The following is a 144,179-nucleotide window of genomic DNA, read 5'->3' on the forward strand; positions in this document are numbered from 1 at the left end:
GACCTTAAATGAAAGACCTTAAATTCACAGCTTTGTGAAATGGCACAGTGTGAGTGAACTTCAGAAAAAGAAATATGCAGAGATAAGCAAGTGAGTAAAGGAGGAGAGCAAAAGGGCAATAGAGAAAAACTGTAACAGAAGAGGATAATTGAAATAGGACCTAATTAGTCTCAGTTTGTCAGTAACTAGCATGGCCTAAAATGTAATGTACATATTGAACATTATCTCTAGGCAAATTTAAAACAAGAAAGAGAAGAGAAAGCCATTTATGTCTGCTAAGCACAAGACAGATGTACAACAGACCTTCAGGACCTCAGTGGTATGTTACAGTTCCAGGGCACACTTGGGAAGTAAACAGAAAAGATAGTTTAACCCAGTATCAGCAATAAGACATTGTGCCTTGCAAGCCAGGATGCTTACAAATGCTGGAGCATAGATTTCTGTACTGGGTCTGGCTGGAATGTTAACTTTCCCAGCAGCAGCCCATACAGTGCCGTACTCTGTACTTGTAGCTGGAACAGCAGTGTTATCACACCAGTGTTGTGTCTACTGCTGAGCAGCAGTGGCACAGCATTGGGCCTTTGTCTAACCCTCCTAGGGGGTGGGCAAAAAGTGAGGAGAGAAACATCACTAGGGCAGCTGACCTAAACCAATCAAAGGGATATTCCATACCATGTGGTGTCACACTCAGCAATAAAAGGTGGAAACAGGAAGAAGAGGGGAGGGGTGGGCTCTCGTTGAGAAGACGTCGGTCCTCCTCTCGAACACCGGCTGCGTGCGTTGAGGCCTTGCTTCAAGGACGTGGTCAATCATCGCTCATTTGTGGGAAGTAGAGAGTAATTTCTTTCCTCTGCACTTCCATATAGCTTTCATTTATTTTGTTTGTTTGTTTTCCTCCCTTTTTCCCCTTTCCCTTTTATTTCCCTTTAGTTAAATTGTTTAGTTCATGGTAGTCTTTATTTAATTATTATAATTATTTCCCTTTAATTAAATTATCCTTATCTCAACCCGTGAGTTGTTCTTTGCTTTACTTCTCCCCCTCCTTATCTAAAGGAGGGGGAGTGAGAGAGCGGTTGTGGGGTTTAGCTGCCCAGCACGGTAAAACCACCACAATTTCTCAGCAGGAGAGAGACAGACTAGTGATAGCACACTCCCAATCCTCATTTCAACCCTCAAATTCCAGACTGTGTTCCCTTGCCATTTGAAACAAACATGAGACTAAAAGTTTTCCCCCAAAAGGGCTACATGTGCTATCTATCAATACCAAAAAAAATTTAGTTTCCTATAGGATCTTCCTGTTCCCACTCTCCTGAAGCTGTACTCTGTGTTTAATCTTTGTCGTAACAATCTCCCCTGAATTTGTCCACTGACAAGAGCAGAGGTTCAAAAATGGTCATTCACTTTTGAAAAGAAAAAGTTCACTTGTTTTGATTTTCTTTGTTGACCATTCCACTGCAATGCTGAATTTCAGGCTACATTTATTATTATTATTATTATTATTATTTAATGAATGAACTAGAAGCAAGGTGTTTTTAGTCAGGTCTGAAATAAAATCAAACCTTTGCATTTATACTTCTGCAGCTTCAAATTAATTTTTTTGTTGTTGTTGTTCTGAAAGTTCTCATTCACATTTCATTTTAGTACTTCCAGGTGGAAAAATTAGACTGTTTCTCCAAGGGAAAAATTCTGCTTTCTGATCAAGTCTACCCCAAATTGTAAAAATCAAATCCGCAGCATGCAGAGAAGTCTGCGTTCCAAATAAACACCTTCCCTAACTCATGTACTTATTCTGACCATTTAGTTCACCTTTGTTCTCTTCCTCTATTTCACAAAGATGACGTGAGTAATGATTATTACATTAGCTCTGGTACCATGAATGCTACAGCAGACTGGCAGCATAATTGTCTTCTTCCTTGGGGAATTGGTATTTTTATTCACAGCACAAGAAAACCAAGTTTGAGAACAGAATATTTTCCCCCCATTTCTGTTTCTTTATTTGGTGTTTTGATGCAATAAATTGATTAGATAGACTAGACATAGTTTCATAATCCTGTTCTGAGTTTACCAGAATTAATTATCATTCACATAATACTATTCAGGAAGTATGTTTAAAAAGCAGAATCCTCATTATGATATAATTTTCAAAGATGCCATCCACATGGTATAATTCTCAGCAGTTATGGGGACTGGTTCTTGCATATTGCAGAAGGGCAAGATAGTTAGCAGGTGGGGAGTTAGCCAGTAATGCCAGTTGGTGCAATGTGTGAGGCTGTCACAGCATAGTTCTTCCTTCTGCCCCATTAGATTAAATTTCACCTGCCCTGGCTACAAGTACCAGTATTACACCAATGAATGTTGATGAGGTTAAATAGCTAAATAACAGCATTTCCACTGTCTTTAAGACATTTGGTGCCTGTACTTCAGCACAGTCCTTTGCACAAGGCTTATGACAGTTTTGATCTAATTCCCTAGACTCAAATAACACAAAGTCAAAATAAAAGGCATATGAAAATGTATTTATCTGGAGACCTCTTTAGTGTTGCTGTTTTGTGAACAATTCTCAGCATCCACAACTGAAGTAAAGTGACAGCTGCACTTACAGACTGTGAAATTGTAGTTTCCAATTCATCTTGTCCAGCTTACTTTTAATACTGCACTTTTATCTGATGTGTCCCTCAACTAATTAAGGGAAAAACCTCTGGTCTTGTTAATATACAAACACAAGCACATTCCATAAAGCACTTAGCACACTCAAATCTTTATGATGGCTAAATTTATTCTCTAGATGAATGCAGAAGGGTTTTCTTTCACTGAACTCTCTTTATGCCCTGAAAGGTAGCCATAGCATCCTTTCTATTACAACATTCTCACTAAACTTATTATGTTTATCAGTGAGTCAAGAGAGTATTTAACGCACCAAAGCAGTACAAAAATTCTGAGGTTAGTACAAAAGGAATGATTCCTCAGGATGATCTTTCTACAACAGATGGATTTAGTGAGTTCAGAGAACCATTTCAGTCCTGCAATTACAGAGATAAACTTATCTAAAGCTTAAGCTTGAAGATTGGAAACCCTTTTCTAGGGTTTCTTCTTCTAACACAATTACATTTGCAGACTTTGCTACTCCTCATACAGAGAAGTGATCATAGTTGTCCCTGTATGGACCCTGCTGTTGTCCTTGCAATGTTTTGGTTTCTGTAGTAATACACCTGGAAACACACCTGTTACACACCTGAAAAACTACACAGCCGTTAAAGATGGAAACACTTTAAAATCATTAGAAGGGATGGGGTATACAGATCACTATTGAAGGTGAAGTCGTTCTCGCAATAGTGGTGCATAGGTAAATGTAAAAAGATTTTCAGAATATAGATGTTGTACCATAGAATCACAGAATCATAGAAACACGAGGTTGGAAAGGACCTACAAGATCACCTACACCAACCATCAACCTATCACCAATACTACCCATTAAGCTATAAAATCGTATCTTGTACGATACTTTTCTAGGTGCTTCTTGAACACCATGAGGGATAGTGACTTCACCACCTCCATAAGCAGGCCATTGCAGTGCCTGACCACTCTTTGAGAGATTTTTTTTTCCTGATCTAAATCTCCTTAGGTGCAATTTGTGGCCATTTACTCGAGGCCTGTCATTAGCTATCTGAGAGAGAGGTTTCATCACAACCTCCCTTCAGGAAGTTATGGAGTGCAATGAGGTCTCCTTTGAGCCCCCTTTTCCCCAGACTAAACAATCTCAGCTCCCTCAGCCACTCCTCGTAAGACTTGTGTTTCAGAGCCCTCACCAGTTCTGTTGCCCTTCTCTAGACATGCACCAGGGCAAGCCATATTGAACAAAAGTAAATATGTGAGTTTATATTTATAAAGGAAATATCACCATATTGAACAAAGTAAAGTTAGACAGTGAAGATTCATGTCCTTTCCATCAAAACTTAAGAAATGGATACAGAAATTATATTGATTTTCATGAATATGCCAGTAGATCTGAAATCTGAAAATTTAATGAAATGCACATGTAAATTATGGAATAGAGAGCATGTGTGATGATCTTATAATAGGAGGAAAAATCCATTATTTAGAGAAAGTATGCTAGACTTTGAAAGTTTATTTTTACACATTATCACAACAGGGTTGCTTTTGTTAAACATATGTTGACAAACTTATTGTGCCATTAGGATTCTCTGAAGTCTTCACTCTAACCATAGAAAGCCCTAATGTGGAATATCTAATTTGTCACAAAGAAAAAATTGTCATTGTGAAAGTAGTAATGTGAGAAAGGTAACTTCAGTCAGTGCAACAGAATGAAGAAATATAAAAGAAAAACTAAGTATCTGCAGTTTTTAAATAAGAACTTGACAATCAGATTCCAGATTCATTGCTTTTAGAATCATTAGATGAAAACAGTTTTACCAAAAGAGACAGAGATTTTCTACATAATAGTTCCCTCTGAATATATATATTTATTTATTTATTTTTAGACAATATGTCTCCGCATATTGCTATTTCTAATAAAGATTAATTCTAACAAAATCATTTTGTTTTGTTATAAAACAAACATGAAACCTTTCAAACTTGTAACTCAAATACTTTCGTTTTGTTTTGATGTTGCTTTATTTTACAAAAAAAAAAAAAAAAAAAAAAAGACAGTATTTTTCCAAAGTTACTTTGGTTAGTTTCTATAACTACTATGATAACCACCACAATATATTATTAATAAAGGTCTGAAGATGCAAGGAGACCATCTTGGTTATTTTTATCTATGTCATAGAGCCAAGTCACAAAGCTTAACTATGGAAAACACTCAAGCATCAGAAATCCAAGTGTTATGTAGAGGTCGAGAAGATGCAAAATGGTGCTTAACAATCTCCTTGTTTCTTGAACTCTGCAAACTGGTTGGAGAGCTCAAGAAGGAGCTTTTCCATCTTTTGACAACAGCTTGTTTTTCTGAAGTTTTTACATTGTTCATTTCTGTTTTATTTCTCTTCCCTTCATGTCCCCAGAAGATGGCAGTATAGGATGCTTAAGGAAGTAGTAGTAGGTCAACGTTTTTGTCCAATTTCCATCAGAAAATGTGTATTTTTTCCATTTTTTTTTCTTTTTTAAATTAGATTTATGTCATGAATAAATTCATATGAATTACAGAGGAATAAATTCATTTTCCAGAAAGCTTTCCTCCATTCTCCAGAACCTTGGAAATTTCATCTACCCATACACACAATGTGTATTCACCTGGGAGCATCAATGAAGATATTTGTGGAATATTACTTCTGGTAGTTCAGCTCTCCTAGACACTCACCCTATATTAATGCAGACCACACAATTAAGACTCAGCTTCCCTCAAGTCGACAGGCAACTCTGGACAGATCATGTGACTCAAGACAATCCTGGTTATGGCTCCATAGGCTCATGGCAATGTGGGACTTATCTGAGATGTCTGGGGATTGTTTGGTTACATCACATCAATCTAGATCAAAAACATATGGAGTCAATGTTATTTGTAGAAAGAAGATTTGCAAGTCTTGCATCATTCAAGTCACCATGGAATCTCGCATTGGCCTCAAGGCAAGTAGGATAAGATTTGCAACACACATGAGATCATAATAGGATACTTTGAGAATTTGCAGTTTTTCTTTAGATCAAAAAGTTATATTTAAACTGTTTGGATGCTCAAAACTTTCTAAATACAGTTTCTCCTATAATAGACAACTGAACAACTCATTTCTAACCTTTTATTTCAAGATGTGGAGTGAATAGACAACTGGGGCAGAACACTTAAGGAAAAACAAGAAAAATAAAATTTTAATTAAAATTCCATTTCCATTCAGGTATTCCTACAGTACTACTTGCAAACATTTGCAAATTCTCAGTGATTATAAAGATGGCTTGTTTTTAATTTATTTTCCTTAATATGCTTGGGAAAATTTTTGAAATACAGTGCCTTATTGTACATGTAATTTAGCTCACAGCTTTACTGATGGCTATTAACAATTAGACCAAACCCAATCCTTTCCTGAGCTAATCCAGCACCATGACATAACTATAGACAATTCTGCAAACTAAGACCACAACTTCTAGGACAGTTGCAGTGCAGACACTTGGCTGCAATCCCTTTGTCCGTTTCACTAAGAAACTCTCTCATGTTTTCTGTATTAGGCAGCTGGAACAGCCACAAACACTAAGATGTTTTGCATTTAATGCTTTCATCAATTTTGTTCCCTTGTCAGAAAACAGAAATATACACCTTGTATATGCTAAATGTTTTTCTTTCGTCTATGGTTAAATAGCCTCATATTTTCAGTGCTGTTATAAAGGAGGATGTTGTTATTAGCATTCCCTTGCTATAAGGAGGAAAGAGGACCAGAAAACTGCATGCAACAAACACTGCTGGAATAGAAGTCATAACAATAGAGGAGGATATTAAAAACAAACAAAAACAACAACAACAACAACAAAACAACAAACAAACAACAACAAAACAACAACAACAAAAAACGGTGTCTGAAGGAAAAGATTCAACAAGTAAGAGATTATGAAGTATTGGAATGGAATCATCTTCTTCTGTGGAAAATTTAATCCTAACGAGAAGAATGGTTAAGCAGGATGTATGCAATAAGGAAAATCAAGAAATCCCTAGATAAAATCGGATGGTTTTGTTGGGAGTAGGATTGGTCAACTTTATTGAATAACAGAAGAAGACTGGTCTCGTGGTAAAATCCATGGAGAATCTACAAAGGAAAAGGAGAATCTACAGAGAAAGAAGAGCAAAATAGTCTGATATTCATATTTTTGGATAAATAGGGATGGGAATATGGTAGCAGTCGTTATGTAGTTAACAATCACAAAGATACGTTCCTGCTCCATAACAGATACATACCCCATACCCTGCCCCAAAACAGACACATTTGTCGTCTTTTAATAAATCGTTTAATTGTATGTTCTCACTTTTCAGCTTTCCTCCCCCCCCCAAAAAAAAAACAACCAACCAACCGAACAAACAAAAACACTTAAAAATTTGGCAACTACTCACAATTAACCTCTTGGCTACAGTTAAGTTAGGCAAGCTGTAGCAGCCTAACATTCCTGATTGTATCAGATATGTCTTTAACTCTCTCTAGATTCCAGCACAAAGACAGATATATGACCTAAATGAAATGATCAAATTTTTCAGTTTTATGACTGTAACAGCTTACATGTATACAGAATATAGGAAATAATAGTTTTTTTTTTGTTTGTTTGTTTTTTGTTTTGTTTTGAGACAGGTAACTGTGTTTACAGCACTTGATTACTTTATAGCTACCATCACTCTACCTGGATAGTAGGGTGTATTATACTCTAATATCTAACATATATATATGCAAGTATATAATTTATAACAAAATATTACTTTATATTAACATATTAGTACAAATATGTGTGTAAGTATATATATGTACATATAATACATATTCTATAACTCTTGTGGCAGCTTAGGTCTCCCTAAAACAAAGTATTAAAAAAACACCACATATTTCCAATCTTTTTCTCCTACTGAAAAAAAAATTAATTAAACAACAACTCTAACAGAACATATAATAATAATGTGATCTTTCAGAGATGAATGTTTTTTTCTTGCTGCTCTTAGGAACAATCCCAATTCATATGAGCAGTCCTTCTGAAATCTGAGGCTTTGCAAAGTGCTAACCTGCATGAAGTTAGTAAACTCCAAATAGACTCACAAGTCTGATTTTATACTCACTTTTAACCATTTTTGTTCTATTTTAATATAATTACTCATTTAATTTTCTTTCACTGAGCTATGAAAAGTAGCTAGCTTTTAGTGTTGGTTAAGTAGTATATTTACTTCACCAATGTGTTTGTTAGCAGGATTTTGAGAAAGAAGAGAATCCAAACACATTCAAGAGATTAAGTGTCCTTTGGGAAGGTGATTGCAAAAGGCTAAGAGTAATCATCAATTATCTTGCCTTGTGGACTAGCGACATGGTGAAAGCTTTGTCAGTGAGACTAACTCTGCAGTTTTGCTATATATATTCCATAATATCTGAGTTGTTCTACAGCTAGTTTAAAAAACTAAAAGTTAAGAGTTTACACCGCATGCAGAAGAATAGCCAGGTGATGTCAGAAGGAACAATAAACACTGAAATAACTTTTTCTGAAGTGAGTTTCCTCCAAGAGGACATGAAGTATTTTCCATCTCATCCACTCATGGATACATCCTGTCATTTGGCATTCAGCCCTGGTTACCTGAAGGCATTCCAAGTTTGGCATGAGTCAAATATATATAAAGCCTATAAAGCCATGGGTCAACTCGTGCAACACAGATTTTGACAAGAATCATTTTAATGATTCCACATATTTAAAGTCAGTGTATGTATCACATAAGCTTATTACATAGAGCTTAAATTGTAGCAAGTGTAACTGGCATTCTTGGCATGCCAGTATTTGTTTTTGCTTACTTTTAGCTAAGACAAAATCCCCAAATATTTGAAGTATTACCCTGGGTGACATACCCTCTTGCAATAAAATAACCTTTACCAAATATTCTCTAGGAACAGAATCCTGTCTTCTTTCTTTCTATAAAGCTATGCAGTTCTTTCCAAGATTTTACCAACCAATTTTCCTAATACAATCGAGGCTTTAATTCAATGACATAGTTTTGTGAGATTATCCATTGTTCTCCTTAAAGATGAAGTAAAATCTACTGATCAGACTTTCTAAAGGATGATTTTGTATTTCATGTTATCTATTAAACTTGTTGTTTCAGGTTTTTTTTTAATTATTTTATTTTATTTTATTTTATTTTATTTTATTTTATTTTATTTTATTTTATATTTATTTTAAAGAGATTCTCAGTAAGAAGTTGCAGGGAAAAGGGGAAGAAAAGAAAGGAAGAAAACAAAACTATTTAGAGGAAGTAACATTATCAGACAGTATTTCTGGCTGAAGCTCAGCTTTGGACAGAAGCACGAGAGCCAAGACTTTAGAGTTCCTGGCATCCCCCGTATTGATTAGGCCTCATTGGGAATGCAAGAACTGTAGTTATATCTGGCATTCCTGCTTCTGCAACGTAGGGAGGATCACAAGATAGCTTAGCTATGTGAAAAAAGATACCAGTATGTCTTGAAGAAAATGAATTCTGCTTCCTGCTGAATCAGCCACCTTACCCCCGCAGAGTCTAATTAGCAAAACATTTGACAACTGCAACTGAATTAATCCCAGCTTTCCAGGAATTAGAGTCATGAAACAGTGAGGAGTCACTGACACCCTATTACCACCATCTGAATTACTGAAAGTTATGAGTCCATGGTAGTTCTCTGAATTGAAAAGAGATCTATGACGAAGCTACCGCTTATTGGAGAAGTAATCTCCCAAGGTATATTGTCCCAAGGTATATATGTCTGGAAAACACCACCACCTCAAGAGAACAAATCCATGGAGATCACTTTTTTTTAGTGTCATATGTTAGGTTACAATACCAATACCATGTTTGGTTCAGCCTCTTCCAGAGCTTTAGCATCACAGTTTCTTTGATTCTGGTAAGAGAACTAGATCATCTTAATGGGCCACAATGTCTCATGTTTCAAATGAAACACTATAAGGCCAGTAAAGGAGGCAGGGAACACCACAAGTATGGAAATGTATGCCAGAAATGGAAGGTGATCATCTTACTGTGGAAATACTGAGCATTTTCCTTAATCAGAGCACAAAAGTTTAAGTGTGTTTGGAATAACAAGTCTATGCTTTTGCCTTATTTGTGGCTAGCTCCCAACCAACTTTTGCAAGACTTCTGGTTAGAACAAAGCCAGAGCAGTGAAGGACAATTTCATGAAGGAAAAGTGGTGGAGAGGAGGGTTGTGTGAATGAAAGGGACGATTGGAAACAAGGGTAGAACCACCTGTTAGTCTTCAGTACTGAAGCCTGAGAAAGAGGATATGGGAAACTTCTCATAGAGAGGAATTAAAGATCTGATGGGAATGAAGTCCCAAATCTTTATCCTTCATTTTCCTGGGGCTCTTGTCTACTGTTTGACTACAGCCTGCAGAGTAGAGATCTTGGCCTCTCTCTCCCCAAGGCTGGCCCAGAGAAGTCATGCTCCAGAGTATCATCCTTCCTCCCAGGAATAAGCAGAGTTCTTTCTTAGTGGAAACTTGGACTCAAGTGACAGAAGATCAAATCAGATGCCTGCAAATGAGGATATCATAAGCTGGGAGGCAATGTAAAATTTCAAGCTACCAGCATTTGAAACACCAATAGGGAATTGCAGGTTAGAGATATGGGGATTTCTGACTTTAGTTTTTATATTAAGGACATAGGCCTTGCCAGCCTGGAACTTCAAGCAAGATTGACAAATACTTACTGCACCACATGATTGTAAGGTGACCTTCTGGTGTTAAGCCTCTTCCTCTAAGGAACTTTGGACTGACCCTTAAAGAAGGAAAACATTATTAACTCAGGAACCAGTTTTTTTTTATTTTTTTTTTATTTTTCCCAAGTAATATTGGTATTGCTGGCGAGAATGTCTGGATCAGAAAGGCAGCAAGAAAAGCTTGAAATATCAGCTGCTGACAACCAAATGCAACAGCATCTGGAGCAACACAAAACAATTTACGCATATGTGTATTTCTGATTTCCCTTTCCCTTTGCTCTTGCATTTCTGCTATATTTGATCATGACACTCCATAAATGTACAGTCTGCACGGTCCAGCCAGCAGAGATGTAAGAAATCATCTCTGCATTCACAGGCATGTCTTGCACAGTGACTGCATCCAGCCTGACTTTAATTACAGTTTTGTATGTTTTGAGACAGTGTGCAAGGTCTCCTCATTCTCCCTCTCTGTGTCATAGGCAAAGACATTGGGTAGGCTGACTAAGAGATGTGAGCTGAACTGTCCAAGCTAGGAGGAACAGACTGAAACTCCTAGATTTGGAATTACAAACTGCCAGCATCATCATTGTCCCCTTCTTCTTCTGCCTCCTGGAAGAGACAAAAACAGGTGCATTACAAGCTTCATAACACAATGCTATAAATTTGGTGAGAGTTCTTCCTAACAAACTGAGTGTTTTGCTCAGAACACATTAAGAAGCAGAATAATGCTGTGAAACAAAGGTAAATCAAAAAAGTGTTTTTTTTTTTTCTTTCTTTCTTTTATTTTTTCCCCCTTCCCTTACTCCAGTGAAGACATGCATTAGAGTTACTTGGGTCATTACAAAGTTGAGACATTGACAAAAGCAGACACTGAGTGACGGGCAGGATTCCTTGTTCTACTTAAGAAACACTAAGTCCCTCCCAGAGAAGGGGAGGGAGAAGACATCCTTACACTCATAGCTGCCTGAGTACTCCCACAGCTTCGGCTGACAAGTCAGGTTCCATGTCTCAGACCTAGGAAGCAACAGATCTAGGAAAGGAAAATAGGTGTATTGGTGGGCTGAGATGAAAAAGAAAGGTGTGGCAGGGAACAAAAAAGGTTCTGCACTTGGCCATGTCATTGCTGCTAAAAGGAGATCGGCCTTAAGGGATACTACGTAATTTATTTCATATCATTAAAGGGCATATGGAGTGCGATTCAGATTTATCAGGCAGAGTATGCGCTGCAGCCTGGGTATCAGTAGAGTTAGTGGACTCTGGCACCGAAAGATACTTGTGTTAATGCTCACAGAGTTATCACATTAGGGTAACAGGATAAGGAGCAGAAGAACAGAATAAGCATTAGTAGACCTGAGAAAAACAGAAGTACACTGCAAGAAGGTGCTTAAAAGGAAACAACTCTGCATGATCAAAACTAATATGTGGTACAAACTTTGCCTCTGAGAGCCCAGAAAAGCCTTTCAGTTGTGAGGTACATATAACTCCATTGGTAAGAAATAACCGTCAAACACAACCCACAGCACAGTTTCTGCAAGTGAAATATGGATCTGGAGGCTGCCAGGCAACCTCTATTGTTGAGCAGGCCTAATAGCACTCAACCTTTAATGATAACCAGATCATCCTTGAGTCGCATTTTCTTTTCAAATGTCTGAAAGCAGCTGAAAAAGGGAGCACGAATGTGTTTGCCTAGCAGTCATGCTTGAAGGAACAGATAAAGGTGTTGGGGAGAAATGAGACTGTGACTAAAAAAGTATAAGATAAAATCTGTCTTCCCTCTTGCATGGTTGCAGATTTACAAAAGCATTTGATGGACACTCCTAACAAATCTGTCCCACTCAATTGTTCTTACAATAGTATTTAAGAGTAAGCAAGAAAAACAAGGCCTGAAAATTTGATGAGTAAATCCTGTGACATTTCTGAACATACTTGCTACCCAGAAAGTCTACAAAACTTCCAAACTACAAAGATTTTGATAAAATACATGAGTGAAAGATGAAATTAGACAGTCAAAAGGGTCATAACAAAACAGAAATGTGTGGTTTGATTCTGGGCATGGCTTATATAAATAGTTCTGGTATCTGTGATATATAGAGACTCTAGCATCCAAATGAGGTCCTATCTTTGTCCCTGATACACAGGGAAAACAGGATAACACAGTGAAAGAACAGTATTAACCTCAGTACATCTATTCTCACAAATTTGCAACACAATAATAATTAGGATTTAAGTTCTCATTCAGACAAATCAAGTCAAGACATATAGAAGCTAGTGTTCACTCAAAGATACATAACAATCTCCTCTAGTCGAGGCCACCAGGTCTTTGAAGCTGGACACTTGCTAGGCACTAGCTGCTTTCTCTGAGAGGACAGAGGAAGAAGTGGCTAGAGATTTGATTTAACTGCAGATTCTGATGAACCATTATTTTTAACCAGAAAGACAAATTTTCTAACAGTTTTTACTTACCTCTTTGCCTTGAACATGTTTTTACAATAAAGCTTTGAAGCTATAAAAATACTCATCTAGGTAGTTTAAAACAGGACTTACTGTCTCAGTCTGGGACAGAAATACTGTTCACTTAGAGTTGATATTTTGCATCTGGTTTGAGAATCAGGCTTAATTAACATGCATAGAATTTCATTCCACTGATTATTCTGATCTAAACCCAAAAAACATTAATAAATTAGGTGTGTAGCCATGAAGAATTTGCTGTAGAAAAGCATATTACTTTTCTAGATACAAGATATAACAATTTAAGAATTTAAAAATTCTGGGAACTCACAATTTTTGTGCTAATATGTAAAAATATTTTGTGGCCTTTAAGAATGTCTGTATATCTAAATGGTTTTGTTCATTTTTTAAAGCTACTTCTGCTATATATTATATCTAAATGGATTATAATTGAAGGAAATTAAATTACTTTGGTCCTCCTTGGCAGGACTTTGTGTAACTGTCAGTCGTACTGCATTGCATGTACAACCACGATGGTATTTTGCACTGTGCTATGCAGAACTATGCAGAAATACTTGAGTTAGCACTGAATTAGCTGGCTTCAGAGCTGGATAGATTAATGGGGGAACTGTGCCATTCTAACTGGGCACTGAGTTATCATAGCACAAGCTAGCGCCTCTCGCTGTCCCCAGCTGTGCAGACTGCTGTCTCTCAGGAAATTCTAAACCACACTGGATTGTGCAGGGCAGAGGTACACTTTTGCGCACTTGAAGAGAAAACAAAGTACATTTTTTTTCTTCTCCCCTTTTCTGCTCCTCTTTTTCTTTTGACTCACATCAGCTTCAAGGGAAAATGGTACACCGCATGATAATGAAGGGGCATAAATGAAGTTTAAGATTTCTCTAATCCTTTCTCCCCTGTAGTACATCTTACATCTTCTCAATCATTTTAAAGTTCTGTACTGAATTATTTTTCCATAACTAAATAATAATAATAATAATAATAACCATTAAAAATATAATGCTATTATACTACCAAGAAAATTGACAGGGGAAGCTAAGTAGCTTAAACTGTTTTTGGAAGCTAATGGAATATCAAATTGATAGAGCTCTAGCAATGTTATTTAATAAATTGTCCACATGCAAGCTATTGCACAGTAAATGTACAAAAAGTTTTTCCTCCTACTTTCACTAGTACACTGGATCTCTATAAAGACTGCGTCATCTGGGATTGTGGACAAATGGTCAGAAGAATTTTAGATATGAGTGGGTAAACTAAAAAGAAAATGAAAATAATTACTGATGAGAAATTAACAGTGTATAAATGTAACTCATAGTTTAAACTGTACTTCAGGAAATTGAAGTATTTCCTTTCACTACCACTTTGATTTTGATGAAAGAAAGGAACTCATAAACCACCTCAAAGTGATACTATTCCAATGTAGCTTCCTTTTTTTTCCCCTTCCAGGCTTGTTTGAAAATTGGTTAGTGATACTAAATAGTACCTTTTTATTTTTATTTATTTATTTATTTATTTATTTTAAGATTGTCCAAATCTGGTCTTTAAAGCGTTTAAAAAGCAATAAGGAGAAACACATCAGCATTTTTAGATCATAACTATTTACAAATTCATATGCTGAATTTATCTCATGATTTGACCACATTATGGAATATAAACACACAAGCGTACCCATTTGCTTCTGTGATAAGGCATTTAATTTGTCTCAGACTAAAATTTTCTTCAGAAAGATGCCTACCTCTGATTTGAATATTTTGAAACCCTTATGTGCAGCTAAACTACTTTCTTTCTTATTTTGTTTTCCTCCGACTAGGAAATAAAACCTTTCAATGCGACTAAATAGTGACACAAGACAAATGAGACTCTACATTTCAAAAAGTTGTTTCAGGTACATATAAGGTATTAGGATTTTACTCTAACTTTTAATTAACTTATTTATTTATTTATTTATTTATTATATTCTGGGTACAAAACCCTTGAAAACTGCATTGTTTGTTGTTGGTGGTGGTGGTGGTGGTTTTTGAGTTGCAATACTTTCATAATTTGTAAAAATTCTAGGCTGCTACTTGACGATGCCACTGTTGTGCACAATTCTGAGATCGGACATATGTTAAGGATGAAACTGGAGTATCAACAGAATGAATGTATTATAAAGACCATACTACTGGTCCCAGCATTGAACAATTAACTGTTCCTCTTTTCATCATTTAGAAAGCCCAGATGAATGATGAAAATTATGGAGTTGCCAGGTCTGGAAAGTAATTTTTTTTTAACTGAAAGTGGAATCACTCTTTCCTGAAAAAAGAAATACACTTCAACTACGAAAGAGATAAGGAGACATAGACAGATCAATGAGTATTTTCATACTGATGTGAATTGGTACTCTTAAAGAAAACTCCTCTATGCAGCAACATAGCACTCCATGCTTTCTTTCTGCAGAAAAGAAAGGAGCAAGTGACTGAAAGAAAGATGAGGAAGAGCCTGGAAAGTTTCTGCAGATAAGAACTATGAAAATGCAATCTCACAGCACAACTGTCTGTATCTTTTTATTTATTTATTGTTAATTTATTTATTTCCTGTGTGATGAGAAATGCAGAAAATATCAGCAGAATGCCAGGAACTGTGACTGCATATAACATTTTGGCTAATAAGCCCACATAAAGCAAGTTAGAAAAAGTGCTGCATAATTCACTAAAGATAGAACTTGTTTTATGCTTCCCTCTGCATGCTCTTAATTCTGCTGGAAAAGAGATGGTGGTGTGTGTGCCCAAAGAGTTTCTTCAGCTGTGCAAATATACTAGCATTCCATTTCAGTGTTGCTTTAGGAACTAATAATTTAAGACATTTTTGAAGAAGGAAGATCATTTTGGTGTCTATGGCAGGCATTCAACATAAGATTCCCACAAGTGTGTGTGTGTGTGTGTGTGTTCATTCCTTACTATATAATAATACATATAATTTCTGAGACAGTCAGAGACTTTGCACTCTGGAAAACCTTTAACTTTTTTTCTCATTTTCCCCACCTCTTTTGGTTGAGCATCACTTGAGAATTGGGGCAATTCAGTGAAACTTGAACTCCCTCATATTTGCAACACTAGTGTAGGTTACAACCATATGGAGCTGAAAGGCTTTCATTACCAAACTATTTTTTTCAAAATTTTCATCACATTTATTATAAGTTTTTGGTTGTGCTCTTCTCTTTCTGCATAACAGCCTTACATAATGAAAAGGCTGAATCTCAGATACCATGGAGATCTCAGGTAACTTCTCCATTCCAGAACATATTTTTCAGTATGACCAGTCTGATGACGTTGCCCAACATACCTATGGATTTAGAATAAATAAATAAATAAATAAATAAAAATAAATAATGGCATTGGATTGGAAGCCTAAAACCCATGTGAAAAAAAAATTTAAAAAATCTCATCAGTCAAACAATAACTTTGTTATTAGGAAATACAAAAAGCTGGTAGCAAAGCATAGAAGAACTGGAAATAATTTTCCATTACTTCTTACAAACATCATGTGGGTTTTGTACTGGGGACCTGATCCCAGGTAGCTTCAAAGCTGCTAGGAAATCCCTCACGTATTTTAAAATCCATAGTAATCTGAGATGTATTGACTTCAAAACCTGGCTATAAACATCTGGAGAGAAAATGACTTACAAATCAGACATACATACATGGTCTCTAGCTGAGTTCTGAGAAAGATGAAGTTGACTGGCAAGCCATCAAATAGTTTGCATACAAGATGTTTAAAACCTGTGGTCTATGATAATCTACCCAAAGTAAAAGCAAGCCATTCACAAGAACCTATGTAACAGACTGATGTGCAGAAAGAGTGTGTGACTTTAGAAATCTAGACTGTAATTAAACAAAACCCCTTTGACAACGGGACTCTGGAGGACAATGACTTCGGAGCGGTCCTTGAAGGGTCCCAAAGAGTTAGCACGGAGTGCCTTAGGCGTGATCGTTGCTGCTGTACCTCCCAGGGCAGGGAGAAAAGGGGACTCTCCAGCTCGTGCACCTGCACGTGGGCACACGTCCGCATGTTTAAGCTGTCAGCAGCGCGTTTCTCCTCGCGTCAGCTATCGGGAACACCTACAGTCTCCAACATCCCCCCAAATCCACGCCGCCCGGACGGCTGCGGGCGGGGCAGCCGCCCCAAAACCCGCCCCTCTCCCCCCGGCGGGAGCAGGGGGAGCCGGGGGGCGGCGGGGGACGGCGGGGGGCGGTGCTGGCCGCCCTCCCGGCCCGGCCCCCCGCAGGGGAAGGGATAAATCGCAGCCGCCCCGTCCCCGCCGTCCGTGTGCGGTGGTGGCGGTGGCGGCGGCGGGGGGGTTTGGGGTCGGGCTGCCTGGAGGGGGGCGGCTCTCGGCGGGCATCGCCGGCATGGGGGCCGGCGGGGGGCTGGGGCTGGGGTTGGGGCATGGTTTGGGGCAGGGGCAGGGGCTGGTGGCCGTGCTGGCGGCCGTGCTGGCGGCCGTCGCGCTGGGAGGCACCGGGGCGCTCGCCGGGCGCGTCCTCAGCGGTGAGTAGCGGGGCCGGGGGTCGGCGTCGAGGGGGTTTCGGCGGCCGGGGCAGTGGTGACAAAGCAGGGGGGGTGCGGGAGCAAGGCAGGAGATACATGAACTTGCAGGCTGGCGGCCGGCTGGTGGGCGTGCTGGTGGGCGAGCGGCTTCGTGCTTGGCCAGCCCGGCTTCCCTGGGGCTCCCGCAGTAGTAGCCCAGCGTTTGGTGGCCCGGTGGTGGACTAGTGGCTGGCCGGCTAAGAGTGACCTCGGCTGGACCAGTGCGCCCAGCAGAGCCTGGACCTGCTGGGATCCCGGCTCGGCAGAGACAGGAGGCTCAGCGGCCAAACTTCTGCATTAGCCTTGAGTTGGCTCCTGGCACCATGGGGTTTTCTTGTACAGTTTTAAGGCTGCCTGCCTGTCTTGAAATGTAGGCACTGCTTAAAACCAGAGTGTGGACTTGCTATGTTGTCGTTTTGAGAAACAGCTATGCAGTGAGATGTGTTTCAAACGACAGGGAATGTTTCTTCTCTTTGTAACATGGGTGGGAGGAGGAAGTAAACTACTAAGGATGTACAGCATATGTAATTTTGTTATGTGTGGGTGTATCTACAGCTCTCTCAAAGTGGAGAAGAAAACAATACTTCAGAAATCTGTGAGGTTAAACTTAGTGTAAAAGCTTTAGGATCCCATCGTATATTTCCAACACAGAGAAGTATATATGCTTGGAAGCTGCTAAAAGTAACAAAAAGGCTGTTCTCAGTTGGGCTTTGGGTCAGATCCTCCAAGCTAAAGCTAATGGGCTCTTGGAGGTGTGTTGGGCACACAAGCAAATCCAAACATTTATCTTGAAACAAAGATTTACACACTTGGCTGCACTTATCATAGAATAATAGAATATCCCAAGTTAGAAGGGACCCGTAAGGATCATCAAGTCCAACTCCTGGCACTGCACAAGTCTACTCAAAATTTTAGACAATGTGACTAAGTGCACAGTTAATAAGTCATGTGTAAATCTCTGTCTATGCAGGTACGAATGTTGTCTCTTCATAAATTGACTGCAGAACAATGCAATTTACTTTTATATGAGCTGTCTCACAGACTGTGATGGTAAAGTGTCAAGGAAAGTTGTAAGGTTTTTGGTAGTAAGCAGTTGGTTGCTGATTGCAGGCAGTTTCCTTCTTAGTTGCTAATGGAGTAGTCACTGCCCACTGCAATGATGTCCTATTTATTGCAAGTTCATGTGCACAGCTGAGGTGTGCTTTTGTGTGTGAGAGAAATTATCTTTCAGGAAAAATAGTTAAGTAGCAATAGTTTAAAACATTTTGAAAAAGCTTGCCTGCCTAGAGTGTACCCAGATGTTTAATCCCTTTCTGTTAACATGTAAACTGTGTAGTCATATACAGTAGAGCAAAACTCTTAGTTTAACAATTTGAATGAATAATGTACTGCACTTCGTTGTTGTAAGTAATAGTGAAGGTGGCTCACCCATGAGATTGCACTTTGCTTTTAGTATTCTTAGTATGTCTGGAGGAAACCTGGACCCTTAATCTTCTACCTGAATCTTGTGCATTTAAGTGACACATACAGCACAATGAACAGAGGTCCAGCTTTTAAAACAGTGTACATAATGTGTACCACATAATCAAACAACTCCTAGGTGCACAAAAGACTTAAGGTTTTAGAGAGAATACAGGCTATACCCTGTATATCAGTGAATTATTTAAAAGCATGTGATGAGTCTCATGTTTCTCTATTATGCTAGCTAATGTTTGGCTGATTTAATACAGGAGATTTGAAGTCACTTACGGAAGAAATCCTTTATGTACTATTAAATATATTGGCTGAAGTTGTATTCAATAGACAAAGGGAATCCATTCTAGGCAGTAACTGTCAAAGATATTTAGCATGCTTATTTCCAGAAATACTGGCAGGAAGGGGGACTGACTGTTTCCCACCTGAACCACACCCCTCTCCTGCCACGTGCACATGGATAGGTCTAGTGCAACTACTAGTCTGCACTCTTTCAAGCAAGAAATAGTACTGTTGAATTATTGGACAGTGTTTGCTGTCCACATCACTTCAGTCTAGCTTATCTGTATACAATAACCAACTGTTTGGACTTAAACAGGCTTCCATTAAATGTAGAAGTCTACATCCTATACAGAGCTGATTCTGAAAAATCAGTAACTTAGCCTTCAATCATCATAATCTACAGTAAATGCAAATCTCTCCACTTTCCTAATATGTTTAAAAATAGAATCCCTATCATTCACATTTAAAAAAAAATTAAACTGACATGAGTACTGGTTGAAATTTGTGGAAAGGCTCCCAGTAACTGCAGTAAGTTTCCAGCAGTCCTAGCAATAATCGCAAAATTGCAACCATTTTGCCCACAGAAGCAAGAGGGCACAGAAGAAAAGGTCTACACTTTCAAAATGCTATTTCCTTAGCTAAAGGTTTCCTGTTTCTTTTTTTCCAAGCATGTTAGTCTTCCTGTGGGTAGATTATTTGCACCAGGCCATTCCTATTTAGGCATTATTTCTGTCATCTTTAATTTGGCAATTGCTAAAGAGAAGTTATGCCAGTGTTTTTGCAATTCTTAATGTCACTAGGCAGATGTATTGAGCAGTGCTCACAGACTCCCTATCAGAGTATCTAGTCTTGCCAGGGAATTGATTTTTAAAGAAAAGGATCAAAGCAGGCTCAGGAGAAACTGCTGAGTCTGCCTTGCTGTCCCATGACATCATGAAGAACATAAAGTGATGATAATGCAGTTTGCAAAGATGCAATTACTTTAAGTATCTATTGGGCAGGAAAGATGCAAGCTAATCTTATTACTAATCATTTAACAGCCTATGTATTAATCATAAAAAATATACTTTAATGACCACCATTTGCTGTCCTTTTATATTTCTAAGGCTTTTAATTTTTTTCTCTTAACTGTGGCAATGTATCAATAACAGGTTAAGTATTAGATACAGTATTTTAGAGCAGTATGTGTCTATTTTGGTGTAAAAGTAATTGGATATATAGAACACTGAATAAAGTTGAATATTTGTCAGGCCATGAAACAACAATTTTTTCTTAAACTATAGGCTCATTTGCTTCAGATACCTTTGAGGATGTAGATGTGTTCATTTGCACAGTTTATTAACTGGATTTGAGATAGCCATAAAATCATTAAAGATATATTTTCATGGGTAATAAATTGGATAGACGTAACAACCCCTTTCTCAAAAGGCAAAATTTAATTTAGTTCAGCTGGCTTGGACCGTTTATGACACATGAGTTTTGTCTGGCTTTAATATCTTTCAGTAGTTTTGGTAGGCAAAACCTGCTGGTTTTAGTAACATGGTCTGTTATTTTTAAGCTACATTGATAGTTCAGAATTTGGAACAGTGTTACTAGAAAAAACACTGCATGTTTCATCTAGAAGAGATATGGTGTTTGTTACACAGCTATCGCATGTGTACTTTGTTGCAAATGTTCAGCATTTGGTTCCATACTGGAAATATATTTTTTTTTTAATGGAAATGCATATACACGTGGTACAAGATATTTTTGTTTGATTGATTTAAACATAGAATCACAGAATTTCTAGGTTGGAAGAGACCTCAAGATCATCTAGTCCAACCTCTGACCTAACACTAACAAGTCCTCCACTAAACCATATCACTAAGCTCTACATCTAAACATCTTTTAAAGACCTCCAGGGATGGTGACTCCACCACTTCCCTGGGCAGCCTGTTCCAATGCCTAACAACCCTTTCGGTAAAGAAGTTCTTCCTAACATCCAACCAAAAACTCCCGTGTTGCAACTTTAGCTCATTCCCCCTCGTCCTGTCACCAGGCACGTGGGAGAACAGACCAACCCCCACCTCACTACAGCCTCCTTTGAGGTACCTGTAGAGAGCGATAAGGTCACCCCTGAGCCTTCTTTTCTCCAGGCTGAACAAGCCCAGCTCCCTCAGACGCTCCTCCTAAGACTTGTTCTCCAGGCCCCTCACCAGCTTGGTCACCCTTCTCTGGACTCTTTGAAGCACCTCGATGTCCTTCTTGTAGCGAGGGGCCCAAATCTGGACACAGTACTCGAGGTGCGGTCTTACCAGAGCCGAGTACATTGGGACAATCACCTCCCTAGCCCTGCTGGCCACACTGTTTCTTATACAAGCCAGGATGCTGTTGGCCCTCTTGGCCACCTGAGCACACTGCTGGCTCATATTCAGCCGACTATCAACCATCACTCCCAGGTCCTTCTCCAACCTGGCAGCTCTCCAACCATTCCTCTCCCAGCCTGTAGCTCTGCTTGGGGTTATTGTGCCCCAAGTGCAGGACCCAGCACTTGGCCTTGTTGAACTTCATGCAGTTGACCTCAGCCCATCGGTGCAGCCTATCCAGATCCTCCTGCAGAGCCTTCCTCGAGCAGATCGACACATGCACCTGCGTGTCATCTGCGAACTTACTGAGGGTGTACTCAATGCCCTTGTCCAGATCATCGATGAAGATATTAAAGAGGACCGGCCCCAGTACTGAGCGCTGGGGAATGCCACTAGTGACCGGTCTCCAACTGGATTTGACTCCATTCACCACGACTCTTTGGGCCCGGCTATCCAGCCAGTTTCTAACCCAATGAAGCGTACGCCAGTCCAAGCCAAGAGCAGCCAGTTTCTTGAGGAGAATGCTGTGGGAAGCGGTGTCAAAAGCCTTGCTGAAGTCAAGGTAGACCACATCCACAGCCTTTCCCTCATCCACCAAGCACATCACTTTGTCATAGGAGATCAGGTTCGTCAAGCAGGACCTGCCTTTCATAAACCCATGCTGACTGGGCCTGATTGCCTGCTTGCCCTGCAAGTGCCGCGTGATGACTCTCAAGATAATCTGCTCCATGAGCCTCCACTGAGGTCAAACTAACATGCCTATAGTTTCCTAAGTCTACCTTCTGGCCCTTCTTGTAGATGGGCGTCACATTTGCTAGCCAACAATCAACTGGGACCTCTCCTGATAGCCAGGACTGCTGATAAATGATGGTAAGCAGCTTGGCCAGCTCCTCTGCCAGTTCTTTCAGTATCCTCAGGTGGATTGCATTTGACCCCATCGACTTGCATACATGTAAGTGCTGTAGCAGGTCGCCAACAATTTCCTCGAGGATTGTGAAGGCCACATCCTGCTCCCCATCCCCTTCCACCAGCTCAGGGTACTGGGTATCTAGAGAACAACTAGTCTTGACGCTAAAGACTGAGGCAACGAAGGCATTAAGCACCTCAACCTTTTCCTCATCTCTTGTCACTAAATTTCCCCCCTCATCCAGCAAAGGATGGAGATTCTCCTTAGTCCTCCTTTTCATGTTAATGTATTTATAAAAACATTTTCTGTTGTCTTTAACAGCAGTAGCCAGATTGAGCTCCAGATGAGCTTTGGCCTTTCTAATTTTGTCCCTACACGTCCTTACAACATCCTTACAATCCATCTGAGTGGCCCGCCCTCTTTTCCAAAGATCATAAACCCTCTTTTTTTTCCTAAGCTCTAGCTACAACTCTCTGTTCAGCCAGGCTGGTCTTCTTCCACACTGGATCATCTTTCAGCACGTGGGGACAGACTGCTCCTGAGCCTCCCTGCTTGAATCTGTGGAATTGAATAGGGTTGTTAGCACCTATGAAGTGTTATACTTTGGGTAGCTTTGTAGATTTCTTTTAATAAGCATAATTAATTGCTGGGGAAACAGAAGAATGAGTATATATTGTAAAATGCCAAGGAGCCTGTTGCTTGCAGGAACAGCATTGCTAGACCTATGAGAGACAGAAGGGGGGGAAGTAGGTCTGACATCAGTCTTTTCCTCCTTCACATAAGAAAAGGGAAGGCAACTTGCAATTTTTAGGGGGTTGTCTTAGCAACTCTGTCAGCACTTTATGTGCATGATGAACCCCAAGGACAGTGCAACTATACACTGGCTCCTTATCCAAGCAAATGTCTGTCTGCCATGATCACTCCTGTGATATGTACCCATAAAGTTCACATGATCAGAAGAAAGGAAAACAGTTATTACAGGAGAAGCTAAATGGATCTCAGGCTTTAAATTTACAATGTGCTAGATATCTGAAACAGAACTGATGCCAAAAAGTAGGTATGTTTCACTTAAAAGAAAGAAAAACTGTCATGGCTTTAATGATTTGATGGGGGGGAGGGGGGGTGAGAGAAGTGCTTGTGAAATACTTAAAAGATTTTTGTTGCCTATATATCACACAAACCAGCAACTAAAACTGCTTAATTGTTTCATAAAAAGGGATATTTATTTTCTAGTTGAATGCATTTACCCTGTATTGATTCATATAATTGTAATTGTATGTTTTTCTGCATGGATAATTAGAAGCTAATCAACATTTCACCATCCATAATGAGATGGTGATATCAAGCTACTTCTTCACAGCTCTGTTAGCAGTGTACCATGTGTGCCAATGCTGATAAGCTAACTAGAAGAAATAAATGTGTGTTATTTTCTTTGTAAAACAAGTGAATAAACCTATCACTGCTTGGAGAAGATGACAGCCTTTCATGAGGGCAGGTATTGCAATTCCCAGTACATCTAAAATAAGCTAGTGTCATTTTAATTGTGTGAGCCAGATGGAAAAATCCAGGTGTTAGTGAAGGGGGCAGTTATAACTAATGATCTTTAATCGCCAAATCAGCACTGCCCAATGCCATTTTACAAACAGAACTGTCACCTTCTGATGGCTTGTTTTTGTAAATGTGTAGGTCTTATTTGTCTGAGAGCAGTTGTTATTCAGAAATAACCCATTCAGCTCCCTGTCCCCAAAAGCACTTGGCAACACAACAGCATAAATAACAAATGCTGGTATTTAGAAATTTTTTCAGCAATAAATAAACCAAAAATCAATTTCCATGGCTATAAAGAGGAAAATAAGACCTGGATTGGACTAAGACAAATGCTTCTTCTGTTGCTCTGTATTCTGTTCGATTGTACTGAACTGCAGTGTGAACAGTATAATGCAGTATCTTTTCTTACAACTTTCCTCTTCCCATTTTCTTTCTGTGCGTTAGTTCTAGAGATGGGTGTTTGGCAGGTGTCTGAGGCCTTTATCATCATCTTTGATTCACAGGATATGGAATGGTTAATAGCTGAAGATAGACGCATAGGTAGCCTCTATAAAATGACAAGTAAATTCTTCCTGTTCTTTCTGAAACACAGGCCAAATAATCTATCATTTTACATGCTAAAGCATAAGAATTTATCAAGAAACAGATTCTATTATGAAAATTACTGTAAAAATTCTGGGTCATAGATAAGTTTTGCTTAAGAGAAGGACAGCCTCTCTTAAGAATCTTCACTTATGTGATAATGACCATATGATAGGCACTTGGACTTTCTGCCTGTACAAATACCTCCCTGAAGTACAGCTACCTAAAAGACAAATGGCCCTCAAATATTTTATATAAATACTTAAAGGGAACTCAGAATCTTTGAAAGGTTTGTTTGTTTGTTTGTTTTTAAATAAACATCACTTTAGAGAAACTGTATTAAGGTATAATACAGTTAAGTTATAAACCCTAAGGTATAAACCAGTTAAGGTATAAACCCTAACCCAGGAAAAAAGCTATACATCAATGAGTGACTATTCTCTCTGCAGACTTAGATATGAAGAAGGTGGGAGGAAAAATGTACCTAATGTGCCAAAAAAGATTCACCAAAAATTGAATTCAGTAGACTGGATGCATACAAGTATGATGCAGTAAAACATGAACAACAACATATCAAAACATGACCAGCAGCTGAAACAAATCAAAATATGACTAAATGATACAAGGGACAGTTGATGTGATGTATCAGCTTTGAATCAAACTGTGACTAGGAAATTTTCATTCCTTTTAGCCCCTACTGACTACATTCTAAAGTGGGACTTGTTGTGGAACACCCTCTGTCCTGCATACTGGTTACACAGCCTTTGAGGTCAATGTGCTCACACACACAAGTTTAAGACCAAGCCTGGACTTCATAACACAAGGAGAAAAATATATCTAGCCAGTGGAATGTTTTGGTTAATTTACATTGACTTCCATCATGCTATTATTTCATGATCTCTTTTGCAGAAGTCCCTATGTCTTTGTTACTTTATTTTCAGAGGCCTCCATCAGCCTCATTCTGGCCTTTGGGATTCTGGTTAGTGTTAAATGTTCCACATTTCTGTGCACCAAATGTTCCTCTGCTTTTTTCTGCTGAATTCATTATCTAGTAAAGAAAAAAGTCAGTATGAAAACAGGGGACTTTCTACAGCAGGCTTTGTACATTCCTTTGTTCACTTTTTACACATGCTATGCACATTCATCTACTGTTCCCTGCAAATCTAGGTGAACACTAATGGTAGCTGAAGTGAGCCATGGGCTGTAGGTTATTTTATTAGGTTCAAGAGGAAGGGAGATGGGATTTACCAGCAGGGAGCTTGTCTTTTATCTGGGATTTCCAAAACCTCAAGCTGAGTCATGTTCATTACTCAAAATAACCTTTGTGCCCTTCTTGGCCAATGGGTTGTAGATGGAACTGAGCCTGTGCACTTAGAGACGTGGCTCTTTGAGATGGGTACTCTATTAGTAATTTTTGTCCTCAGTGACATCATCATGAATTCTGTCATGACGGACCTAAAGGAAATTACTGATTCTGTTTAATGAGGCATCATTATTAAAACATAATGGAGGCATAATTGATCAAAATACCAGCTGAATATTTGCTTGTTTCTCCTTTTCTCAAAGGATATTTTTTTTTTTCTTGCAAAATTACCTACAGAAATAGTTTAACTAAGTATCAAGTATTCGAACTAGATTTGGTTCAATGTTACCATTATTTGAGCTAGATTTGGTTCAATGTTACCAAAACATTATATTATGGAGCTGCTGTGTGACACCCAAGGATGAAAACTGAGCCATATGAATGCAAAGGTGGTTAGCACTTCTGAGATCAAGTACTTGCTTTCTTTAGCTACAGAGAAGGTGAGACAAAGTGAGAGTAAAGGAATTTAAATCAGATTCTTTGCACTAGGCAACTGGAATTGCTAAGGCTAAGCGGGCTGAGGGAACAAGGCTAGAGTTTTGTTGTATGGCTGGTGTATGCAGGAAAGGGAGAAAAACATAATCACCTTCAGATTTGCTCTCTGATGAGGAAACTGGGGAGACCTAACCTTGCAGTTTTGCAGTGCAAGAATGCGAGGGAAAAAAGGGAACATTCTGTCAATTAATTGTTGCTTCAACATACCACTCTTCCCTCAAAAGACTTATTAGAGCTCTGGTGTTGATGAAAAGTTAAGATGTGGGTTTATGTCAGCAAGCCAAGTGCATGTTTTTGCTTTTCTCTATGCCTTCTTCTGACTGGGATCTGAGCAGCCCTGCTTGGGAGAGTGAAGGTTGCTCAAGGATTAAGGAGCTAATACACTCCATGCAAAGAAGGGTATAAGTACTCCACATCTACAGATACGGTAGTTTGAAACATCAACTTGTCTGAGCATCTGTAAGGTATAACAGTGAGAATGAATTCTTAGATCTTATTAATTGCATTAGTTAGATCTTTGGTCTCCTGTTCAAGGGAGGAATAAACACATTTACATCTTTTTTTCTTTCTGGATGTGCTGTGATGAAACAATGTTTTCTTTCAAGTTTGTTTTTTCATCTCAGACAGCCTAGGGCAAACTGTGTGGAAGGGTTGCAAAGGCCTAACTTACTATGCAAAGTGAATAAATATAGGTATCTTTTCTTGATTCATCCAATAGACTTGCTTTCAAAACTATTTCTATTCAGTTGTGATAGAAAATTGGAATTAAAGTAATGTTGAAATAGCAAATGTTGCTTTAGGATTAACATTAACAAGAGTGTTGACTGCCATAAAGATATTAGAAAAAGTTTAAATAGCCTAGAGTTAACGTTTCCATACTTATCTCCTTTACAGTGTGGTGCATTCTGTCATTTTCACTAGCAAATTGTTTCTGCTTTGTAGTTCATAAAATAGTAGTGAGACAAAGCTGTAAAAAATGAAGCTTGAAAGCTTGACATCTCAGTGTGCTCTGAGAAGAGCACTAAAATGTTAACTGATTTGCCAGCTATTAATGCACAACTGCAGATTGCCATTAACACATTGAACTAGCTCCACAACAGCAGATAAAAGTCTCCTTTAAAAGAAGAAAGAAAAGATTCATAGAGGGTTATTACCTAAACACAGGAACTAAATTAACTGGAACAAAAAATATTCACAGCTTCTTCCAGAAAGCTTACTACTCTGCATCACACTTCATTCACGCAGGTTAGGTCTTAAGCACAAATATTTCTTGCTGTTTTCCCTGCTTGCTGTTTTCTGTTTTTGTTTTGATGTATATTCTTGCACAAATGATCAGCCTGTAAAGTGGAAACGCTTCTTAAATTTTATTTTATGCATATGTGTGTGTAGAGGGCAACAAATGAAAGGGCACTGTAACAGCCTACCCAGGACAGTGGTCACAGCACCAAGCCTACTGGAGTTCAAGAAGCCTTTAGACAATGCTCTCATATACATGGTCTGGTTTTTGGATTGTCCTGTATGGAGCCAGGAAATGGACTTGATGATTCTTGCAGGTTCCTTCCAACTTGGGATATGATTCTATGAAAGAGAAGTAACTTAAAAGTTAGCTTGTATATGAAGTTTCACTTGTTCAATTTTTTAGTTTTATAATAATGAATTTTAGAGTTAACAATGCACAAATACCTGCAATAACAATATTGTCTACAAAAAAATGGTTCAGATCAGTCTGAATTATATAGGAATAATAGCGTACAAATCTTCACACAGAGGTTTTCACTAACCATTTTAGATAAACCCTTGGGTACGGTCCAGGCCTTTACTTCTGTATTCTGGATGGTGCCAAGAAGGCTCAGGGTGCATTAACAGTGCCAAGCTGTTACTGGGCTTCATGAAACAGCATCATACCAAGTGTTGCAGTAGCACCTATTACACGGTTTGCTGCCACTGTACCTGTCTTTCTCCCAGCTCTATACAGTCCCATGTTTTCTTCAGCTTGGTGTCAGTGATGAAGCTGTTAACACTGGTCCAATATGGAAGGTGCATCAGCATACAGTGCAACTTGGAGCTTATGGGCACACACTCTACAGCAGCTCAGAAATGGCACGTGCTAGTTGGCACCCTAAATTTCCTTGTGGCACATGCACCTGACTGGAAGACAAGTACACTGAATAAACCTGGTCAGTTGGCCAGCAAGGACCCATTTCTCCTGTTGGAGATATTTTGTTACCTGAATTTGCTTGTTTTGTTACCTGAATTTACTACTTAATGTCAAGGAGAACATGTGCACCAAATGAAAGATTTCTATAGGAGTTTTTCTAAAAATTGTCTGGGAAATAGAAACAGCAAGATGATGGACAAAGGAACCTCCTTAAATCTGCTTATACATCTTGAATTAAAGCTTTGAATTCAATCTTTAGTTACAGGGATGGGTGTGGTCCACTTCCTTATAAATGATTACTGTTTTACATAATTCAGTGCTAATCTTGCACTCATGTACATATGTGTACTCTGGCAATAAGCCATAGTCACTCACCCAGTGATGAGGATCAGAATGTTGAACAGCTCCTTCCTCATTGTGCGCTCCATCCTGTCAATGATACAAAGCTCCTGGGAAAAATAAATTTGTGTTAACACTAGGAAAATTTGAACTGCAACATTATATATAAATGAGTTGAGCTGTGATTTCATATGCAGCTTTCATTCTTGTACTTCACACTTTTGAGCATTTAGACTTATCACTTTGTTACTTTGATAATAGGGGGTCTTTTTTCATTTTGTTCAAAGCAGTCTTATGAAGAAACACATTATTTTATATGCATCTGTAATGAAGTGCCTTCACCTTGATTCTTCAGCACCATTGCCCAGCTAGGACTATGGCTCTTTCTACATTCAATGTTACAGGAAAATAAATAAATAAATAAAAATGTCTGGTTTATAAGTAATTTAGATAATGTCTAGTAGTTCTTATTACATTGGTATCCTTGAATAATTCTTATTTAGTTTGAAAAAATGTGTAGGAGAGTTTATTTCGCAATGGTAACAAAACAGACTGGAAAAACTGATCTTTTAAAAGGTGCTTAGTTTATTTCCTTACATACTTTTTAGAACCCTTCCCATGTCCTCCAAATAAACTCACTGGAGTCCAGCAGCAGCAAAGTGAGCTTGCTCATACCACATCTTGTATATGTTGAATAAGCTGTAGAGAATCTCTCTAGTTGAAATTCCATTTCAGAAAAAGGGCATCTGTCTTTCTCAGCCTAATAACTGGAAGGAAAAGACATTATTTCATCATTTGTCTTTTTATTTATTTATTTTTATTCTTTACAGACAAAACTCTGAAGGGCAAGAGAAAACCTTTGTGAATGCAGTAGATCAAGTGATTTTTGAAAGCATCTTAGGGATTTTTTGTGGTATCTGGATAGTACTGCAATATCTGCTAATGTCTGGAGCTTCTGTTGGCTGTGTTAGGAGTGTGGTTGTGTTAGGAGTGTGGCTGCCACCTCCAGCACCTCTTGTTCCTGCTCTTCTCCTGCCTGGTCCTTGGAGTCCAGCCTGGTGCTTGGGGACCCTGCCGGGGCTGGGCGATGTGGCTGCAGCTGTCCTATTTACAGGTTCAACCTGTAGCAAAGCTGTGTCCCACAGACACACAGACAGGGCTGGTCACACAGACTGCTGCAGACAAGGCTCTGCCTTCAGCAGCACCCACATGTGGGACCCATGTTATAGATAAACAGACAGCTGTGTCCACTCCTCCTCAGGCTCACAGAGACAGAAGGGCCCTAGTGAAAACAGGTGCACACACACACACACATAGCACTCTTCAAGCTCACAAGCATGCACACATTAGCAGATCTCTCAAGCACCAGTAAGGCCTTTTTCTACCCAGCACCCTGCCTGGCACCTGTGCCCTCGAGTACCAGCACAGTCCCTCTGTGTATCTAGCACCCAGCCTGGATCCTGATCACAGACCCATTACCCACTTCACAGGCATCCTACTTGCCAGCTGGCCCATCTTGAAGCTCACTTTACACACTCGTCCCTCATCTACACCACATCTGCAAGTCCCCTTGGGCATACCAGCACTGAACCTCTGCCCTTGCCCTGGACCTAATGCCTCTGCTACTTGTTGTCTGGTTCAGCTTAAAGTTTGATGATGAATACATGTGCACACCCAACCCACACCAGGCTGGGGAAGATACAGACACTTGCACCCCCTAGCAGCTGTCACCAGGTGCACAGGCTGTGACCCGTGGCCCCACTCCAGCTGCCAGCATGTAGCCCTGCACTCGCCTCAGGTTAGCCTTCCCCAGAAGCTGTTTCTTTTGGGACATGCGCCACTCCTGGTGGTGGTGATAGGGGCCTGGCTTAGAGATGCTGCCTGCTCCAGGAGCTGATGCTGAAAGTATACCTATGCACAGGACAGAGAGTGAGAATACATAGAGAAATAATTAAGGAAAGATTTAATAAGAAGACAGTACAGACTGCAGTCATGAGGTGCAGGGTTCAGTCAGGCAAGCATACTGACTGGCCCCATTTTACACATGACTAGCTGCTTTTATACTCCTTTCTGTTTCCTCCTTGTTCCTCCCCAGTCTCTAACCCTGCACAGTCCCTCCGCAGTGAGCATCATCCCACTGACTCCCTCCCTCCCCCAACATCCTGGTCACCCAGGTTTGCATCCTTATCAGTTGCTAAATCCTGTTTACATGGAGTTTCTTGATTGCCCTGCAGCTGGTGTCCAACAAGTATTTTTTTCTTGTCTTTTCCTCTATTACATTTGTCTGCCAGTTTTGCTTATGTATTTTGTTCATGTCTCTCTTTTTTTTTTTTTTTTTTTTGTTATTCCTTTTTGCACTGAAGAAGTAATTGATCAGGTACCCTTAGATAAACCAATGCTCTCTTTCCATATACACTTGTTGTATTTAGAGATGCTATAGTAGAGAGTAGCTATGAAGTCCTTGTAAAAGCAGCCTCTCAAGGTCAGAACCAAGAATGTGTTAGCTTCTTCCTGCCACTAAAATTGAGAAGTTTAAATTTTTTCCTGGTCAAATAGTTTTGATTACCAAATAGAAGTGGAGCTGGCACATTTCAATGAAATAGATACAAAAAGCTACTTTCCAAATCTTAGCTGTAACCAAAGTACCTGATGGTACAGTCATTAAAGAAGAGAATATTTTTCTAGAAGTCGGTGGGAGTTTTCAGTTTCTCAGAGACAGTTTAAGAAACCTTGGGAAGAAAGCCATAGATTCCTATGTACTAGTGGGATATGAGCTATGTTACATTCAAGCTAAGGTTTCCAGCAGTGTCTCTGTATCACCATAAGTCCTTCCACAGAGGTGCTCAAGAAAAAGTCTACTCTCCTTCTACATCACTGTATTCATGCTATGCTGTACTTTTTTCTTCTTCTTCTCATTTGTCATATTTGTTAATATACTCACCCACCTTTTTTTTTTTTTTTTTTTTTTCAGGTCAAAAGGTGTGCTATGGTGACTTCAAACATTCTTGTTACAAGATAGCTTATTTCCAGGACTTGTCTAGACGTGTGGGTTTTCAGGAGGCCCGCCAAGCTTGTGAAATTGATGGCGGGGCTTTACTGAGCTTAGAAAGTGAAGCTGAGCAGCAACTAATAGAGAACATGTTGCAAAACCTCACAAAGTCAGGCTCTGGGATTTCTGATGGAGATTTCTGGATTGGGTTGTGGAGAAGCAGTGATGGACTAGCCACCTCAAGTGCTTGCCCTGACCTCTACCAGTGGGCTGATGGAAGTATTTCACCATTCAGGTAAGTCTGTAAAACTGCTTCTTGAGAAGGTTTCATGAAAAGAAATGGAGGGTGAAATGCCTGGCAAGTCTTCGGTAGAGAAAGAAGCAGAAAGACTTGCTGCCCCATGAAGTTAACAGCATGAGTCCTTAAATTCTCCAAAGGGGTGCTGGCAGCAAGGGTTTTCAAATTCAATCTGTGAAAGGATAGCATAGTGTAGGTCCAGTCTAAAATTGTCTTTATTCCCATTTCAGACAAATTCTGCAAGACTGGCCTCCTCAGATCAGGCAGGCAGCCAACAAGTAATTTAATGCATGTTATTTAATTCAAATCATTCCAGTTTTACCCTGTCTTTTGATAAAACTTTCATTTCCTTAAGAAAAAGGCCAGAATAACAACAGCTCAGAGGAGCAGGTAAGAGTCAAATGGGAATGAAAATGGGCAAGAAAACAGCAGAATGTTATGCCTGCAGTGATGATTTTGGCCATATTTTTATTAATAATATTTTTAAGATCCAGGTATTTGTAGCCTAGGCCCTAAACTCCTTTCACAGAGGTGTTGTGGGAAATGCAGCTTATCTTTGTAGATGGTGGGGCCACTGGGGTTGACATTTCTTCATTGATATTAACTGCTTTCCTTGATGTTCTGATGAAATTTATCATCAGCTTTTAACATTTTTATTTATGTGTACTGCCAGAAATTGGTACACAGATGAGCCTTCCTGTGGAAGTGAAGCCTGTGTTGTGATGTATCATCAGCCAACTGCAAATCCTGGTCTGGGAGGGCCATATCTTTATCAGTGGAATGATGACAGATGCAACATGAAGCACAATTTTATCTGCAAGTATGGCCTAGGTAGGTGACACTAAAGTCATATTTCATAAATGTGACCCTTTCTTAGAAAAACAATGCCTCTTGTTTTATGAGGGAAGCTGCAAATGTCATGTGATAACACCATTAGACCTGCCCATGATACTGATTCCTTTACCGTGTGAGTGGTGGAGTTGATATTAATAGAGGATGTTATATATCTATTTATTGATAATTTAAGTAAAACTACCTGTATGCAATAAGAATGTTTTCAAGGTTAGCTTCACTATCACGCCTTCTCAGGTTTACTTCAACTCATTCAGTAGTTTATTCTCCATTAAGTATATTAAATGGCCATTTTCTAATTCCTCTGCTTGCTGTCAAGTAGGATGACAAGAGCATCTCTTGCGCCTATTGCAAAAAATTAAACCTCATACCTCTGATATTTTATACCAATGTATGTATATGAGAACTATTTCTAAGAGTTTTGGCTTAAAGAAAAAAATAGCAAGTCCAGAACAGCAGGAAAAAAAATCTGCATTTACACTTGTAGATTTGTAGATACAAAAAGCAGATGCACACTAGTTCAGATAGTGACAGAAAAAGACAGATCTTAGGCAATTTGGCTGTACTTTCAGACATGACATAGGTTCTGTATAAGTCAGCAGAGGAAACATGAACTATAACCTAGAACACAGTGCAATCAGAACAAGGACATGAAAAATAATAATTTGTGGTGTGCCTGCTTTTCAAAAACTAAGCTGGAAGTCAGAATGCATTTGAAATCATACTCTTAGTAGCTATTTAGCCCACCTAATTCGGCAGTATTTCCTACTGTTTTCTATATATTGGAGATGATACATTTGTTTTAGAGATTCAGGTTATTTTCTTCCACCAGCTTTGGTGGATAGAAAATTGTGTCACTGTCTATTGTCTTAATGGTGTTAAAAATGGCAATTAATATTGCAAGTAAATACTGAATACTTGGAAGGTTTGATATATTCACACACTTAACACCCCACTCTCTTTTGTTTCTTCTAAAATTATTAGTGTCTATTATTTGTCATTTGTCTTTTGGTGATTGGTGATCATGTTGGTCATACAGGCCATTCAAGGAACTGTGATCTGCAAAATTCTATCACTTCCACAGCTGATCACAATTATTTTGAAATAAGAGAATAAAATAAAATAATAACAACTTTTATTATAAAAATAGCAGAATAGCAAAATTATAACATCCAAAAATGTAAGTTTGATTAAAAAGTCTCAGTTTCAAGCATATTTCAATCTTTAAAAACAAACAAATTTAAGTGGAATAATCATTCTACAATAGCGAACTACTGACCAGCGAACTACTGAACAGCTGTGATCTGATAAAGACATTAATTCCTATTGCTTTCTCTATCAGAAAAAAAAAGTGTTGGATATTTTGAGTTTCCAGAAAACAAACTGATAAAAGTAACAATGAAAATGAATTTGTTTTTTTTTTTCACCATGTATAAATAAATCACTAGTGTATAATGAGGAATGTTACATCAATAAGGCAAACAATAGACAGATTATTATTGACATTATTATGTATCTAAATACACTAATGCAAAATCCTAGCTATTTACTTTTCATTGGAATTGTGCTTGTCAGCAAAAGACTATTCTCCAGAAATATAGTTTTGTATCACATGGAAGAAAAGAATAGATGTATACATGTATATAAACAGGTACATAACATTTCTTTCACTACCTAAAGAAAATACCGCAGTGTAAGAAAATTACATTTGCCATCTAAAACCCAGGAAGACTTAAGAAAGACCCTCCTGTTCTCTCCAATAGCTTCAGTAATAGCTTCAACTTCAACTATTAGTAATAAAAAAAATGCAGCCAATTTACTAGGACTGTTATGGTGACATGTGGACATTGAATTTCAATTTATTATCTGAGCGTGTTGTTTTTCACAACATTCCTGTCTGAGTATGATACCAGTCATAGGCCAAAATGGAGAGGTTGTATGTGTTCGTGATGTAGCTGCATCTGATTTTATCAGTAGCAAGTTCAGAGTAGTCCTTCATTGGGCAGTCTTACTCAAGCAGCAACTACATTTCTGGTAGTCACTTTCATGTTTAAGCATTTAAGCATTGTTGCAATGTCCAGTCTGGCTTTAAATCATATTGTTCATTCACTGATCTTAAACTTAATTATAGGTTGGTAATTGCAACCACTTTTAGTTCCTGTCCAGCTCCTGTAGGTTTGATTATACAATCAAATTAAAAACTCATCTCCTTTTCTGCTGTCTAGAGTGAACAGCTCAGTTCTTGGTGGTATTATTGTTATCTTTCTTTATATATGGCCAAATGTAGCCAGTTTTTACCAGAGGAGATGAAATAATTGCTTTTGTTCTATTAGGCATTAATGCCTCTTTGATTTCTCTTAGCATTTTTAGTTTATCAGGACACCTGGAGCTGCAGGCTAGTAGCACTATTATATTAATAATAGGATATGGTATTCAAAATATCATGCAGATTCTACTCCTGTGCTCATCCTTTCAATGTGAGGTTATTATTTTTGTAATCCTTATAATTTTTTATTTTTATTTTTTTTGTAATAACCATAAGTAAACTTATAACCCTCTGCAGTACAACTCAAAGCCATGATTTGGTCCTTCAGTTTCTTATGCATTACAAGGAATATGATACTATCATTCCTATTTTGGTAGTTTCACTTCCTTATGTGATACATCAGAAACCACTGCCCATTTAGGGCTGCCAAATTACATGAAGCTGACATCTGACCTCAAAAACTTGAGCTTCTTTATTATGCTTTATAGCCAACATTCTTTAGGCATTATTTTAAAAATCTGAATAAGACTTAAGTATTAATCAAGAACACTTCCTTTCTTGTACTGTTTTAGTATCAACTGCATAAATGAAACTTTGGATATGTTAAGAGTTTTATTTAGCACAAGAAATTAAGAGATTCAGTGATTAAGCCAATAACCTAGCAGATGCCACCAGGAAATAGAATTTCAATTAACTATATAGCCCTTTTCAAAGGGGAGGGGGGAAGTATGAACTAGAATTAAATTGACACTAGTATGCAAATAGTCTTTGGTAAGAAAACTGAATGCTGAAAAAGGTAAGTAATTATTATTTTGGAGAATATATCTATTTCTGTGATACCACAAGCAAAACAATGAAAGTATCTGTTTTATTACACATTTAACTCTTTAACTATTAATTTCAAATATTGATTTAACAGACAATGTCTTAGAAAAGGAATTAGGAGACAGAGCAGAGCCAGATTACGGTAAGAAATTCTGATACACTGAATTTAATTGCAATAATAAATAACTATAAGGATAATTTACCAGACGCTCCAAAATTACTCACGTTTAACAGACATAGGTTAGTACTGGAACATGTGAAAAATGTATCTTATAGAGACTAATAGCTACAAATATATGGCTATCATTTTAAATACTGCTGGTCATAATTCTTGTTCCAGATACAAGCACAATTTTGCAATAAAATTTACGCACTTATATGCAGCAGTTTAATCCTGGGAAAATTATTTTTTCCAATGTAAATGAAAATGTAATTATGATTAATTTATTAAACAACATAAGAGCTATATATTATACACACAGTTTTCCTAAAAGTTCTGATATTCTTTCCAGGTATTTTTCCAACAGTGCCAGCAGGAAATCCATATGACACACAGAAACCAGAAGATCAGTATCACATTATAGCTACTGAAACAGGTAATGTGCTCATAAGAATTTAGAGATATGGTAAAAACATTAACAGAGGACTCAGTTAATTATTAACAACTTCCATTATTATCTATGGGAGGAAGTAATCTGTCGCCCCAGAGAGTGCCCTGAAGAAGAACACTTTTGAGTTGATTTCAAGAGTCCTACGTGGTTCTACTTGTAACTGTGGAAAGAAATATTTCCATGTCCCCCCAGATTTTGATCCAAGCCTGCAGTTTAGCAGTCTTTGAAATCTGCACTGCTGTCTCTGACACAGGTGAGTCTCTGTTAGGATGTAAGATTTCACCAGCCCTCATCCAGCTGTGGAGCATTTCCTTCTAGGGCTGTGATAGCCAATGCCTTGTCTCTTCATCTCCTTCCATCTTCATACCCCACATGATAAACAAACATATGGTGCTTATCTTTTTATATCTGATGCCTGGGGATCACAAAGACAGCACAAAGGAATCCTTCCTAACAGACACAGCATGAAGTTTTCGGTTATCTGCAGATTAAGCACCATGTCATATGTCCTGAAATACCCTGTATTTTAACAAACATCACACAAAATCACAGGATGGTTTGGAGTGGAAGGGACCTTAAAGATTGTCTAATTTCAACCCCCCACCATGGGCAGGGACACCTCCCACTAAACTAGGTTGCTCAAAGCCCCATCCAGCCTGGCCTTGAACACTTCCAGGGATGGGGCATCCACAGCTTCTCTGGGCAACCTGTTCCTGTGCCTCACCACCCTCATAGAAAAGAATTTCTTTCTAATATCTAATCTAAATCTAACCTCTTAGAAACCATTACCCCTTGTCCTATCAATGCACTCCTTGACAAAGAGTCCCTCTCGCAATTTCTTGTAGGCAAATTTCTTTAAGTGCTGGAAGACTGGTATAAGGTCTCCCTGGAGCCTTCTCTTCTCCAGGCTGAACAACCCCAACTCCCTCAGACTGTCTTCATAGGAGAGGTACTCCAGCCCTTTGATTATCACTGTGGCTCTCCTCTGGACTCAGTCCAACAGGTTCATGTCCTTCTTTTGCTGGGTGTCCCAGAGCTGAACAAAGGGCTCCAGGTGGGGTCTCACAAGAGCAGAGCAGAGGGGAAGACTCACCTCCCTTGTCCTGCCGGTCACACTTCTTTTTATGTAGCCCAGGATATGGCTGGCTTTCTGATTTGCAAGAACACATTGCTGGCTCGTGTTGAACTTCTCATCAACCAAGACGCCCAGGTCTTCTCATCAAGGCTCGTCTCAATCCACTCTTCATCCAGCCTGTATTTATGCTTGGGTTTGCCCTGGCCCAGATGCAGGACCTTGCACTTGGCCTTGTTGAATCTTAGGAGGTTTGCACGGGCCCACCTCTCAAGCCTCTGGATGACATCCCTTCCTTTCAGTGTGTCAACTGCATGGCACAGTTTGGTGTCATAGGCAAACTTGCTGAGGGTGCACTTGATCCCACTGTACATATCACCAACATTAAACAGTGCCGGTCCAACACCAACCCCACATGCCAAGAGTGGTTAAATGCTTTGCTGAAAGTAGTAAAGAAGGTGCTTGATATTTTGCAAATGTATGCCTAGGAGCTTACTATAATGCTCTCAAGTACTTCATTTAGCAATTTATGTCCTGAATTATGTCCTATGCCCTGCAGTTCTTGAAGAGTAGTAACATAGCCTTAATTCAAGGAATGGAACAACTCTAAAAAGCAACTCAGGGTTTTACAGGATTACAGCACGGTATTATAGAAAGTTGGCACTCCCTTTCCACATTTGTTGGCTGGATTTGAGTGAGTTTCCCAACTGATGTTCCCACTGTTTGCAACTCCAGAGGAACAGATATATTGATGAACTGTGTTTTGAAATTTATATTACTATTAAAAAACAAAACAAACAAACAAACAAAACACAAAGATTAATCTAACACTAACAAACAAACCCAGCCTTTATCCTTGCTAGTGAAAATATGTTCAGAAGAGAACAATGGGTAAGAAAGTCTTCACAATATGTACCCTATCTGTATAGTGTTATAAAACACAGGTATACACTTATTGAAAAACAGACCCTTTCTGGAAGCTGTAAACCTCATCTTCTATTCTAGGCAGATAATAGAGTCCCAGCTTGTACCACTTCCCACTCCTTTTGCCCAGGAACCTGCAGGGGAACATCTTAATCTCTCTCCACGTTATTCTGGGACAGTTTACATATGTCTTTTAAAGGGAATGGGAAGAGCAGAGTTTGTTCCTCTTGTAGTGCTGTGTAGTCAGGAAACCATAATTGGTGTCCTCACCCGGAAACTCACAGCAATTGAGTAGACAGGTTATATGCACTGTAGAAATCATTTTAAATACTTGATTTTTCAATCACAAAATTGGAAATCTTGCATTGCTGCATAAAGAAAATGTCAGAATTTAAATTGTCAAGGTATGCTTTGCATATCATTGGGGAAGTAGTATTTTATTATTGATATTGCTGAGTCATCTTTTTGGAGCTCTTCCTACAGAAGAAATGCATAAATGCTATTCTTCCTTCCTTCCTTCCTTCCTTCCTTCCTTCCTTCCTTCCTTCCTTCCTTCCTTCCTTCCTTCCTTCCTTCCTAAATTCCTTCCTTCCTAAATTCCTTCCTTCCTAAATTCCTTCCTAAATTCCTTCCTAAATTCCTTCCTAAATTCCTTCCTAAATTCCTTCCTTCCTTCCTTGTGTGTAACGTAATGTATTTCTGATATTTTATTCCAGATTTTTACTCACGTGGTCAAGTGTATATCAACATGGGAGGCATTAATGAGAACTTTTTGTCTTGTAGGTATAATTCCAAATCTAATTTATGTTGTAATACCCACTATACCACTGCTGCTGTTGATACTGGTGGCTTTTGGGACTTGCTGTTTCCAGATGCTTCATAAAAGGTAAAATATACTAATTCAAAATGGTTCTATAATGCAAAATTCATGTTTCCATTGGCAAGCTATTCATACTGAAAGACTGCTTACATCTGTTCCCAAATATGCAAAGCACCGTCTTTTCATCTATTAAAATCCAAGTAGTTTACAGCTGTTAGAGCTGAACATTCACCTTCAGACTTTTCCACAGATAAATTAGAATAGTTCCATTTCTCACAAAGTAGGTTGCCAGTAGGACTTTACCTGTTTCTGAAGATTTGCTGACCAATTGATACACCGAGCTACTGTCAGCACTTTTATTTCACCTCTTCCATCATGATTACCTCCTACATAGCATCTGGGCTTTAGGTAGTAATATTGGGGTCCTCAGTGATACAGGGCAAACTCAAGAACTCAATTCACTTTCTGACAAAAAGGGACGATTGTTCTGAGCAGGACTAGCAGCTGTTTAATGATGTTTCAGTTCACATCCCATATGAACATGATGGGCTACAGGAGCAGTAAAATTGAAAACAAAAAGCAAAATTTAGTTTTGAGCCACACGCCAGTGCAACTTTTTTGTACGTCATGTATCTGTCAAAGAAGACACATAAAGTTAAATAGATAAGCATACACAAATATGTTCAAACAGTCATTATTATTATGCAAATAGGAAACATTTCAGCTTTTGAAACAGGATATGTTTTGATTCACACTTAAATACTTTTGACCTTTTTCCTTCTCAAAATGTGTTGTACCAAAATATGACAATCTATATGCATTTTTTTTCTGAACTAGTCTTTCTGTAACTTTCAAGGATATTTTTCATTCTGCATTCATTTCATAGAGTGTTCTCAAGTTATTGTAGTCAGAGAAGTTTAAACTGAAATATATTTTATGGATAAAATTTATTTTTGCAAAATAAAAAGAGTAACAGATTCAGAAGCTTTGTTATCCCTATTCTCTTGAAGTGCAGAAACGCTAGCAGGGAATTTGACATCACTGTTACAGAAAATTAGAAAAAAGATCTTTTCCTCTTTACTTTTAGTCTTTTAGTTTGTGTTTCTCATTTAACCCTTCTTAGTAATATGTCTCATTGAGAGAACTGAACATATAAAAATGGTATTATGAAGTCTGCCATATAAAATACATGTAGATTGTGTCTTAATGATACACATTTCCCTATAAAGAAAAGGAAAATGCATGCTTTCCAAACTCTTTATGGCAGGCAAATTCAGGCTAGTGAAATTTCTACAGTGCTAGTATGCACTGTAGAAATCAGACCTTGGCAGCTGGACTATAAAAGGCTGGCAACTCAAAGAAAAAAATAATAAAAAAGGAATCTAATGTATAACAATAACAATTATATAAATAACCTAAATCTGGAACACATGTTATAATGGACCTGGATTTATTGGTAAGTATAATGACATATATGTTCATACCTTTTCTGGAAGATTTTTCTCCCTCTGAAAAAGGATTGTGGAGGCTAAGGCTCTCAAACAGTCTTTGGAAGACAATGAGAGATTCACGGCCCACTGAAATCAATAGAAATAGTAGTGTTGACTTCAGTGGGCTTTGATCAGGCCTTTGATGCTATAGCAGTTCATACAGAATTAATTAATCTGAACTTCCAATAAGTAAATATTGCATGACACAGGTATTGGAAATTAATCTTGGAAGATTGTGCTGTTAATTTATTGGTTTGAGAGACTAAATGATACAAAAATTAGGAAGAAAATAGATTGAACCAGAACAAAAACATTTTTTTTTCCCAGACTATTCATTTTGAGTTATACTAAAGCTTTTAATAGAGGAAGACAAAATCTTTTTTTTTTTTTTTTTTCCATTAAAATCCATCTGTATTCTGATATCATCAAACATTTGTTTGTATCTGTTGAAACAAATCTTTCTTTTTAAAAAGCGTTTCCATGGTTATTTTCAGTTATATTTCCACATATGATCTACCTAACAAATCATTTTGGTTCATCCCAAGTACACAGTTCTTGGGCAAAAAACAAATCAAAGAAAGAGTCAACCACTTCAACTGATCAGCTGCACAGTGCGGAGCTTTAAGAAAGGGATTCTATCCTGCCGGGGAAGGAGGGATCCCCAATTTTCTGAATGAACCTGATTTCTCATTCTTTTTTAGGCTTCTACAACATGGTGACCTTTCTTCTGAAAGCCACAATCCATGGCCAACCAGGACATGCCTAGCTTGAAAGGTCATGACTAATTTTGCCTGGCGTTGGGCTCTTAAAGGGTAGTAATAAGGCAAAGCAAATCATCTTCCCTGTAGCTAGTAGAAATGATCAGCTCATTCATGCTTAGATGCTCTCCCTTTCATTTCTTCCAGGGAAGCAAGGAGAAACTGCTTCAAAGACCCATCTCCATTATCATCTGAATGCCTTGCAGAAAGTTTAAATTCCAACCTGGTATATGTCTCAGTTTCTATGATTGCATTTGATGGTCAAACCAGCAATATGCTCAACCTATTTATTGCACCTTTCTTACTAAAACCTGTTTCCTGAACCAGATGTATAGCTGTTGGAAATCAGTGTAGGTTCACTGAAGATAAGCTTGTATTACATAGGTATAGTTCTGGCCCAAGTTATTTAGAAATTGTTCCTACTCTGTGGCAAGAACTCTCCATTCAAAGCATTTCACAAGAAATTTAAAAAACATACCTGATTTTGCGCTATTAATCTGAAAAGCAGTAGTGAATCAGTTTCTTAAAGAAAGAGGTACTGAAACTACTTGATCCATTGCAATTACTTTGTTTATAGCATTGTGGCCTGATCTAAAGTCCACTGAAATCAATAGGAGTCTTTTCAATTACTCCAATGGGCTCAGGTACATAATGCATTACTTTGTAGGACTTCAGAGGTAAGTCTGGAGGGACTGAAAACTGTTCATCTCTCTCAGAGTGCATTTCAAATCAATTCTGACTCACTTATATTTATATACCAGTAACTGAGTAAAACTGAATGTATAGTACTGTTGGGATCTTGACTCTCAGGTTTCCAACTTACAGAATTATGTGCTGGCATAAAGGCCACTTCTCCTCCTCTGCTTTTTACTTAATTGGAAAACATATCAGTGTGAAATATTCTGTCCAGTGACTGAAATACTTTTACCAAAATGCAGCTGCAGAGGCTCATAAAGTGCCTGTTCTTTTCAGCAGACTGCAGCGCACTGTCCTCTAGCATGTAAGTGAGGGAAGGTGGTGCACTGTAGAAGTAAGACCAGAGAAGATGCTACCTGTATGGAGAGACTAGCCTCATTTTACAGTGTGCTCCAGGGTTCCCTGTGAAGATTAGAGTGAATGGTTTTGCAGTGTTCCAGAGCAAGTATTTTGGGACCGGTTTTATCTTTTTTACTCAAAACAAAACAAACAAAAAACACACAAAAAAACCTACTATCAAAAGTGTCGAATGAAAACTATGCCTAAGGAAGCTTTCTACTGGTCATTCATTGCTAGGAATCTGACTCATATCCCATTATTTCATTAGAAATGAGGTAGAGCTCTGAAGGGAAGAGGCTTTCTGGTTTACCTCTACATGCTGGCACCCATTAGCGTGTCACAGTCACAGGGGTACAGCTCCAGGATGTGTGTGGGCATGATTGTGGTAGTCACCCTGGGTGGGTGGGCTTGTGCGTGTTGGAAACAGACTTGGGGATGCGTATACTCCTGTCCTCCATGCATCCTTCTATACAAGGGAAGTGATCAACCTTCCCCTGCCCTGCTCAAACAGTGGCCACACAGTCATCCACACCTATTCCTACAGAGTAGTCTTCCAGAGGGGTTTTAGTCTCTGGCCAGAAATGGAGAAGACTATACTGTATGAGTAGGTGTGGATGAATGTGAACTGAAAAATAAAAAATAAATGCTATCCAAGTCACTTCATTGCATGGGAGGAACTCCTTAAGAGGGTGGTCTGGTAATGTTGGTAACAGTTTCTTACCTTGACCCCACCACTGTGGCACTGTGCTTGATGCAGCATGGGCATGACCCTTATGTGGTTGGGGAATCTATGGCAACAAAAATGGCCATCAAACAGGGGATGATCCATGTGTGATCACAAACTTGATTCAGGGCCTGTACAAGTATACATGAACTGAAAATAGTTTATATTTTTATTTTTTCAGTAAAGGAAGAACAAAAACAAGTCCAAACCAGTCCACACTATGGATTTCAAAGACGCCTAGGAAGGACAGTAGCATGGAGGTATAATGATTTACTGACTGAAAGCAAAGCAAAAATAACATTTTGCAGTCAGGCTGTATTATAATGTCATCTAAGAACATTAGCTTGGAATGGCTTGAAAATGCAAAGGATCTACGAGAATGAACTCTAAGCTCCCCCTTGAGGCAAATGTTCAGATCATTTTTATATACTGTTTGATTATTAATTCAGTAACAAAATATGCCATGCTAAATAAAGGGTATGTGTTTATTTTGCTAAGAGATGTAAGTTAGCTAGTTGTGAGTAATGAAATGAACAGAGCATCGAAGTTTTTATGAGGACATATCTACAATGTGCATCAGTTTTAAGATAGATTGTTTGCAGTTAAACAAAACCTCTTTGTTTCCTTTAGTCTCTCATGCATTGTAACCTAGTTGATGTACTGTAAATGGAACTGATAATTTTACAGTTTAACAATTATTTATCTTTGCATAAATGTTTGATACAAAATATTTGTTTAGTATTTATTTGCATGCTTAAGACAGTTTTTGATCCTAATGCACAAATTATTTTAGTATTTATAAACCATTCGCACTGGCAGAGACTGCTGCCATGTTATGACATTGATCTGCTGTGGCAAAATTCAAAGATTAAAAGTTGTTTAATGTTATATAATGAATCCACATTGCCGAGAAGTGACCATATCTTCTTGACATATGGTACAAGGGCAACTTAAATCACTTGGCAAGCGATAAAACATTAGTGAGGTGTCCCTTGAAATTCAGCCTTTGGTTGTAACTAATTATTTCTTTTTTTAGTTTTTCTGAGGGAAAAAAAAAAAAAAAAGTGTAATTATCCCAATAGGAAAGAGTTTAAGAATAAAATTACTTGTTTCAGTAAGTCTATGAAAAGAAGACATTAAAGATTATTTAAATATAGCTAATAGTTTGATATGAATAACATAAAGTTGGATCAAAGAGAAGACAAATGTCGTGTCTTGGAAGTAGTACTAAGAAATTGATCCCAACATTACTCAGACTATTATCTAGAAAAGTGTTAATTATGTTAATTGATAGATCTAGAGGTAACCACGATGTATTCAAAGTTCTTTTTTTAGAGATATTATTAATATCACTAACATTCATTCTCTCTGGTTCTATAAGAGCTTTCTGTGCCATAAAATGGTTTTAGCAGTCATTAGTACTGCATCTCAGGGTGCTAGTAAAAGCACTCTGGGTGATTTGTTAGTGACAGTTTGGTGATGTAGCAGAGAGGCTAAAGGGTCTTGCTGCACTTTGCAGCAAGAGTTCAAAAGCATGAGTTCACACTTGTCAGGTTTTCTGTTAATATAAATAGAAGACTACTATTGGGTGGAAGTTGGGAAGAGATGGACAGAACCAACAGCACTGGGATGCCTACGCTGTGCTAGCTGATGTTTTTGAAGCTTTTGAAGTAGAGCTTTTGAAGGTCAAAGAGAAATGTGTATCTCTTTTTTTTTTCTGAGGAAAAAAAAGCATCTATAAATATTCACTGCCAGTAATACTGATGGTACAATGCTATTGCATTGCTGAAACACTTCTGGAACCATCTTAAAGTTGCAGTTATGCCATGATTTTTACTTCCTCTTTGAAGAAGGCTTTTTCTGTAGTTCACGTTAAGTATTGCCACTCCTCCTACTTACAACATTCTGTATCTGTTTTTCCAATCAGCTTTAACATCTTTCTTTGCTCAGTCTCCTAATTCAGCTCCCTTTATAGTGATTATGAACAGAAAGAAAACTTGATAACCAAGTCCATATATATATATATATATTTTTTTTTTTTTTTTTCTGACCTAATTATTGCTTAACTCACCTGAGGCCAAGAGCTCCATCTTTCCTGGGAACATCTGGGGTAATAAGAACTTGGTCTTTAAACATTAACTCCCTTAAGGAAATAGGGAAGGAGGGAGAGTGAAGATTCACATAGAACTACAGAGCTACCATTTCTTCATACTTTGAGCTTCTAAAGTACATTGACAGTCAATATTGGGATTAGTATAGCAGAAGTGTCAGGAGTAGTTTCCATGTAGCAATCAGGAGAACTCAAAAACCTTCAGATTTCTTTCCTAAAGGGAAAAGGTGATTGCTGGGCATTTATCAGTGTGGACCAGTATCATTTATGTATCATTTCACCTTACCAAGTGAAGGAAATAGTTTCTATGCATGTATTTCCTTTGCCTAGGACTTGGGTTCCTAAAATACAAGGGTAAAATCTGAACAGTTTTAAGAGTCCTATGTTAAAAATAACAAATGTTGGATGGAATGAACTGTGTAGTCTTGCACCAGTTAGTCCCATCTTTAAACTGATGATTCTCTTTCATGCACAATGTATAAATTCTATATATACACAATTTCTTTCACCTTTATTTTCCTATTTCCATATGCAAAAGGGAGATAGGGCTAGTAGTAATAGAGGAAAGGGGGAGAAATAGGTGATTTGCACTTGCAGACTGAACACCTTGAAATTAGACTTTGTGTTGGTATTTCCTTTGGATTTTTGGGGAGCTTAAAGAATCCAGGAAAACCAAAGCTATTTATGTGAAACGGTATAGTAGTGATAACAGAATTGCTATTAAAAAAAAAAAAAAAAGGCAAAGAAACTCCACCACTTTTCTGTCCTTCATATTCACATTAAATTCTACAGACTGGAGAAAGAAGCAATTTCAGGTGTCGGATTTCATCAACTACAGCCACTCTGAATCAGCTCCTTGGCTTCTACTTACAGCTATGGGGTCAGCTCATGGCGACCACATTCCCTTCTGATCACTGGTTCCCTAAATCTCTTGCAGACAGCAGCAGGAGGTGTGAGGCAAGGAACTGAAGGACGAAGAAGAGTAAAAACTTAACTAGGCGTCAGATGGACAGCATGACTTCAATATGGCATTCTAAAAAACTTTATATTTCCTGCTCCAGTCATCCCCAAGGAATGTAATTTTTCTTTTTTTTCCTTAGTGATCTCGGTCTTTTGCAAGCAAGAAGCATTTCGGAGAGAAAGCTCTTATTTTCTTCTTTAACCTTTTAATCATTTTAGGTGCAAGCAAGTATGTATCAGCATCAAGCATCCATACCCTATTTTGAAGCATCTCAGGCCAAACTCAAATCAAAAATAATCCATGCTGCCCACATATTTTATTTCAGTAAAAACTGGTTTCACCACAGGCTAATATGACATGGGCATACTAAAGTAATGGATGCTGAATGAAGGTTAAAATGTGCTTGACTAAGAAGGTTATGTTGATTTCATCTAGACATAATTGAAATAAATTTTTTAAGTATACTAGTCTACATTATATATATATGTTTCTGTATGGGATTTTATAATAGGAAACTTTTAAGTTTGATGTAATGATTTATTAATGTATACCTCAAAATACATCTGTGCTTTGCATTTTGGGAAGCAAAACATACACACAGAAAGATACTATATTTCTTGAAAGCACATTTACTAGTAACTGGATATGCTTTGAGTTGGCTCTTGTATTTCATTAACAGAATGAAATGCCATTTACAATAGTGATGTATGGTAAATAATGCTGAAATCATGTCACATTTTAATTGTTTTAATGTAATTACTTCATCCGCATCAATTTATACTTGATTAGAGAATGCACTTTATTTTTTCTTTTTATTGTTTTTTTTTTTTTTTTTTTTTTTTCCAGTGAAGGAGAGGAACAGGAGAAACAGACCACTACTAAATATAAGGTTTTGAACTCTTAATATTTTAACCAACTTTCCACCCCCACATAGTTTAAGAACAGATTAACAATAAAAGAAATATCTGTAGCCAGTTAATTTGCAAAGATAAAAACACTACTTCCTTTTACATATATTTAATCTTGCTTGCTTTGGACATCTGGAAATGTTGTGTGAAGTGGTGTTGTAGGTCTTTTCTGATAGGAGAAGAGATTTTTTGGCATCCAATTTTATTACATTGATTAGCATGTTTAGGTGGTCATCTGGAAAATTAAACATTTCTACAACAGCTGAAGAAGAAAATGTTTGCCTATATTCTAATCACTAATAGATTGTAACTAGTTACCTCTGATCCAGATAGATTATTTCTACCCAGATGGTTTCAATTTTTTAAGGGGAAAAAAAAAAAATAAAATAAAATAAAAGAGGAGAGGGAAGCAGCTACTATACTTGGCCAGGGAGAATTTGTAATTTCTGGGTCTTCTTCAGGAATCTTGACTTTTTTTTTTTTTTTCTCAATAACTGCCAACCTGTGTTTGTAAGCTAGCTTCTGGGCACTTCAGATCAGCATTTAGCATTGTAAACACCGAGCATTGAAACGTCTTACAAAAATCATTGATCTATGTGTATACGTACAGATACATATATCCAGTAAATTAGAATGCATTTTGTATTTTCATGTGGTGCTGCAGAATTAAAAGGCATTAAATTTCTATACTAGGTTATAAGCAGGATACGCATCACCTTACGCCAACATTCAGACACCACTGAATTTAAGGCATTTTAACAAGAAGAGTAGTGTTTTAATAGAACTATATTTAGACCAATAAGATCAAACAGATTTTTTCCCCATACTTTTTACAATTTGGAATGCTGTTAATAGGCGATCAGGACAGATTTTAAACAAAACACAAAATCAACATTAAAAGTCCCCAGGACAGAAAAAGCATAAACTATCAAAAGAACATTTTATTCACCATGATCTTCATTATTGTCAGGACTTTAAAAAAATATATTGTATTTTATGAGAAGTTGTAGTACTGTCAGTCAGTGCCAGGGTCTACACAAGTACATATCTGTAATTATTTGAATAATTACCAAAACACTTGCATAAAAAGAAAACTAAAAAGCTATATTCCATCTTTATTTAACTATTAATTCCAAACAAATTGCACCGGAGATAACTTTAATCTTATATTCAAGTTTGTTCATTATAAAGCAAGATGATACAGGATTAACCTTTATGCACAATCTACTAATATCACATCAGAGCTTTTTGTAACAGACAAGTTAGAAGAACTCCCATGAGTCCAGTTTCAACAGATAATGTATACTTTCATTTCAATACATGGCAATTATTGAGAAGAATTGACTATGCATTGAAATAAGAATGCACCTTGGGAAATAGTGTAAAATCATAAACATAGTTAATGTCTGGCCTGAAATTAATAATTTAGACCATTTTTCAATAAAGCATTTGTGATTTGAAAACTAATTTTCTTCCTTCTTTCCTTCCTTCTTCCCTCCCTCCCTTGCCATGCTTTGTAAAGCTCTCTACTATGCATTTAATACACTGCTGTTCAAAGAAACCGTTTCCCCACACAGTGGATAGACAGCAGAATTACCTTTCATATAAAGGAAAATGTAAAATTATAAAACTATTAAAAAGTATAGAATCTGTTTTGATATATTCCTCTCAATTTTTTATAAAGAAAGTAATTTTCAATTATTAATATTTCTTTCCCTAAATTTAAATCCAGACTGAATTTTGAATTATACCTTTTCAGTTTCTCTAATTGTGAGTTTTGAATGCTAGTCTCTTTTGCATTATTATACAGGCTTACTTTCAACCTTTAAATTCAATTTCTATCATTAAAAAATATCAAGGTAATAGATGGTATTTTGTATCCAGTCCACAAACATGGTGACTCGAGTATACACTCCTGGTCGTTCAGGAAGTGCACATTTATAGCCAAATGATGTTACACCTACCAAAACCCACTTGTTACCATCTTCAAACATCAGAGGGCCTCCTGAATCTCCCTGCAATATGCAATTCAAAAGTTAAAAGTGAACAGTGTCAGCTGTTAACCAGAGGCTGTTGGTTATAATGTGTTTTTTTTCTTGATGATCTTTAATCATGAACACTGTATCTTTTTATGCCTTGGACACCAGAAATTAGAGTAATGTGGATTCTTCCATATAGAAAACACAGAAATAATCTATTTTAAAAAGTTTATATGTAATCTCTCTATATTTATAATCTATAAATAATCTATGATTTTTTTTTTTTTTTTTTTAATAATAAAAAAGGATGTGATTTTAAACTCTCATTGGTCTTTTAGTAGAGGACTGAGTTTCAAAAGATTATTATACATTTATATGTATATATACATTTGTTGGTGGTAAATACCTTCATTTTGCACAAAGCTTGGGTAAATGTGTAGAATTATTTTCCAGATGAGTCTATTTAGCTAAAATACAGTTCTATTTTCTGTCCCCCAACCTTTGGCAATTTCAAATTCAGAGAAAATGATGGCAAGATTGCCAGAAGAGGAGATGTACTTTTCTGCCACCTCTTTCTCAATGGGTTAGCAGATGCAAGAGAGTGCAGGAGATAAATTTAATTCATCCCACAGCCTGAGTGACCTTTCATGTCTTGTTTTGATGAAAAAGAAAACAATGATTATTTTTTGTTGTCTATTCTGGAGCTAGTTAGTTCAACCAGTATTACTGTTGTCTTCTTTAGGTTCTTTGAAGGGAGCTTTAGGGAAGAGTTCTGTGGGGACTCAGTTATTAAAATACTTCTGCCCATAAATCTAGAGCATCCACAAAAGTTCAAAGGCTGTGACAGCAGCCTAAAGGCTGAAGCAGTATCAGGAATAACTTGTTCCTCTTTGCTCATGGTTGAATGGCCATAGATCGCAATGTTGGTCACTTGTACTCTTTATCAACCTACGGCGCTACACTTTTTTTTTTTTTTTTTTTTTTTCAGTTGTAAGGGCAGGAAACAAAAAGGAAAGCTACAGAGGCTGAAGGAAAGGAAAATGAAAGTAAGCTTGCATACACTCGTCTTTGACTGAAGTAGCCAAAGTCACTGCACCTGATGAAGGCTTAGGCCAGGGCACTAAGGCAAGATCAGTTATGTGAGAGTGTTCCTTATCAGTCTTGAGGAGAGCCAGACAATCTCCATGCTGTAGATTCCACATTACTGGAAGAAAAATGTGTTGGCCTACTCTGACTATGCCCTCAAGGATATGCAGTGCATTAAAAGCAGAGCGGGAATGGACAGAACTGAAAGCCCCAGTAAACAGCCTCTCCAAAATACTGTGATGTTCACTTATAAAACATCTCCAGAGCCTACGTATTCTGGGGAAAAGCATCATTGCTCTCTCCCTTTCCTTGGGTGAGGTATTTTTGAGATTTTGCTTTATTGGTATTTATTTCTCTGTACCCTGCTTTTTCCTAAATGTGTTCCCTTTTCCTCCATGGAATTACTCAGAACTAATTATTCAAAGTTTTGTTCAGAAAATTTCCAGTCCTCATAGTTATCTCTCTATAAGGTTACGTCAAGATGATGCAAAACAGATTTTTATTATAACATGTATCCTAATAAAGTACTAATTAGGCAAAATATTGTGAGTAGAAATTATATTCACAGTGATTCACAGTCCAGGTTTTAATGACTGGAGGATCACTTTCTCCCATAATTAAATGTACCGTGTGCTTGCAGTGAAAATGAGTCATTTATCCTTACCTTACAGGAATCTATTCCTCCTGTGTCATAGCCTGCACAGATCATATTTTCAGTAATACTATATTCTGGCATCCATTGCTGGCATTTGTCATTTAAAATGAGAGGGACCTCTGCTTCTTGCAATATATTTGAAGAGGAACCTGATGAACATACAGACTGCGTTTACTTCCTTCAATAAATACGTACAACATGCTCAGAATACCAATAATTTTGTTCTTGATCCAACATGTTGGGCATGTTTCCAAACAGTAGGAAGCCCTGCTGCACTGCTGTATTATTCAGGTTTATGCCCCTGAAACACAATCACTGATTAAATGGTGCTCATTAACCGAATCCTGTCTTTCATTTGTGCAATGGGACTGAATTTGGTTATAATTGAATCAAGGTTATTAAAATCAGTGACTATGAACTTACTGTGGATAGGTCTGAGAGCTAATTAAAGGCTTAGAAGCTTAGATTGCCCAATGTTTCCACACTATTCATTGTATAACTTTGACCAGGTATTTCTAGTTTTGATAAAAATTTCTGTTACTGGTTTCCAACTGAAACTTTAATTGCAATTTTACTCTGAAAATTGAGGTGCAAATATTTATAAGCAACCATGGAAGTGAAATGGCATGTTCATTATTTTACAGAGTTTCCAAATTTTGAGAAGGGGATATACAAATAGAATATACATTTCACACTACAGTCAGTATACGTGCTTCTGAAGAAAATCATTTGCACATTTTCAGAAACACTGGGCTTTCTTCCCTTCCCCTTCCTTTCCCCTCCCCAAATATCTTGAAATAAGATGTTCATATTTCATATTGAGAAAAGCAGTAGTTGTATTCTCCTAAGTGGGATGCAGTAAACTTTTTCATAATTTAATGGTTGTAGATATGTTTTTTTGTTTGTTTGTTTGTTTGTTGTTTTGTTTTGTTTTTCATAATAAATATGTTGTAACTCTTCTACTTTGCTTTGGGGAAGAAAGAGTGGGTGAGTGGGATAGCTCCAAAAATTCTGTATGGAGTACATCTCTAATCTGTTTTGCTCCTGTGGAATCAGGAGCAGACTTTCCCTCATGGCTTCATGCCTGTTATAATTTTCCCACAGATGACTCACCTCCGCTTGTAGTATCACCCCAGCCAGCAATGAAGCAGCTAGTTCCTGGCAAAAAGTGTTGATTTTTTTCTGGTAAGCAGACAGGTTGTATGTAGTCTGTGAATGTGAAATAAACAATCAATTTCAACCTCTTTCCTGTATTCTGTTTTTTATGGAGTCACAAAAGAAAATGTTCATTAACTCCAATTCACTTTGGGGAGCAAAATAACCAGGAAGTACTGGATTGATTTATTAGGTTGTAAAAAATGTACAGCCATTCCATCACCTCATAGTTAAGAGCTTAGCATAATAGAATAAATATATTTTTTATGATAAAATACCAACTCACTTATTTACCTGTATATTGCACTTTGTACTGAAGATGCATCAGAGCAATATCACTGTCTTTTGTAAGCTTATTGTAATGAGGATTTATAATTATTTGATTGATGTATCGAACTACTGTTGAGGGGTGTGTCATATTCAATTGGTCATGCAAGCCAAGAACTGCCTTCCATTTAGATGGTTGTAAATGCCTCCTAGAAGTTGCAAGGAATATTCACAATTTTGAATGATTAATGAAAGTTCTGAAAAATACGTTAGATAAAATGCTAATCTTTAACCTCCAAGCAATTCATAGCATGTTCACATTTTCTCAAAATAAATATGAATATGTAGTGGCTGTGCTTATAATTTTGTGATAGTAATACCATTTTAAACATCCATATAGTAGAAATACGTGGTTGATTCTTGATGTTAAGCTTATAATGCATTATTTATAAGAATTAATCAGATAGCAATGCAGTGGAGGAAAATACATCAACTAAATTGCTATGGCTTTTTAAACATTGGGAAGAATACTGCTGGCTGCGCATAATGCAATTAATATTGGTCCCAGTTAGAAAATTATTTTGGAGTTATCTAAAGAATAATAGATTTACAATGTTGTAGATAATGCTTCAGCTCACTGACTCAGAAAATTGGTCTCTTAATTTTCTTATCTAAAGTGAAAACAATATGTTTAGACAAACTATGGCATAATCTTATTTATTTATTTATTCATTTTATTCATTTTTTTTCCCTGGGTTACATATTTGAGACTGTATCTAAGTTAGAGAACTTATGTATTTTTTTTTTAATCAATCAGTTAGTATTTTCAAAAATATATTTTCAGCCATATCGCATGAAATTGGTTTCTGCTTATCTTTTAGTCTGACAAGAGGTTATCTTCTTCCAAATTTAAGCATTTAAATTAAATATTCAGAATTAAGGGATGCAACTGGAAGCTTGCACTTAAGGAAAACTACAGCAAAGTCAAGGTGATAAAATGAGATTTAAGTGAAAAGAGAAAGGTGATATAAGTGAAAAGGAAGCACCAAAATAGATGTGGACTTATTGTGTGCAAACTAAGAGGGCTTTATCCTCCTAATTTCAATGACTTTGTGACAGGAATATGGCTCTTGTCATACAATGAGGAGGCACTCATATATTGGCATAGTCTGTACAGCATTATTGTTAAGCTATTTATAATTAAAACTCTACTGTAATTTTGAACAGAAATGTTTCTTTTTTGCCATTCCAGTTTCTGGGTGTCTTCTACATAATGTTTCTATGATAGACGTTATGGAGGCAAACCTTAGAAACTATTTTAATATGTATCACTTCTTTGAATGGTACAAATAACACCAGCTAGAGAGCATCCAGTATTGTCTAATCAATGCACATAAATCAAGATTCATTCCAATTACACACAGCTGATCTTGATCAATGAATAGCAGTATAAAAGAGGGACAGGCAACACTGAATATACCTTTCTGAAACACCTTGTCCTTTAGAGCATTTACAGAGACTGAAGTAAGTAATGGGGGCCCAAATTGCTCATGGTTTAAGTGCAAATGCTTGGTATTAATACCATATGTTCAAAATGTAATTCTTCGTTGTTCAGAAAATGCTTCTTAGTTTCCTTGATTCTCTGCTTTAGAGTACAGATTGAGGATTTCCCAGTAGGCAAAAGAGCCTTTAGTCAAGCTCCATGAGCTTCAAAACACAGTAATTAAACAGTGAGCAAGATTTTAATTTTTTGTATCTGTATCACAAGTTATTCATTATCTGCTGCCCCCTTAGTGAACCTGCACATAAAAAAAAAGTGTTTCACCATCGTTCTTAAAATCAAAAAGAAAAGACATGGCATGGATGTAATATGACAATCTCAGCTAGTTGGCATGATGCCCCGTAGTCAGTGGAGACAAAGATACACTTGTGAATTTATATTAATTTACTTCAAAACATCTAATAAGCCTCAAAAAAGTGTAATTCCTGAGTGTTTTCAGTACAATCCTTTGAAAGTATGCTTTTCTCTGTATAGGACTGACTGATGGCTCAGGACTACACTTCAACCCAGCTTTACTGACAGCCACTTGCCATTAGGATACTTGCATGTTGAGGGAGTAATAGCATGTGCTAATTTATGAGTGCATTGAACATTACCCATATACACAGTGTGCTGCTGTCACCAGCCATTCCTCGCTGACAAGGGAGGCTCCACAAAGATGCATGGAATTAAAATGAAGTGAGACTACCCAAGGCCAAGCTTCTCTTCTGGCATCACTTCCACCTGCAATCCTTGTTCTATTGTTCTGAGTTACCAAGCGTTGTCCACAAGCTAAAATAACAACAACAACAAATAGTGGTTTACATATGTTTGTAGGGTAATGTGGTACATTTTATTAGAATAGTTAATATTCTTGGAAAAATAGACTTTGTACTACCTGACCTGCTATTCAAAAATGCTATTATCGTGGAGGAAGTCATTTCATAGCTGAAATCAAAATGAAACTTTGTAACTTGGATTTAGATGTATTATCTTCTGAGACCTTGACATTTATATATATATATATATATATATATATGATTTCTGTATAGATTCAAATGCAGTGTATACTTAACTCTGAAAACAAGTGAAGATTATAAATTTTTCTGTTTATATAATTATAAATACAGCTTTTATAGTCCATTCCCTAACCTTTCAATTCAAACTATAAACATTATGCTTTATGGACTGAACAATCTGATTTCTGTGTTAAACATTCCCAAGGTGTTTGTACTTACGTTTAATGTTACATTGCAGATGAATCACCTGGTTGTTCAAACAGTGTTCTCTAGAATAAAAGTATAATTAAATCACAAGTATCTGCATACCAGGTAACAATCTCTCTAATATATATAAGCACTTAAGTTTAATTAGTTTATCAAACTGTTAAACATAGTATTTTGGCTACAGTCCTCCATGCTTTAATTTTTTAATTATAAATACAAAATATTCTTTTATATATAATATTACATGTATATGTTCTTCTTTAATGGACACTTAATTGATGCATGTTTTGGAAATAAAAGTAGATTTCACTTGTGATTTAAGTGAACAAGTCATCTGCTTATGACAGATTCTCAACAACATTGTAACAGGATATGGCAATTTTTTCTGCCTTTTGAGAAGTTTTCAGTAACTAACCACTAGAGATCAGTATAACCAAAGAATTTTTAAAAGGGGTTAGTTTGGTATCAATGTATCTTCTTTACTAAGATTACAGTGCACTATAAAATACATAGCTGCGTATAGAGGGTTAGGAATTATTTAGCAGAGATAAAGCCGGAGCCTGAACAGCATGAGACCACAGATCAAAACAACTTGAGCATTTCTGATACCCAGAGGTTTTAAGATTATCTTCATAGCTTGTAATGAATCTGAACACTTGGGACAGTGTGTGTGCCAGCAATTTAAATCTGATGCACACAGAAATATATCAGAGAAAAATAAAAAAGACTGCCAAAGGCTAGTTCACAGTATCTCTTTTTAAAAGAGAAAAAGGGAAGGATTCTTTAAACATGATGTGATATTATGCATCCCTCACTATGTTTACACTAAAATTTGAAATCTGTTGTGAGGGGGTGACATGACCCAGCATTTTCACAATGGCATAGTGGTGCAAGAAGGGCAAGTGAGAAGAAGTAACCCTCTGCTCCACTACCCAATTAAATCTGCACCATGGTGAAGGTGAGCGAGTGAGATATGCCTCTAGCCTTGTATTGTATCATATGAACTATTTGACATGTTAGATTTGTTCTTTTTTTTTTTTGGGGATTTGCATATAATTGGGTCAAATGTATCTCCCACCATCACTGCCTACTGATTGCTTTCATATAAGGTATTTATGGGCTTCTGCTTTATCATCTTTTTGGAGTGAGCTCACAGTATGAAAACCACTTCTTTGCCTGCACTTCAGTTTACTAGTCTTCGGCTACCTCTCGGTAAACTCGGGAGACTTCAAAAGGCAACAGAGGCATTCCATGGGCGCTGCATACACATCTTATGTGACCCTCTGAGTGCAATCCAAGGAGCATGCAAGGCAGAAATCTAAAATACATGGGACATCTGTGATTATAGTCTTCACTTAGGAATGGCAAAAGCAATTATGCCTGTGGCGTCTGCTCATGTATCTTCAAGTCATGATTTTGACCTGTACAAAGCTATTTTTTGTACAAGAAATACATTACCTAAAGGCATCAGAGAACAGTTATACTGTCTGCACCACAGCTGAGGATCTGTGCTCTCCTTTACTTTTATGGTAGTTATGCTTGAATATTACCAAAGCAATGTGAGCAACACCTTTTATAATCTGATTACGAGCATTTGATTTTTTAATTATCAAAACTATGTGACCTTTCTGTCATTCATTGTATATACCACAAAAGCATAGGAAACTATAATGGTGTCACCCTGTAAAATTGATTTCTATCGGCTTTCCAGGTGAAAAATGGTGGAAGACATATCTATTTCAGCAACAGAAATACAAATAAGATGAACAAATTTATTCCATTTCCTCCCGCATTAATCACTTTTTAGTGCTTAGCAGATATTAGCAGAAGGTATCTTTAAATCACTGCCACTGTTTGTTGGCTATCCTTATTTAGACATGTAGTCAAGAAAAAAATGAAAAATAGGTTGTAATGATATCCAATAAGTTAAAGATACTTTTACTACTAATGAGAATGATAAATGTTTAGGATTAACAGAGTACAACTAGAAGATACAATGCTTGCTTTTTGTTTGTTTGTTTGTTTGTTTTAAATTTAGATAAAATACAGCATATTGAATTGAGAATTCCCTCCTGCTTTGTTACTATGTGGTATGTTCATAAAGGAAACTTGAAAGAATATGGACTCTTTCCATCCTCAACATCATTTCAGCATTTTAGCAATTATACAGTAATTTTCTGCATCAGTATTTTTGGTAGGATTCCAGGAAAATGTGTGCCCTCATAAGCAGAAACACAGTAATTGAAGTCATATATTTTATTTGATGATAGAAAGCCCTTCTCCTTTTGGAGGTGTACTGTAAATCCCATAATCTCCTGAGAATATAATCTTGTGCAAATGTTACCATTTCATTTAATCTACAAGAAACGCTACCTGTTTGTAGGACCCTTCAGAATCACTTCAAGTGAACTGAAGTTCATTTGGAATGAGAAAGGTTAAGGGTATAATCAAATGCATCTCACCTAATTATTCAGTTCTAAATATTGAGACAAACCCAGAAGTCATTTTTGGGTGAGATTAATTTGTCTAAACATCTGTCTGGTGCCCTAAACTTATATCAGTAAAGTCAATGGATTACAGATGTGATTCATTTCATTCCAGCAAAGATAGCTTAATGAATCACAATTTGGAAGTGCGTATTTTTGCTACTGATTTTGGAGAGAACTTAGTGTGTTATCTCTTATATAACAATGGGGGAATACCACTCCATTTTAATCCTTCTATTGGTGCTCAAAGTAATGTAGTATATATTCATAGTTTAGAGATCTATACATAAGAAATACTTTGTAAATAGGATTTGCAAATGAGGTGTCCATGTAAAAAGAAATGTAAAAATAATGGTATTTATCATTTCCACGTTTCCACATTTCAATGTTTAAAGACTTCACATAAAACTGTACTGAATGCTGGCTAAAAATGCAGCAAGCATCTCTTTCCTTTGAAATTCAATAATAGACAAGAATGGAAGGGGGAAAAGTGAGTTGCCCAGTGTTATATAAAATTCATCAGCAGATAGAGAATAAAACCTAGCTATTTTGATACTACCTTGTACAGAACCATGTTACCCCTCAGAAAAACTTGAGGTAGAAATTACTGTATAAGTGGCAGTCACCATACGTACAGTTATCCTTTGTATGAGGAAGAAACTTCACTCTACCCACCTTTTTGTAAATATGAGGCTTTGGTTAGCTGTTTTGGTGATGGCAGCAAATGGGCCATCTCCAGTGAATAATACAGTTGATGACATATTTGCATCCCTAGAAGAAAAAAAAGACACACTTGAGTGTTTTTAGATATTTAAACTATTCCACCGGTGGAGGGCTGTTTGGGAAATTATTATGGTGGTAGAATAAACTTCAGCATTTATTTTTTATTTTTTTTTATTTTTTAATGAAATAATGACTATCTGGATATTTGTGAGATTTTGAAACTTACATGCATTAAATTGCTTCTTGCCTACTTTCATTCTCACACCTTCTTGTAAGATCTCTAATGCTACAATTATATTGAAATAGATAGAAATAATTATTTTAATGAAAGTAAATAATTAATTTGTGCTTTTTGGTGCCACACTGAATTGTTTACAATACTGATTCTAAAATATATGGAACTAAAACTTAGAATGCAAAATTGATGAGGAACAAGATGAACCTTGGAATATCACAGTTTTGCAGTTTTGCAGGATGTAATTTCATTGCTATTTTACCTTTGTACCTAGAGAAGAAATGAAAATTAGATTCTTTCATGAAGAATCTAATGCTACCTTAGAAGTTAAGTTTCACCCCACAGATATGTTGAAATAAAAATAACAGAATAACCTCTTCTCAAGGAGAGGTTTAGACTGGGTATTAGAAGGAATTTCTTCACAGAGAGGCTGGTCAGGCATTGGAATGGGCTGCCCAGGGAAGCGGTGGAGTCCCTATCTTAAATACCCAGAGGTATTTAAGAAACATGTGGACATGACACTAAGGAGCATGATGGGACTTGGTAGGTCAGGTTGATTGTTTTATGTGGTGATCTTGAATGTCTTTTCCAACCTAAATGATTCTATGATTCTAAGATTTGTGGAACAAATCAAGGGTATTGTGTCTTCCACTGAACAGGTTAGTTCATTTGAATTAAGCTGTACTCCTAGATGCCCTTTTCTACAACAACGGCATTTTGAACACCAAAGATTCTGTGAACTATTGGTGAGACGAAGTGTTTTGATGTTTACAACCCATATCTAGATTTCGTTCATAGCTTATTCTGCCCCATATACTTTGTGATACTGCATATAGCCGGCTTGGAACATATACTCCCTGGCTCTAGAGGAAACCTGGGTAAAAAAAGACAGCTGAGGTCAAACTACATAATTGTTTTGGGGGTGACAGCCTACTTCCATCTGATCCTTTAGCCATAGATATTTCAGGAGTGAAAAGACAAACATTTGTGCAGGTTTAATACACAGGGAGCACCTATCAAGGCAGTATGACTTCAAGTGCACTCACTCTCCTGGGAAGTATGCAGTCTACTATTTGCCTGCAAATCTGCTGTGTGTGAAGAGTAAGATTAGGAATAGGAAAAAGGAGGTTTTCAATAGCCCTGATGTGCCACTAGGAAAACTGTATGACATGCTCTATGGAAAAAGTCACTCTGAGAAAACCTTTGATAATTACATTTGATTCATTTGTTTTCTTACTTTGACTTCCTGAAGTGCACAAAGCTGGAGATTCCTAAATCTTATGTGACTGCAAAACCAAGCTGCTACTCTTTTAATTAAGTTATTGGTAAAATGAGTCTTAAGCATTTCTGTAAGTATAAAAAATCATAGAAATCATCCGCTTTTCCTGGAGTTTCTCAGATTAATAAGAACATGATAGTTTAGCAGGTCCAGAAACTCTGGACAACTCTAGACAGACATAGTGCCACAACTCTTTAATTTTCATTGATTCATGGCATTATTCAACACATAGATTAGGTGTACCCAAGATAAAGTATTTTGAAAAGATTACTTTTCCTAGAACTGATTAACATTCAAAATAGAACTAGTTTTCAAATGGAGGGAATGATAATAGCATATTATGAGAGCTTTTATCTCTAATCATCCAGACTCTTATCATTTCAAAAGGAAAAAAGATTAACATCATAGGCCAGATTCTAAAAGTAAGATGTATCTTGGCTTTTCACTGTGGGTCTTCTGTTATTGAAAATGATCTGTTAGAAATTTTGAAGGCTGTGACAGAAATGGCCTTTAAGAAGCTAATACAGGTGTTAAGTTCCTCATTTCATTCAACATGTTGACTAGCCAAAAGTCACAAAAGAATATTGGATAAATTTCTTACGCGCAGATCTACAGCGTTATGTAAGGTTTCAGTTTCTAATTCTGTCTCAGATGTGTTCAGTAACAATAAGCACTATATTGACTGTTAGGAAAGATTCAGATAAAATGGTATATTTCAGAAAAACTATTCAGAATAAGGATAAGAGTGACATTTGTCCAATAAATACAATTCCTTTTACTAACTAAAAAAAATCCACACACATTTAAAATAAAAATAAAAATATACCGATATATATATATTCATATATTTGTGATTCACATTTTGTAATTCATTGCTTAGTTTTCAGGCTGCAAGGATGTTTACAGTTTGTTTAATTTGTGTTTAAGCCACACAGCAGTGTTTTTGCTTTCTGCACTAATTTTATGACAAACAGGAGAACAACAAACACTAAAGAACAGTAGCAAATTACAAACAATGAACACATTCTTTGGCATAAAAAAAAAAATAATAATAATTTAACATTGTCATCAGATACACATGAAGTGTAGGCTGAGCAAAAGATTCTTATTCAGGTTTCTCAGTTCCACCAATTAGTGCCTCTTGCACTCTGGACTCATTCTGAATATAGGTTAGGCAAATAATTCACAAACATTTTGTAGATGAACACACAGGCATCACTCCACATTTGCTTATTTGGCATATATCACAAACATGACAGTCACATACTTGAAAAATAAAAGTAAAAGGATTCTGCTGTGTGATTTATCAGAATCTGTGTGGAACACTGCATCTTCTAGCTCAGCTACATAAATAGTCAGGATATGCTGCAGGACTCTCATTGTTTCCTTTTCATGAATTAAACAAGAAACGACACTAGAAAATGTATAACCAATTAACAGCAAAAGTAATTCATCCCAGATGAACTTTAGCCTCTTTCTCTGATAATGCAGGATTCTAGGTAGTTATTTCAGTATAGCAGCATGAGCTATAGCCTATCCAAGACCTGTTATTACAACCATCCATTTACTAACAAATACAGTGCCAGTTATATACAAATATGCTGCTACAGGGAGACTCAAAGGCAGAAATACATTGATGCTTAAGGGATTTCTATATACATATGATAATTTTATCCTATTCTGCAGGATTTGTAACAGAAAATGCACCCAAGATACCAGAATGTGATACAATGTCAGATTAAAAATACTATATATTTTTTAAACAATGGGTATAAACTAAACAATGGAATTAAAAAGAACTAATTAGGAAACTTAATAGGATTATTTATATATATATATTTTTTTTTAACAAGTGTATTTGACTCTATTATACAGACAAGCTCTGAAATATATTGCCATAGAATAGTATGGAGACAAAAGAATTAGTAATTTTAAAAAGCTAATAGAAAATACCATGGAAGACAAAGTTCACTGAAGCCTATCAAATATTAAAATGTAAACTAAACCATTACACCACAAAATGACCAGTGTCCAGAAGTTACAGAGGAAAAGGAGGCAGGAGAAGGCAGGGAGAGAGGAAGAAGGCTACTGGCCATCATAACAGACAAAGTTATTTGCCTGGAAGAACATTTAGTCACACTCTGTATGTCCTTATATGCATGCATAAATTAGATAATTATATAGATAAATTAGATAATCAGGTAAATAATTAGATAATTAGGTAAAACAGATAATACATATTATAATCAGGATTTGTGCATGCAGGTATTTGATATGTATATAAATGCAGTACCTACCCAAAAGAAATAAAAATAAAACAGCACACATTCTCTTATCAGGTGATTAAAAATACTTTCAAACAACATTTAGTCATTTTTCTACATCTTCCTAACTGTGTGGTTTCTAAAACTGATTTATGAGACAGGCATTTGCAGGCTTCCTACTTTGGTTAGAGACCGTGATAAACTGCAAGATAGAATTTCATTTGGTTATTACTTGAGTGAGTGACATTCCCTAAAAACCTCAGCACTTTAGGAAAGACATATATTATTCAATGGATGGCAATGAAGTTTCATATAGTGTAAGTGAGGTCAGAATTCAGGCCATAAATTTTACCATAGTTGCAAAAATACAACACTTCTGCACTCGACCCTCCTCATCCCTTCCCTAGAAATTCAGCTGATCAGTAGTAATTGAAGCCAAATCAATTTTTTTAAATCATATGCTTCCTTTCTCCCTCCATCCTCAACCACACCTGAAGAGAAATATAGTTTCCTAACTGAACAGCTAAGGTCTGATGGTAAGTATGAAATGTACTAGGAACCTAATTGCAGGATACCCAAGTGGTTATCTTGAATTTACTTGAGGTGAACATCAATATGATAGTGGAGCAGCCAAGGCTGCTGTTTTCTCCAGATTTAATCTGGAGCAATCCTCATAAAAAGTGAAGACATAAATGATGACATAAAATGATAAAAGACTAACAACTCCACATCAGTCTCACAGTGTTCTCCAACATATATGCTCACGCCTAAGCTAACATATTCAAAATTTGCAACACTGTGATGAATGCCATCAAAACAGGCACTGTGACACTTATAAATTTGTTGGTTGACCTCACAATTCATTTACCAGAGAAAAGTAGACTTGTTTGTTTGTTTTGCCTTTTTTTTTTTTTTGGTATTGACACCAGTAAAATGATGAGGGAAACACAAATACACAGACTCAGAAAAGCTTCAAACAACGTACAAAGACACTGAATATTCTGAATATTTTCACTCACCCTAATCCCAGCTGCTGGCAAACACTGTCTGAAATCTGCTCGTTCCAATCATCTGCACATGCCAGGTGCCATGTCTTCCCAATCCTGACTTGTACCAGCCCTTTGGTGCTTAAAGAACCATTAAGCAATCTCACTGTAGACCAAAATGGATAGAAGCATTTTAGGCAGGTGGTAAAAAAACAAAAAAAACAAAAAAAAAACCACCATGAAACACAAACAATCCCCCCTCCACACAATGCAGTATTATTATTGCCAGCAAAGAAAAAAAGTAGTTAAGGTACATTACAGCAGTAATAAACTCAGTATGTAGAAGATGTATTCCCACAGGAAGTAAATGTTTTTTCCTTCTATATTTCTGTGACAGGACGTTTTCATAGCTTGTGTTTTGCAAGTCTCATTAACAGACAGTAAATAGTACATTTTCCATGTACTCTAACAACTATTTCTTCTTAGCCAGTACCATGCAATTTTGAACTACTGTGGTGAAGCTTTAGCTACATGATACTCAGTAACACTGACTAGAAGTAAGGTTAAAACCCGAGCTGACAGAAAAATTGGATTTTCCAGTTATAATCACTTTGAGAACTTTCAGTGTTTGCTTTCATTGCAGCTTAAGTTAAAATGATAACAATAATAATAATAAAAAAAAAACTCTCTGAAAACCAGTAGTTCTATCAAAGTGTTTTTTTTTTTTTAAAAAACAAAACAAAACAAAACAAAAAAACAGAAAAAAATTGGAAACTCTTTATGTGGTAAAAAATCTTATGCTATTGTCATGGTGACTAAGGAAGCTGGAGCAGAAGGTCAACAGAATTCTGTCTATAACTCATAGGCTACAGCTGAACTTGAGACAGATAGCAGTTATTGCCAGCATGAAGCAGGGAAAGCAATATAATTCATTTGCAATTTACTGGTTGCTGAAATATAGTTTTCACGAAAATACTAGTTCTGCAGAAAACCTTTTTGCAACAAGTATTTCCATAAAAATTAACATTTATCCACTTTATTAAAAATAAATAAATAAATAAAAATTCCTCTTTGACATGCAGAGCACGTGAATGAAATAAGTGACAGTGGTTAAATTAATGGTAAACATCACTCATACAAAATTTTGGAGCAGTCTGTAAAATCTCAGAATTGCTTGCACTGTGAGATTTCTCCAAATCACTTTTGACACCTTTCCTGTCTTCTACTTTAACTATAATTCCTTTTCCTTTCTCCTCATCAGATCTACATTAATCTCCAAATACACTGCTGGTAAGCAGTAAGAGACTTACTGAGCACCCAAAAAGTGGTTAAGTGTAATGTCATATACTTTAGAATTTTTAAAGAAAGAGATATCCTATGTCTTTTCTTTGGAGTCCCTGGGAAGTTTCATGAGTTGGAGTATTTGAAAATAGCAGCTTGTCTGGTCTAAAATTGTACATATGATAAGAAATTGAAATTGGTTTCAGGAAAATGAGCAAGTATTTTGGACACTGAAAAGACTCAATATGAGGGTGTCTAATTGAATTTGCATTTTATTTTAAAGGTTAGACTGATTCATCCAACTTTTGTATTAAATGGGTTTTTGGAAGCAATTCTCCCTATCCCTTAATGTGAGGTAATTGGTTGTGAAGAAATAGACAATCTATGGCAAAATAAATCTTTGGGAAAATGTACATAATGTTAATTTAGGTGATGGTTACCTTGTTCACATCTTTAGCAATGGCAAAGAAGAAGCTGAAATGAATTTTATTTTGTGCATTTTTAAAGGCAGAATATGGTTGCAAAAAACAGTTAATTGCATTAATGTGGACACTGACACTGCTTTTTCAGACATTATATACATATACATCCATATAAAAGATGTTGAAATCAATGAGAACTGTCAGCCAGATATATCCAATGATACATCTGAACCCTATAAGTCTTTCTTAAAACAAAGGAAGATGATGATATATTGAGCTTAGAAGTGTGCTTTTAACTTTCCCATTAGTGTTTCATAATACATTGTCAGAACAGCACTTTTTCAGAAACAGCAATATGATTTCTGTGCTAGGCCCAATGTAGTTTTAACAACAGTTTTACACTGAAGTTGTTGCTTAGGGAACATTTTTTCCATGTTATGCAAAATGAAACCATATGTTGTACACCTAAATTTTGAAAAGAACCATTCTATGAGATGATTAAGCAATTGCAGCTATCAATTTTCTTGTAGGAACCTGCACATCCACTGAGAGCAATAGATATTACTTTTTCATTTGTGCCACACCTTCATCCTATGGCAATGCCAGCCATGAGTTGGAGTGCAGGCTTGCTGGGGGGTGCTCTGTGCCACTATTTGACAGTTTCTCATTTATACTGCTGTGAAACTGAAATTAATAACAGGAAAAAATACAAAATTTTGGAAATATGAAATGGATACAGAATGAAAACATGTAATGAGTTTTCATTTAATTTTGAGGTCACTGTAAATAGTCATATATTTAAGTACAAAGTAACTTCCTACCTTTCCTAGAGACTTAAACAAGATTACACGCATTGTCTCAGAAATGTGACTTTACTTTTCTGTCCCTGACAAAGTCAGGTACTGCTGTGTAAATCTGCATGGCTTGCATACAGATGCCACAGTTTACACTAGATAAGGTTCTGTGTCTGTTTGCCTATGAAACTCCTATCAAATACTCATGCATTCCTTCTCTACGTATGAAATAAAACTTACTGCACTTCGCTTCATCAGAGCCATCTTCACACTGAGGTAGGTTATCACAAAGGTTATGCAATGGTATACACTCTCCACTACGACACTGATATTCCTCAAGTGTACACGCTCCTGAAGGAGAACATGAAATGAAAATGAAACCACAATTACTGGAATGGTAAAACTGTAAACATCAGTTTGGTGGAGATCATCCAGTTTACCTAAAAATAAAATTGGGTAGATAGTATACAGGATTTTTTCCTAATGCCTTCCTCTTATGATTCTTATGATTTCCCTTTACTTTCCCTTTTCTTTCCTTTCTTTTTTTTTTTTTTTTTTTCAAAATAATTATGATTTTCAGATAAATAAAAGCTAATTAAGTATAAAATGTGGTATTACACCTTACAGTTTCTGCTAAAGTTAGCATTGCTCAGCTACTAGTGTTCTTCTGCTACACAAATGAATCTTTGGGGTGGATGAGAAAAATCAAATCCTGATTAAATCCTGTTGAAAGTGACTAATAGTCACTTTGGATGTTCAACACTTTCACAGAAGTTTAGTGGCTTTAAAGTGTGTCAAGTCAAATGTGCAAGTAAAGAGGCATTGACAGACAAGAGTTTCCTTTCAAAACCTAACTGGGAGGAAAGGGGAGACAAAAGTAATAGAAATGAATGAGGACAACATTCACAAAAATAGGATTAATCCACTTCAGTATCAGCTGTGTAAAAAATGGAGATCCTATATAGAGTAAATACAAAGCTGTAATCCTTGCTGTGTGGGGACCAGTGTATTTAATGGCACCATTTGTTATGTCTTAAATCTTATTTAAGGCAAGACAGTTGCTCTCTTCCTAAATTTTGAATATCCATATAAAAAGATTAACTTATCAGCCAATATGGCCTGTTATCTAACATGGATGTAAAACAGTATGATTTCTGTAATTCCTGAATCAGATTTTCACACATTCACTGGCCACAACTGATGCCAGATTTTCCACAGAACTTAGTTCCTACTTCTACAGCTAGATGAAAATAAGATTTTCAAATATGCTTTTCTTATTATATTGCATATCATCAAAAAGTTTTTATTGTAAAATTATTCTTCCTTATGAAAATCTTAGTATCTCATGGAAAAATAAAATGTGAAGAAAAATCTTCTTTACTTACAAAATTTGCTTATTTACTTACAATATGATATCAGTCTGTGTTCTTTGGCTGCAAAGATCGTGATAACTTAACTCTTCTGCAATTGCCAGCCTTTTAACATATTTAACGAGACCTGGCAATGGGCACTTTGAGAACTCTGCCTTTATAAGCACAATAATTTATTTTACAACAAAACATGGGCAAAACTTAATCTTTACTGAACCAGTTAAAAAATAGTCATAGTGTTGTTGAGCTGAACAAATGTGATAGATAAGGAAGAAAAAGAAGCAGTAAAATGGTCATGTGCCCATATAAACCTGCCTGTCAGTCTTGCAGAAGGTGAGTTAATTACCAACAGTAAATCAATGGTTATGATTTATCAGATAATATATATATATATATATACATATATCACTATTACTATATTATTATATCATGTTAATCTATAAAAAAGCTGACCTTCTGATATTAAAGGAAAGCAAAAGAGTGTAGATTCTTGTTGACTTTCTGCTCATTCAAGTGAATGAGACTTCACACATCTCTGAACACATACTGCTTCTCCATTCTCTCTTTTCTGTTGTCAGACTTCCATAAAGTAATACAAAGCCTTTCATTATTTTCAATAAGGTTTGACCTAGAGTTAGTGTAAGGATTTGTCCTGTTAAGCACATTGGTATTCCACATACTTTAGCATTTGGCTCCAGTTTATGTGTTTTTTTAGATTGCTGTATTATACAGGTGACAAGTACAACTGCAGTTCCCAGCACAAACATGACTCTTTCAGCAGGAAATTGGCTGGGATCAGACACATTGCTGTCTAAACACGTAAAAGTAACTCTTCCCAAATCCTTCATACATTAAGGATCAAATTTTTAAAGCTGCAAGAAACACCATATTTCAAACTCTAATCTGAGTTACCATACACATTTTGTTTTTCTAGTGTGATTGGTAAGAAGTATTTTACAAATGCATTTGAGCACACATTAATGATACCACCAAATGAGTGACAAAATGATGTTCTTTTTCTAGAGTTTGTATAAATAATAGTTCATATTTGCCCTTTTAGGATTTAGATGGTTCACTGGTCAAAATACTGGGTCACTTTTTCCCATCCTATTGAACAGAGCTGCAGATGGTACCAACATCAGCCAACTGGATACTTTGTAAAGTAACAAAAATGTCACATTTCCTGCTAGAAAACATAAAGTCATAAAGTGCAAATGAGTAACTGTTAATCTTTTTAACTTTTTGATATTTCTATTGATTAACGACTGAGAGTCACCTCCTACTCTCCACTTTTTCTCAAATGTATTTGACCTTTGGTATAACCTCTTAAAGACATGAGATTGTACACTGACCTAGATGATAACCAGTAGTGAAGTTTGCAAGAAATCCTTGCTTCGTTACAGTCGTGTCCGTAAAAAGGATTACCGTCATCTGGTTTGTTGTAGAGAAGACATCTGGCAATGGGCCTTGTCCTGTGTAGACAGCTACTCTCCAGGAGAACATGAATATAGGTTATTTTGATCTTATTTATTTCAAAATGTTTTAGAACTCAGTGCAAATATTGCTACCACATGAATACAGTTATTTCTTAAAGACTTACTGCTATCAGATTTTGATGCCCAAAGCTCAACCCCAAATTTGATATGTCAGTATAGAAAATAAAGTTTGATCAACACACGAATATTGTTCTGTTTCTGCGCATACATGAGCAGTCTTATTTATTGAGAAGTTAATTTCTATTGGATTGTATGGAAAGCCGTGTGTGTGCAAACATTTGGGAAACATGATGTCACATACTGTATGTTTTCTTGAGTTTTCCTGCTTATTTATAAGATGTATAAATCTGAAGAAATGTAAAAGAAAGAGAGAATTGATTTCCTTTACATCAGATCAACAAGTTTGCTCCAGTGGCCTAATTGCATTCATTTTACCCAGCAGTTTTACTTGCCCAAAAGTGAAGAATTTGGTCCTCTGCCATCTCTGACTTCAACTATATCATAAATATATTCCACATCAAAAACCTGAAAATGAAGTTGAATGTTCTTCCCTATTTCGGCATTTAAGTACCATACACCTAGAAAACAATAACACACAAACACAAAAACCGACTTAATGGTTGTCACATTTTTCGAATCATTTTCACATTGAAGGAAAAAAAAATAATCTCTGTTAAAATATTCAGAATTACCCACGAGACTCAGAAGTCTACATTTCAACTTTAGAAGTGACGTAAGCTGTCCAGATCTAAAATCCCATTTACTCTGATTTTCTAAAATGCTTTTGAAAATTATATTTATTTTTCTAAGACATAGATAATTGTGTTTATTATCATTCATGGTGCCTGCTTGTTTCCCTGCAATAAGAAAAGTAATTGTTTTGTAACTGTGAAAACATGACAGCCTTGTCACTTAAGCCCTATGCTATTGGATAGTAAAATAATTTCTATAACCATTCACAGAAACCTGTCTTTCAAATTAGATCTCTTTTTACAGAAGAAACATTTGCCTCTGTTTAAACCACCTTTATTATATTTTTTCTAAGTGACTGTGGGTACTATGGAAATCTTGCAAAGAAAGTTAAAAGTAACAAACAACACAAAACACTTTTTCTCTCATCATAGAATGAAAATTATTTTCCTACTAGTAACAATCATGTCTGGGAACTTGTGAAATTAATACGTGGAAATAAGAGCCATATCTCAAGTGGGACAGAAACACAAAATAAGTTTTGCTATTAACATCGCAGCACAATTCTCCTGTTAAAGGTAAAGTAATAAATAATTGAAATTTAATTAAGAAGCAACAGCAAAATTCTCTTCCTTGCTTAATCCATCAACAGCACACAGCATATACCACCTTGAAACATCATAAATCTCATTTTCTATTCACCTTTGCAAGCTGTAGCTTCATCCAAATCAAGTAACACTAATTAATGCTGTCTTTTCACTGGTACGTTAAGAAATATTCAATAAAGATAATCCCTTGCAAAATACATGCATATATAATTTCAACTTTAAAAGGTTTAAAAGGGTTATTTAACAAAAAGCTGATGACCAAGCCACTAACCCAACAAATATGTTGAGGTGAAATGCTAAAAGTGGACTTTCAACATCTTCTCATGTGTATTGATATGAAAATATCTGACATAAAAGGCATAATGTATCTGGCCTGACTGAAACCACTTCAAGGGATTGTGCTTATCAACACCAATTTTTAATCAACTGGCATAAGAATCCCTAGCTTCTGCTAAGCATCATATAGATAGACTTCAATTAAAAGAGCCCAAAGTATTTAGCTTGGATCTTTTTTTTTTTTTTTTTTTTCTTGACAACATTTGAAAGCATATTTAAAACCTTTATCCAACTAAACTTTTCATGAAGACTTAGAAAAGAATGACTTACATGATGCTTGATTAGGATAATAGTTTGGAAAGTTTTTAGAGCTGAACGTACTGTTTGGCTCCCAGAGTTCAACTGGTCCTCCACAGTCACCTGAAAAAGAAAACATTTCAAAACATAATTCATCTATTACTTTATTTCTACAATCATCTGTCTACAAAAATAATATAGAAAAAGTAATTTTATGAAGAAGATATTCACTCTAACTGTAAGGGGCCAGCTATATTCCTATTGTTATAAAGCTTGAACAATGAACTGTGATAAGCCACCACTCCACTTCCTTTGGGGAAGGAAGGTGTGGAAGAGCTTTACTGTCCTTATCAGCTGCAGTGGCAGACTTGCAATTCATGCCATCGGTCAGCTGTAGGTCAGACAATGCTGATTATGAAGTGCTAGTGCCGAGGTGCACAACTGCATTCACAATGGTGTTATGAGAAGTCTACCCCACATAGGCAGGAAAGGATATTATTTGTTTCATTTGGTAATTACTGGTCTTCAAGCTGCACACATGACAGAAAATGTGAAGAAAACTGTATAATTTAGTAGTGTATTAACATAAAAGCTAGAAAACATCTGTATAAGACAGGAAGCCTCCCTATCCCCCAAACATAAGCATTCATGCATGTAGCATGCCTTGCTTATTATCTAATTGATTTTCTTGAAGCACTGGCAGAGATACTAAAGCCCATTTTGTCATCTAGAAAATAAACTTTGTAGCAAGACCATATGAATCTACAATGGAAACCATTAGAATTTACCTGAAAACTTATTGGTAGCAAATTTTTTAGTTGAAAAGCATTCAAAAAATTATAAAAAAAAAAAATGTCAGGTGGAGTTTTCACCATTTTGCAGTTCATCTTGGCTAAGAAATAAAGAGCAGTTTATTTTCTCATTCCATAAACTTATAAAATGTATTTAAAACAAACAAACAAACAAACAAAAAAACCCACTATTGTTATTATTGCAATAACTATTGTTTAACTCATCAATTAAATATGAGACTTTCAAATTAAGCTTTTATGCAAGGAGGTTTGAAACCCATATATTTCAAAACAAGTATGTCTATTAGCATATCTACTATTCTCCCCCTTCAGGGAAAGGTGATATTGTTGATGTGAAAAATCTTTGAACTTCTATAATGATAAATGGAATAAAAATTTCCACTACAATTTCAGAATATAAATTCATGAAGATGAGCTGCAGATTTTGAAAGGAGGGAACTTAGAAAAACACTAAAGAGGTCTGATCAGGTACTCAGACTTTTCCAAACATACTCTAATGCAGTATGTGAAGGCATCAGAACTGTGTGCGAATACATCTATAAAGTGATGTTATATATTGTTAATGAGCTAGGAAACACTAACTAGCACACCTAGTATTTGTATATTTAATGAGAGAATTGTGAAAGGGTCAATGCTTTCAAAAATTTAAGACTTTAATTTTTTTAATTTCCAGTTTAAGTCTATATTGAAAAGCCAGATGACATCTTCGATGCTTGGCCTGAAAAGATACCTTAATAGTTATCTAGATATATGACAACAACAAAATTGGCACTTACAATGTCTGCCTTGATAAATATGACTTTTTACTCTAATGACAGCAAAACAATGTACAAAAGCTTGTATATATTCTGAAACAGAACATCAAAAGACTGATTACAGCGAGATTCATTATTTTCCTATTATGCAATGTTTTTAGAAAAATGGGTCTCAACGTGAGCAAAATACTCAATGTGAGTATTTTAAGAGCTTATACTGTCATTTTGAATTCATCAGGAGTCAAAAAGCTTTTAGTTAAATCTTTTTAAATAGTAAAAGTAGCCATTTGTTCTTTCCCCAAAACAACAGCTCCAATAAAAAAATATCCTAAACATGTACTTGCACTCAGATATATAAACATAACGTTTTATATAAAAGCAGGTAATTTAGATATGCATATGCACACATATGCACACACACAATTAACTGTGCTGTATATACTCAATACTCTCTTTCAATTTATAGTACAAAAAGGTGGTTTACATCCAGAATATATCAGCTTCATATCCCCAAATTTTACTACATGTTAAGAAATGTTATTTATGTTACTTCAGCTGTACCATTGGAAAGAAATCTGTTTTACCAATTCTGTTGTTCTCTAATACTTTTTTCAGAAAAAAAAACACTGCTCTTATTTCCATTATTATTATTATTATTATTTATTATATTATTTCAATTTCCAAGAAACAGAAGTAAAGATAGAAGAATTCTACCATTTGTTTTTCTTGTTTTATTCCTTTAATTAAACATGATTTTGTCAACATAGTATTTGGTTAAACATTACCCCCCTAATGGTTTACATTTTGTATTTTGGTATGTCTGTCAGAATTTTACACTGTGAGTCTCTAGTATTCTAGAGACTTCTTTATATACAAGTCTTACTGAGGTTGTCCATTGAATTCTACTGGGAACAAGTTCCACTAAATACATGAAAGATTTGAACTTTCTCATTACAGCATTTTTTTATTTTATTTTGTTATTTTATTTTATTTTATTTATTATTTTTATATTTTATTTATTTCATTTTATTTTGCTTTGTTTTATTTTATTTATTTATTTTTTAAATCAAACCTGTCAGGATAGATTCAACTCTCTGAAAGGCAAAGGAACTGTTTAAAATAACACAATATCACTAAAAAGTGTATTACGTTTCAGATATATGGGTTACAGTGACAAGTAACTTCTGTCAGTTCCATTAACAACAAATAAAACTTACATTGGCTTTGTTATGGAATATTAATGCACATAGAAATAGGCACAGAACTATTGCAAACATGGACAAAGAATTCTTAGCCAGATTCATCTTATGACATTAGCAGAGCAAAACCAAATTTCTTAATGGCTGAACTTCAGCAACTTATGATGAAATCTGATTTGGTGTTGGCTACATGTAAGACATCAGTAATGATCTGTTCTTTTTTGTCTTGCATGGAAAAGCACGGAAAGCAATTGATTTTGTTCATGGAAAAATATTTTTAAAATTTCTTGTAATCTTTAAAGATAAGTTTATATGGAGTAATTCTGGATTGTATTCCAGATGCTCATTAGAGAACCAAAAAAAAACAATCACCACTAATAACCTCAGTCATTTCATGAAGGATAATGAAGGATTTTCTCAACACTGTAGACAATGATATATGATCTTTACAGAAAAACAAACAAACAAACAAAACAAACAAACAAACAAAAAATCACTCTGGCTTTGACCAAAACCTTACTTTATATTAACATACACATCTAAAGGATGGAATATACACTGCAATTTCCACACTGTGATTTGTGTTAATAGACAAGTTATGAATGAATAAGAAGATTAAAGCAATCCTTACTTTAGATGAAAGTGTAAGCTGACAGTCTCGTGTAAATGACAAAAGCAAATCCAGCTCCCCTACCCCATGCCCCGACAAAAAAAATCAGACTTTTCAATGAGCTTCTGTGGCACTGTGAATGATGCAAATGCCTCTCACTGAAGCTCTAGGTCTAGCAAAGGAAATGAGCTCAATGTAAAATCTTTCATCTCTTGTTTATAGATGTGACATTTGTAGTGAAACTGTCAGTGTTAGTAAACTTGCACCATATCCATCAAAGTAATATCAGACTTCTTTGAAGATGATTGATAATATCCACATTTTTCAGCAGGTTGCAGACAGCATATATGTATCATGTCTCAATGAGGTAAGAGTGCAACCAAGTCCGTTTTTACACAGGAACTGCCTAGCCTGTACTTTTGTATCATATTGAAGGATAACACAGATTCTCCCTAATTCATTTTATACAGATTTATACAGCACGTGACCACTTCATTTTTTGAATATTTAAATTTTCTCACAATACTTTGGGTTAAGATCTACAATTTGAAAGCTGTGGTGTTTCAACAGCAGAACTCAGCTACTACTTACTACAGAGACTTTCTGCCACTAATCATTTGCCTGAAGTTAACTTCCAAGGTGTGTTTACTCAGACCCCATGAAAAAGGACTGGAGGTGGCAGCTCATCTCCTCACACACCAGAACTGCTAACTCCATCTTTTTTGTTTTCCTATTCAGATTTTTTTCAGAGCAAATATTGTTCTATTTTTCTTTTTGAATGTAATCAGATATAGTATGGAAAACAATATGGCCAAATACATTTTGAAAATAACTCATTCATTTTGAGCCTTGTTCCAGATAATACTTCCATTTTGGGTATCTGGCATTCATACAGATTTTGCTCCATTCTAAAAACCATTCTGACACTATTATTGTTTCATTCCCCTAAATATGAGATTTTTCATTGTGTATGTATTCTCAGAGCTCAGTGAACATATAACTATTGAGACATCTGATGTCTCAATTATTATGTGTTTTTGCTAACTCTTATCCCACTCCTGTATTGTTTATAATTTTAAATATAGAAGTTATAATCCTCCTCCTCTTTTTAACTCCCTCCTCTTTACTGGATTCCTGGAGGCTTTTACTAATTTACTAATAACAGATTTTAGAAACAAATTATGAATTCTTTACTTATGTACTGGGTCTAGACCCAGTATTTTCCCAGATGGGAAAGTAAATTTCCCCACAGCAACCCATATAGTGCTCCGCTCTGCACTTGTGGATGGAACAACACTGGTATCACACCATTTTTATCTATTTATGAACAGAGCTGGCACAGCCTTCAGATTTCCTCCAACCCTCCCCAAAGATTGGGGTGGGCAAGTGGTGGGGAGCATCACTATGGCAGCTGACCTAAACTGACCAAAGGGATATTCCACAGCATGTGATGTCACAATCAGCAATAAAACATGGGAAAGGGGAAAGAGAAGAGTGGGCTCTCATTATGAAAATGTTTGACCTCTCAAAAAAACTGCTACACATATTTAGGACCAATTTCACAGTTCGTAGCAGAACATTGCTTGCTGATGGGAAACAGAGAATAATTGTTTTCTCTCTTTGCTTCTGCGTTTCCTTTACCTTTTTCTTTTAGTGTAATTAAACTGTCCTTAGCTCAACCCATGAGCACCCTCCCTTTTTTTTTCTTTTTTCTTTTTTTTCATTGTATTTTCTCCCCCGTCCCGTTCCCCCCCTCCCCCCCTTTTTTTTTTTTTTTTTTTTGAGGTGACAAAGTGTGAGAGCAATGTGATAGAGTTTAGCTGCCCATCATTGTTAAATGACCACAACTTCTCTCTCACTCTTCAAGTTTTGGAAGACAATGTACAGGGAGCTTAAGATGTGAAACTACCAGTACTTTTGCTATGAATGAAGCCATGGACAGGAAATATGATCCCTAACATATTATCCTGAAGTTAATTTTATACTTCTGAGTAGGTAATTTCATAAAGCTGAATGGGTTTTATTGCAAATCTTGAATCACTCAAAACCAAACACAATAATAGGGAATGACAATCAACAGTAGTATTTACTTACTGGGACCTGAAGGAGTAGTAGTAACAACTGGAAATGCAGTTGGTTCTACATAATTACTTTCGTTACATTTTCCCTTTGTCAGGCCAATATCATCCAAGGCAATATCACTTGGACCATTTTTTTTAATGGCATCAATGATAACCTGAAATTCATTAAACAAACAAACAAACAAACAAACAACAAAAAAAAACAGAACGTTATAACTTAATGAAACATCTTCCAGCCTCCTATACCGAACCATTTAGTCTTCTTTCTCAAATGTTCTTATTTCCACTGTAATCTACACTGGTGCTATACTCAGAGGAGAGCATCAGGGATGAGACAGGACTTCCTAGAACACAAAAGCTATGCAAACCGAACAGATCATTCTTAGGAATGCACTAATTTCTTATAAATGATGAACATAATTTAAAATTATTCAAGAATTTTACTTTTTTATATAAATACATGTAATTTTTAACACACAACATTCTGTATCACTTATCTGTCCAGCCCTTCTGATCTAATGGCATATCTCCATGTACAACTGCAATTTATCATCTGATGGCTTGTTAATGTGTTTTAATATTTAAGGCAATCCTGCTACCAAGGAATTTGTGCTGGCATAAATCTTGATGACTTTCAATTATTAAGTGTAAGTATATAGCATGTGTAAGTAAACTATTACAATTAAGTATAATTCTCTTCTTGATATCTCATAACACACATTTCCTGGAAATGTGATGCACCCCAGTCAAAGATGTATTCACTTTCTCAGATGGTAAATGCACCTTTCTGGCAGTGCTTTTGCATCAATGAAAACTAGCATAAAAATACAAGCCAAACAAAATACCTATAAAAATAAATTTAAAGCTGTGGATCATTAGAATAAAACTTTGATGTCAATTAAACTAAAATAATTATATGAAAGACTAATAGTTTAACAAACCTTAAAATCAGATGTTTCATTTAAAGTTACTTGTCCGTAATTCCAGTAGTTTCCATAGTTTCCTTCTTTCTCGAAAATTATCTTTTCTACACCTTGTTCATCACTTATGCTAACACTTAAACGGTAAACATTAGGACTGTACATGTAATACCTAGAGGGGCAAGAACAATGTTTTCTATTACTATATTGCAGTGAAATTTCATGAAAAAATATCAAGCTTTTTATTTTTTAAACAGTTTTATGAAATTGGAACTAAACTTTAGTGAGCATGAAAACAAAATGAAACATTTTATACAATTAAAACTGGAAGCTTTGCTTGCTCTTTTGCTGCATCTTCTGTGTAGGCCTAGTTAAGCTTCACAACAAAAACATTTCAGGGATGTATTTCTGTACAGAAATAAATGCTGGTTGCAGAATGTAAAAGGAAACTAAAGCTAATTGCAAGACAAATCTATAATGGAGTAAAAAATGTCTGGAATCAAGATTGGCCATGGAAATCCAAACAGACATGGTTTGTATGATTAGCACACTGACTTGCATTAATATATATGAAAGAAAAATATTTTGTTTTATTCTTAAACAAAGTATGTGTTTAGGAATGATTTAATCTGCAGAGGTTACAAAACAATACCAAAAGCTTAGACAAGATGGATCTGAAGAGACCAAAGGCAAACTCTGAATCCGGACTCTCTCTTCTCTGTATCCAAGTCCTATGGGTGTTGAAATATAAAATCCTGCAAAATAATGAGCACATTTTAGTCAGTAGAACTATTTTTTTTGTTGTTTTGTTTTTGTTTTTGTTTGTTTGTTTGCTTTTCCTTTTTTGATGAGGACAAGTTTTTGTGTTTAAAAATGGTATCAGTAATATCAAGCACAGATTTAATGACTTGGAGGATTCCTGACAAAATAGAAGTGAACAATGATCCTGAGTTATATTGATCAGTCAAGAACATTAAAGCGAGCTTCTAAGCTTGTCAGATGGTCCTCAGATTTAGACATGAAATCAGAAACTAGCCCTTCTGAAGTCAGTGGGAGATCCGCCTTTTCTTCAGTAATGTTAGGAATTTACCTGAGTGATTTCTGGTTAGTTTATAAAAATGTCTTCTTGTTTGACATTGCTTGTAGATTTGCAGTAGAATTTCCCGACATGCTATAATTTTTATCCACATAATACGGGGTGTGTGTTGGGGAGTGAGATTACATTAATTAATATTAATATTAATATTAATATTAATACATTAATATTTTTTAACAAGGGGAAGCAATATAAACAAGAAAGGACATTATTTGTTTATCTTTTAATCCTTTTCTGAATTTTTATTTTTTTCCTGCTGAGAATCTGGACTTCTTGTTGCCAAACAGAAATGTGAGGACAGAGGACAGGCTACAGATATTCCATTATGGTTTGTCACAGGAAAAGTAAATTAAGCATAGTTAAGTTCTAAAAGAAAATTCTTGCTTTACTGAAATCTTGTCTGTAATCTTAGATTTTATTATATCTATTTATGAACCTATATACCTAATATCTACATATGCAAATATTATACACATCGAATTTACATTAAGTATAATTAGGTAATGCACACTATATTATATTCTTTTATTTACACTTCTAGATTAACTAGCTTTTTCACATAGAATGTTCGAGTACATGAAAAAAAAAAAAAAAGTCTGAAATGGTATTTTTCCGTGTTGTTTTAGAGAAGCACACATTAAAAGATACATGGTGTCTAGCTTTAAGATGAGGATGGCATTCATTTTAGAGCCAATGTGACAGGTGCCTGTTTTTGTTTCATTCATTCATCCTGAGAATTCAGAATAAATGTAGGAAATTTTGTCCAGTAATGAATGTGCAGTAATGAATTTCCTTTGGCACTTTCACTGTCAGAATATTTATTATATTGCCTGTATTATTTTGGTATGAAGTGTAATACTGTACAACACAGCTGTGGAGAAAGCAAAATGAGGTATAAGCTTAATTTGAAATGAAATAAATATTTTCTAGTGGAGGTCTACAGTATTACAGAGGTTTAGTCTTCAGGCCTTGAGGTCTTTTAAGTATGTATTAACTCTCCTGCTATTCAAGAGTAGTGAAACAATACTACAGTGTCTAATACTACAGTGTCTATATAATACCATACCAAATTAACATTGCAGTTTGCAGTTTTACTTCAAATGCAGGTAATAGAAATATGAATATTCAACATAAAGGTAACAATACATACAGTAACATTATTTGTGTCATCTTAGATCTAGCACAGTTAAACATATCTAGAATAGACTAGCATTTTCAAAACAGCTAGAAATCACTGTCACGAGTTTTATTAAGTAAATTTTACTTTTTTTTTTTTTTTAATTTAATTTATACTCTAGGAGTTGAGAGGGAAGACAAAACAGTGTTCTGAAGATTATTTAGAAAATGTTTATTTATTCAGAGAGAATAATTTGTATGCAATAACATACTGAACAATATTTTTATTTTCCCATGAGTAACTTTTGCCAGAATAATTTGCACTTTTTACAGTTATTTGTCACTGCATATGTTATTTGTCTTGCATAGAATATATATGGTCATTGTGAAATTCAAATTTTCTTAACTAGTTTTAATTGGACTGACAAATCAGCTGAGACAGATTCTGTGTTTTTTCTGTTGAACAAGAAAAAACTTTTGGAGCCAAGTTCTTGGAAAACCATTCAACATACACATTCAAAATCTGATTCCTAATCAGTATCACCTGCTGAATTAAAATCCACGCATGATATGACTGCTCTTCCAATTAAGTTACTTTGCTATAACTGTTGGTCATGTGTTTGTGTTCTGCATGTGTATGCTGATAATTAGTATTCTTGCAGTGCGGTTGTAACTGGGGTCACAGGTACCCTATGTACATTTCAGGTCAATCAATTTTACATTAATATAAATATAAATATAAATATATATATATTTATATATTGATTTTGAGTGGTAGATCGGGATGAAAAAGAAGTAATTTCAGTAAAAACTACTTTTTTTTTTTTTTTCCCCCCTTAGGCAAATGGATAAGTCACTTTGAATAGAGTCCAAACTCCTCAATACTTCACACTTCAATGAATGTATATATTCCTTTGTTTCTTCTTTTACTTTTGGTGTATTTATACAAGATGATAATCAGTTGCATAAAATTTTTTGTACAGTAGTCCAGATTAATTTTTATGGCAGATAAAATTACATCCTGATAATACCACTATGAAGAAAACAGCTTACAGTGATATAACTATAGCATCTTTTTCTTTAATCTGCAAGCAATTTATTTTTGATCTTACCTGACATGTTGCCAAATGTATGATCAAAATCAGGACCACTCATAAGGGGAAAAGTAGGGCCCTGAACTCTCTCCCATTCTGAATCATCATCTGAATCTTGCCTCCAATAACAAAAGCCATCTTCAAAAGTGCAATAGACTTTCTCATAATCTGTGAATAAGAACCTCTAGTATATAAAAATGACAAAGACATTAAGTATTTTCTCAGAATTTCATAAGAATTAGTGACAGTGTACATTTTTAAAATGTTATTGGAAACTGGAGCCCATGGTGAGTCATTTTGCTCTTCTAAGCAACTCAAATAAATGTGTCATTTGTGCTGTAAACAATGCATCACTAAGGTGGCTTGACTTGCTTTTGTACTTATTCATCAAACTTCTTTCTTGATCCTTCACCAGTAAGTGGTGGGAAAATGAGAAAGTAAGAGAGCCTTGAATCGCAGTTCAGCCCGTAACAAGGATTTCCACGTGACAAGAATTTGTTGGCATTCTGAATCTTTTCTTCAGCAGAACGTCCTTCCTAGTCACGTGTCCCATCCATATCCTCAAAATGTAGCAGCTGAAGCAGCCTTCACTTGCCAAATCTGCCTCAAATTTTTTTCTTGACTACTGAAGAATACCAGAGCATGAGTCACATTGCTGCATTTTGTTGTCACTGTAGATTTACTGGATTTCATTTTATATATATATATATTTTTTGTCATGTCTAGTCACCGAAGCAGGTATTTTTCTGAATGGTAATTTGGTAATTTTACCACTTGGGACTGCTATTTGTGGCAATTAATTAGATTATTAGAAACTCTGGAGAACAGGTATGACCTGGAGATCACAGAATAGTGATCAACATTGGTGATCCCACAGTGTTCATCAGTGAACAAACTGATAGTGAGGAATCTGAAGGCCATCTGATATCGCCAGAGTTTTACTCTTTTATTTTAACAGCACAGTCTTTGTAAGGCATTACCCTATTATCAGATCTAGGCCTGTAGGGCTGTGGACAGTCCTAATGAAATCAATGATATGATCTTTAAAATAGGATGAAATTTCTCAATGTGGAGCAAATTAAGGGACTAAGGCCAGAAAATACTGCTTCCCTGTTCATCTCCATTTTATCAAACTGAAAATATAGTTTCACCAAGCATTCTAGAAAAAAAGCAAACAAAAAAGAACACTTACTGTTTAGCTCATTTGCATTAAATGCAGTATACGTTGCATTAAAGCCATTGTAATTTTCAGAATAATCAGATATAAACTCAGCTGTAGCCTCATGAGAAAAAATGTATACTGTCTCAGCATTAGACCCTGAGAGAGAAGCTGAAAACAAGCAGAATAAAAGAGTCAGAGAAAAAAAAAAAATCACATGTGCCTTAATATCTCCAATGCTGTTATAAAAACACACTGGATTAGTCTTTTGAGTCTTAAAGAATGCTGTCTCCTTTGTACTGTGATCCTGTCTATAAGGCCTTTGAAACACTGAAGCCATTCGGAAGTGGTGGAGTCACCATCCCTGGAAGTCTTCAAAAGACGTTTAGATGTAGAGCTTAGGGAAATGGTTTAGTGGGGACTGTTAGCGTTAGGTCAAAGGTTGGACTCGATGATCTTGAGGTCTCTTCCAACCTAGAAAATTCTGTGATTCTGTGATCTGCCATATAATTATTTTGCATATCCTATCTCACTTATCTGTCAATATGGATATCAGCTAGTGGAGAAACATCTTTTATGTTACACTGTGATTATATTTTTATTTTGTTATAAAATACCAATATATTCAAAACTATAATCTTCTTATTCATGCTTATTATGCTGCAAAATTTCTTGAGGTTTACAGATATGCATGCTGAAACTCTAGAATAACAATACTAAGTGTTTTTATTATATGTACTTATTATCTTACATAATTACTATATATGTTTAAGGAATTTCATGGACTAAAGAAATTTTAAATTACTGTAAAATTGTTTTATTTACTTAAATGTAGAGTCTGCTGGAAATGTACCTTAGAATGTTTTAGGCAACACACCGAAGGACAGTGTTTAACATTGTCTTTACTTCTTTGCAGTATCACCAGTCACCCCTACAGCAATCTTTCAAAATACGCAAGTTAATGGTTCCTACAGAGAATATTATTGAAGCACTCTCTCACATGGAAATTTAAATCCCAAAGGGGTATTATATTCAGAGCAGTACTGGAGGGGTAAAATTTCTCCATTTTGTATTTCAGGTGTCTTTTACTATTCTATATTTCCAATCTCTACCTGTTTCCAAAAATAGGAATATACAATAAAGATCTTTCTGAGTTAGAAATATTCCTTATCTAGATATTTATCTCCAAGTATGTGCATTCCACCTGTGATGGAATTCAGCTGGACAGACTGAGTCATGAAAAATGGCAAGAATCCCAGTTTTTCAGAATAGAATATAGACGCAGTAACGTCATACATATAATAAATTGCAGTACCATAGCACTTCTTCAGCTTCAGTTTAAATGCCTTAATTTTATTTCACTGTGTGCAATGTTAAAGGATCTTCTGACAGTGTATATCCAATGAAACATAAACCCAGAAAGATCATGGCACTGTTCAAGTTATCACGATTGTTCAAATAAGACCTGTAAAAATATTGTGATTTTTTATATATAGGTAAGCATACTTCTGGTTATTTCATAAGAGTATTTAATATATATATCAAGATCAATTGTCTAATGGAAAACTGTATACAGATGCATTCTTTCACTTAAACATACACACATAGTTTTTTTTTTTTTTTTTTTTTTTTTTTTCCGATTTTTACCACTTATTTTTACCACTCAAATGTTATTAATGAAAAACCAGTATCAACTGAAAAATAACCTTACCTCTTAAAGTCTTGTTTTGTCCTATACCTTCAAAAATATCTAGACTGTCTGCAAATTGTTGTGTATCAAAAGAAGTGAAGTTCAGTTTAATCGACAACCCTTGAGGCACTCTAAGATAACAGGAAAATAAACCAGAAGAAAATAAATTAAGAGCCATGTTCTCCAGTAATCTTGTTGTTGTTGTTGTTATTGTTGTTGTTGGTTGTTTGTTTTTGATTGTAGTAAATTCATTGTGTGCTTGAACAACATTCAGTTCAGAAGCAAACTGAAATTATACCAATAAATATTATTAATCAAGATTAGTTATTTGGCTAACTTTTAGTTTGTGAAATTACTGATGGAATAGGGAATTAACTATCTGTAACAGTAGAACTACTCCTTTACTCATTGGAGTCACGTATATTCTAGGAACTCAATTTTATTAAGATCTAGAATATGCTATTCAGTTGGACAGTCTTTTTTTTTTTCTCTGTGGATCATTAATTTCAAATCTCTTAGTGCATGTTATTGACAGATGATAACATCTAACTGCTCAAGCAGAATTCACCAAGTCAGAGAAGTGGTATAATGGTATCAATATGTGTATCAAGATCTGTCTTCCAAAAGTAAAAACAAACAAACAAACAAACAAAACAACAACAACAACAAAAAAAGCACCTAAGTTTTTGACAGTTACTGAGTCCATATAGATACCTACCCAGTACAATGCCTCTTGCCACTACATCAGCCTTTGAAGCAAAATTAACAGCTCAGAAGGCAGTAGTTCACTTGAGACAAAATTATTTATTATGTTCAAATTCTGTAACACCATGAACTGAGAAACAAGTCAGGCATAAAACACACTAACTATATTTTAACATCATCTGTGGCCTGTAATTATTGGTGAATGGTACTGTCGAAGCTGAGAAGGAATTAATATATTAAAGAGAAGAAAAACTATGACTTTCTCCTGAAGTATATAATACTTCTCAGAATCAAAGAACAGCTATTATTACAAAGCTACGATCAGAATCACTGTCTCTCAATGCAAAAACTTTTGAACTGGTAACCATTATGTGGATTTTTAGGAGCTTAAAACTTGTGAGTACTATGGCTACCTTTTTGTTCTCCCTGGGATATAAAGAGGAACAAGGGAATTCTTGAATACTCCAGCTGTTAATAGCAGTGATGTCTTATACAAAAACAGTATCTAAAGACTGGTATGTACTGAGACACTTTGAAACAGATATCTTGCCATTATTTTGAATTGTATAATTTGTTGTGAGCTTAAAAATATGTTCCTGTTCAGGCATGTAACACACAAGATTTATCAAAATCATGCCAAGGAATCCTTACAAGTGGGAAAATTTGTGGTATAGTTATGGGTTTTAGGCCTGCAAGTCTTTAAAGAAAAGCTGTGTAAATACAATGGAGAAAATGCCGTTATGTATTATATATTTTCTATTCTGGGGTATTTGAGAATAGAAATGGCATAAGGTACAGGAAACAACAACACCTCATAATCAAATAAATCTTAGCTATAAAACTGTTGGAAAATAGCTTACAGTATAATCCATCGGCAAACAATATTTGCATTATATGGTTTTGGATAATTCATAGAGTGGAAAGACCCAGAGGAATCAGTCAGCATGTATTTTCCATCACAAACTGCAGCTGTAAAGATATAATGAAGAACATTTGTCAGAATACTATTCCAAAAAACAGAAGCAGAGCCAAAATGAGAGTGACCTAATTAATGAACAGAGAAAACATTATGGTTATCTTTCCAAAGTCAACATTTATAAAACATTCTGAAATAGCAGACAGAAAGAAGAAATCATTAACAAAGACATTAAATGGAGACATTACAAAAAATATCATTTATCTAACATCCAACAGCTTACTTTTCATTTATACCAGAATGAAACTCTGGCTACACTCCAGGGATGAATTTCAGGTGTCAGCACGCCTATTTCCACATACAGTCACCAAATGGAAACCAATAGGTATGAGAAACACAGAAAAGCATCAAAGACAATAAAAGATACCATGAACAGGAACAGCAAAGCAGCTGACCCTAGTACAAGATAGTCAATGCAGCAGTAACAAATGATATGAACTCAAGTCCTCACTCTTGGTGTTACTAGTGTTGAGAGAAGAGTAAAATTAATGTTAGCTTCAGTTGTTCTAATAAGACAGGAGACATCTTTTGTAGGATCTACTTTAACTGTTTCCCAACACGCATGTCTGTCCATTTCTATTTACTGATACAGGGCACATGAGGAGGACTTAATCCTGTTATCTTTGAATTCCAGGGAGAAGCTCCCCAAACTGGTCAGATGAAGCCCAGATATTCACTCAACAGTCCCTTTCTCTGCCAAGGGCAGTGCATTACTTTCTCGCTTCCATGTGATTAATCTTTCTCAATACTATAGTAATGTTGTGAGGTATATAATCACAAAATGTTAGCCTAGACATATAATTGTAAAGAAAGGATGGAAAGTGAACACATTCTGGGCTCTGCCTCCAGTCTCCCCTTTCCTTACACTTACAGGCTATGTGGCTGCTTTTCAGCATTGCTGGATATTAATTGGTGCTGTTCAGACTTTCACACTTGCCTAGAGACTCTTTTATTGAAATTTCCTCACTGCACTTTTGCAATGATCTTTTGTTACTGCACTCCATTGCAGAACCAGAAATAAACCTTTCAAGATAATTTTCATCAATAAATGCAAAAAATGAAGGTGTTCAGTTGTCTGAAACTCTGCTGAGATTCTTAGATTTTTCTGAGTTCTGTCTAATACAGGAAGAGACCATTACAATTCACACTCATATTCTGTATTTTAAAACCTCTAACATACTATAAACTCAGAAGTACTAGACAGAAAAATTATCAAGATGAAAAAACAAACCAAGTTGCTTAAACAGCAAGTCCACTGTGTGCAAGAACACTTGTAGCAAGAATCATGTATCACCTGTAAATCTCATTGTAAAACCCTGAAGCACTTCTGAAAATCTAAATGTTTTTAGCTTTTATGTGACTGTATTGTTACTCTAGGCACGGGACATAGTGAAAAATCAAAGAGATGGAAAAATTGGCAGATATCCCAAACGTGCATATGGCTTATTGCCATTCACTCCATTGTTTTTGCAAAGTCTGCTAAGAAATCTAAATACATACATTTAGAAAAACTCTCTGCTTTTTGGATGGAAAATGTTAAGACTGAAAATATAAAGTAAGGGTGATGGAGCAACAATTTGTCCCCCAGACAGAATTGCATTTCTTTAAGGTTATGAACCGAATCTGTCAATCTAATAGCAACTGAAAAAATTGCTTGGAAATACCAGGTATCAGGGAAAATGAACAGGGACGACCCACCCAGCTCCCTAAAGTGAATTATAACTACAGTTAGTTTCTTTATGATTTTCTGCCCATTTTAAGTTGTATATATATTCCTGTAGTTTTCAATTCAGTTGTGCATATTCTTTACTGACTGGTGAAATTTGGCTATGATCAAGAAATAATATACTCAGTTGAAAGGAGCAGGGCACTCACAACTTTTATGTTTCAGAGAGTCAGGGAGAGATGTAAATCAGATCCAGAAAAGCATGTGCATCAGAGGCTATGCCTCAGCTGAAAAGTTCTGCTCAAGTAGAATTCATCTGCAGCCTTCAAGGCACAGCTGAGTCATAACTCTGAAGACAAGCAAGTGAATTATCAATGTATGAATATCAATTAAATTCTCTCTTATGTAACAGGTGTGATTGTAGTATCTAATAAATCATGAGCAAAAATTTTAAAATGAAACCTAATAATTAATACTAACTAAAAAGCATTTGTTTTTATAAGATGTATGCTACTAATTATTAACCATTATAAGGATATGCACTTTTTATTTAGCTCTATCCACAATAAAACCAAAAACCCACCAGAATACCAAAACCCGCATCTCAAAAAAAACAACAGTGTGATGGTAGAAATGAAAGACTGAATAACTCCTTGTAGTTGTGCTACTTCAGCCTCTCCAATGGAACAAAGGTCTAGCTGAAGCTACACTAGGACTTTCAGATTTTCTCAGTGTAGAGCAACTCAGATGGCTCAGAGCCCATCACTGTTATGATCTAGCTGGATGCAGCTGTTATGATAAAGATTTGGATACATTTCAGTGGATACTCTACCAAAGTATTTTGATGGATATTTTCCTTAAAGTGCCTAAGTCTCCCTTCTGAGCTGGCTGCACTCAGAAAAGTGAAGGTAATGGGACAGGTCTGCAATTCACCTTCTTTCTAAAGAAGATTCCACTTGCAGCATGCCACCAGACTTCAGAAACAGGCTTGCAATGACTATATTTAAATTCTTAAAATTATTTCAAATTCTAAAAAATATTTTTATTTGTTTTTGAGTCCAACATTGAACATGCTTCTGAAAACTCAAAATAGACTGACCCCACCATTTTTACCAGGAGAGCTCAGAAATGTGTTCTCACAGAAGAAAACAAATAAGTATTCCAGATTCCTTTACCAGCAAATGAAATATTAAAAATAAAATGAATAATAAAATAAAATAAAATAAAATAAAATAAAATAAAATAAAATAAAATAAAATAAAATAAAATAAAATAAAATAAAATAAAATAAAATAAAACAAATCAAGAAGTTCATTGCTCCAACATCTCCCAGATGTTGGAGCAATGAATTAAAAAAGTTCTCATTGCAAGAAAACTTTAGAAACTGGAAGCTGAGGCTGTGAAGAGCAATGCAGACAACATTAACACATGTGCCTCCCCAACAAAAAGCTGCATACACAATTTGGTAACCACCAGCACAAACAGAATCCTTGGTACAATTTCAGTGCTCATTGCTAAATGGAGCATTGGCAGCCGCATGAAAAGGCACTCAGGAAAGCTAGGCAAACAAGCTCACTGGTGGTGAAAGATGCATTTTTATGTTTATTTTTTTATTCACTCATATACAAATCAGGTCGTAGTTCTGTAACATTTTCACAGAATCACAGAATAGCTGAGATAGGATGACCTCTATAGGTCATCTTGTCCAATCCCCTGCTCAAACAAGGTCTCCTAGAGCTTTTTGCCCAGATATTTACATCATTGTCTTGCATCTGTCACTGTGGTGCCACCAAATCAAACATTTGTGTCAGATGTACAAGTGCATGGTTAACAAACCAAGTTACAGTTTGTGCCACAGCAGGAGTCACACTTGACATCTGTGGCTGCAAAATGCAGTACACACTCCACCCCACCTAAGTCTCTGAATATGGAGGCAGGAGAGAGTAGGTGTTTCTTTGTGTGCAACAGACTGCTGATTTTGTTAAGAAAAATAACTTTTCTGATTGAACAGTAACTACATTTTCAAAAAGCTGTCTCATTGTTCTAAATCTGTTCCCACTGAAATGAATAAAATCTTTTTCTATTTTGCCTTATGAACAGTTTTAAGTTCTCTTCAAAATCCTCAATGGCATCTAATTATTTCTCAAAGGGCAAATTTCAGTTATCATTTAATTTAATTCATAATTTTAATATAAGCACATCAAGAAATTACACAAACCTATCTAAACATGTAGTACATTCAGTATAGCCTTAGTATTAGAGAGTACATTTTTAGTTGACGCATAGGGGATTTTAGCAGGAAAAGCCAGATGTTTTACAGCTAACACTGCAGAAATTTAAAGATAGGCCCTGGTATATTAGCTTATTCCTTGCCCAATTTTTCTATGTAGGAATCTAAAATCAATTATCTCATAATAAATTAGTAAGAAGAATACATTGTCTATATGATGGAGTACACCAAAATACAATATTATTGTATCAGAGTATATGTTATTCTGAAAAGTTGTTTGTAGTAGTATGTATGATGATATTTCTAATGTTGGAATCAAAAGCAAAACCTCTCTTCTGATTGCAAATATGACAGTAAGTGGCTTCTGTTACTGGGCAATGTGATTTTATAACTGTATAGAGTCAATTTTGATGTGTTTGGAAAGTACATTTTATATTACTAGTACACAACTTCATATGAAATTTTGACATTACATTTTATATTTATTTATAGTTTTTAATATTTATATATTAAATAAGAATTTTTATATTATGCTATATTACTATATCCAGTTTTTGATGTTCAGCATATTCTTTATTAATGAGAATTTTAAAGATAAAAAATCCATTCACAAGATAATTATTATAACAATCCCTCTTGTTATTATTTTTGCTAGACTTGATTTAGACTTCATTATGCAATTTATTGGATGTAAATTATTTACAGAATACTGACAGGATTAAGTATGTTCAAAAAGACTGTTCTGAAGGGATTTACATTCTTACCACATCTTTTTTCAGATTCATCTGAACCATCCGGGCAGTCCAAGACTCCATCACAAAATAAATCTTTTCTAATGCAGGTTACACCATCAGCACAAACTTCAGCAAGTGGCAAGCACTCAACTGAAATAGTAAGGACAACAGCAATAACAACAAAGCAGTAATGCAGTTACACTACAATGGAAGATTGACTTACCCTTGGTTACTCTAGCACAAATCAAATCAACCAATCTATTGTGTTTTACAAAACTGCATTTTTAAAAGTTTGGAATAAATATAAAATACTAAAATGGTAAACTTTGAACAGAGTGAAGAAGTTCTCAAAAGTTACATATTTTTTAAAACTAAGTTTGGAGTAGGGCTGGAAGAAAAATTCTATGAATTCCCATCTTCTTCCTCTACCTAAGTATACTATTTCAGGCAATATAATAAACACATTTTCCAATTTCTTATACTTGAATAACATGAGAAAACTGTCATTTGGTTTAAATATCAGTGAAAAAAATGTGTTCTGGGTTAAATAAAATTCGGTTTAGTATTTTCAATCTCAACACATCACAATGTTGAACCTTGTGATAAAAAAGCTTATTTTTGACTAGCATATCCTGAAAACTAAAGCCTTTAAGATTGTATTTGTAAATACTGGAAATATCAGAAATCTTATTCTTTTCAGATTTAAAAATAAAATTCATAAGCTAAGGGCAAATTTCTGCAAAAAAAAGAATACATGGGCTGATCCTTAAAACTGTGGAATCTATGGATTATGAAACATTCCATATTAGCAAACATAAGGGCACAGCTCCTCTGGCAGAGAGGAGAGCCCAGCAGAAAGTGCAGGGAGGGTGATGAAGGTCTTTTTTTTTTTTTTTTTTTTTTTTTGACTAGGTCTCCCTAGTCAAATAAAAGGCAAATCTGCATATTGTATACTTGCAGGAATGGGATGGGAGAATTCATATAAGAACAGAATGTACAAAAACAGTCTAATTCTAAGATCTCAGACTGTTTCATTTAGCCACCCTGCTTTTCCCCATATGAGGTTACCTACCTGGAGTTGTGGACTTAGTTGTGGACTTGCTTGTGGTGAGTTGTCCTGAACCTGGGCAAACACAAACCCTGTGTTAGAACTCTACTTTGTGCTCTCTTGTAGCCCCTCTGATTTTTTTATTTTTTTTTTATTTTTTTATTTTTTTTTGGCAGAACCAAGAAGCAGATATTCAGATCTTATGAGATCTTCACTATGTTTGGTATCCCCAAACCCACAGCTTAGGTAATGATACAGTAACACCACCTTAATTGGTTTGATCATGATGGCCAAATGTCAGAATAAACATAAGAAAATTGATATGGAACCCTAGTGCATTTTAAATATCATTCTTCTATATGTAGTCCCATACAGGTCACTAACTTACAAAAATAAAATAAAATAAAATAAAATAAAATAAAATAAAATAATAAAATAAAATAAAATAAAATAAAATAAAATAAAATAAAATAAAATAAAAATATTAATTTATTAACAAACAAACAAACAAACAAACAAAAAAACAGTAATGCTTGATTGGTGAACAAACAATTTCTGACCTGGATCTGATGTCACGGAGTTTGTAATTAGACTCACAGGATCTGCTGGAAAAAGACAGGTTATGACTTTATTAGAAGTACTAAATGTATAAGTACTTTTTAATATAAATAACATTGCTTAACACATAGGTTATCTCAGCATTCGAGGAGACAAATCTGTCTAGTATTTGTACACTTACATACTGCAAATATGTGATATTTCCAGTATATGTACATAAATGTGTTCATCACCGAATCATTAAGGTTGGAAAAGACCTTCAAGATCATCTGTTCCAACCATCCACCTACCACCAATATCACTCACTAAACCTTGTCCCTAAGTGACAGGTCCAACATTTCATTAAACGCCCTCAGAGATGGTGATGCCACACCTTCCTGTGCAACCTGTTCCTATAGCTGACCATTCTTTCTGAGAAGAAATGTCTCCTAATTTCCAACCTAAACCTCCTCTGGCACAACTTGAGGCTGTTCCCTCTAGTCCTATCACTGGTTACCTGTGAGAAGAGACTGATCCCCAGCTCCCCACACTAGTCCCAACTACTTTCAGGTAGTTTTAGAGAGCAATAAGGTCTCCCCTGAGCCTCCTCTTCTCCAGACTAAACAACCCCAGTTCCCTCAGACACTCCTCATAGAACTTGTGTTCCAGGCCCTTCACCAACTTCATAGACCTAATGTTTATGCATATTTAGAAATAATCAAATGCCTAGGTACACAAGTAGATTTGCATTAATGATAGTAAATTGAAAAATGTTCCGGAAAAAAAAAAAAAAAAAAAAAAAAAAAAGGAATTCTTGTTCCAACACACTTTCCCACTAGTGATTTTTTAAAAATAATAATCTTCCTCTTACTGAGGATGTCTCTGGAGTTTCTGGTTCTCAAAAGGTCACTTTTTCCTCTTTCAATTTGCATTAGTATGCCTCTGTACTATTTTTACTTAATTTATTAAGACTTAAATTTGTGTGTCATTACAGTCAACAGATTCTCTCAGAAGATGAGATGATGGCCTAGAAGGAATAGTAGGAGGTACAGTAAGGACTTCTCTATATTATACTACCAGTTTATGACTTTTGCTGGCAGAAGTTGCTGATCATTGGACATTACAGACAGTTACTTTTGTTAGATGTTCCTGCCTTTCAATACCTACTAGTGCAGAAACTTGCAAGAAGACTTCCTAGTAATGTTCTATCCATGTCAGCAAACGTGAGGGCACAGCTCCTCTGGCATAGAGGAGAGCCCAGCAGAAAGTGCAGGGAGGGTGATGAAGGTTTGACACAGATCCAACTTTTTTTTGACCCTCCAATTAAGCTCTTACAGTTTTTTTTACAGACACAAAGAAACCAACGGAGTTAGTGAGCATACAAAAACGACAGAGTTGGGAGTTGGACTCGACGATCCTTGTGGGTGTCTTTTCCCCCTTCCTCTGGCACCTTCCCCTCACTCCCATTTTCTTCTTGCTTTAGACCTTAGGACTCACAGGCACATTGAAACAGCATATCAGAGGAAGGGATAGGTAGGAGAAAACCAGTATATTATCAGTCTTCAGCTGTACCATTGGTAATAAGGAGCAGTAATAACTACTCAACAATGACTAGATGTTAGACTACTGAAAAATACTTTGCTCATACAAACCAAGTATTAAAACATCAAGTATTATCTTTGCTTGTCATAAGATTTCCAGACTGTCAGTGGAATGAAAGTCTATTAACGCTGCTCAGTATATCAGTAACCATAGCATGAGGTTGGGCAGCATCATCTACCTGTCTGAATCTGTGAAGACTTCAGTTTATGACTCAGCTGTTTGACAGAGATCCAACTTTTGCTTTGACCCTCCAATTAAACTCTTACAGTTTTTTACAGACTTTAGATCACTGGTTTCTCAAATGGTCAGAAATGATGAAGATCAGCTAACTATCACTGAATGGACTCTACCTGTCAAGACTCAATTACAGTCAACACAGCTTTGCTAAGTTATACCAACTGAACAACAATTCTTGTTTCTTCTGTTGTACTGATAAGAAAAAATTGTTTCTGTTTTATGAAGGATACTGACCTGATGAAGTTAAAGGCAACATTGTAGTAAGGTTTTCAGCAAACTCTGGAAGAAAGGAAGTTCATTATAAACTCCTTTTATAGTGCAGTATCTAGTTTTATACAACTCAGGAAAACAAAGGTTAAAAACTGTTGAATCTCACTGATAGCATTTTGTTAGAATGTAAATGTTCATCTAGAGATTATAAGCTATATGTAAAAGTCTTAAATATCTGTAGAAGTCAGTAGTAGGTCATATTAAAGTAAACAAAAACATGCAGCTAATATCAGCTTTGGATAAATAGGATAATTTAATAATTCTTGAACATTCTATTAAATATTATGAAAATGCACAATTCTCTATATAGCTCCTTTTCTTTACTTCATTAAATGCTCAGAGTTAGAGGCTAAAATTTCTTATGCTAGCAGCAGAAATATTAATTTCTAAAACAGCAGTCTGTTGCATCCTCTAGACATTATTGATTGATTTATTTTTCATGTAACTCTTTAATCAGATTAAGTACATATGTGTAAGATATTCAGTATAAGTGACAAAGACTGAAATTTGTTTGAATGTACCATAGCGTTTCAAACTGCTTTACGAAATGCTTTACATGTTAGCAACACAAAGAGTGTAAAGCAAAAGAGCTGCCATTTTGAATCCAACTGGTACATGAACTAAACCAAAAATATTTAAGACAACTGTTGGAGGTGACCAGAGATGGGACTGTGCTTTCTAGACCAACAACAAAACCTCTACCAATAATCTCAGAGTATGTTTTGTACAGCCCAATACACAAGAAAACATTGTTTAAAAATGACATGATCAATTCTAGTTTTATTCTTCAATTCATAAAACTATACAGCATTGCCACCTACTGGATGTAAAGAAATTAACATTTTCTAGTAAAATATTTTGACTTCTTTTTGAAACAGCAAATTACCCTACATTATAATATGATTTCTGTACTCAACTAAGAAATGGCAGTAAATACATTAGACCGGTTTGAAAATGCTTATAAATATCATATATAATTCACCATTTAATGAGACTGGAGGAGGTTTTCAAAGATTTGAACAGCTTTGTCTTTCCATTATCAAAGGCAATGTGAGAATTTGCTATCAGTTACAGATTTCCCAAAACCATGAAGAAATATTATGAAGCAAAAAATAGCATTCAGTATGTGTATCAATATTGTGATATCAATATTATCATATTAATAATAATGATAATCAATATTATCATATCAGTATGTGTATGAAGCATTTTTTGTAGAATGTACAATCTAATAAGTTCCCTCTTTTTTTTTTTTTTTTTTTTTTTTTTGACTAGGTCTCCCTAGTCAAATAAAAGGCAAATCTGCATATTGTATACTTGCAGGAATGGGATGGGAGAATTCATATAAGAACAGAATGTACAAAAACAGTCTAATTCTAAGATCTCAGACTGTTTCATTTAGCCACCCTGCTTTTCCCCATATGAGGTTACCTACCTGGAGTTGTGGACTTAGTTGTGGACTTGCTTGTGGTGAGTTGTCCTGAACCTGGGCAAACACAAACCCTGTGTTAGAACTCTACTTTGTGCTCTCTTGTAGCCCCTCTGATTTTTTTATTTTTTTTTTTATTTTTTTATTTTTTTTTGGCAGAACCAAGAAGCAGATATTCAGATCTTATGAGATCTTCACTATGTTTGGTATCCCCAAACCCACAGCTTAGGTAATGATACAGTAACACCACCTTAATTGGTTTGATCATGATGGCCAAATGTCAGAATAAACATAAGAAAATTGATATGGAACCCTAGTGCATTTTAAATATCATTCTTCTATATGTAGTCCCATACAGGTCACTAACTTACAAAAATAAAATAAAATAAAATAAAATAAAATAAAATAAAATAAAATAAAATAAAATAAAATAAAATAAAATAAAATAAAATAAAATAAAATAAAATAAAATAAAATAAAATAAAATAAAATAAAATAAAATAAAATAAAATAAAATAAAATAAAATAAAATAAAATAAAAATATTAATTTATTAACAAACAAACAAACAAACAAACAAAAAAACAGTAATGCTTGATTGGTGAACAAACAATTTCTGACCTGGATCTGATGTCACGGAGTTTGTAATTAGACTCACAGGATCTGCTGGAAAAAGACAGGTTATGACTTTATTAGAAGTACTAAATGTATAAGTACTTTTTAATATAAATAACATTGCTTAACACATAGGTTATCTCAGCATTCGAGGAGACAAATCTGTCTAGTATTTGTACACTTACATACTGCAAATATGTGATATTTCCAGTATATGTACATAAATGTGTTCATCACCGAATCATTAAGGTTGGAAAAGACCTTCAAGATCATCTGTTCCAACCATCCACCTACCACCAATATCACTCACTAAACCTTGTCCCTAAGTGACAGGTCCAACATTTCATTAAACGCCCTCAGAGATGGTGATGCCACACCTTCCTGTGCAACCTGTTCCTATAGCTGACCATTCTTTCTGAGAAGAAATGTCTCCTAATTTCCAACCTAAACCTCCTCTGGCACAACTTGAGGCTGTTCCCTCTAGTCCTATCACTGGTTACCTGTGAGAAGAGACTGATCCCCAGCTCCCCACACTAGTCCCAACTACTTTCAGGTAGTTTTAGAGAGCAATAAGGTCTCCCCTGAGCCTCCTCTTCTCCAGACTAAACAACCCCAGTTCCCTCAGACACTCCTCATAGAACTTGTGTTCCAGGCCCTTCACCAACTTCATAGACCTAATGTTTATGCATATTTAGAAATAATCAAATGCCTAGGTACACAAGTAGATTTGCATTAATGATAGTAAATTGAAAAATGTTCCGGAAAAAAAAAAAAAAAAAAAAAAAAAGGAATTCTTGTTCCAACACACTTTCCCACTAGTGATTTTTTAAAAATAATAATCTTCCTCTTACTGAGGATGTCTCTGGAGTTTCTGGTTCTCAAAAGGTCACTTTTTCCTCTTTCAATTTGCATTAGTATGCCTCTGTACTATTTTTACTTAATTTATTAAGACTTAAATTTGTGTGTCATTACAGTCAACAGATTCTCTCAGAAGATGAGATGATGGCCTAGAAGGAATAGTAGGAGGTACAGTAAGGACTTCTCTATATTATACTACCAGTTTATGACTTTTGCTGGCAGAAGTTGCTGATCATTGGACATTACAGACAGTTACTTTTGTTAGATGTTCCTGCCTTTCAATACCTACTAGTGCAGAAACTTGCAAGAAGACTTCCTAGTAATGTTCTATCCATGTCAGCAAACGTGAGGGCACAGCTCCTCTGGCATAGAGGAGAGCCCAGCAGAAAGTGCAGGGAGGGTGATGAAGGTTTGACACAGATCCAACTTTTTTTTGACCCTCCAATTAAGCTCTTACAGTTTTTTTTACAGACACAAAGAAACCAACGGAGTTAGTGAGCATACAAAAACGACAGAGTTGGGAGTTGGACTCGACGATCCTTGTGGGTGTCTTTTCCCCCTTCCTCTGGCACCTTCCCCTCACTCCCATTTTCTTCTTGCTTTAGACCTTAGGACTCACAGGCACATTGAAACAGCATATCAGAGGAAGGGATAGGTAGGAGAAAACCAGTATATTATCAGTCTTCAGCTGTACCATTGGTAATAAGGAGCAGTAATAACTACTCAACAATGACTAAATGTTAGACTACTGAAAAATACTTTGCTCATACAAACCAAGTATTAAAACATCAAGTATTATCTTTGCTTGTCATAAGATTTCCAGACTGTCAGTGGAATGAAAGTCTATTAACGCTGCTCAGTATATCAGTAACCATAGCATGAGGTTGGGCAGCATCATCTACCTGTCTGAATCTGTGAAGACTTCAGTTTATGACTCAGCTGTTTGACAGAGATCCAACTTTTGCTTTGACCCTCCAATTAAACTCTTACAGTTTTTTACAGACTTTAGATCACTGGTTTCTCAAATGGTCAGAAATGATGAAGATCAGCTAACTATCACTGAATGGACTCTACCTGTCAAGACTCAATTACAGTCAACACAGCTTTGCTAAGTTATACCAACTGAACAACAATTCTTGTTTCTTCTGTTGTACTGATAAGAAAAAATTGTTTCTGTTTTATGAAGGATACTGACCTGATGAAGTTAAAGGCAACATTGTAGTAAGGTTTTCAGCAAACTCTGGAAGAAAGGAAGTTCATTATAAACTCCTTTTATAGTGCAGTATCTAGTTTTATACAACTCAGGAAAACAAAGGTTAAAAACAAACAACAAACAAGAGCTGTGACTATTTCTCTTGAATCACTAGTAGTGTCCTGCATCCATCCGTCTGAACATTTTACAATATTCCCAGCCTTTTCAGAAACTTTGACCTTCCAGAGAAGACAAGGTCTCTTAATTCCTTTCTATCTTCAATCCCGATTGATTATCTCACACCTAAAATGTCTTCATCTGGAAAATGTCTATCTTGACACAAAGGAGCTTTTCAGAGCACCTGTGTCATAAACAGTATTTACATCAGATAAATGAGTTAAAATTAACCTGGGATGATTTGCAAGAAAGAAAGTTACTTTTAGTCACTGTGGAAGTTGATTTCAAGCAAATCACACCTGATTACAGTGTTATAGTTCCCTACCCCTTTGAAATAGAAATAAAACTTCTCTTGCAGAACATAATGACATATAGGAAGTAAAAGTGCTATGTATGATTATGATTTTTGATTAGTTACAGTTATTTATTGCAGGACTCTTGATGGAATGGACACATGAAATCTCATGTGAAGAGAGACATTTTAATGACGTTCATCAATAGATATATAATCTTCTAAAAGGCTCTTCATTATTTTCTTTTGGTGGCTTTTTTCAAGCACAATAAGCAATCACTTCCCACAGTGATTTGCAGTTATTTAGACCAACTTATACATGACGCAAGTAGTAAAGAAAAATAAAGATATCAAGATGCTGAATTTACCCTTTGAATATCTGAAGCAGTTAGCAAAGAATTCACCTTTGAGAATAAGGTAAGAGATGTTGCACAACAGATGCCCCACTCCTCTTAAGCAATTGGTAGCTACTTAATAATAATTCCATCAGGTATTAAGATGTCATCTTCCACTTCAAAGGATTCAAATTACATATTATCGTTATCTCCAATGAAGGCCTGTTTGGATGCTTATTGAAGTCAAAAGAAAGATTTCCATTGATTTTGCTGGGCTTCTACTTAGGCTTTGAAAATTTTTCTCATACTTGCATAAAATCACTATATTTGCATATTTGCTGAATTTAAAATCATTTACTCTTTAAATTTACACTATACTACTCGCTAACACTAAAACATTTAGTCTTTAAATTTACAGTATTTAGTCTGCACTATATACTAATTTAGTTTTTAGTATTACACTAATTTAGTCATTTACATTTCACCTAAGTATCAGAGAAATTTGAAGTCAATTCCTTGGGCATGCTTCTCTGGAAGATACATTCTGTATTTGGTTTGTTATTCTTTTTGACATCTTTTCAATAAATGAGTCCTCACGTACTGTGAGGCTGAGCCCTTTTCCATATTCTTTAGCAAAACAAAATGATAATTGCATTTACTTAAAGAAACACCACAGTTGGGGCTTAATTGCTTTAATTTGAGGGGCAACGGAATTACAAATGTTACGTTACGTAAAAGAGATTAAATTCAGTGATTATGACTTGGAAATCACTAATTTGTCCTTTGTTCCTTCCTTAGTCAACATATGCTAAGCTGATTCATACTTTCTAGGTGACAAGGTTCTTTCACCTGCTCATATAGGTTGTGTGGTGGAGAAGGAGTACACCCATGTGCATAACAATCTTTCTGATGGCTGGGATCCAAAGATATTGCACATGTTAACAGTAGTTCTCAAAGTTTTGTATCAAGATAAATGTTTATTAGCATTACCTGTGATTTGTATGCTGTTCATATCAATTTTCAAAGTCTGAACAAGATCAGTTGTATTTGCGTCAATACCCAAAAGCAACTCATTTTTTATTTTCTCAACCGTTACCCTCTGGGTAAGATAAAGGTGGAAGATCACAACGACACTAGCAATATAAAACAGAGAAGATGATTAGTTAAGCAAGATGATGCAATAAATCTGAAATTTTGCTAATTAATACTTTGATAATATTTCATTCCAACACAGGTTCAATTGTGGGTCCCTTCTACCTCAGGATTCTATTTGAAAACTCAAAGTACCATAAAGTGTTGGCTGGTCAACATAATACTTGAAGAAATAGCTCTTAATTATCAGGTCGTTTAAAATGTTAGAGAAACATTTATTCTTTCTTTTGCAGCTCTTATATTCACTGTGGGAGAAAAAAATAATAGCATTGATATCAATTGCTGCAATGGAGCTGAATTCAAGTCAACCAAAGGAGATGTGGGTTTATTAATTATTGAACAGGTGTCCTAGTTTAACCTCTAAAATACTAATTGAGAACCTTGAAATGTTTACATCATAAAAACATAACACAAACTGATCACTTCTATATATCAAACATCATGTATGGATTCTGCATCCATAAGGATCCTGTGTGTGATTATTTGTATTCTCATAAGGAATCATTAAAGGCTGAAATCACAGATATTTTGAAATAAGTGGTTAAACTATATTTAATTTCCATAGGCCCTGAATTTTATCTAGAATTCAGTCTCTTTCCATCCCTCCTAGACACTATTATAACATTCTATATTTGTAGCTAAATTAAGGTAGTGTCAAAAAATGATTGCTGTTTTTTTTTGTTTGTTTGTTTGTTTGTTTTTCATTTACTTACTTTTATTTGTAATCTTTTTTATTCTTAAGCATTTATAATACCCAATGGCATCAGACTCAGAAGTGTTTTTTGATACAGGGTGATTAAGCTTGCAGTTGTGCTGAACACAGTTTGCAGTATATGGAAGAACTCTCCTTTTTAATTTCTTGCTTGTTTCTGATAACCTCTAGGCCATGCTGAGTAAACAAAAGCTTTTATTGCTATCCTTGTGACTCAGCAGAGTCTCAAGGGTAAAATAACGAGGTTGCCAGAAGGGATATAACTTTTTCTTTAATGAAAAGAGTCAAATAGAAAATCATTTATGGGATAAACAAGTATTATTTTAAAGTAAAAATGAAGACAGATACTTTCTGATTTATTAAAAGTAAGATCTAACTTTCACAGACATCAGATTTTGTGCGACTTCTGTTGTTTCAGTGTCGAGATACAGAGGTAGAATTCATTTGACCAAATATAGATATTTACAGTGCAAATATCTAGATTTTCATTGTAGTTCACGGAAGGAAATGAGCTATTCTTTGATCTCTTCCTAAAAAGGCATTTAAATATACTAGATGAGAAAACTCTAAAAGTAACCTTTTTTTTTTTTTTTTTTTTTTTTCCCCATTGCTTATAAAGTGAGTCCTGAGCAACTAGCTCAGAGATATCTTTATCTTCAATACCAAAATTTTTAGTATGTCCTACTGTATGCTCAGAAACCTGAGAATTTTGCTACTTGGATCTTATCCACTCAGGGGCAACAGCCTGGGAGGGACTTATTCCTCTGTTGTCTACTTCTTTCTTGTTATAAAGCCCTTCATAATGTGATCATACTTCACCTCTTTCTAATTAGTTTTATGCCCTCACTGTTTCAATCAAATGATTGCTCTATTTCAAATCTGCTTCTCATTTTCAGCATACATATGCTTGGCAAATATCTCTTTTTCTTTTGCCAGAATGGTCATTCAATTGAACTATCTCATCTAAATATTTGTCCATTTTATGTTTGTACAGAAAACAATTATATCACAGTTATAGAAAAAACAACTGATATCACAGTATTACAGAATGTTTTAGCTTGAAAGAGACTTCTGGAGGTCAACTTGTCCAACCCGTCTTCTCAAGCAGGGCCACCTAGAGCTGCTTGCCCAGGACCATGTCTAGATGGCCTTTGAATATCATCACAGAGGAAGATTCTACAACCTCTCTGGGCAACCTGTTCCAGTGCTCAGTCACCCCTACAGCAAAAAGTGTTTTCTTTATGTTCAGATGGGTCCTCTTTTGTGGGCTTGTGCCCACTACCTCTTGTATTGTCATATATAGATTTCCTCCTTTTCTCATATTTTCTACAGAGAAAATGTCTATTAACATCATCAACTGTCATGTAATGACCACTTTTTAATTAATTGCCTCATCTTGCATATAAGGTAACTAATTTTGTCATTCATTCCTCAAGGTCTTTCAGTTCTCCTATAGTTCTGATCTTTTCTGTTTTGTTCCTGCTTATTATAGTGTGTCACCTGACCTTTCTTTAGCAGAAATACTTTTTCTGCTAAAAACACATGTAACGTAGGTTACATATGATCACACATAATACATAGATCAGTCCCCCTGTATAAGTAGTTTTTCACAAGCAAGCGTAGCACAAAACAATATACCTTCTTTTCTAGCTAGTTTCTTATCTATGCCACTGTTCTTACTTTTCCCATTTTTCTTCTGAATTGACAATCCCAGAGACTATTACATTTTCTTTTGTTCTAATCTTGAAGGATGTTTTTGAAGGAAAGGTATGGATTATATCAAACTTCATATGCTCTTCAGAGAGCATATTGACTCCTAAAATACATTTTTTAATTATTCATTGTCCCACAGAGTAATTTTCTAAAGTAATATCCTTTTTCTATTCTCTTGCCTATGTATTTTGTTCTAGGTAGTTACCCAGTTTGAGACTTGAAGTTTTCATGAATTTCTTCAGGCTTCCTGTAGGTGGAAAAAAAAAAAATGTTTATGAAGAGTGTTCTGGAACTGTTAAATAGTGGGAGACAGCATTACACTTATTTTGTAGAATCAAGACCTTATGAAGAACAGTGCAGGTGAAATTAATACCACAGATCTCACTCCATTTACCAGATTTATTTTTTTTAATATATATATTTATTTATTTTTTTTGCCAGATAGCTTTCTGTATGACAACCAAAGTAAGAAGATATTGAAAAAGTATTTAAAAAAAAATTAATCAATGAAGCAGCTCTTACTATCTTACTGACTCTCTAGGACACACAGGATGCAGCTTTACATCCTTTACATGGTGTTAAGTGACAGCCCCTGTGCAAACACCTGAAGGGTTATGAAATAAATACATCTTTGTCCATAGGGACATCTGAGCGCACTTCCATTCATCTCAGTTTATGCCAACAGGAGATCACTGTCCTGAACTTTCTTCTAGGTGGCAAGAACAGCAACCCTGCAAATGTAGCACAACTAACAAATCTTGGTGGAAAAAAAAAAGGGGGGGGGGGAGGGGTTAGCAATTCTGTCACATATGGAAAATGTGACAAAATTTTGAGTTAGTCTTAGTCCTCAGCCTTGTTTGGTCAAGGCACAGACATACAGGAATCTGAGAAGGAAGTTTGCCCAGAGAAACACAGCTGTGCCAAACTTTCCACAGCAGCACTTTGAAGACATAAGAAGTGAAAGAAATGCTATACAAAGGATGACTTGAAAAGCAAGGTATTGCTTTTGAGAGAAATAGCTAAATGAGGACTTTTGACAACATTTATTTGAGAAGTATAATTTAACTGTACCTACTTGAACTGGAAAATTTCACATCTCTCAAATTCATTTGTCAGAATACTTGCTTGAAAAATTTCTTGTATCTGTACAAAGAAGAGAAATCTTGAACCAATACGGTAATGGAAAATACAGTGTTGCACAATGCATTCATGGTTTTAATACTGACTTTTTTCCTCCTTATATCTAGACTACAGAAGCAACCATTTTCTTTGATGCTTCACGGATTTTCACTGATAAAAAATATATATTGAGTTCTGAGTGAGCTTAGGACCTTAACTATCACATTTTGGAGAGAGTAAAAAAGCATCAACAGCAGGTTACATCAGGAAATTAATATAGCTATCACATACTCTTGGTTTAAGAGATAAATAGGTTCTTACCAACTGTTCAACATCAAAGGCAAGGATTTTGAAGTCAGCTGATGATCTATCATACAAAGAAGGAGTGAATGTTGTCCCAGAGACTATTTTAAATGTTCCCACATAGAGATGACTATTCCCATCTGTTTCAACTGGATAATTAAAAACAAAATTAAGTAATTTGAATTATATAGAAATAATAATCATCAATAGATTAATTTTTACCTGTTTTGCTTTGTATTGAGATATTTGCCTAGTACTGATTTTAAAAAACTTTGAGACAATTTTCAACTAAAGTACAGTATCTACAATTGTAAATAGATAGTGAAAACTATTTGTCCTTGGTTCTCATTTTCTATTTCATACTAAATGCTGAACTTTCCGGCAGCACTGTGAACAGATAAAGGAGAATGGTATTACATTGAGGGTGACTGAGCACTGGAACAGGTTGCCCAGAGAGGCTGTAGAGTCTCCACCCTTGGAGATATTCAAAAGCATTTAGGACATGGGTCTAGGCAAGCAGTCATAGGTGGACCTACATGAGCACAGGACTTGGACCAGATAATATCCAGAGGTCCTTTCCAACATCAGCTACTCTGTGATTCTATGAACCTGTGTAGCATGTCAATCTATGTCTAGCACAAGGGACAAGGAAACACTGGAAGCATGATGGTTTGTGAATTTATTTTTTTTTGTGTGTGTGTGTTCTTGATTAAAAATATTAAAAACTACTGCTTCACATTTTCTGTATTAAAAGCAGTGTTGCTTTTATATAAATGTAGATTGTTTTTGATGATAACACTGGAAACACTTGTCTCACACTAGATAAATTATTTTTGACCTGAAATGTCCTACCACTACATAAATGAAATGCCAGGAGAATTTATACAAAACTAAATAATCGGTTCTTACTGCAAATTTGATCATGATTTTTAATATGCTATAGCATATGAGATATACATAAAAATATTCATTCTACATTAAAAATACATCCTCACTGTATAACATACTGGAAGTTTTTAGATTAAGACCTGAATAAGACATTAACATGTGGTTGACAGAAAACATCATTTTGCTTACCAGTTACACTACCAGTGGTATTTTTAGGTTGTTTTTAAAGATATTAACACCCCAAATGAGTTTTAATTAAACAAACAAACAAAAAACAAACAAACCAACAGATAACTGAGAAACAGCTTGTGATGGACAGCACAACCTAGTGACACCAATTTCCTAATATCAACCTGTAACAGTAGATTACTTTCAGCTTCTTTAAAGGCCACTTATCCTTTCATCAACTGCAAATCTATTTAAACAATTTTTTTTAAACAGTAAAAGTTTTTTTATTATTACATGACATACATAATGTTTTAAGTGTTTTATTATTAGTTATATGTGATAAATCTCTTAGTAATGCATCTTCTAAAAGAAAGATACAGGGGAAGCTCCATGTCTCTCTTGTACTAGGGAGCCCAGAACTGGACACAGCATTCCAGGTGTGGCCTTCCAGTGCACAGTCAACATATACCTCAAAAAATCTTTAAATCAAATTTTCAGTTCCATCTCAAAATCTTGCTACGTAGATTTTTTAAATTTAGTTTACTTTGATCATAAGTAATGTGACTATCACATTGTGAGCACTGTCTAGATAGGAAGAAATACCTCCTATTAACTTTACACAAGGCTAGGAGCTGACTGTCTAATGCAGGATCTCTCTCACACCAATACATTTTAAAAGATAGAAAAAAAAAAAGAAAAAAAAAAATGAGTTGTAGAACAGTAGAACACCTTAAAATTCCCCAGAGACTCCAGTGGATTATGACTATCTTTAAGAGTCAAACATTACACATGGAGAAAAAAGCAGAAATTCACAAACAATTTGCAATATTATGTTCACTATTGGATAAATATGACTGAATAACCAAAGCCTTACAGTGTCAATTGCATTCCAAGAGCCTTTCCCAAAGTCTATGACATGAAAATTATTTTACTTCAGACATACTTCAAGTACTTATATTTTTGCTTATTTTGTTTACATCAATTTCCAGGGGAGGAAAGAAGGAAAGTGTAAAACAAACCAACTATCCAAAAGCATTAAAAGCATAGCATGAAATATGAAATATAATTACAATGACACTGTCTTCAAAGTCTGAACTTCTACTGATGAACTCCTGAACAGGTTAAAGGTTACTTACCTTGTTCTAACTCCTGGATTGTTAACCATGAAAGTACAATAAGCCCAACACAAACACAAACAAAAAGTGCAAGCAAAGAAGCAAACCAAATTTCATAGTAACTAAGAGGAACATATTTCTCATCAGATGACTTTTTCGGCTTCATTTCTGTCTTGAAAACCTGTTTCAACTAAGGTCTGACATAAGACACAAATAATGTGAAAAGGAGGGCAATAGTACACGAGAACATCTGTTTATTTATAGGAGACGCCTGTAGATTAATTACACCATAAAACTTCATTTACAGTTTTTTACAACATTGCTGAACAGTCATATTTACGCACAAGATATGCAAATGTGAAGAAATCTCTTCAGAAAGGAAGTGATAAAGTTTCTGTTCCAGATAAAAAATAAACATAACCACAAAAATACAAGAGTGGTTACCAGATTTGCACTATTTCACTTTTTTAAGGTGAAAAAGTGAAAATTAAAATAAAAGAATGTTGTCGGATTTACAGTCTCTACGTGTTTTTTTTGGTAATTCTTTGCACTTGCAGTTATGAGAAAAATAGCGAAAGCCATATCTTTTTTTTTTTTTTTTTTTTTTTTTTTTTTTTAATCTGCTTAAAAAGCTAACTTAAGTATTGATATTCAATATTTTTTCAGAAACTTTACTGGAGTCATACTGGTGAAATTTTAGATTAGGCTGTTAGGCTTCTGCCTCTACCTTTGCTGAGGTAGAAGCCTAACAGATTCACAATTTATTTGGTTTATATTGCATCCACATCTTCAGCTCCACAGGATTTATGGCCTTATTGGGCTGCTTTTATTTTCTTGTTTAATCATTCTCCAGTACAGGGTGAAAAATCTGCTGACATAGAAAGGAGAGAATGTTGTGTTCAGATAATTCCTCTAATATCCAGTCTATCACAAACACACCTAATGCCTGATATTCTATTAATGACTAGCAATCTGTGAGAAAATGTTTTGGTTACCTACAGAGACTTGCCCTCCACTGTCAAAATGAAATGGAAATTGGCTTTCTTATGGCAGATGTTTTTAGATGTTTGTGTGATTTGTCCCTTTTGCTATGAATACTTTCGGACCAGGAGGCAGAAGAACAAATCAACAGATCTGCAGTGGAAGCATAGAAGCAGAATAAGAGCCTATTTTTACAAAATAAACAGAATTTTAAATAGGAGCTCATATAGAAGCACAACTTTCCAGCAGTGTTGTACATCAAAAAAAAATAAAAAAAAAAAAAATAAAAATAAATAAATGCACATTGCTTATCTTTAACTCTTCTAACTGCACATATTGAGGATGAGGAAAATATGTGACAGCGTCAAACTTTGTATGAAATGAAAAAATGAAAAACATATGATTTACTAAATAAGGTATCAGTATTTACAGTAGTTAAAAACGTAGTTGTTTGTGTAACCCACTACTTAAAATTGCTTGATTTTGAATGTCATGATACACAACACTACTGTTGTCTGGTTTTTTTTTTGTAAATGTCATGCAAAACATATTTGCAGCAGCAAAATGTAGCTTGGCAGATGAGTTGTGATTTAACAGAAGACTACACAGACTTTGTATACACTCTATTTTCACTGATTTCCAGAATAATCCAGTTTAGCGGACTTGTTCGATCTTCAGTTGTCTTGGATGGGTATTTTTTATCCTGATGTTCTCAGAAAAGATCCAAAAAATTTAGAAGTGCATACTGTATTAAAGACACAAGTAACTTTTCTTTAAATTGGTCTAGGGATGGTCAAAATACTATGTTGTAGGTCACAAAAATGTTCAACAAATGACTGACCTGATTCCCTGAAGCAATCAGGAAAACAGCAGTTTTGGAAAGACTTGCATTTTTTAGTCAAGTGAAAGCTGTGAAGGAGGAATGTCTTCTTTTTCCCTCTGAAGCCATACAGTTTGATCTAATACACAAATAAAGAGATTTCAGAGTCATGTAACAAGTACAACTTCCCAATGGCATAGGTGATATAGAGCTTCACTAGTTTAAGTCCAAGGTAGGAAGACAGAGAAGGCAGCTGAACACTGATCTCTCCTTTCAGTTCTTAAGCACTGCCCAAAATGTTCTATGTTTATATTTGAACGACAACTGCTGAAAAATCTGGAGTTGAGTTTTGGCAGGTCTTCTCACACTGGAAGATTTATTGGCAGTGTGAAGATCTGCTCATGGAGTTGTCTGAGACTACCCAAGAACTTTCATATAAACAGCTGACAAGAAGTAAGAGTTTCACAGGGATGATCACTATAAAGACAGGATGTATACTGCACAAAATAATTCAGCAAAGGGCAACTGAATGAAATCAAATAACTGATACATTTACTTTACATGGAAGATCGTGCTAAGATTCTGGCAAAATAGATCGTGAGGTGTTTTAGATTACTATTTCATGAACTAATATCTATGCTGCTTTGTGCATTCGTAATTTAAATTCTGATTTCCAATAAGCATAGAATCAAAATAAAAAAATAAAAATCCATATATTTCACTGAACCCTTGAAGAGCATTCAGAAACATGTATTAAAATCAACTGTTCAAAGAAATGATTTAAATGGATTGCTGGGAAACAATTTGTTTCCATCTGAATTAATCCATATCAGGAAAGTAATCAAAAATTAACTCCTGTCATAAGCAGTTGTAATTCTTGTGGTGAAAAAAAATAAAATCTTCTGCACAGAAGGCAAAGCTAGAATATATTACCTTTCCCCAAACCTGGAAGACTTTTTTTTACTTTTTTTTTTTTTTTTCTTTTCAAGAATCTTGTCAAGAATCTTCAACTTCCCCTTGTTTAAGCTGGTCCAGAAAGATTCTGCATGTCAGGATTGAATTTCCTTTCTGTATCAATCACCACTTTGCCTAACTTCACGTAGCTAAGTGCAACATTTATGTACTTTTCCAGAAGTTTCGATGTTGAATTAGAGAGTCCTATCTTAAGTCAGAATCAGAGGGATGCGTATCTCAATAGATTATAATAAAAAGTGGGGCAGATTAAGAGTATCCCGAAAGGAAATCTGTGATGAACCCAGTTTAATTCAGCAGAAGTGAATACAGAGCTAGCAGCAAGCACTGAAAGAGAAAGACTTTCATTTAACTTTAGAGATCTAATGGTGAGGGGAAGAATTTTCCCTCACTGAGGCAACTGTTCTTTCTTCATTGACTAAAGCAACATCATAGATAAAAGTTTTAACACAGACTCTAATTTTTAAGTAATTAAAACTAAGTGAGCTTCCCTTCTGCAAATAAGCTATATAGTCAATATTGAATTATTTAGTCGCTTTTGCATCCCTAAATAAATGTGTTTTCCTTATATGTCCCTTATTGTAAGGAGAAAAAGTAGTGGATCATGGGAACAATATCACAATAATAGCAATGAGAAACTAAAACACTACTGACAACTGAGTAATGGAAAGAACACACCAATGCAAAGTTCTCTGTGAGAACTAGGATAGGCTGAGGTAGGAACAGATATAGCACACAGGAAGGAATCAGACTCTTAACTTGACTGATAATGCTGATTGGCAAAATTAGTAGGTAAAGGACAAGGATCAAGAGGAAGCAACAACATTATTGCTCCTCTGATGTCATTAATGTAAAAGCTAGTATATTAATAATGGAAAAGTAGCTGAAAACAACAGTAAATTTGTCACAGTATAATAGTTCCTATGAATAAAACCAATTATAGCAACATTAATGTGCATTAATGTGCCAGATTTGTGGCTTGTAAGCCAATATGGAAATCTTGAAAGGAAAAGAAAAATGGCAGAGGAATGGTTTTCCTATTTCTTAGCTTTTATTCACAATAACAGAATAAATGCTGTCTCCTTTTTCTGTCCTAGGCACATGGCTTTTTTTTTTTTTTTTTTTCAGAAGGCATATGTTTCCCAGGAAGTTTTGGAATAAAGACATCATATCTGTTTTTATGTCAAAGGGCAACAAGACATGGAAAAGAAAAAGATCTGAAACAAAGGCTTAGATGTAGGTTAGTCTAACCCCTTTTCATCCTATGTAAACCATATCAAGATATTTACAATTTCTAATCTCAAAAGTACCATTAAAAACACTAGCTTTAAATATATGTTTTCAGTATTTAACTACCCTTAAAAATGCATCCTCCTTTTTTTTTTTTTTTTTTTGTGCAGTTTCCAGAGATCTTTCCGAAGATTGTCAATGCTAACTAGCAAAATGTTATTCTTGAAACATATTTAAAATTTTGTGACTCAAAGTAACAACATGAGAAATGGGAAATTTCATGTTAAAATAAAAATTTAAACATCGACACATGCATTTCATAGGTGTTTTTTCAGCTACTGAGAACTTAGTATTCCCTGTTCTGCAGATCAGCTAGCTGAAGATACTTAAAAGGCCATCAATTATGAAATACTGGAATAGCACTCATTTCTCCTAAATTCAAGTGCTTTTCAAGTTCCAGTCTCCAGATTATCTTCACAAGGCAAACACATTTAAAAATAATCTCTTCTCTTAAAACTGTGGATGCAAAAATTATCTCTATTTCTAACCTATATAATAAATACTACAAAAACTAAGGTCCATAACTTTCTCCAAAGGCTTATCCCAATTTGGGAAATATGTGCAAAATCCAATTTGATTTTATGAGACATTAGTACTCCTGTGTAGTTGTGTTATGGATACGACAGCACTTTTAGCTGACCGAGATTCTAGAAGGCACACCATAAAATATAAACCCTGAAGTATTTCTATTATTATGTTATGTTACCACCTCACAGGCATTACTGCTGGGTGACCACATTAGCCAGAGTAAAAGGAAACAAGATACACAGATAGAAAAAAGGAAGAGGAGAAATCTGAAATCCCTGCAGATCACTCATCTAAATAGTGACCAAAATGAGGAGCAAGCTGAGACCAAAGCAGCCAAAGAAGAGCTGCTTTGAGAGAAATAAATATTTACCTAGTGCTCAATATGTCAAATGTAAGACTGCTCTCTCTAAATACAGTTATTACAAAGCAAGTTAACAGTGAGACTTTTTTTTTTTATGTTAAAGATTCCCTGGCATGGCCTTTGAAAAACAGTCAGCCTTAGTCTTGGTCCTTTCTTTTTGAAATCTACAGTAAATCTTTCAGTAGAAGCTGAGCTGGACTGGTAGAAGAATTACATCAGTGCAGATTGCCTTGAAAAATCTCACTTCACACCTAGCTGTAAGACAATTACATGTTGGCTCAATGTATTTCTAATTGTTTTCAGTGAAAGGTATGATAAGAAAATGATTGTGTGGCATCTTTCAAGATCCCCAAATAAGATAACACAGATCAAAAGTTTGATCACTCTTATTTTTTTGTCCTCTACTTGACCCTTTTTGTTCTATACTTGACCCTTGAAATGACTACTGAGCAAAGATAATTTATATTCTTTTAAACACATGTTAAAATGCATCCAGGTTAGGCCTTTGTGGTAATGCATCTAGCTTCTTGCACCAAATTAACTTTTCACAGTAGACATTTGATGAGACAATGGAGAAATAGAATGTACAGTGGGTTTCTTATTTTTATTTTTTTTCATGATAATTATTTTAATAGAAGCTGACAGATAATACAGAAGGATGAGGAAAATGCACATGGATTTCAAAAATGGAATCAACTTGTCATATAATTACTTTCTCAAAGGTTCATAAAATTGGACTGAACTATTTGAGCAGGAGTTCAAATTGTGGTCACTATGTTCATATTGTTCATCATTACCCATTGTAAGTGCTACAAAAACAAAAATATTTCTCTCTTTTTGAAATGACATAAACACTCTTAACATGCTGAATAGGAAAAAAAGGTTTATAACTTGTGTTATTAAAACAATTGCGACTTCTTTATATTAATGTCCACCCAAAATGGGGAAAAACACACAGCATCAAATATGATGTACTAACTAGCACATGATGTACTAACAATGATATTTAAAATTATATAGCTTTTATTGATGACAGACTTTCAACCTCACTTTGTCTTCTTTAAAAGTAAGAATTACCACTGGAAAAAAAAAAAAAAGATGAAAACTTGTCAACCAAGGCACAGAACTGCTCTGCATGATTTACATACAAATGTAAATCAACTCTGACAGACTTGATACTCTCTGGAGGGGGAAAAAAAAAAAAAATCAAAGAAAAGCAGTTGCTTTTTAGGTCATTTTGAAACATGGTAAAAGATAAAGCATTGGGGAAAGGAAAGGAAAGGAAAGGAAAGGAAAGGAAAGGAAAGGAAAGGAAAGGAAAGGAAAGGAAAGGAAAGGAAAGGAAAGGAAAGGAAAGGAAAGGAAAGGAAAGGAAAGGAAAGGAAAGGAAAGGAAAGGAAAGGAAAGGAAAGGAAAGGAAAGGAAAGGAAAGGAAAGGAAAGGAAAGGAAAGGAAAGAAAGGAAAGGAAAGGAAAGGAAAGGAAAGGAAAGGAAAGGAAAGGAAAGGAAAGGAAAGGAAAGGAAAGGAAAGGAAAGGAAAGGAAAGGAAAGGAAAGGAAAGGAAAGGAAAGGAAAGGAAAGGAAAGGAAAGGAAAGGAAAGGAAAGGAAAGGAAAGGAAAGGAAAGGAAAGGAAAGGAAAGGAAAGGAAAGGAAAGGAAAGGAAAGGAAAGGAAAGGAAAGGAAAGGAAAGGAAAGGAAGGAAAGGAAAGGAAAGGAAAGGAAAGGAAAGGAAAGGAAAGGAAAGGAAAGGAAAGGAAAGGAAAGGAAAGGAAAGGAAAGGAAAGGAAAGGAAAGGAAAGGAAAGGAAAGGAAAGGAAAGGAAAGGAAAGGAAAGGAAAGGAAAGGAAAGGAAAGGAAAGGAAAGGAAAGGAAAGGAAAAGGAAAGGAAAGGAAAGGAAAGGAAAGGAAAGGAAAGGAAAGGAAAGGAAAGGAAAGGAAAGGAAAGGAAAGGAAAGGAAGGAAAGGAAAGGAAAGGAAAGGAAAGGAAAGGAAAGGAAAGGAACTGACCAAACGGCAACGCAGCCAAAAATAGGTCTTTTAAAATTCCCTGTATTTCAGATCTCATACAATTTTCTCATGGGAAATGAGAAAAAGGCAATGAGAATTGGATGCTTCAGCTTCAGCATAATTCCACAAGGCAAAATTCTAAAGTTTACAAATAAACCAGCATTCTAGTTTGTATTTATCTATCTTACATTGCAAAAAGTACAAGTATAAAAGTTTCAGCATTTCCAGCTAGAAATGAAATGAAACATTTCATTTGTTTCAATAATAGCGTCTAAATGAGAACCCTGATTTTTTTTTCTCATATTTGTAGAAGCAGCTAATTTTGAATCTATTTTCTCCTAAAAATCTCTCTTAATAGCTAGCTTATTAGTCTTGCAATTGGATTAGAGATCTCTGCTCTTTTCCATTTACACGTATAAGTGATAAATAATTACAGAAGGCAAACCAAACTGGCAATTCTGTTGATAAAAAAGAATGCCATTCCATCTTTCATACTTCTGTCAATTCTTTAAACTATGAATGGAAAATGGAATTATTTTCAGTCAAAAATAACCATCTTTAAGTTGAAATACATACTTTCTAAGGCATTATTTTCGGGGTACAATTATAATTTAAGGTTTTCCTATTACTAACTGAAAAAAAAAATCCATGTAAATTTAGTTATTAGAATTATTCTTTAGGGAACAAAAAGACTTCAGTACAGTCTGATAGAAGCAAGCCTCCAAGACTGCTCTGGAGGAACAAGTATCCTAATTTTCAGACATTTAAGGTGGCAGGGCAGTTTAGATGTAACATCCAAAATCTGTTTATTTAGAAAAGTCCTACATTTTTCTAACAAAAATATTAAGCCTGAGTTTCTATTTTTTTCCAGAAGCAAAAGGAATAACCATGATAGATGATGACTCCTCCTAAAAGAACAGATATGAAAAACATATCATGTTAATGTACTTTTTTCCTTATTTCTTAAATAAATTGTTTGCCTGCACTGTAGGAAACATTTGAGTTTCTTCAACAGGCTTACAATTTCATTTTGATGCATTAATGTCTTGCTTATACCAGCAATATCAATATTTGGTCTTACATCTTTCTGAATATTTTTGAGATCAAATTTACCCAAGAGGAAAAGGAGACCATAAATTAGAAAGTCAAATTATCACCTACATTTTTGTAGTGTTTTCAAAAAAAAGCGTATATAGAGGCTGAAAACAGCATAATCTTCCAGAACAATGATCTTCATTACAGTCACATGTGATTTCATGAATAGTAAAATATAAAGGGCAATTTTTCAGGGTGAACCAGTCTATCGAAATGCCTAATAATAATACGACTACCCAAGTAATAATATGTGTACAACCTGTAAAAATTTATGAAATAAAAGGGTAATGGCTTTATAAATAGCATTTATATTTCACATAAAACTACAATTTAAGTTGGTTTGGCAATTATGTGAAACAAAATAATTAGAAACATCTTAATTTCAAAATTATTTCTGAACTATTTTCTAAGACAGCATGAAAAAAATGACAGTTATGAAACAGCAAAGGTGGGATAGTTAGTAGCACTCAAACTGCCCCGGGGAAAGTCAGCAGAATACACCTGCTTGTTCAAAAGTCACCGAGAGAAAGACAGACCATTTGTTAAATAAAACTAATAAAGCTGATTTTTCATCTGATTTCAAATAAATAACATCCTCTGAAAGGTTCAGTTTTGCAGTAAAAAATAAAATAAAAAAAAAAAAATTACAGATAATAAGAAAACATTCTGCCAAAGCAAAATTCAGGTTTATCAACATCAAAATTATAGGAACATTTAGAAAGACATGGCAGAAACCTGTAAGAAACAGAAAATCCATGTGAAAACCCTTTAAACTAAGATTTAAAAAAAAAAACAAAAAAAAACAAAAAAAAAAAACACAAGCCAAAACCAGAAATATCAGAAAAGTTAAAAAAAAAAAAAAAAAAAAAAAAGATTAAAAAATAAGAAAAAACAACAACAACAACATCAAGAAGCATAGACATAGGTCTGGCATGATGTGCAAAGAATGTTTTCTCTCAAGTACCAGTAATTCAGGTACTAAATATTAATGTTTTTCTTTCTTAAAGGAACATACTGGTTTCTCTTTTCTACAGTAATGTGAAATTTTGTCTGTAACAGTGATTAAATAATCTTGGTAAACATGATTGTTAAAAGAAACATTCTGCTGAAAGTAACTATGAGTGAAAAGTCATGTAATGATAGATAAATTCAAGGGCATAAACATATGATTTTTGTTTGAAAGAGAAATATTATTTTTTTAAATGGGAATTTAAGCAATTAGGTTCAATATTTTTTTTTAACATCTATTTTTCTGGATGAACAAAATGTATGCCGTTTGAACTCAGCTTTGCACAGCATTATATTGAAGAATACTTTGAAAATATGTGCTGATTTTCTGTGAGGGTGCCAACAAGCATTTAGGTAAAAGGATATGATGGGCATACTTTGATTTTCAAAATTTTTTGACAAGATTCCATGTGGAAAATTATTACAGAAACTTTGCCACAATAGAGAGTTGCCACAAAACAGAAAGTTGCCAGAGAACTAATGGATTAGTCCCTTAATGGGATCTCAAAAAGTCAGTTTACGTATAGAAAGCAAAGAAGAGAGCATAATTATCACTTTTAAGAGTAGAAAAGAGCCTTTTAAGGACCGGCGCTGGAACTGTTTTTACCCAGCTTCTTCAACAATGACCCAAAGAAGGGAGAAATCAATGAAATCTCCAAATTTACTGCTGAGGTTACGATTTAGGTAGCTGTTAGACACACTAATGACAAGGAGCTCTAGAAGGATCTCTCAATTCTGAGTTAATGGGTAAAAGAGGTTCTAAGCTTGGGGGCAGCCAGGCTTCTGTATGCTTCCTAAGTTTTATCTCCCATTGAGACAGCATACTATTGAGATTATTTTGATATATTGACCATTGGCCTTACAAAGTTGTGCATGCCCTGTGCCGTTTAAAAGCCTACTTTATATACATATATTATTTTGCTTTATTTTTTTTCAATACAAGTCCAGTAATGATCCCAAGCTTATGGGTTTACTAAGTCTTCAACTGAACTTGGATCATCCTGACTTGGTAAAGAGTGAGAAACATATTCTCCTCTAAACTTTTGTATGGAAAGCTTGGTACAACTACTAAACGTGTCGGAGAACATTTGCCAAGAATGCTTGGGCATGGTTCCAGTGATCTAGTCCCTTATTGATGATCTATAGATGATCCAATGATCTAGTCCTGGCAGTGAAAAATAGGTCATGATTTCCTTTTCTGAACATGACTTTCTTGAAATGAATACCATCTCTGCAGTATAGTTGGATACGAAAAAATACATTCACACCCAGTGCCTCATCTTGACGCACAGAGATACCATGCTCTTCTGTTGACACTCCCAAACACTTTATTTCCAAACAGCAGCAAGGAAAAACAAAGGTTCAAGGGTATTTTCTCAGTAAGCTTACAGCCATTTACAGCACTAGATGTTGACTCACCATGGTCAGCAACCAAGCACCAGCACAGCCACTCACACACTGGCCCCATGGGATGTAGGATAAAATAAGAACAAAAGCAAGAAAACTCCTGGGTTGAAACAAAGACAATTTAATAGGTGAAGGAAAGAGTATAAAAACAAATGATGCAAAGTCATTCATTTACCACCTTCCACAGGCAGACCAATACTCAATCATTCTCCAAGCAATGGCTACCTTGGAAAGATCAAGCACCTAGTTTTCATTGCCAAGCATGATGCTGTATAACATGGAATATCCTCCCTCTGGCCAATTCATGTCTGCTGTCCTGGTTGTGTCCTTGTCTAACTTTCTTGACCATGCCCGGTCATTGGGGGGTTAGGGTGGAGGGGGAAACAAACAAACAAATTGATACTGTGCAAGCAGTGATCAGCAAGAGCCAAAATATCAGTGAATTAATACCACTGCATTATCCACAAATAGAAAACACAGCTTTCTTCATAGCAGTTTGTATGGTGCTATCTCCACACCAGTCAGACTAGTAAAATAGAAAGAACAAGCATTAATCTAACAAGCATAAATCTAATGATGTAATATACTGAGTAAATAAATAACAATGAAGTAGATATGAAGCACTGGTGACAGGTAGTGACATTGCAAAGAAGAGGAAAGATTTTGTTTGTTTTTAAAAGTATTACTTTAACAACCAGGGTAGTAGGTAATTTTATACTCCTACGACATAAAATCTTTGCTAACAGCTCAGTTATGAAAAGGTTCAAGATGACACAAACCCCTTCATTAACAGATCCCAAAGTCATGTAATGCCAGATATTTCTTTTATTGTCTTAAGCAATAAATCTGTCTAAAATATAAATATAAATCTGTGCATGGAATCATATAATTTTATAGGCTATAAATTATTAGCTACTAGCAGCTAGGCTATTTATTCTGACCTTTTTACCTGTGAAGAGCTCCAATTCACCTCTTCCAGATATCTCTAGTATTTCCTGGTCATCTTGCTTCCAGTTAACCCAACCTAATGTGGTCGACACATTGTTGCGTACTTAATGTTGCAGTGCTTTATATGTGTTGAACTACTCTTGATTCACTTATTTATTCTTTCATTTTGTATAAGATTATTTGTACAAGATGCAGGAGTTTTCATAAGATAAGCGAGAATATGAAATAACATTAGTATTTGAAGAATATGGTTGTCCATCTTTTGGAAATAATTGCATCATAGAATTTTCTACATTCTCCTACACTACAGTCTGCAAGGCCTGCAGGTAAAAGTTGTGACCCAGATCCATATCATGGTTAATATACATTTTGTTATTACCAGAGCTTTAAATCTGATTTAGTCTCAAAAATTAAGATTTTTTTTTTTTTTAAATAAAGTTTTATATTTTTTTCCTGAGTAGGTTCTGAATCACCTCCATCATGTGCATCAAAAGGTAATACAGAGGAAACAAACAAACGTTATCAAATATCAAACGTTATCAAATAATATCAAAACAAATATGTTTTCTTCTTAATATTGTCAGAGTTGACAAAGATGTACCGTGAAAGTTTATGACAGTGGTACTTAAATTATTTCAGCTTCCAAAAAAATCTGAATTTTTTAAAATGTAATTTTTAGAAACATAAAAATATTTGTTTCTGAAGTATTTTCCCTATGTTCCTTTCCCATTTTATTTGCCTCTCAAGCATTCTCCTTCTTTTTTCTTTTCGTATTCTACCACAGTGAAGAGTGGACATGATGCGGGGAAAAGAAAATCAAATAACCTCATTTAACCTTTCTTAAATCTAAATTTGTGTAATTTTGCTTTCACATTTTACAAAGAATAACATCATATTCTTATTTCCATTATATATCTCACTGTTAATGAGTTAATTAAACAATCACTTTATTTACTATTTGAAGCAGTCTTTTTGCAAATTAAGAATGTGTTCATTTCCTATTCTCTAAAATAATACAGATCTATAGTCTACATGAAGCTTTCTGTAACTATTTATGGAGATGTATGTTTAACATTTCTGAAATTAATTTTGCTAGTATAGGTTATAGAACACATACACTCTTTGCTGTGTTAAAAACTGGCTGGAGAGCCAGGCTCAGAGAGTAGCGGTGAACGGAGTTAAATCCAGCTGGCAATTGGTCGTGAGTAGAGTTCCCCAGGGGTCAGTAGTAGAGTTCCCCAGGCCCATCCTATTTAATATTTTAATTGATAATTTGGATAAGGGAATTGAGTGCACCCCTGGTAAATTTGCAGATGACACCAAGTTGGGGGGAAGTGTTGATCTGCCAGAGGGTAGGAAGGCCCTTCAGAGGGACCTGGACAAGATAGGTCAATGGGCAGAGACCAATGGGATGAGATTCAACATGGCTAAGTGCCGGGTCCTGCACTTTGGTCACCACAACCCTATGCAGCGCTATAGACTGGGGGGAGAGTGGCTTGAAAGCTGTGTAATGAAAAGGATCTGGGTGTGTTGGTCAATTCTCACCTGAATATGAGCTGGCAACTGCTAAGAAGGGGCATGAACTCTACTTAATCCTCTTGCCAATAAATGTAGGATTATATATACAAAAACAGAAAAAAAGGTCTTTATCCTAGCACTTTCCCCCCTCCTCCCCCATTGTTATATGGAATAAAGTAACTCAACCATTTTTTTTTTTATAAATAGAATGTATTGCCCAATTCACATCATGTACCAGATGTACTTCACATGTTAAAAAAATATTCACACATTTGATCATAATATCCAAAAAAAGATTTTGTATTTTGCACAAATTTTATTTTGTACCAATTGGCAGACTGCTACTAAGAAGAGTAAAAAATTGTACGTGTAACTTATCATGTTATGCAATTGCCAAACATTATTTTACCTCTGAGTAAGATCAGATTTTACTGAACTTCTGTTCAGCAAAGAAATGCAGGTTTGTTAGGTCTTGCAGATCTAAACCACACAGCTCTTGGTAGTAACTGCTCTGTAATTGTTTGCTTTTAACTGCAATTTCCATGTTATCAAAGACTGTTATGAGACTGAGTAAGGGGTTACGGGCTGTCTCTTCACATATGCTAAATCAGAAGACAGTTTTCAGACCCTGAAGACAAACTGACTAAACAGAAGGCCATATACTCCTGGTGGCATTCAAGAAAATTGAGTGAAGAACAGACTGAAAAAATATTAACCCTAACCTTGTGAATATCTCATTGTAACAGAGAGAAGCCAAATATTCCTCTTTGTCTTGTCTAGATGTGTCAGAATAGGAATCTGAGGAACTAAGTGTGGTCTTAACATTTTTAATGCTTCATGTTCATTTTTCATGAAGTGCCTCACGTGCCTCACTTACGTGCCTCAAGCTAGTAAATTCAAAATATATTACCTGAGAAGTCATAGGTTAAATATTGATTCCACCAATGTTGCAATATATATACATATAAAGATCAAAAATCATCACTCAACAGAACCCCCACCCCGCAAAATAAATAAAATCCTGAAACAAAATGCTCTAACAGGAACAGAAGGGATTAATTAGAAGTCTTTCACACAGGTCAGTATGTGCTACTGAGAGAGCAGCACAGGTGAAGATAGCTTTGGGTAGCAGAGTATTTGCAACTAAAAGCATTCTCACATTAGCACAGCTGGTGATAACCAAAAATCATTTTCATTGTGTTCTGCTAGCACTGTGGTACAGCAGCAATAGTGGGAACCCAGGCATAGTAGAGTTAGAGCCTAATAGTTAATGGCATTATTATAGCTGCAGTTCCTTTGCTTGGGAACTTCTGTTGTGCAGTTTTAATCAGATCATTTCAGCTTATTTAGTGGTCTGGAGAGAACTGACTGGACTTTTTTTTTTCTTCTTCTTTAAGTTTGTGTTTTTGTACAAGGCATAAATTACTTGTTTTTCTCCATTCTCCTTTATGGATCTCAAATCAGACAGGAATTTCATTAAGTCAGTGCCTATCTATCATTATGAACAGAGTAAATATATAATGGGAAGACCACAGTTTTGGCAATCCTTAAGGATTGTTTTGTTTAACTAACCCCATGACTCTCTTTTTAGTTACCTTGATTCATTCACCTCTTCCCCCAGGGTATAAACAGCTTCTATCAGTTATGAAAAGAAAAATTATTTATTAAGATAGATTTAAATGAGTCTAGGTAATTATTTTTTTTCCCGTGCCCACAGAACCTTTTGGTATAAATCCTTAATTTGAAATATTAATGTATTCTTAGACTTGAACTTAGAAGGTATAAAAATCTGAGGTCACTTTTAGGCCACAAACCACAACAGGGAAAACCATTATTCAACAAGCACAGAATGAAAGACTACCAGAATTTTTCAGTTGAGTCTGTACCAGAGCAAGAAGAGAAAGGCAGCTACAGTTCCATTAGTTTTACTGAGAATTCCCATACTGTCTACACTGTAAGATAGGATTCACTGTTGTGAATCAACAACTACAGTTGTACTGTTAACAATTGTACTGTTGCATGGCAAAACGCTTCACTAAGGTTGTGTGGGAATAGTTTTTATATTTGGACATATACATGTATCCATAATACACATACAGATGAATAAATCATTAAAGTTGTATATATTTTTTTAACGAATCAAATAAAAACATACATTCGAAGCATTCTTTAAAAGTCCCTTCAAACATATTTCTTACAAGCCAGTACCTACTCACAACCCAATGTAGTTTTCACTGAAACTATTTATTACAGCTGAAGATATACTTTCTTTTTTTAAACGTATACATGGCATTTCTAATGAATTGAGAACAACATTTATCTGCCTATGATAGTGCACATTCAACCTTCAGTATCTTTTCAGCAAAGACTTCAACAATTAATCACATTTGCTGTGAGCAGAGAACTGTGTGCCCACAGCAATGATACTATATGGTTCCATAGATCTGATTGCTGAAGCAGAGTCTAGGACCTTAATTTAGAAGAGCACATAAGCTCACATCTATCTGCAATTATGTCCTTGAGTCTCAATGACACTGAAACAAAAAAAATGAATAGAAATAGTTTTGTGACCTTGGACATCACAATTCACACAGCGCAAAACAAGATACCACCTTAATCATAAAATTTCTAGACATTGTCATAATAATAAAAGCAGACAACATAGATCTCAGACAATGGATAGCAATTGCTTAGTTACAAACTAACTTTCTTTTTCAGTATGCAATCTGCTCCCCAAGTGAGCAAAAGATGAATGTGGAAAAATTAAAGGAAGCCTTCTACACCTTCAACACAGTACCTAATTTTGTTATTGAATGTTTGTTCTTAAGGATATATATATATATATATTTTTTTTTTGTAGTTTGTCATTTTTTGTTTGTTTGCTTGTTTTCCAGGTTAAACAGCATATTGAGAGCACAGACATTTCTGAGTACAGATAATAGCAATTTTAGTGCAAAAGACAACAATGAAAAATCAGTATCTGATAAAAACAGAACTATGAAATTTGCCAATAAAAACAGCTAAAACAAAGAACAGAAAAATCAAGGGAAGGTGGTTCAGGACATTACAGAAGAAATTAGATAGTTCAGAGCTTACATTAGACTACACTGACTACATAAGGGAAAGAAATGTTAGACAAAGGTGACTGAATAGCTTGATATGAAAACACAGCCAATACACCAGGAGTAAAACATACCCAGTTACATAGGATCAATTTTAATATCATCAACCAAAGGAAAGGAAAGAAGACAATCAAAAGCAAGAGGTAGATTCAGATGTAGTGAAAAGGTCACTCAGGCTTCACATTAAATATTTACTCTTATTTTTTTTATTTTACTTTTTTAAAGTAAAATAAGCGTTTAATATACAGAAGCAAAGCCTATCACCAATTTTTTAGTAAGTAAAGCACTTTCAAATTTAGCCTTAACCTAGCTAATCACCAGAAGAGCACTGAAGTATTTTACTATGCAACTCTGGAGCAAATTTGATAAAAAATGCAAGATACATGCCATGTCTCTTGGAAAATGAGCTACTGCAGTTCTGGATGATATTCTGGTTATGAATGAGATGAGCCAGTTTGACCTTCTGTTAGAATTGCAATGATTTATTTTTAAGTGTATATGAGGAAAAAGGCACTTCTGTTTATCCCTTTAAAAGCCTGTAAATGATAATGCATGGCTTTATTATGGATTTGTAATGTAAGAAAGGAAAAGGATGTATATTATAGCTCAAACATTTACTACCCAACACAAAACTTCTAATCTTTCATTCTTCCTAAATTAGTCCATAAGTGCTCACCTCAGACTCCAGCCAAAGTCTGCAGACTGAACTGCCACTAAGGAAACTGGAATTTATTGAGTGTTGACTGCTCTGTGAACTTTTGACTCTTAAGATAGTCGTGTTTGGACTTTGTGCAGTTTTTATTTCCTATAATATACAATTATAGCCCTTATCTATTCCATTAGACCCAAGATTTAATTGTATTGACACATGACCAGATACGTTTCATTAATTGTTAAGTTTCTTGAAACACCTATGATGGAAATTAATGTATCAATGAAAATAGTATTTTATTTTATTTTTTTACTTATTCATCAGAATCAGTAAAGTACCGTCACTTATTATGGCTCCAAATTGCAGGAATATTCACTAAGATAATAATATTTTTTCTTAATCATACTTCTTAACAACTAATAGTGAAAAAATATATTTATTTTTCAACAGCTGTTAAAGGATGTAAGAGTTAGCAGAGAATACTGGAATCGTCATAGCCTGTATACCTATGGATCAGTAATCTTCCTGTGTTTCAGGACATATTTTTCACTGTCACTTTCTATCTGTTACAGATTACATAATTTATCACAAAAATGAAAATATAACTAATGATATAAAAATTAAAGCAAAAAATTCCCAGATGACAAAATAAGAAAAACAATTTCTGATTGGGTTTAAAGGCAAAGTGTGTTATATAACAGAAGAGTTTATCTAAACTTAATCAAACAGTTTTTGTGTAGTACATATCTTTACAATAATAATCCCACGATAAAATGAAACAGAATTACAAGTGGATGGTAGCTGCTTATTTCTTCTATCTTATGTCATTTCCCTACCATTTAACATACAATTAAAACAGGTAACACAGGATGAGAGGTAGTTCTATGACACCACAGGAGAGGAATATTATGTAATTCTATGCAGCACTTTGGTCATTAAAATACACTTATTCCTTCATGTTTTATATGCCAGGCCTAATTTGAATTAGTATCTTCTGTGTCTTACAGATTGCCTTTTTAAAATATTTAATTATACAATTTATATCTAACAGCTAATTTATCCCTGTTCTTTTACTGTTAGATAGCTCGATAACGTTATTCTTCCCATAGGACATTACTGATGGATATATATGAAATATATATTACTGATGGATATATATTTCATATCACATATGAAATATCTTCATATGTGGACAGTAAGTGGAAGAGTGAGGACTGCTACCCAAATTACACAATTTTCATCTCTTCACATCTTCAGCCAATGCTTCCTTTCTCCGTCCCATAGCCTGTAGATATATATAGTTATATATATATATATATATGTAATCATTATGTTCCACTTTCCAGCATTGAGTGTAACCCTTACCATTATCTAAAAAATAAGCAAATCCATATATTATTTTCTCTAAGACATTAAAATCCAAAGTGTTATGGCTAATGTGTCAGACGTTCCTCATAATTTCTTAAACAAAGCTATATTTCATTTCTCAGAAAGCTGTACCAAAACCTTTTAGTCCCCCCTCCCCCCCCCCCCCCCCTTGTTCTGGAAAACAGAACTACTATCTCTCATGAATTGTCTTCTGCATCTTAATGCAACTCCAAAAGAGTACTTAATGCTTCTTGCAAGCTAAAATATTTTTATTTTTCAATTTCAGAGTCTCTGTAGTTGAGAATCACTCCCCGTTCTTGATTTTTCATGCCTTAGGAAAAACGTATTATGCATCAGGAGGCAGTCACCTTGATTGTCTGTCATTATTTTCATATGATTCCTATCTCAACACAAATAAAGTAGTTTTATTCTCCCATGACTAGAAAGCAAGATTTTTTGAGTCTCAGTGATGAGGTTTAATACTACTGTGTGAATCACCAGGATTTCTGCTGTTATGCTACGCTCGTTACGCTGATAATCTCTTCTAACTTTCAAACGGAGTCTTCACTAGACAGTGAGGTTAATTACAGAAGTTTAACAGCTACTTTGCTGTAACATATACGCTCTGCTCACTGATGACTACTTCAGTAGTCATGTTTTTGAAGCCTGACCAACAGCAGTCTACTTTCAGTCATTTTAAGATGTGTCTTTCTAAAAGCTTTCTTTTATAAGAAACAGTCTGCACAGATTTGATGCTTTTCCAAGAACTAAGTTTCTGAACATTTCTATCCGTTACCATGTATATAAAAAATTAAGAACCCTTTACGATCTTCCCAGAATAATGCACACCAGAAAGCTTCATGTTTTCCTCAAGTTTTCTGTGTGTAACTACCACTGACCTTGTCAGCAAAGGCTCTTAATGCTTAATAATGCTTAACTCAACAACTTGTTAAATTGTAGACATGTTTTGTATTAATCAATAAATAATTGTTAAACCTTTGAGCTTTCTACTTTATATTTCCAGAGTTTCTTTGTACCAGATACCCGAAAAACATGACACAAAGAGGCCTAAATACCAAAAGCAATATTCATCTACCTAGCAACGAAGATTAACCTTGTCATAGAGACAAAATCAGTACCTGGTGTCCAAGCATCAGTGATTGATCCACACCAACAAACTGTCTGACGAGGTCTCCCTATTCAGCCAGCAATAAAATAAGCAGTAGCAGTGCTGGAGCTTAGATTACTTAAGTGCAGTACTTTGTACAGCTATGTCTCCTCAATGGACTACAGAAGGGAATCCAGGGCTGGAAACCGTGCAAGCACTCTGAATAATTCATTGCTCCTTTGAATGTAGACATCACAGTATGCAAAGTGACTAAAGTAATTGCAGAGTGTGCCCTCCATCCACTGTAACAGAAGATTTTAGCCTTTGGTAGTTCAGAAATTCCTGTAACATGTCATTGGAGTGATTCTGTCTTTCATACTTCGTGAAGGAAATATGAAATTCTAGCTAAATAAAAAGTTGAGGAAAAACAACATTGCTAAATTTGTCTCCATTGATCTCATTCAGACCTGGCTTTTTGTCTTTTCATTTCTTGGTGCCCAGTGGGAAACATCAAGGAAGGGTGATACATCGGCTTTCACCATCTGCAAACTAAGAAGGAAAAAAAAGACTCATTTCATTGCACAACAAGTCTAAAGTGAAGTGAAGGCAAAAAGTTCAAAATGCCATTACTTTCCATCAGAAATGGATCTTTAAAAGCAGATAAAAGCTGATCATGTCCCTAAAGTAAAATAAACCAGAAAATGACAGGAAAAGATATTTATAAGGAATAAAAGGAAAGCGCTTTGCTTTGGAATCAGGCCATAAGGGAAAGTGAAGCTAAGGATAATTCATTTCACAATCCTCCCCAGGCTGTATTAGTCTTCTGCAATTTTGCTGAATAATGTTCTTTCCTGAAATTGTGGCTTCAGGTTCATTTTATTTTTTTTGTATACTAGTATTTATTGTGATTATCCTAGCCTTCTAAAATATTTTAAATTTATATCCAAACACACCCAGACTCTTGAATATATACATTTTAAAAAAGTGAAACAACAATTTTCTAACAAACTGTACTTTATATTGTTCAGTTACTTCACTTATGAAAGTGTCAGATTATTTTTAAACTTTTAAGTCACTATTTAAGAAGTTAAGTCTCTACATTATTCCAATTGATCAGTCTCCCTAAAAAATCAGTGAAATTTAGTCCCCTGCTTTAAGAAGTCTTTAGATGGGATAAGCCTGTGTTCAAATTACAAATATGTTTAAAATATCATGCATATTCATGAATACCACACAAATTGTTGTTGAGGAAAACATTGCCACAGCAGCTGGAAAATGATAAAGAGAAAATTTAACTTTACTCATAATTTGAGCTTTGATTCATTAAACATGGGAACACTTAAATCTAAGCATTTTTTGTCGTACTTTAATTATCCTGTCTGTAACATGCAGCCAGCATGCACGTGTAAATTTTAACAGAGAACGTGCTAGGAAAAAGGATGCTGTAATGGACTTTAAGTATAGCTTTATATTATTTAAGAAGATGGTTGGGGAAGGTGGAATTCTGTCAAGAAAACTAAGGTACCAGCAAACAATATGATATGATAATGGCAGATCGAAAGATCCACTCAAAAATTAAGATAAAATGCAATGTGTTTATTTTTTCTTAACATAAAACAGATGGCATATGTATGGACAAGAAATGGGTGTTCACGTCACAGTTGGGAAAGCCATCCATCCTTCTGCTGACATGGGCCCAGTAAAGTCCAGTCAGTCTCTAAGTGAAGAGGGGAGCTAAAAGATCCTCTCTCCAGGGGATTTCTGTTGAGCCAGGGAGATTATACAAAAGGTAGAAATGGCATAAAAACTTGAAAAATACATTTGAAAGGATAATGTGCCAATAAAGGAGCAAGTGAGTAATTATTAATCTTTTATCAGAAATTTCAGTCATGTTTATGGTGTACAAATATTAATAAGAGAAGGTCAAAACCTTAGCCTGAAGTATAGGAGAAAAAAGAAAAAAACAGGTTAGAGAACAATTTAGATGAATCAAATGTTTTCAACTAACTGGATCTGAGGAACTTTTTAATGTACTTTAAAAAAAAAAAAAAACCTGTAAGAGAATCTTAGAATTCTTTACATGACTTTTTAAGAGCCTGAGAACAAGTACTAAAAGTACTAAATGACTGCAGAAAAGCATGTATATAAAATTTTATAAATAAGGAAGAAAAGATGTCTGGAAACCAGAACTCCAGGTGTAGGTTCAGTTTAATTCACAGAAAAAATATCCAAGAAACAATGGAAAAAGTACTTCAAGTAGTTATATGCATCCTAAATGAAGTAGAGATTTTAGGAAAACAGACAGGTTAGAACAGAGTTTTACAGAACATGTAACTCAAAACAATCTAATTCCCCTTAGGATAGAAAAGGTTATATAGTCTGCCAGATATTTTGACTTAGACTTCTGATCCTGCTTTATATGAAAATTCCTCATAATAAAAATGTTGCAACATTTGCAAACAAATAAGAGTAATAATTGCATTATAAACATGTTGCAACATGATGGAAAGAAAGCATTTGAAAATTCATTCTCAGAAGGCTAACATCAATGGTCTGGTAACTGGAAAAATTCCCATGGAAGGGTGTCATAAGGATGACATGTAAGCAGAAACAACTCGGGATGTAACTACAGAATGAAGGACAACTAGCTTTGTTGTACTACAGGGTCTAGGGATTTTAGCAGATTACAGTCAGAAAGTCTGTGATTATATGACAAGCAAAGCATACCTCTCGCTCTTTTTGGCATTGTTAAGGTCTCTGTTTTGACAACTGTACAACAAATGTATGTTGACTGATGTAAAATAATCCAATTAAAAATCATCATGAGAACCTGGGGTCTCAAAATTGCAAACTACAGTGAAATCTAGACGGACCTCTCAAACACGAGGTTGGGGGACCACAAACTGCTACAAATATGAAATGCTGCTGTGAAGATAAAGCAAATAATGCATTCATCATATTGGTGGGGCAGAAAGCAATGAGCTTAAATGTCTAGCCTGAATTTTTCTTTCTGCAGTTGTTTTTTTTTTTTGTTTTTAAGGATACCAGGGCACTACAACAACAGTTTTAAGGTATGTTGAAAGAGACTTCAAGAACAAAATATATTGATCTTGTGCTGGGTGCAGATGTACTATGTAACCTTAGCCTTCTCTCATTTTCTATGATCTGATTAGTTGGTGAGGTGGTATTTAACACAGGTAGAAAGGATTAGGTTAACCAGTCTTCTTGAAATATAAAGAGGAGTTGAGTAACTTCTTCTTGACATGGTTTCTAAAGATGTCAGCATTAACATGTTATATTTTATTAAGGGAGATGTGAGCAGTCTGGAAAACAGCTTTTTTTTTTTTTGCCTTTTTTTTTTTGTAAGCAGGAAGAGTTCAAATGTCCACTTGGAACAACTGCAGCATTAAGCCTGTTCTGTAGTTGACATTTTTCAGGATAGGAACCAGGGACAAATCTGGTCTGAGAAATCACTGACATTAGCATGCATAGAGTCAGCCCTGCTAGTCTTAATCACTGAGTGGAATCTGGCATAATACATGTATTCTCTCTTCACATAAGACATCATTGCTTGGTGGAGGCAATATAGAATCAAAATTACACCAGACACATATGGGGGAAGAAATACATGCTTGTGGCATATCACTATCTGAAAAACCAGTTTACAATAAGGTGGTACTTAAATTTTTATTTTAATTCCATCATAACTATTTCTAGAGATGACAGACTAGTTTCAGTACTAGCTGGGTATCTTTTGGTAGAAAGAATCCAATATTCTACAGAATCCAGCTCTGAAAAATGGCCATAGAAATGTTTCATGGAAGCTCCAAATCTATTTGTTTTTACCAGGCATGATGATGTTTATGATAAAAATAAACTAGTGAACCAAGGAAAATACAGTATTATAAAGTTTATTTATCATATGGAGGTAAGCTTTCCAACATTGTTAGAAGGCCACAGTTAAAAACAGGAGCATGATAAACATGTCTATTAATGTTGTTAACAACAAGTTGTTTACAGAGCTAAGCCTAGATAACTGATACTAAATATAACAATTTAAACCACTGGAAAGAGTTCTTATCATGTAAACATAGTTGTACATACAAAGTTAAACTGTACACATTTTATTCACATGCTTCTTTCTGACCAGCATCAACAGGAATATTTTTAGACACCTGATCTGGTGTCTACTGTGCTTTGTTTAGTGACTAAAAGATTAGGATCTCAAAAATTTGGCTGTTTTATTCTAAACAGGTTATGGGAAAATCCTAATTAAATGCTTGAAAACTCATGAGAATTAAACATGAAGCAAAACCTTCACCACCACTATACTGTCCACTAATAACAATTTTATTCCACTTTTCTTTGCAGTGATTTCTTGTCTTGCATAGAAATATTGTATATATTTCTCTAAATATAAATATACAAACCCTGACCTGAAAGTTGGAGTCACATGCACATGATTTTGTTCACAGTTCAATTCTAGGCACTGCTTTTCAAATAAACCTATAAACTATTCCAAGAGTTGAAGGAAAATCTGTCTTACCTCTGCGAAGAATTCATCTGGCCACCGGAGGGCAGTGCTGCTCTTCACCAATCTCATTTTCATCCTCGGTGGTATGGAACTGAAGAACGCATGTCAAACCATGGTTTAAGGGTGCAACACTGACAACAGCATCTTTATCGCTGTTCCTAATATTGCACTTAGTATCTAAACCTAAGAGCTCAGACCATGTAAGATGTACAGAAATATTCCCACAGTAAGCTGTGTTCTGGATATAGTTTATCACCAGTGGCTAGGCAGCTATACATTAAGTGTGTATGGCTTTTAGGGGATGTTTAAATGATTTATTTTATATTTTGTCTTCTTTTTTGACTATATTGAATCTATGCAACTCTAACAGAAACAATAGATTTCAGGTTGAGGTACAAAAAAAAAATTGAAGCATTTAACAATAAATTATGTTTCTGAAAGTGTCAGCCTTGACTTCTGCTCCAGGGCTCTGTTGCTGCTGTTTTATTGTTAGTGTTACAGTTGCTATGAAATTTTAGAGAACCACTGCAAAACAGACTTTTTTAAAAAAAACACTTCAGTTACCAGAAATTGTTCCAATTATGCTTTAAGCATTACATTTGTGTTTTTTTTTTTTCTTTCTGAGTAATTGCCAAAATTATTTACTCTTTCATTCACTTGGGAACTGATGATCATACATACTATGTGTGAACATTTCTGCTTCTTGGTAAAATGTTTGCCTTATCATAAGGAGACTAGGAAAAGTAATGCATTCCAGACAGCTGCATGAACTTCCTGGGTACGAAGCTTTCAGTCTTGCATGTGCATTTGCAAGATTCATTTTCTACTCAAATCTCTGGAAAGGAAGTAACATAAAAATTCCCTCAAACAATTTACGGAAGTCTCTCAGATAAAGAAAGATGGTCAAATGGGTAAAAGTAGCCCTTTTCAGAAAAATAGATACACTTTTTTCAGCATCAATTCTCACCTGTAGTACTACATATTAAGATGAGACAAGCATCTTAGGTTCTGCTTTAGCACTGTGTGCATAAATATTTCTTTTATATCAACCTCAAATATGGGTGGGGGTTACAACAGATTACAGTCACTCAATGTTTCTAATATTGAAAGATATAGCTACACAAAAACTTCATTATAAAACCCAGAAAAATCCCCAAAGGCTTTCCTAGATGGTAACACCTCCTACATGGTGGCATTGTCATGCTCAATTAAATGTAGTATTCTCTTCATGATTTTTATCAAAGTCCAGCCAAACTTATCAATAGCAGTAGATAAGAAACAAAGCTGAATATGATAGAGGAGACTTCTACCTAGATCATTATTCCTGGGCACAACAGAATGAGAGCTATCCTGGGGAAAGAACTGTGGTCCTGATACTCTGATCCAGGCACATAAGTTTCAGGAAAGAGTATTAATTACAAGAACATAATCTGTTTGCAAAACAATAGCCCCTACTTTTTTTTTTCTTAAAGAAGAGCAAAATTATATTTCTGCATGAAAAAATCATTTCTAGGGAGCATTTCTCAAATAAAAAGAAGTGAATCCAGTTGTACTCTGATTTCATCTGTCTATTCCTGGTTTCCACTTTGCTCATCTCTTTTCTTTTTTTTTTTTTTTTGAGAACTATGGAAACTGAAAACTGTAACTTCCTGTTGGATAACTGTTGCTTCATGTAGGAAATCCAATGAAGAGGGTCTCTTTAGGTTTGTTTACTCCTTACTGGCATCACCTAAGCTTCTCACACATGCAGGAAAAAGACCTAATCTTACACTAATTAGGACAAGTTTTGCATAGTAATAACAAAGTCCAAAATTCAACTTTGTGCATTTCCCACAATTTTTATATTTATATATTTTTATTATTTTATATAGTCACCTTCCAGCCTGCTCCTCTCATCCACAGCTCAATTCTAATATGATCAATCTTCCAAATTAGTTATGAGGCTAACAAATCAGCAAATTCCACCCTATTTTTTCCATCTTTCTTTCCATTTGGATGTCTTCACATTGGACTGTAATTGGAAGCCAAAAGGAGAACAACAAATACTTTGTAAGGAAATATTCTAATCTCATTTTCTTACTAGAGATTATAGTCATACAGGCTGGAATTAAGTAGTAAATAAACTTCCACTCATTTCTCTTAACATTTGAAGAAGAAGCACAGATAGCCAAATAGCCACAAGTTGCCTGCAAAGTGTCCTTGGTATTTTAGATGCTAAGGATATCATTAACAACAGATGTTTTAATCTGAAGCACAGTAAGAGGAAAAATAGACATCAGTTTATAAACTGTATTTCTAACATGTTTATCTACTTGTGTCTTTTTATTACTCTTTTATTGCTTCAGCCTTATTTTAAATTAGGGTTTATTTTTTCTCACAATGAAGGCAAATGAAATCTGATGATACAGCTGTAGGTTCTACAAGCTTGTGTAAATTCTTCAAAAATTTCATTTACACTCATCTCCCTATTTTCATCTCTTATTGTGCAAGTCATTAGCTATGTCTTGATTTGACCTCAGAATTTGCTGTGACTTAATAGATGTGTTAATCTTTTTCACTTATAGCTCTGCATATATCTTCAGTATGAATGGTGGCATACATTGTTAAAAATCTTTTTATGGGGGAAGAGATTACACCTTATACACAAAGCAAAGGATTTATTGTTAGCAAAATAAAATCTTACACGAATGAAAATGAAGCAAAATAGTCACACTCACAGTTTAACCTACAGAAAAACCTAATTGTAGGTAATACCCTTAAAGCTGTTACACAGGAGGACTTACTAGTTTTCTATGCCTCTAATGCATTATGCTTTCCTCTGGCTCCTAGGGCTAATAGTGAGAGTTTACTTTAATAGCAGAGGGATGCAAGGTGTCAACAGCCTCAGAGTCTTCCCACAAGGAGACTGATACTGGTGGTGGATTTCCTTTTCACTGCCTGCTCCCCGCCCCCTTGCCCTGCAGCCCTCCCCTGTACCCCTGGGGCTGTGTGTCCTGTAGGGGTGGCTTGGGGCTGTCAGCCACTTCCCCAAGGGCACTCAGAGAGCTGAAGCTCAGCCAGACCAGACAATGGGCATTAGGCCACAGTGTGCTGGAGAAACCCAGCTCAACCCTGTGCAGGCCCAGGGCAGTGTGAAAAACACTCACAAGAACAATGTATCAGTGATAGTTTTAAGGGGTCTAAGTGATGGACAGCTTATCCACTAAGGCTTACCTTAATACAGTTGAAAATACAGTAAATACAGTTGAAATTTTTTGGTTGTGCTTTCTCTATATAAGTATACCCCATGGTAACACATTCAGAGGTCATTAGAAAGATTTTTCATTAACTGCATTAAGAAAACATTCCTGTTTCAAATATAAAACATGTCTGTTTTAATTACTGCAGTAACCACTAGAACACCAAGTCATTACAAAGTGAAGTAAAACTGAAGAATTAACACAGATACCTTTATATTGGAAAGTTGATTGTTGCTAAGTTAATAGCTAAAGGCATAAGATACAATAATATTTTTTTTCTCCTTTTAACCCCACTGTAATTAACTTCATTTTGAAAAGCATAAGGAATGGTTTTTCTTCTAAAGTCAATCTACTCCCATCACTGGTTCCACAATGTAAATACAGAAAACGATAGGTTATATTGTCTTTTTTTTTTTTAAATGACAGTCATTGGAAGAGAAGGTTTAACATGTATAGTCAGTAACAATAATGGGAGTATAACTTAGATCAGACTGGGAAAGGACATTACTTTGCATTCCTGTCACTTAAGTGACACTATTTAACTCCTCCCCTTCCTTTTCTCCTTCCCCCAGAATTATCCCATCTAACTTCAAATCTTCCCCTTCTTTGATAGCAAGATCACTAGGCTCTTGCCAACTACATAACAAATACTGACTTTGATCAGCTTGTGACTGCTGCAGGGAAAATAGTCTTTCATCCATATAAATAGATAGGTGTAAGCAAATAGATGTAAATTTTCTGTGAATACACATATACTAAAATTAACAGTTTTTGAGAAGTGTATACATTTGGTTTTGGGACAGTCTTCCAAAGGTAAGCAAGAGATGACACACAGAAATTGTTCTAAAAAGGTAGGTAGAGTAAACAGTCAATGAAAAAAACATATACAGGCATTGCCCATCATAGAACACACCTGCAGCTCCTGTCACAGAGCAGCAAACTATTGTCCATCACTTTCTGTAGAAAATCTGGTACAATTTCCTGAGTCAGTTATTGAATACCATTTAAATGCTACAGCTAAAATATCTTTGTTTTTTGAAGAGACTGACGTGGCTATCTGGTGTTTAGACTCTTTGAAAGCATTTGATGCTACTAAATTACATAGTCTCCTTCTATGTGACCTGCAGAAGATGTCAGCTGAATGACATTCTTAGATGTCATTTGATTAGAGAATGCATTATAAGAACCAACAATCTCTTTAGCTGCTTTGAGAAGTTTTAATTCCATCACAATCTGTATGCACTGAGGATGCCTTTTCTTTTTTTCCCCCCACTAGAGTTTGGGAAGTGTGGCACTTTAACTGATGAACAACTGGAAGACAAAAACTGCTCATCTATCACTGCAGTGAAAACAGGAATGTTATTTCAGGTACTCTGCAGGAATGTGGTGATGATGGAGCTACACTTCAATAAAGTACATTTCCTTATAATCTCTACTCCAAAGATTATTACCAACATACAGTTCACAAGAGGTGATACAATTCACAAACAACTGCTTACATTTTTCATACAAAACAGAGAATATAATACCCGCTGAGATAAACGCTTGCTAACTAGCTGAAAAGCCAAAGGTTGCCAAATATGTATTTGCACATTCATTACAAATTTAGTGAAGTTTACAGCATTTCATAACGCCCTCCCCCCTAAGTTGCCCCACAAATTCTTTCTGGAAAAGTAATGGCAGTAGAAATAAAGTGCACTAATGAATGCTATAGTCTGCTGCTTCCCCTTGACTAGTAATTTTTATTACAAACATAGTACTCAAGCTAACACACAAGTTAGCTTGAATAGCCTGATGATCTTCAATGTCAGCTTCACCTGCGTTCATAGAAATGAGGTTTCATACAAATAACTCACTATATTTACTAAGATGTCCAGATGGATAGATAATATTAATAACAGTGATGTAACAGACTCATGAAAGATATAGGCTTTAGTGTTACTGAACAGAATGAACAGAAATTTAGGTTTATACAAAAATAAAGCTCATGTTAGGTGTATAGATATCTAAATGATGGATCTCAAAGAAATTTAACCTAATATTCTTAGAGATGATCTATTCTTTCAGGATACTCAAAGCCTTCTCTACGTCTCTGCTAATGACAGAGATTAGACTGGTAAAAATACCTTTTACCAACTATAAAAAATATATCCCAGACATAAGTGCATCTTTGGCACAAAAGTAAATGCTTCCCCCCCGTCCCCCTTTTCCAAGACTCTGGATGTAGTCTTTTAAATTAAAAGGAAATATTAAAAATAATTAAAAATAACACTTTTGGACCATGATAGGAACTAGCAAGATAAGGAGCCATCAGAACTGCTGCATTCAAGTTGTTATTGCCAAAGTTTGAGCAAAGGTTGGCATATTATGTTATAAAAATTTGAGAAGTTTCTCAATTATCCCATTAAACATTCTCATAATGCATCATGCTCCTTCATTCCTATGGAGTAAATAAATCTGTCCTTAGCCTAACAGGCTTTTTTTTTTTTTTTTTTTTTTTTATTTACTCAGCCTTAAACCCTGCAAACGAAGAGGATAATCTGCTGTAGCCTTAGAACTTCCCCCAGCAGTCCCTGTCCTTGCTCTGGAAACTGGTCAATGGGCTTATGTCCCCTGCCAAGTTTGGGAAGGTTAAAGCTGAAGATTAACTCCCAAGTAAGACCTTCTGAAAGTCATCATCTGTTCCATAACACAGTGAGCCATCCTACCTGTCCTAAAAATACATCTGTATCCTCCACCATTCCCAATCTGCTTTTAGTCAAGATGAGCAGCTCAGAGTGAATTTGATGTTTTTAGGCTGGGCTGAGACATGTATTATTTGTGGATGCCTTAGCCAAGAATTTCTTAAATGGCCATGTTAAAAATAACACTGGAGTTCTTCCCCCAGCACACATGGTACACAGGTTATTAATGGGATTTCAGAAAAGAACATGACCTCTCATCATATCAATATTTGATCAGGCAATAAACATGGCTCATTCAGCAACTCAGGGTTGACTGAACTCTCAGTGGTTATGTTCTGTATGTTAAGATGATAGCAAGCCATTTTATTGTCTACTGATGATACAACAGATACTATGCTGTTCTCTTAGCCCCTATACATTCTTCGCATAGAGCTTAATAAATCTGAGCATCTTAAAGCATCTGTAATTTAAATCTTGAACCAGTGAAGAGTCGTATTTCCCTTTCTCATAGTATTTCCCTATGATCCTAGAAGAGGTATGTGTTTCTGGGACTGGTTGTTTTATTAGTGTTAACCATCACCTATTACTGCAGCTTTCTTAATCTTTATGTGAGCCAAGATCCCATTTTAGTGAGTATTGTGCAAATATATAAAAAGAGCTCTCAAACTCTATCAGCTCCAAGATAAGTATGAGACTGTCAATAATGACAGGCATATGAAAATGAAGAGAAAAGGACACATTTCAGTCAGCCTAATACATACTGATGTCAACATACTGAGAACTCAATAGTTCTAAACAGAGTTTCTCACAGATTTGGATATCAGAGAATGCAGAGGGTGCTGGGAGAGGAAAAAATCAGATATGAATAGCTGCTAGTCTAATAAGATCTTCATACAAATTGTTCAAGAAAAGTCTGAAAGATATCTGAAGAGCAGAAAAAAACTGTTGAGATATTTTCTCCACAGTCCAACATCATCCTCCATTTTCAGCAGTGAACCTAATAGAGATTAATAGCATGAACAAAGAACTCCCATGATACCAGAACTTACTCTGTGAGAAATGAAGCAGGGAGAATAACCTGCAAAATGATGCATTATTTAAGCATTGACCTGTGCAATGGCAACCAGCAGTCTGACAAATAAAAAAAATATGTATTTCCGCATATATTTCTGGGCCACGCTTTGCCGAGAGGATATTCTGAAATACCACTCTGTAAAACTAAGTTGTGGGACCAATAGTGATTATTCCTTAATCCTTTCCTAGATCATCCTTGCTTAATAATCCATCAAATTTGAAATTACCATTCCTGCAGTTTCAGCAAATAATCATACTGTCAGGATAGTGGATTCTTGGACCAGCCCTAATAAATGTATTTCTACATGTATGTTCAATTGCACTTATGCAATTTCATCCCAGCCACCTTATTTTCAGCTGAAAGCACAGAAGGTTAACTAATAATGGAAGGTTCAAGAGACCAGGCATGCTGATGCTGGATTGAGCACCCCTCACCAGGTAGGGCAAGAGCGCTCTAGGCAGTGAGCTATCTGGACTACTAAACAGAGCTTTAAACTACATTCATTGGGAAAGCAGATATACTTCTGAAAGAGAAGAACTAGGGAACACCAACTCTTTAGGAATCAACAGCAAAATACCTAAAATGGTAATGCAGTGCAACTGAAATGCCTCTACACCAATGCACACAGCACAAGAAACAAGCAGGAGGCGGCTTTGGTGCAATTAGAAAAGTGATTTAATTGCCATCATGGAAATGCAGTGGAATGAATCATACAACTGGAACACTGCAACTGAGAGATACAAACATTTCTGAAGAGATAGTCAGAGGGGACTGCTTCAGCTACAAGAAGCATCATGGTTACAAGCTCTCATCCTGGTGGGGGACTTAAACCACCCAGACATCTGCTGGGAAAGCTACACAACAAGCAATCCAGGAGGCTTCTGTAGTGAGCTGAGGATGACTTCCTGGTCCAAGTATTACACAAACCAACCAGAAGAGAAGCATTACTGGACCTGGTGCTTATGAGAGGAGGCTAGAAGAATTTTAGCAGATAAGATAGGCTAATGAGCATGTGAAAGGAAGCCAAAGGAATTTCAGTAAATAAGACAGCCTAAGGGACATGTACTATGTCTTCCTTTTATAAATGAAGACACAACTCAATCTGAATTTAGTAATATTTATAAAAGGCAAATAAACAGCACTGGGTGCACAGGGAGTCTGTACTCTACCAACATGCACACACGAACATCAAACTTTCTAAATATACAGAACATTGCTTTTACATACTAAACCCACCCGAGTATGCCTATACATATGTACAATCAGAAAACGGTATTGATTGAAACTTAAACATAGCAAAGTTTTAAAAGGCAAGTGTTTAACAAACAATCCTTTAAGTCTATTACTATTAACATCCATGACTGGAGGAGCATAGTTGGAGTTCGTAATCCCAGTAGAAGTGCTCCCACATCTTCCATGACTTCATTAATTTATCTCAGATTATATAACAGTCTACATTTTCCATTCCTTTTATTGATTACAAACACCGGAGAATTCCAGGGCTAGTCGTGGGAACAACATGTCTCACTTTAAGTTGTTAAGCAACTCAGCCTTTGGGCCCTATGTATCCCATTCCTCCCGGATCGAAGGGAAACAGATCCAGGTGATGGTGTAGCAGAAGTATCAGTAAAAATGAGCCCGTAGTTCCCCCACTACACTTTCCTGATTGTGGCCCCACATGGCTCCTTAAGGCCTCAGAGACTGCTCGCCAGGTGCCAAGCAATCCCACCACAAACTTGTTGTTTTAGTTGCAGAGTCCCACACATTGACCTCAATTTGGTCCCATGTTTCAGAATCATTAACTGTCTGATAAGGAGAATAAGCTGTAAGGTTACCAGGGCAGTCTTTGTTTCTAAGGACATATGATTCCCCATAATGCGCAAGTGCTTACCAGTGAGGGGCAGCAGTTGTGTGCACGGCTCCACTTCTCTCTGCTTGAGCTTCTTTCCAGCTCTGGTGTGCCTATTTCCATTGACTTCCTATACAAGCTTCTTTGAGCAGTTTGCTGATCTGGCTGAACCTATCTTCATAAGGCAATTAATGTCCCTGTTCCCTCTCCTGCTTCCTGTTCTGCTAGCCTGTCCCTATTCATCCCTTGTTTCTACTTCTTTATTGATGACATAACTTCATTACATCATGTTGCCTTTCCATCTTGAGGACAGGCTCCCCTCTTATACCCTTCCTCCCACGGGAGTCCTTTTCAGAAAAACTTTTCATTGGTCAAACAGCTTTGCCTGGCAACCAGCAAACACATAGCAACTTCCACAGTAATGGCCACACCCCCACATCTCCCCCTTCTTTATTAATATCAACCATCTTCTTGACAAAAATTATTACTCCATATATCAGAATTAAGAACGCTCTTCAAAGTCAGGCTTCAGCTTTGAGGTTTTTTTTTTTTTTTTTTTTTTTTTTTTTTTTTTTTGGGGGGGGGGGGGGGGGGAGGGTTGCAGGGGGAAGGGGTGGGGTGTTGGGCTGGGAAGGGAGCTTAGAATCTATGTAAGAAATTTCACTGAAAACAGACAAGGTGAAAGAAATACTCAAACTCCTCAACATTATAGAACTGTAGAACCCAGGAACACTTACCTGCCAGCTCCTGAACTTCTACGCACCATCTATGTAGCTAGCTCATAGAGTCACTAAAACTATTTCACAGAGATGGGAGAAAACACAAAGAAAAAGCAGCCCACCAGGGAACACTGAGCCCACTTCACCAGAACAGCAGAAAAGGACCCTAGATAACCTGAGCCTCAAACTCCCCACCAGGAAGGCACTTCCCCACAGCTCCTCAAGCTTCCTATATAGCAAAGGTCAAATGATCCACACCTGGCAGGTTTCACTTCACAAGGGTGGAGCCAAGACACCTTGTGGAATAGGCTCATCTACCTGGCTTCAGTCTTTTAAGCTCAATTGCTCCTTATCACTAATAGAATTTTTGGGTAGACCTGTGTGGTGCCAGGAGTTGGACTCAATGATCCTTAGGGGACCATTCCAACTTGGGATAATCTATGATTCTATATCCGCCTTTGGTTTCAGTGAGAATTCAGGCCCTGAAAACAGCCAAAGTTTCTTGTGGATGGTGTTTTCTCTGAATAGGATAACTTCATTTCCCTTTTGAAGACTTACAAGGATGTAGTAACAAAAGCAAAGGCAGAAAACAGTACCTGAGGCATAGGCTACTTTTCAGCCTGCAGCAGACTATAGGTATGATATTATCATTTCAGACAAATATGATCTATGTATTGTGAAGCGTTCCAGCATGCTTACACTCTGCCAGGGGGCAGAAAATGGGACCTTCAGTTTAAGACTGTATGGAAAAGAAAACAAAAACAACAACGACACAGAAGGAACTTTTCCTTCACCTGAATTTTATTACTATTTTGCAACTCCTGCAGGTGTCCACAAGGAATTTTCCACTCCATTTCCCCTCCTGAAAAAAAAGACATTGTGACATAGAGGTATAATTTCAGTTCACATCAGAAGACTTTCTTCTCACTGCAGTGGGGTTAAGCCCCACAAAATTTAAAAGACTTTTAAATAGAGCTTAGTGACATGGTTTAGTGGAGGACTTTCTAGTGTTAGGCCAGAGGCTAGACTCGGTGATCTTGGAGATCTCTTCCAACCTAGTTGATTTTGTGATGATTCTGTGGAAGTGCCAAAAAACCTGCCCAAAAGTAAAGTATTTACAAATTACATAGTTTTACATGTTGGCATTATTTACTTGTCTGATCTTGCATTCAGGGCTTGATCTGTCTGGAGGGGAGCATGTAATGCCATGCAAGGTTGTTTGGGTGTATGACTGACAACATGACTTCAAAATTTTGAACTGTTTGTACAGAAGCAAAATACAGAAGAGTACACTATCCCCAAGGGAAACATAGAAACTACCTGTTGCTTCTCAGGTTTAAAGGTAAAAGGTGTAAGCATCCGTTAAGGTGTAAGAAAAAGTGTAATCTGCTGTTTGAGTACAATTCTTACATATACAGGAACATTTTCCTCTACAAGTTCCAACTTGGAGTGCAACATTTTTCATCATGCTCTTAGATCAGGATTCTGATTCTAACAATGGCTCCTAGTGCAAATTTCCAGAGAAGAGAGAAGCAAACCAGTCCTGACTGCTTTGAATCACAGAATCACAGAATCACAGAATTTCTAGGTTGGAAGAGACCTCAAGATCATCAAGTCCAACCTCTACCTAACGCTAACAATCCCCACTAAACCATATCCCTAAGCTCTATGTCTAAACGTCTTTTAAAGACTTCCAGGGATGGTGACTCCACCACTTCCCTGGGCAGTCTGTTCCAATGCCTAACAACCCTTTCAGTAAAGAAGTTCTTCCTAACATCTAACCTAAAACTCCCCTGGCGCAACTTTAGCCCATTCCCCCTCGTCCTGTCACCAGGCACGTGGGAGAATAGACCAACCCCCACCTCACTACAGCCTCCTTTAAGGTATCTGTAAAGAGCAATAAGGTCGCCCCTGAGCCTCCTCTTCTCCAGGCTGAACAAGCCCAGCTCCCTCAGCTGCTCCTCGTAGGACTTGTTCTCCAGGCCCCTCACCAGCTTCGTTGCCCTTCTCTGGACCCGCTCAAGCACCTCGATGTCCTTCTTGTAGTGAGGGGCCCAAAACTGAACACAGTACTCAAGGTGCGGCCTCACCAGAGCCCAGAGTACACCAGAGTACAGGGGGACAATCACCTCCCTAGCCCTGCTGGTCACACTGTTTCTGATACAAGCCAGGATGCCATTGGCCTTCTTGGCCACCTGAGCACACTGCTGGCTCATATTCAGCCGACTATCCACCATCACTCCCAGGTCCTTCTCTGCCTGGCAGCTCTCCAACCACTCATCTCCCAGCCTGTAGCTCTGCTTGGGGTTATTGCACCCCAGGTGCAGGACCCGGCACTTGGCCTTGTTAAACTTCATGCAGTTGACCTCAGCCCATCGGTGCAGCCTATCCAGATCCTCCTGCAGAGCTTTCCTACCCTCGAGCAGATCGACACACGCGCATAGCTTGGTGTCATCTGCAAACTTACTGAGGGTGCACTCAATGCCCTCGTCCAGATCATCGATGAAGATATTAAAGAGGACCGGCCCCAGCACCGAGCCCTGGGGGATGCCACTAGTGACTGGCCTCCAATGGACTTGGCTCCATTCACCACGACTCTTTGAGCCCGGCTATCCAGCCAGTTTCTAACCCAACGAAGCGTGCGCCAGTCCAAGCCAAGAGCAGCCAGTTTCTTGAGGAGAATGCTGTGGGAAACAGTGTCAAAAGCCTTGCTGAAGTCAAGGTAGACCACACCACAGCCTTTCCCTCGTCCACCCAGCGCGTCACTTTGTCATAGAAGGAGATCAGGTTCGTCAAGCAGGACCTGCCTTTCATAAACCCATGCTGACTGGGCCTGATCGCCTGCTTGCCCTGCAAGTGCTGCATGATGACTGTCAAGAGGATCTGCTCCATGAGCTTCCCTGGCACTGAGGTCAAACTGACAGGCCTGTAGTTTCCCGGGTCTGCCCTCTGGCCCTTCTTGTAGATGGGCATCATGTTTGCTAGCCGCCAGTCAACTGGGACCTCCCCCGATAGCCAGGACTGCTGATAAATGATGGATAGTGGCTTGGCCAGCTCTTCTGCCAGTTCACTCAGTACCCTTGGGTGGATCCCATCCGGCCCCATCGACTTGTGCACATCCAAGTGCCGTAGCAGGTCACCAACCAGTTCTTCGTGGATGGTGAGGGCCACATCCTGCTCCCCATCCCCTTCCTCCAGCTCAGGGTACTGGGTATCCAGAGAACAAGCGGTATTGCCGCTAAAGACTGAGGCAAAGAAGGCATTGAGCAGCTCCACCTTTTCCTCATCTCTTGTCACTAAGTTTCCCCCCGCATCCAGTAAAGGATGGAGATTCTCCTTAGTCCTCCTTTTTGTGTTGATGTATTTATAGAAACGTTTTTTGTTATCTTTAACGGCAGTAGCCAGATTGAGCTCCAGATGAGCTTTGGCCTTCCTAATTTTGTCCCTGCACAGCCTCGCTACATCCTTATAGTCCTCCCTAGTGGCCTGCCCACTTTTCCAAAGATTATAAACCCTCTTTTTCCTCCTAAGATCAAGCCACAATTCTCTGTTCAGCCAGGCTGGTCTTTTTCCCCGCCAGCTCGTCTTTGGGCACGTGGGAACAGACCTTTCCTGCGCCATTAAGATTTCCCTCTTGAAGAGCGCCCAGCCTTCCTGGACCCCTCTGCCCTTCAGAACCGCCTCCCAAGGGACTCCACCAACTAGTGTCCTGAGCAGCTCAAAGTCAGCCCTCTGAAAGTCCAATACAGCGGTTTTACTGGTCCCCTTCCTGGCCTCGCCAAGAATAGTGAACTCCACCATTTCGTGGTCACTCTGCCCAAGACAGCTCCCGACAATCACATCCTCCACCAGTCCTTCTCTGTTTGTGAAGAGAAGGTCTAGCGGGGCACCACCCCGCTAACCAGTTCACTAACCAGCTGCGTCAGGAAGCTATCTTCCACGCTCTCCAGAAACCTCCTAGACTGCTTTCTCAGGGCTGTGTTGTGCTTCCAGGATATGTCAGGGAAGTTGAAGTCCCCCACGAGTACAAGAGCTGACGATTTCGCAACTTCTGTCAGCTGCCTGTAGAACTCCTCATCTGTCTCCTCATCCTGGTTCGGTGGTCTATAGCAGACCCCGACCAGGACACTAGCCTTGTTGTCCCTGCCGATCCTAACCCAAAGGGACTCGACCTTGTCATTCCCAGCCTCGAGTTCTACAACATGGGATGGAGAGAGCAAACAAATATAAATGAAGAAAATAAACCTGTAGGAATGTTTTCAAATAATTGTAATTGTCCAAAAGCTTTAAATTGGTTGAATCCTTGAAAGTTAATTAATGGAAACTCAGGTAGCATCACTGAATTTGAAGTAGTAAGACAGACTTGCATCGTTGCAGAGCCTCAGTCAGAGTTTAAATTGGCACTGCCTCTAACTTCATGAGAACAAAAGAGAAAAGCATATCTTTCTACTGTGTCAGCTACTGGCAGACTTGGGGGGAAAAAAATCATTAAAATTAAAAAGAAATGTTTTTTTGTTTGTTTGTTTGTTTGTTTGTTTGTTTTTTAGGATATTTCACTCAATATGTAATATTTAGGAGTAACCAGACAACAAATGAAAGGGAAGAGAAAACACTAGAAGGTACTTGCATGGCCTTAATTTACATGGCAATTGACAACAAGGACAATCTGCAATGATTTATAAGTGCCTTACACCATTCACCCTTGAGACAGAAAAATGGGATTCCCATATTACGCAAGGGGAGTGCAATCCCTCTCAAAATATGAGAGTTGGGGGTTTGCTATTGAGTACTGAAAATCATAAGACTGGGTAGCACTGAACTGAACTGAAAAGGGAGGATGAATCTCTCTGGATGTCCACATAACAGAAAGGAAACTCTGATTGTAGTCCTAAGCAATGATTTTTAGAGACAGTCTGGGAACTAGTTCTTGTTAAGCCAGGGACCATTTCAGCATGTTCCAAGCTCAAGGAATGGTTGACTGCTTTGTCGAATCTTGGTCCTGCTGGAAAAATGCTGGTGGACCAGACCTGGTGGACCAGATGTGGGAGACCATCTTTTCTTATACCATTCTTTGCTTATACCATTCACCCTACAGCAGTACTTTTCCACTAACTATTCATTGGTCTACAACTTTGCCTGGCAACAGCAAACACCCATCAACTTTAATGTCTTAACGGCTGGAGAACAAGCAGTCTGAGAAAGCAAGGTGTCTCCTGAATCACCCTTCTCTGTTCCTTCTAAACTCTTTGCATTCCTTAAGAAGGTCTCATCCTTAAGAATCCAATGATACCACCAACCATGGGACTTTTCGACCCCCATGGCCACACTCCCACAGTTACCTTCTAATAAGCACATTTCATTCCACTTGCATATTTCCATTGCGGTTTGACCCCAGTGGGTGGCTAAATCCCACACAGCCACTCATTCACTCTACCCTCAGTGGGATGGGGAAGAGAACTGGAAGGGTAAAAGAGAGAAAACCCATTGGGTTGAGATAAAGACAGTTTAACAGTTATAGCAAAAGCTGTTGGCAGAAGCAAGGGACAATAAGAAATTCATTCACTACTTCCCATTGGCAGGAGATGTTTAGCTTCTTCCCAGGAAAGCTGGGCTTCTATGT

At 35.9% G+C, this 144,179-nt stretch overlaps 2 protein-coding genes across 2 annotated transcripts; one reads left to right on the top strand and one right to left on the bottom strand.

Annotated features, from left to right (window-relative positions):
• Positions 1-16,758: 16,758 nt before the first annotated feature.
• Positions 16,759-44,270, top strand: CHODL (chondrolectin; the record flags this gene model as incomplete). Its single annotated transcript, XM_082784825.1, has 7 exons — positions 16,759-17,380; positions 31,883-32,195; positions 32,872-33,029; positions 36,236-36,283; positions 36,654-36,737; positions 39,532-39,634; positions 43,757-44,270. 7 exons carry the CDS (start codon positions 16,759-16,761, stop codon positions 43,839-43,841), a joined length of 1,413 nt encoding a protein of 470 aa, XP_082640951.1. The 3' UTR covers positions 43,842-44,270.
• Positions 44,271-49,398: 5,128 nt separating this feature from the next.
• TMPRSS15 (transmembrane serine protease 15) lies at positions 49,399-105,439 on the bottom strand (the record flags this gene model as incomplete). The annotated part of the gene is given in 28 exon segments (XM_082784831.1): positions 49,399-49,569; positions 51,284-51,423; positions 52,388-52,483; positions 52,724-52,905; positions 54,854-55,028; positions 55,475-55,524; positions 58,624-58,719; positions 63,469-63,601; positions 66,173-66,283; positions 68,655-68,786; positions 69,251-69,376; positions 70,703-70,792; positions 76,140-76,281; positions 77,068-77,218; positions 77,699-77,801; positions 80,371-80,520; positions 81,545-81,682; positions 83,223-83,332; positions 84,767-84,875; positions 89,543-89,662; positions 90,585-90,648; positions 90,650-90,689; positions 93,167-93,215; positions 99,094-99,236; positions 101,886-101,927; positions 102,756-102,823; positions 103,121-103,251; positions 105,295-105,439. Coding segments are annotated over 28 exon segments (3,207 nt in total).
• Between the last annotated feature and the right edge of the window lie 38,740 nt (positions 105,440-144,179).

Source organism: Aythya marila (assembly GCF_965140915.1).
Source record: "Aythya marila genome assembly, chromosome: 1".
NCBI classification, from domain to species: domain Eukaryota; kingdom Metazoa; phylum Chordata; class Aves; order Anseriformes; family Anatidae; genus Aythya; species Aythya marila.